General features: G+C 43.7%; 7 protein-coding genes and 1 long non-coding RNA gene across 15 annotated transcripts; 4 read left to right on the top strand and 4 right to left on the bottom strand.

Moving 5' to 3' along the window:
* The first annotated feature begins 482 nt into the window (after positions 1–482).
* LOC127475812 (uncharacterized) lies at positions 483–31,752 on the top strand. The gene is made up of 3 exons (XR_007906345.1): positions 483–531; positions 29,531–29,623; positions 31,702–31,752. It is a non-coding gene; the product is annotated as an uncharacterized LOC127475812 (long non-coding RNA).
* Positions 31,753–33,107: 1,355 nt separating this feature from the next.
* CUNH17orf67 (chromosome unknown C17orf67 homolog) lies at positions 33,108–39,896 on the bottom strand. 2 transcript variants are annotated; one of them, XM_051797961.1, is made up of 5 exons: positions 39,751–39,896; positions 38,194–38,444; positions 37,410–37,510; positions 34,276–34,415; positions 33,108–33,625 (listed from the first exon to the last, which is right to left on the bottom strand). In XM_051797961.1, the coding sequence occupies exons 2-4, from the start codon at positions 38,246–38,248 to the stop codon at positions 34,299–34,301; spliced, it is 273 nt and encodes a 90-aa protein (XP_051653921.1). In that variant the 5' UTR covers positions 38,249–38,444; positions 39,751–39,896; the 3' UTR covers positions 33,108–33,625; positions 34,276–34,298. The 2 variants fall into 2 exon arrangements, with proteins under 2 accessions (XP_051653921.1, XP_051653920.1); XM_051797960.1 differs by lacking the exon at positions 39,751–39,896 and adding an exon at positions 38,846–38,918.
* A 222-nt stretch (positions 39,897–40,118) lies between these two features.
* On the top strand, positions 40,119–56,274 carry DGKE (diacylglycerol kinase epsilon). Its single transcript, XM_051797938.1, has 11 exons — positions 40,119–40,817; positions 42,475–42,634; positions 43,116–43,235; positions 44,140–44,283; positions 45,978–46,135; positions 46,421–46,472; positions 46,628–46,741; positions 47,207–47,278; positions 47,806–47,933; positions 48,844–48,955; positions 49,271–56,274. Exons 1-11 carry the CDS (start codon positions 40,387–40,389, stop codon positions 49,424–49,426), a joined length of 1,647 nt encoding a protein of 548 aa, XP_051653898.1. The 5' UTR covers positions 40,119–40,386; the 3' UTR covers positions 49,427–56,274.
* Positions 56,275–56,405: 131 nt separating this feature from the next.
* LOC127475806 (meteorin-like protein) lies at positions 56,406–64,020 on the top strand. Of its 2 annotated transcripts, none has more exons than XM_051797946.1 (4): positions 56,406–57,673; positions 59,323–59,732; positions 60,094–60,153; positions 62,576–64,020. In XM_051797946.1, exons 2-4 carry the CDS (start codon positions 59,399–59,401, stop codon positions 62,890–62,892), a joined length of 711 nt encoding a protein of 236 aa, XP_051653906.1. In that variant the 5' UTR covers positions 56,406–57,673; positions 59,323–59,398; the 3' UTR covers positions 62,893–64,020. The 2 variants fall into 2 exon arrangements, with proteins under 2 accessions (XP_051653906.1, XP_051653907.1); XM_051797947.1 differs by lacking the exon at positions 56,406–57,673 and adding an exon at positions 58,237–58,455.
* Positions 64,021–64,078: 58 nt separating this feature from the next.
* Positions 64,079–75,262, bottom strand: TRIM25 (tripartite motif containing 25). The gene is made up of 9 exons (XM_051797931.1): positions 74,148–75,262; positions 72,874–72,969; positions 72,238–72,471; positions 71,616–71,775; positions 70,925–71,002; positions 70,476–70,556; positions 69,766–69,792; positions 69,330–69,428; positions 64,079–68,629 (listed from the first exon to the last, which is right to left on the bottom strand). Exons 1-9 carry the CDS (start codon positions 74,763–74,765, stop codon positions 68,109–68,111), a joined length of 1,914 nt encoding a protein of 637 aa, XP_051653891.1. The 5' UTR covers positions 74,766–75,262; the 3' UTR covers positions 64,079–68,108.
* Positions 75,263–75,353: 91 nt separating this feature from the next.
* On the top strand, positions 75,354–94,494 carry SCPEP1 (serine carboxypeptidase 1). 6 transcript variants are annotated; one of them, XM_051797942.1, is made up of 17 exons: positions 75,354–75,570; positions 76,563–76,659; positions 78,422–78,491; positions 79,024–79,127; positions 79,224–79,384; positions 84,672–84,817; positions 85,683–85,772; positions 86,694–86,849; positions 87,218–87,292; positions 87,499–87,571; positions 87,906–87,943; positions 88,127–88,255; positions 89,064–89,148; positions 89,938–90,051; positions 90,705–90,842; positions 92,162–92,325; positions 92,446–94,494. In XM_051797942.1, exons 6-17 carry the CDS (start codon positions 84,743–84,745, stop codon positions 92,509–92,511), a joined length of 1,203 nt encoding a protein of 400 aa, XP_051653902.1. In that variant the 5' UTR covers positions 75,354–75,570; positions 76,563–76,659; positions 78,422–78,491; positions 79,024–79,127; positions 79,224–79,384; positions 84,672–84,742; the 3' UTR covers positions 92,512–94,494. The 6 variants fall into 6 exon arrangements, with proteins under 6 accessions (XP_051653902.1, XP_051653903.1, XP_051653900.1 ...); XM_051797943.1 differs by lacking the exon at positions 79,024–79,127; XM_051797940.1 differs by lacking the exon at positions 79,024–79,127 and having other exon boundaries at positions 78,422–78,507.
* On the bottom strand, positions 78,137–83,531 carry COIL (coilin). The gene is made up of 7 exons (XM_051797935.1): positions 83,260–83,531; positions 81,106–82,285; positions 80,688–80,774; positions 80,289–80,336; positions 79,610–79,685; positions 78,838–78,926; positions 78,137–78,339 (listed from the first exon to the last, which is right to left on the bottom strand). The coding sequence occupies exons 1-7, from the start codon at positions 83,511–83,513 to the stop codon at positions 78,250–78,252; spliced, it is 1,824 nt and encodes a 607-aa protein (XP_051653895.1). The 5' UTR covers positions 83,514–83,531; the 3' UTR covers positions 78,137–78,249.
* A 2,705-nt stretch (positions 94,495–97,199) lies between the features above and the next one.
* On the bottom strand, positions 97,200–106,748 carry LOC127475883 (uncharacterized). Its single transcript, XM_051798077.1, has 3 exons — positions 106,135–106,748; positions 99,024–100,818; positions 97,200–97,350 (listed from the first exon to the last, which is right to left on the bottom strand). Exons 2-3 carry the CDS (start codon positions 100,688–100,690, stop codon positions 97,200–97,202), a joined length of 1,818 nt encoding a protein of 605 aa, XP_051654037.1. The 5' UTR covers positions 100,691–100,818; positions 106,135–106,748.
* Positions 106,749–110,097: the final 3,349 nt, after the last annotated feature.

Below are 110,097 nucleotides of genomic sequence, written 5' to 3'. Positions count from 1 at the left end.
CACCTGTGGCCTCCCCACACTCCGCCCATGGCTCCAGGAGCCCTATTTAAGCTCAGCTCTGGGCTCTGAGCTCCTCTGTGCTCAAGGCTGTTGAAGCACATTTTTGCAGCCCTATCTTGGCTCTGTTTGACTGTGGCTCCCAGAAATCTGGGCTTGCCTTGCAGACTGTTTTCCCTTTTTTAATGTGCGTTCACCTCACTTGGAAGAGGGAGCTTTGAGTAATTCAGTTTTTGTGGCCCTCCTCTACTCTGTTGAGGAGTAGCCAGATAAATTGGCTCCTCTTAGCCCTTGGTATTTTGCTGCTTTGAATCAGAGAACTCATGTTGGTGACACTTTGCCCTTCGTGTGAGAGGTTAGTGTGATTCTACTGAAATTACTTTTATTATCACGTCAGTTCTGATTTTATAAACTCCAGTTAAAGTTTATTTCTTTTGCTACTCAGACAGCAGGTGAACATTTTTGTCTGGATACACCTGGATAAACCTGGGACTAAGGAAACAGAGGCACTTGGAGTCACAGCAGTGTGAAGTGGTGAGTTGGTGGCTCTTAGGGGAAAATAGCATGTCATGTACTGGTGTCCATCACTGAAATACTCCACAAATATTAGTCCTCATAATCCCTCTTTCAAAGACACACAGAGACAGAATTAGTTTAAAATAGCCTATGCTGTGCTGTGTCCAAGAGCCTGTATTAAGTCACTGGCAGATGCAATATGAACCCAGGCTCTTCAGGCCTGTTACTGTGCACCCAGTTCCCCCTCTGGCACATTGACTCTGTCCTGTGCTGCCAGCTTGAGCTGGGAACCTCCATACTGGGGGGAACTGGGAAAAAGACCTAACTTGTGAACTGGTGACCTAGATTGTTTCCATTTTTGACATATGATTTCTTCAATCCCTGAAAAAAATGGGTCTTGCCATCTCACACCACCACAAATGGAAGGAAAATGATATTCGGTGTATTTGAGGGAGAGGGCAATGAGGGGCACTGCCCCAAAACATTGCTTCAAAAGTTTTGTGAGGGTTGGAGCTCCAGAGTTGGGAAAAGGCAGTTCATCCAGGTTTTCAATGTCCTTTTTTTTAAACATGCTTTATCCTAATTTATTATTGCTGAGGTCTAAAAGGGAGCTACGGAAGTGGCCAGAACTTTTTTCTGCTAAAACTGCTGAAATTCCCTGTAACTTGAGCAGTGTCACATTGATTGGCACAGCCTAGGCATGGTCTCTCTGGAATTCAGTGGAGCTCCACTTGCATCAAAAGCAGTGTTAGTTGGAGATGCACTCTGATTTGTGTTTGAGGTGCCTGGCAACATGGTAATGAGTAGCTTTATAAATAACTCTGCATTATTATCTTTACGTCTTAGTACTGGTATTGTTATTTTTATGGTACTGTAATGTTTATTATGGCTATTTTATGGTGTAATTTGATTAGTGTGTTACCCTAATATCACATAGAAAAGGGGAGGGCATTCCTGTCATACTTCTGAACACTACCCCTTCTGTTTTCATCTGAGGAACCCAAAGCCCTTTGGTGATCATTAATTGTCCCACACCATATAAGTAAACTCAAGCACAGAGAACTTAAATGATTCCCCCAAGCCCACACAACAAGTCAGTGGCAAAGCTGAGAGCTGGACCTCAAGATTGCCAACTCCCTGATGTCTGTGTTAACCACTAGAAAGCATTCCCATCACAGGAACAGCAGGTATAATAGAAATTAAGATTGCCATGCTGCAGTTCTCTTAGGTCAGTTGTAATGAGAACACTCAATGTTTTATAAATCCTTTAGGTTTCCTGTTTAGGACTTGATCAAACCATAAACTGCTCGTTTAAATAAGCTCCAAAAACAAAATGTGCTAGAAAGCTGAGGAGCAAGGAGACAACATCTAACAGCAAACTTATGTTTATTGCTCATTTGCTTTCCTTGCTGGGATGATGCAGTTTACTTAGATTAAATATGCAGAGCCAAATTTATCCCTAGGGTGTAGTTTTTTTGGACTCTGAATGACACCAGGGTGAATTTGGCACATTTACACTCAAAATTATTACGGGTTTTACAAATATTTGGAATGGTGTCAAAATGTTGTGGGTTAAATTCTGTTCTCAGTTCCACCAGTGCTAACACAGGTTAACACCGTTCTGATCTCGCACTGGATTTACAGCAATGTAATTCCACTGGCCCAGCCTTCAGCTGGTGTGAATTAGTTTATCTGCACTGGAATGCAGGCAGCTCAGCTGCTTTACACCAGCTAAGAATCTGACCCATATTTAAATAGAATTACTCTTAAAACACACAATGGCAAATGCAATGTGAATTAGGTCCACTGTGCCCCTGATTTGCTCAGGGGAAGCAGAGCTGAAGCTGGTTCTGCAGCTCTGCCGTGCAACAACCCAAACTGGTGTCACAAACCTGAACCTGACCCCCATTCGCTCTCCTGATGCTTTATAAGTTTTAAACTAACACTGCAGTGCTACACATGCTGCATGTGTGTAAATCATCCCAAACTGCTGCAAGTCATCGCCCACTCTCTTGTTTCAAAGCAGAGATTGGGAAGTGCCTGGTGATATTTGGGCTCAGCTCAGATATTCCAAAGCTTGGATGGATGGATTGTTTTGATTCTTTCTTTGAACTCCTTTCCCACCCCTGCTAAAAGAAACAGACAGATCCACTCAGTTCAGCGACAGACGAGTCGGAGACAACGCGCCACTGCCCTCCCGGTACCACCCCCCACATGCCAAATTTGCAGACATCTGCGAGCTGGAGCCCAGCAGTAAAGAAGGGCTGGTATTCCCGGGATGTACTGCCTTTAGCAGGCACAAATGACTGGAATTAACCCCTCTTCTATGGGCCTTAACTTGGTTTACGACTGGGGGTCTTTTGTTTTATACCACCATACAGAGGTGCCTTTGCCATGCTAAAGATTTAACTAAATTATAATGAATGATCCTCACCAGCGCTGTGCCCCTAATTAGAACAAGTCGCACAGACATATTGTCTCCTTGATTTCCTCTGTTACATTTCTCTCACTCTCTTTCTCTGCCTGGGACACATGGGTCCCATTAAACATTTTAGCATTTAATGTGGTTCCCTTAAATGACTTCTCAAGTTTTCAAGTTCCATTTAGAATTGTATGTTACTCTCCTGACTGTGGTTTTGATTTTGTTATGTTTCATGCATTTAGCCAAAGCAACTGCTCTTCTCCCCCCTCTAGTGGGGAGCAGCTTGGGTCTGTGGAAGTAGTGTCTACCTGTACATTTTGTAGACATCCTTACAAATCTTTACATTTATATATAAAATAAGGAGATCGGGAAAAATAGCTCCTAATGATTAATTAATGCAGGCATGGTGGGTTTGTGATGTTCTTTCAGTGCAGTTGATTTGTTGATGAAAACAAAGCATCTGTTAGTTTACTATCACTATATTTCTATCAAGATCTCTTTGTAAGTGGTTCTGCAATACAAAGAGATTCCTATTAATCTTTATATATTTCCAACCTAAATAGAAATGACTGACAAGAAGCTTTTATAACGTGGGGATATGTACAATGTGTATTATCCCCATTGAGGATCCTGTTGTACAGCTGGAGTGCTGAAGGACAGAGATTTGGTTGTTGACTGCATTGTCTGTAATGTACTTCCTCAGTAATTGCTACAATGAGAATTCCAAATTGTCTTTTCCAAGAGTATCAAGTCAAGTTCAAGGTCTGGACCCTAATCCTCGAGGTATTTTGTGGCCTGGGCCCAAGGTGTCTCGTAAAGCTCGTCTGTGATTGTCTTAAAGCTTGTCTGTACCACTGTTATCCCGTTTCAGATCTGTGCCTGGATAATTATTTTGGAATAAGAATTGCCTTATTTCCCCCACTCTTTCCCTGTTTAGCTTATGCTGCTCTGAAAATGGTACATACCTATTTGAAGGAAAAGGGCATTCTTAATCCAAGATAAGCATCGCTTTCCAAATAGCGTCATTAACAGTAAAGAATACTGTAACAGCATAACTTTGCAATGTACTTATCAGAGGTAAGATTTATTTAAAAGAAAAGGCCTTTCCGTAGTCAGAAAGGAAATCTGTTACCAAAGTGAGCAGTAAATCTGGATTTCTGTGCTCCTGGTTACGTAAGTGGCATTATATTAAGGACCTGTGTCTGTAAAGCTGTTGACTTTCTCAGCACCAGACTGACACTGTGTTCAGGTACTGTTAGGATGGTGAATCCAGAAGCTTTTTCCATCCTGTTAAAGGCCTTAATTCCCTGGTTCTGATCCTGTTGTTTTAGTATTCTAATGGTGTATCTTGACGTGCTGTAACAGAAACGTACGACATCATTTCGACGACAACGCCTTGCTGCTCAGATCCCTCAGATGTGAAATCAGCAGAGATTTAATTATGGCCACTTCCCAACAGTGCTTGTTCTCTAGATAATTCTGAAAAGTTTCCGTGCTGTGTTGCCTTCCAGGGTTAAGCCACAAGAAGCTTGAAATTTATCTCTGGCGCTGAGATTTAGGTTTCATTAAGAGTTAAGCCTTCGTCTGGAGTGCTGATGTGTTCTGCAACGGGGAACTTGGCTTGTTAGTAACATTAGCAGATTTGTGAGGCCTCAAACACGTCCATGGATAATTGTGTTTCAACCTTGTGTTCTTTATTATAATCCACTGTCTGATAATGGGTGACAGGGGGGATAAGGGAAGGAAACGTGCCAGGAAGGTTTCATTCAGTCTTGTGCACTCTGCCCACAGCTGCTGCTTCCTCTGAGGTGATGCCTGACTTGGCATCTTCTGCTTTAAAGCAGAGGAGGCCGGGATTGATGGCAGGCTCTTTAGTGCCTCTCTCACGGTGACTTTAACATTCCTGCAGAGATATCACAGGTCTGGGAGCCCTTCCTGGAATCAATCTTCTTGCAGTAGTGCAAATGGGCAGCTTTTGTTTCTATCACAGCAATGATCACTGTTTAAATTAAATAGAGCTCTTTGATTATTTTTTTTTTTTTTTGGACAGAGCAGTTTTCTATTGATAAATGCAATTTCACTAAAATTGAAATGCTTCTTCGGGGAAGGTATCAACTTTGGCAACATTTTCCATGGGAAAATTAAAAAGCATCTTGGCTTTGTGGAGAGGAATTTTATGAAGTTGAAGTATTTTGGTTTGACTCCATAATTTTAATTAATGTTTAGATTTTAATTTTATACTAATGTTACAAAGAGAGATATTGGATACCATACAATTGCATTAGTACATTTCATTGTTTCTACGTGACTGTAATAAAACTTGTTTAGCTAATTCTATATCCTGGAAAGTGTTAGAAATCCTGATTTTGGGGGAAAATCTGACATTTCAATTGAGAATGAAAACAAATTTTAAATACTGAAATTTCCTATTAGAAGAAATTCTGGTTTCTGAATAATTCCTGTAGTAAATGCAGACATTAATTTCTCTGGGTGATCTTTTAGTTCTTCATAGCTCTGTAGCCTTCTGAAAAAAAACATGTATTGCATGAGAGCAGTTCCCTAGAAAAGGTTGTGATAAATATTTGCCTTTCTAAACCATAGAGTAGCATTTCTTCATCTTCCCAGAAAGGTAACCCTGTTTCCTACTGGCCTTTTCTCACAATACTGATTATTTCACTTACATTTAATACCTCATGGCTGCTACTGCTGCCTTTGCAACATATTATAATTAATTTTATTTTATGAATTAAAAAAGGTGACAGAGACACTAATATTCAGGTTCTTATACTGCTTTGGCTCTGAATGATTCGTTCCATCATAGTGCTCCTCTATGATCTTAGTGAGGAATTAACAGTCCTAATTTCCCTGAGCACTTTGTGGTGACTTTCTAGCAGCAGCTCTGTGCCTCCCACCAGTGACAGCCTGTGCTGAAAAATCCTGACTCATGTAATCTAAAGGGTTAAAAATCAAGGAGGCAAAGCACCACCAACAAAATGCCATGCCTTTGATTTAATAAAGAGATAATCCTCTTTCTATTAGCTACGATAATAATGACTCACCAGTAGTAAATGAAGGAATACACACAGAATGACATCATGTGAACAGCACAGTGTCTGTGGGACTTAAAACGAAGAGGATTATTCCAATATATCAGTTCTGAGCCTAAAACTGGCAAGGATGGATCTGGAGTAAAATTTAACATAAGAAATGTTTATTGAAGCACTGACATGAGAAAGGAATTATATAACTGAAGTTATTAAAAACAATAAGCTCCTATTTCAAAAGCTTTAATTTCAGTAGAATAATATACACCCAGCTCGACAGAAGGCTGTAATTCTATTGAGTCATTCCAATGACATCAGGAACCACAAGAGGGGACGTGCCGTGGCTTATTGATGTCTGCAAACCACACCCCATCCCCTGGATGGAATTACAGCCTCCATCTTTCCATCTTACGCTGGAGACCAGAGTCTCATCTGGTTCTTCATGCAGAGGGAACTGCCCTGAAGTCAGTGGAGTTGGTCTGGGCTGACACTGGTGAAGAGTTACAGCACTGATGGCTCACAGTTCTCAATTTCCAGGCCTCCTGCTTTTGTGCTTTATCACAGCAAGAGTTTCCAAGTCCTTTCCATGGATCAGAGATTATTTCAAACAAATTATAAACTGTAGCAAAGCTTATGCTGATTTTGTGGGTCGGGATTGTCCCTGATCACCACAAGGATTACGTGGCTTGCGTGGAGTGGGAGCTGGGGAGTGGCTGGAAGTAATCACTTTGTCTAATTCTAGGGTTTAAATGGTTATTTTACTGTACTGTGAGCAGAGAGAGGCTCCTAAAGAGAAGGATTCAGAGCAAAAGTTGAGTAAAATACAGATGAGATGCTCAGGCTGTACAAGTGCATACTGGGAACAGGTGATACCACTGACTCCTGTGTCCCTGGTGCAGGCTTGGAGAGGTTTCTCTGCAGCTCTGGTGGCCCCATCAGGGGTATAGCTGTGTAGGATGCACACCTGAACATGGTCCCCCAAAATGCTTCTGAAAAATCGTACAGCCCACCTATTTCTGTACCAGACAGTGCAGATGATATCACTTGTGTGTTCTGTAGATAACTGGGCTAGGTACCAGTTAAGCTTTATCATACTAGCCTTAGATTTAATGTTTTACTATAACAAGTAAGGAAACACCATTTAGATCTAACAGGCCAAAGCTCCTTCTGTTTACTATTCTTATATTTGGATACTAAATCCTGAATATCTATTTCTGGTAAACTGAATTCCAGTGTGGAGCAGAAGAAGAATAACTCAGAGGTCAGTGAGATTCACAGTGGTGCCACGAAGGGACAGGTCCTGGTGTCAACAGCAGTGCTGGGGGGAGGAACCACCCTGCTCCATTACTCACAGGGTGCTGACAGGGTATCTTTTATGAGGAGTTTGAAATATTCTGGAATCTGCTCCCTACCCTAGTCCAAAGGAGCCCAGATTTGGTGACTTTCCAGGCACGTTGCAAAAGACATCTATTGTCAGATATGTGGAGAAAGCGAGGACATGGCTCTGCTCCTCTGCCCTGGGAGGGGAGTTGAAGTGCTGATGTCTGGTTATTTTATATATATTTATGCTGAAACACTAGCAACTTCATTACCTGAAAGCTAAATAGAAAATATATACAGATTTGATTAGGGAAACTAGGCAATAGGGAATTCTACCTGCAGTTCGGGGTAGGAACAATCCTTACACTTGGGAAAAAGGAATTGTTTATAAAAGGACCATCACGGTTTCTTTGCCCTGTGTTTCTCTTCCTCGCCCATCTCTTCTCATTGAATGTAGAAATATTTTATCATTCAATGCTTTCTTGTTTTGGATGTTGTTTTTTGTTAACCAGTTTCTAAGTGCCTGATTAAATTTATTCCACTCTGCTGCTGCACATTGCATTGGGAAGGCGATTACTAGATGAAGCTGCATCAGTAAAAAGTGGATAAATAAATGAACAGGAAAGATGATGTTTTGGAGCAGAGCTGTAAAACTTCTAAGGGTCATTTTTCTAATTATAGGATGGTGAGGCTGAAGACTCCAGTGCCCAGGCAAAGGATGAAAAAAAGTATCCAACTGAATAAATAAATCTCTTAAAGAAAAAGATAGTTGTCTGCCAAGAAACCTAATATGAAATGTTGAGAGTGCAGTTCTGAAAAAGATTTAATTGGAGATATACTCCTAAGAATATGTAAATAGTCTTTCCGTTTCTTAACTAAAAGGAGAAACAGATGCCAGTTCTAAGATCTGAGATGAAATATGAAAAGTACTGAGACCTCTAAATGTCACTTTAAAAGGTATATAATTAGATTCTTATCTTGCTAAGAGGTTGACCAGTAGTTTTTCAGTGAAAGGTATAAACTCTTTGGGTATATTTTACAGCGAATGGTTCAATTGTCTACTTTAAGTGCAGTAAAATTCAAACATCTAGATTTTAAAATGTAATTTAAAAATTTAAATGACCTTAAGACAAAACAGTGATATGTCAGTTTTGACTAGCCAGTGTTCTGGCATTCCTTAGTTTGGAATTACTGATCAGGGATCCAGAGTCTTTTTAGTGTTTGGGTGCCCCACCAGTAAAAATTTCAGTGATCGTGTGTGGACCTTATTATGATGTGAGCTACAGAGAGATCAATGAATTTGAGTAAAATAAGTAAATCTATTTTTATTCACTTAAGGCCCTGCTAGTCAACAGAATGTCAGTCATTACAAATGGAGGACAACAGTTCCATGGTGTTGGAGGTCAGCCACTCCCTGGCTTCAGTAGGGACCATCAAGGAAAAGGCTGACCCATAGAGTAGAAATTAATGTTGACAGAGGGGATGGCTCAGTCACTGCCTGCCACTGCAATTTTTCATTTGCATGGGGACATTAGATAATTCAACAAAAATTAGTATACTCCACTCTGCCTTCATCAGCAGCCAACAGACTGAGACCCAGGAGTTTATTTTGTTTGTCTGGGGCAACTGCTCTGACTGCAGTTCTACCAAAAGCCAAGACATAAAATGATTGTGACATTTCTGATCCAGTAGGAATTTGTAAGTACCAGAAAATTCAAGCAACTTTCATTCCACAAGTCACAGGTTCAGGTAGGAGGCTTGGTCTTGGGCTGATTTCGTTCAGTTTTGATTACTGCAATAAATCTGAAATTAAACCGAGCTTTCCAACACTGAGTTTCCAGTGATGCCAGGCTAGATTTATGGTTCTGGGAACAAACCATACAGTTTTGCAGAGATTGTGGTGTTGCCATAGAATCATAGACCTAAAGAGTCTAGTTCAGTCCCTCTGCCTGCTCTATACAGAATGAACCCCACCTAAATGCCTTCTGATCAGATGCTTGTCTGGCCTCTTTTAGAGACCAGTAATGGTGATTCTCCCTAGATGTTCATAGAAAAACACCCAAAATTAAAATTCCACAGGCCAGCTCCTTTGGTACACCCAGATGTATCTCAGTGGCAGTCAGAGTTACGTGGCTGTGGCCCATGCACAGTGAAACCAGATCTTTCTTGTGTTAAATGTTTCCATTTCACTGTTCAAAAACACTTCAGTGACAAGGTTTATGCAAAACGATGGGGGCAAAAAATGATTGCAATGAGCCCATTTCCCTTATCTTGGGAAAAATCTTGATTCAAACCTTAGAAAAATCAGTGCTTTCTTGTTTTTCCAAAGAAATGTCCCACTGTTATGAAATTGTGACAAAATGTGAAATTCCTTAAAACTGAAGTTTTCCAAACATTCCTAGCAGAAGATCAGCACAGTGCTAGAAATGGAATTTTATAATCTTTCCCTGCCCAGCCCTGTCCTGTTGGATGTGCTTCTCTTTCATGCTTCAGAGCTACTTTAGAAGGATAAGGAAAGAAACGATGAGTGAGTGTCATTGTCTGTGAAGCCATCAGGAAACTTTCCCTTTGCCTTCTGTTGGCTCTGTAGCAGACCTCAGCAGAAAACCTGAGAAGGATTTAGGGCTACCTAATTCTCCTGGGTTCTCCTGTGTGGCCTTGTTATCCCCAAACACAGACTGCAGCCTGAGCCAGAGGCACTGCTGCCTCCACTCCTCATCCTCTGTCCCAAACTACTGTAAATCCACACCATCATCCCAGCCTGCCGCTCCACTGCTGTCCTGTCCTCTTTGGGACCGACAACAAGTGTTTAGCCTGGCCAGGAGAGCATCTGGGAGGGGTTTTTATTTTTGTGAGGACAGTAGCCGTGACCCTGGTGCGGGCGGCGCCGGGGCCAGCGCAGACGGGTTGGCACCTCTGCAAAAGCATCACCTTTGCCTTTGCCGTCTGCCTCTGCTCTCAGATCTCCCACACGGTCCTGGAATGTGCCTCTTGTCTGCTACCCGGCTGGCTTGGGAGGTTCTGAAAAGGTTTAATTTAGCTCTCATTTGAGTCCCTTTGCGCTGCCAAAAAATCTGAACTTTGGTTCCAAGCAGAGCTTAGGAATCCCTGTTCCCAGGAGAAAAGAGGAGGGGAAGACAGGGGAGAAGAAACTGGGCATTTTAAAAGAGAGAGAAAGAGATGATACCAGATAACTAATTTTTTTTTCTTTTCCTATTTAAAGAGGCAGTTGTTTTGTGTTCTCATCTGCATCGTGCTTTAACTGAAGGCGAGTGACCAGCTCCAAAATTTGGGGTAACAGCGACACTCTGTGGCCAGCTATGGCTGCCTGGCTGCCCTTGGCCCCGGTGGCTTTTGTAGGGGGTAGGTGACAGTTCTCTGGCTTGTACCTATTTGAGAGGTAGAGATATGCCAGGCCAACCTGTGCTCTGAGGAGAGCAGGATGCCATGAATCACACCGGCCTCTGATTCGTGGCATCCCCAAGAGCTCCTGCTGTACCTGGGACAGAGGATTCCCAAGTTATTGTGAAGTGCCGGTGTCTCAGTTACACTGCAGCCTTGCACCTCAGAGCACAGGGCTGTGTGTGATGGGGGGGATCCCCAAGCTGGCACAGGTGGGATGCCCAAGGCTCAGGTGGGCACTGAGGGCCTGAGGAGGTCAGGAGAGTGAGTCCCAAGCACTGTGCCACAACAGAGACTGAGGGGAGACCTCACTGCAGTTCCAGCTTCCTCATGAGGGAAGAGGAGGGGCAGGCACTGAGCTCTGCTCTGCGGGGACAGGGACAGGACACCAGGGAATGGACTGGAGTTGTGTCAGGGGAGGTTTAGGTTGGGTATTAGAAAAAGGTTCTTCCCCCAGAGGGTGGTTGGGCACTGACCAGGCTCCCCAGGGCAGTGGGCACAGCCCCAAGGCTGCCAGAGCTCCAGGAGGGTTTGGGTGATACTCTCAGGCACAGGGTGTGACTCCTGGGGATGGGCCTGTGCAGGGCTCAGTTGGAATCAATGATCTTTGTGGGTCCCTTCCAACTCAACATATTCTGTGATGCTGTGAGCATGTTTATATAGTGCAGCTGTGAACAGTGTCTGCCCTGCAGAACTGCAGAAGTGCAGAGCAGAATCAAATTTAAGGCTTCACAGACAAAGCAGGGACCACTGTCTGGCCTGGTGTAAATCACCATCACTCAGGTGAAATCAATACAGTGTTGGTAAATCTTGTCATGCTCTTGGAAGTCTGGCAATGTTCGGTGCATTGCTTAGAGCCCCAAGTCCTGTCTCACATGGATACATAAGAATCTCAGCTTTCATTTTCAAAAGGCCTTGTGCTGTGGGGAGGGAAAGCTTGATAGAGTGACCCAAGCACTCTGTAGGGACTTAAATATCTGGAGGCAGATGGAAAATTAAGAAAAACAAAAATTAAAAATAATTAAAAAGGGGTGGGGGGGAATCCAGCATGAGTTCTCTGCTACACTTTCAAACTTTCAAAATAGCCTCATTATTCTGGAGACCCTTGTGGCTCCTCTGCTGGATTGTAATGAAATTAAACAATTTGCAGTGTCTTAGGATTTGACCTAAATTTCCTTAATATAATAGTATGGGTGTGGCAATAAATTCTTCTTTCTTATTAGAGAAGGACATTGTATTAAAAGCTGCATGTGCTATTTACTAATCTTCCTTTTTCAGACCATTTTCCCCCTTCTCAGTGATGTTTGTATATCCAACTAATTATGTAAAACACAGCAGCTTTGGTCTCATTAGCTCAGAGAGAGTCCAGGTCTGTGAATTTATAGCTATTGATAGTTTTTGGTGCCGTCCCAATAATTAGACAAGCAAAACATTTCATGTGTGCATGTAAGGAGCAATTACACGAAGTTGCAGCCCCAGGGATCACATTCTCAGGAAGATATTTCTCTCCTCTCTGGTGCATCTGGGGTGGGCAGTTGAGCAGCTGTCAGGGAGAAGACTCTGGGGCTCCTCAGAAGATCAGCAATGGGACATGTCCAGTGATCCTGTTGACCTCAGATGTCAAACATAATCGGGTTAACACACCAAGCACTGAGCTGCACAGAGCTGTCAGCTTATTCCAAAACCAGCACCCAAAGGGTGCAGTTCTGCAGCCTGTTCACCAGCCAGCAGGACTCCTGAGGCAGGAGTGGCCCCTTGGAAGTGAGCACAGGAGGATTTCTCCCAAAAAAAATTCTGTAGGAGGATATTGATGATCAGTAAATATTGATGATATTTACTAATAACTGCAGGCTAAGTCACGACGGAAAGAGCAAGAATGAAGGGATTTATGTCTAGAGAGAGGAGGTTTCACTCTGAAAGTTATTCATGCACTGGGGCAAGGGACACCAGTGGCCAAAAGCTGTCAGGTTTTCAAGCTGACTGCAGTGCAGGATGTGGAGATGCCACTTGTGCTTATGCTGGAGATGTCAAAAAATCTCAGGGAGTTGGGCACCTAAATTCCAGGCACATCTGAATGGTAGTTAAGTGGAAAATACAAAAATCTGAACTTGCCCCATAGAGGTGTTAGATATCATGAAGTCCTCTACCAGCATGGAATGTAGATTGCAAGGATCCAATTCACAGATGAATGTTGGAACTAGATTTCAAACTTTTATGCTATATGCTATAAACTATGCTATACAAAATTTAAGTTTATACTTTGCTAAGAATTGTATCCCTTGCTACTGACCATTTCCAGATGTGAGAAATGTTACTGCTTTTTTTGAAAGTGGTACAAACTCAGAGTAAGTAGAAGCCTGACATACACTGTGGGAAGGTGAACTGTTGCAATAATCTGCTGCTGGATGGAAAAGGGAGCAGAGCAAAAATATGGCAAGGAAGGGAAATGGGGTGGGTGTGTGGAATAACCAGCTGGGGAAACACCCTGGATGTTTGAGCTAAAATTGCACTACCTTCATAAAGATCTTCAGTTGGTTCTGAAATGAGGAGAGCTCAGCTTGAATCTGTTCTATTACAACAATGTAAATAATTACTTTGGAGACTTGTAGTGATATAAAGTGGAGGCAATTAAAAGGAGGATTGGACCTGCTTGATGAGTAATGAAGAGCCCCAAAGTTTCAAAGGAACAGGCAACAATACTTTGTTTCCCTGTCAGTCTTCATTTGAAGTTCTTGTATGCTTCACAAATAGTAATTAAGCTTCAGAATAGCTACTTTACAGATTACCAGAATGAGGTGTAAGGAGATTAAACAATTTGTCTAGATTGACAGCATGAGTGAAAGCAGAAGGAAAAGCAGGAATACATCCTGCTTTCCTTTGCAGGAATGCAGTGACCACAGTACTGCCAAACACTGAAAATCCATTACTTGTGGAAGTAGCATCCCATATGATTGACAGACTGATGCTATTTCTGTGTGTACCTTGTGCATAAAGTTAGTTATAATTTTCATCTTCCAGGATTGTATTAAGACTGGCAAACCAGATAGGCCATAAGAGGCCTGAAATGGCTGTATTGGTAAAGTAATCCACTGCCCACCAGCAGCAGCTCTCAACAGCACCCAGTGCCTCTGGGTAGGTGAGCTCAACTAATGTTTTATAAAGAGGAGACTGGAAAGGAGCTTTCTGAGAAGGGGTGCCAAGGTATCACAGTTGTAGCTCAATATAGCCCAGATGCTGCACAAACACCACTCACATCTCACGCTTCATTAACTTCTTTTGTGGATTAATCCATGTTTGCACAGAATGCCCTAAGCCTATCTGCACTGATCCCTTGGATTCACCACATGCCTTGCAGCTGAGGGCTGGATGATCCCACTCCTTTAGCAGTTCTGGGAGGCATAGGATGTGCTCTGACCAGTGGGTACATTCACGTGGGTCTGGGCAAGGGACAGTGGTGTGACTTCTCTGATGCCTCATTTCTGAGAACTCCGTTTCTGCAAAGTCACTGTAAATCACCATCATTCTGCTCTGGCTTGATTTCCCATTTCATCCACTCTGCCCTGGACACCCTGACTTGGAATGCTGTCACACCCAATTACAACTAGGTGGGGAAAAAAAGATTTGGGTTCAAGTGCAGCTAAACATCTTAAATTCATGCTGGGGGATAGATCTTGAGCTGCTGTATTTCAGCAAGGATGTTATTCTATATCTGCTGAAGACATAGCTTCTGGTTTTTGATTAGCCAGAAAATAGCTTCTAAAAAGCCTGGGAATATAATATGCTGGGAATTCTTCACAGACTGTTTTTCCATTAGAACTGGCTGCCAGCCTGCTTATGAGGCTGTCTGACATCAGGTATATCTTTCCTAGGAAGTCTCTATTATCGGATACTTGTATTATTTTTGTGCCAATGATTGAATTAAACTGTTCTGTTCTTATTTCAAAATGAAACCATTCTAATGTGAAAGCCATGGACGGATCATATCCTTTAATTCAAGCGTCCAAAGGCACTTCCTTTTGTTTTAAACAAATCAACCTAAAAATTGAAACGAAAGTTTGACAGTCGAGAAACTGTAGTCCAGAACAGCTCACAGGTTACAGGGAGCTAATCAGACAGATGTCTGAGACAGTGGAAGTAAATCTCATCTTATTCACACTGATCTAAACTGAGTTACATGATAAAAGCCATAGGAAGCTCAGCTCCAGGCTGAGATCATAATCAGCTGTGGAACAGCAGCATTTGGCCACGGCTGCAAATGAAATCTCACATCTCTGTGAGAAGCCCCCTGTCCAACTGCAGCAGGGACTCCAGGAGCAAGGAGTGTTTGGGGATTTTTTTTTTTTGTCACTGACTAGAGTTGAGCAGAGACTGATGAGGTGTTATTCTGAGACACCTCAAAGGAACTGATTTTTGGAAATCCTCAAACTATCAGGCTGTTCTCAGGGCTGGCTCAAGTTAGGCACCCCAGAACAGGCATGCAAAATCACTAGTCCCTTTTAAAACACATCAGTCTTCATCTGCCCAGCAGGCAGATTGGAAAATCAGGCTAATGTAGAAATATTAACTGTGAAAAGCCTTGAAAGTTCTACAGATCTAAAAAAGGTACTTATTAGTGCCTGTAAAATCTGTGTGCATAGTGCAGGATTTCTTCTTCCACCAAGCAGTAGAACATGCTGTACTTAGCCCTCATCCCCACGAAACTGCTCCTATGCTGTATTTATGAATAGTCATTAGAGAAAGCGAACTGTCTGTGCAGCTTTGGTACTCAGCCAGCCAGCCCACTTGCCCTTATTCTACTAGAACTGCTGCTGACTGTGCTGTGTTGCTCTTGAGGATGAATTAAGGCAGAGAGGGGAAATATTTCTGATAATGATGCAAACTGAAAAGGGCTTGGTTCACTTTAGAACTGTACTCTGGGTTGGTTGGGAACCAGCCCAAATGGGCTCGAGCCACTCACACAGATCAGTTTACACAGATTGCTCCCAGTGTCACCTCCTAACAGTACTAATTAACATCAGAGAGATAATTTATTAAACATTTGACTCCACTTTGCAGTTAGAGACCACGTAAATAAGAGTTACCCTGGAAACGTTAGGAACGACTGTGGCACACGTTATTACGACCCCACTGTACTTTCAGATGGATTCTAGGAACATGTAAAAAGGTGTTGGAAAATCCACTGCTGGAACTGAATACACTGTGATACATTTACTCAGGAGCTGGATTTTTTTCATTTCTGTCTCTTTTACCTCCTCCCACTCGTCCTACCTGTGACTCTCATCCTGGCACTCTGATGAGGACTGTAAAAATTCATGTGTTGGCTTTGAGAGGCAAAACGATTCTACCCATCTGTGATGATATTAACATCTACTAAAAACTAATGAAATGGGTGGCATTATGATGTCAGGAGGATCAGAGCCAAAGGTGGTTTTCTGAACGGAGACTCTGCCTGAATCTCCCCAGACTGCCCAGCAGTCAAGGAGATTATATTCTCAACTGTTAAAGCTGTTTACACATACCAACCAGCACTGACTGCCTCTTTGTGGCAAGTTGTTTACATGAATTTATTTTGGGAAAATTCCATTAGACGGGACCAAGATTTCTTCATAAATCATTGAATTTAGCTTGTGTACTGATAAAATCTGGTTAGTCATTTATTCTTCTGAGCAGCGTTTAGTTATGAGTGTTCATTATTTGTAAGGAGCAACTTGCATGGGCAATATAAAAAGAATGGATTGCCTATGGCTGTTTTCAGGGGTGGGTGTTTTACTCTGCTGGGAAAGATGTATTAGAAAATGACCCTCCTTACTAATTCGTCTAATAAAACAAAGGACTCATTAACTGGAGTCACAGAGCTAATGTATGCTCTGAATTTTGCTAATTTAGCCAGCAAAAATCTCCCAGCGAGACACTGAAACCGCTTTGAAAGTGGTCCTGCAGGTCTGTTTGCTGTAGTCTGTGTGGCTGTGTCCTCTGGAGCAGTGGGGATCTGGCTGGGATCTTGCTGCTGCAATGCTCAGTGCTTTCTTAATCAAAGGAGTTGGTGCTGTTGGACTGGGCTGCAGAGCCCGAATTTCATGCACTAGCAGAGAGTTTTCACAAAGTAGCATTTACCACATCACGGGAGGGATACACAGAGTCTGAGAGGACATAAAATTCATGCCTTAGTTTTGAACAGAAATTTATTCTTGCTCTGAACTAGCATATATATGTGCTCTCTCTGCAATTTCAGGTGAACGTACAACATGCCTGAAAAAAAAATCTCAAAATTCTTGAATTTGTAAAGCATCTTTCTGCTGATTTGTGACTTCTTTACGTTTGCTGCAGCGCATTCATATAGCAATAGATCATCACTGTGCAATAAAAAAGGACCCAGAAAGCAAAGCCAGGATCTAGACATCGGTTTTAGTACAAAATTCTGGCAGGACCAAGATTTTGGTTGCTTCATTTCAAGCAAATGGACCAAGGTCAGATTCTTTGTCGGTACAACTGGAATAACTTTTTTTATGACTGTCTGCATCAGTTTACACGAACGTGGAATTTGACACCTTGCCATCAAATGGAAGGTGGCTTTTCATCCTCTAAATTCACACAGACATATTAATCCAATGCTGAGGTTTGGCATAATCTCTAATTTTATATAGCACATTTCTTCTCCAAGTGCCTCACAAATATCACTCAAACGCAGCCATGTCTGGTAGGGAACTTAGAAACATTCCTCAGTGCTCACCAAAGAAGGCAACTTAACGCCTCCTTTTATTAAAAATAACATTAATTCAGGGAACCACAGTTTCAATTGTGTTGGAAACATTCAGTCACTCAGACTGAACGGCATGAAGCTCAGTTAATGAGGTGTTTAGCTGCTCCTTCCAGAGCAGCTCCTTTACACCTCTGCTTCAGGCAGTCTCTGTGTCTTTTGGAGGATTCTAGATCTTTACCTTGAATTAAGAATTTGCACATAACAGGTCATCTGCAGATGTCTCCTTGTTGTAATGACCAGTTTCCATAAGGACAAACAAGGTTATACCTCCTGCAAATAAGGCTGTTTCCACTGAAGTTGAATGGTAGGAAACAGTTGGCAGGAATACTCGAGAGCAAACAATATTTTGTTATGGAAGAAACATTTCTGATATTTGACATATCTGGTGATGTCAGATTTCTTGTTCCACAAGGTTGTATCTTCACCTTCACCAGGAAAACTAATATGCAAGTTACTGTGTCTGTCTCAGTCAGCAGCTCCTCTGAATAAAGTCTGTGTGCAAATAACTCAGATGAAAACTCAGGCTGTCCTCCTGAGAGAGAGGAAGAAACACAAAATCCCACTTTCTGGACAATAGGAGAAGGCTAGGATGACACAGGTGCCTTATAAATTAGTCTCTGGATTAATTCAGTAAGATAAGAGGATTTAAGACAGACTAGGACAACTGGAGTCAGGATGTTTGTTGTCTGTGCAGGCAAGGGAGAAATGCAGGATGAACAACCCTCGAGCTCCCATAAACTTCTTCCTCACACGTGAGGCTGTGGATGCTGATTTAGGGCTGAGTTTACCTCTGCAGAGGCAGTGGCAGCAGTGGATACTAGGAACTGGAAAGCACATTCCACACATGCAGGTCCTTGCTGGACCTGCCAACTGTCACACACTGCTGAAGTTTAAAAGGACTTTCCTACGTGAGCAAGAGCTTTATTTCCCACCTTGGCTTCCTGAAGGACTTTCTTATCAGCCTTTCCCTGAGAAATGCACAGAACCAGCCTATCTCCCAGACAGCTCAGCCCTAAACTCTTCTTGTTTGGCCCAACCAACTTTAGGAGCTCACCTAAAGCCACATCTAAGCACTGGAGCATCTCTTGAAGAACAGATGTGGCTGAGGCCAAGCTTGGGTGTGAAGTGGACCCCAAAAGAGAACACTTCCCACTTTCACTCCTCACAGTGTGGAAAGTCCTTGAGTAGCAACAAGCTTCAGGCCAAGCAGTTGCTTCATTTTTTTTCTCCCCTTATTGATTGTTTGCTTTTAAAGTAAGATTCCCAAATCCGGTCATCGTGAAAGCACTGGATGGATCCAGCTGTAGTGAGGGCAGGATTTGTGTGAGAGCTTCCACAGAGCTCTGCCAATGCACTTTTGTCCTGGCCAATTCCTTCTCTTCCAAACCTTGGCCTGTCCAACGCAGACACTACCAAGTCAGGAGGAATTGAGACATATTATTAGGTGGTTTTGAGCTGTGGATCTTTGCCTATGAAAATGCTGTGCTTGCTTTCTCCCCGACCCAACACAGCACTTGCACTGGGCTTCCAGAGGCAGAAAGTGGAGCAAGGCTAAGTGTGACTAATAGGGAAAGGAAATGGGGAAGAAGGGCCATGTTCACACCACTCTCAAAATACACCCTGTGGCGAGGGCCCTGCCTGGGTGTTCCAGGGCATGTTCTGCTTTCTAGAGCATTAGGCAATGATGTGGCTCCAGTCTGTCTTGGGGATTGGATTCCCCTCGCTGGCTGAATGTGGAGACCTCTGTCTTTATTTTAGTTGCTGTGCTGTGCCTATCTCCACGGTGTCCAAACCCATCCCAAAGAACAAGGAGGGCCATTGTGGCCTCCCCCAGCACAGGGCTGGGAGGTCGAGGAGATCCTGGCTGTTCTTCCCCTGAGGATTCCCATCCACGTGTGCTGGGGTTTGCTCTACCCAGGTGCCAGGCAGGGGTTGAGAGGCAGCATGTCCAGTGACATGGAAATACAGAGGACTGATTTTCTGTGTGACTTTTGGGAAAACTCCTTGGCATTTCTGTTTCTCTTCACCTTTTTTGCCTTTTACACAATCCTCAGGGTAGGGCACTGGCACGGAATTGCTTGTATTAGAGAGAGGGCTGCTGTGTTAGGAATGATGAGGCATTAAAGGTCATGTTCTTCATGCTGGAAAATCTCACACTGAAATGAGTAAATGCAGAAACTGGGAGGGTCTGATGTTTTGCCCAATAGATAACTTTTAACTGATTAAAATTAAAAGATTAGGGAAAACTTTACCTTCCTAAAAAGCAACCAAAGTAAAGATAAGTAATTAGAGGGGAAAAAATACAGAACTCACAGAAAACAGTTTCCCTTATGGCTAAAGGCACAGGCTATAAAATAGAATTTTTTTTTCCCTTCACAAATCATTTAAACATAAGTAAGAAATCAGTAGCTCCCTCTTCAGAAGCACCCTAAGGAATAAAAATGCAGTGAATCATGGGTATTTTATTACTAGTTTGTGTGTCTATCTGATGGCAAGCATCAATGGCTTCCCTTACACAGGGTGCCCAGGGGGATAGAAGAATGCAGGGAATAGCTTACTAGTTTCTGTGTCTGTCTGGTGGCAGAAATCCATGTTTTCTTATAGAAGACACTGTGGTACTGCAGGGGCAGCGTTTCAGAGTGTGTGCCTGGCTTTCTGGTGGCAAAGCACAAAGTGGGATTGAAATGTTGCCGCTCAGCCACGCCTGCTGTGCCAGCAGGGCACAGTCCCTGGGCTCAGCCCCTCGCAGGGGAGGCAGGAATGTTTGCCAGGCAGGTCTGTGAGGGGAGCCAAGGACAAGCCTTAGGAACTGGGAGTGCTGGGGGGGATTCCAGGGTTTAATAATAGAAACAGATACTGATGGAGGAGTTGGTTCTGACATGTGGGGTGGGACTACAGGTAGAAAGAATCTTCTCATGGTGGTTGCTGCTCTGGTTTGGATGGAAAGGCAATAAGGCATCAAATGCTGGTGTTGCTGCATCTCACTGGTTTCCAAGCTGCTTCTGGGGGAACGTGGACAGCAGTGCAAACCAGGCAGGTCCCAATACTCGACTCCCCACGTAGTCCAAGCTTCACAAACAGGAACAGGGAGGCAGAGGGGGCCAGAGCCAGACAATCCCAGAGGAAGAAATACTTTATCCATAATGCTGGGTGATCTGTTAAAGGGATTATCTCTGGAAGTGGTTTTATTTTATCTGCATAGGCTTCAGAGAGGGACTGTCTAGCAGGCCATGAGCATCATCCAGTGATCTCTCCATGGAGTCCATAAATTCTGCCTGAGCTTTAGCACCTTTTATAACAGTTAACCACATTGTATCTATACCACAGGGTAAAGATACATAGGGTAATTTTAAATAAGCTGGTGGGAACAGAGAGCAGTCTAGCTGAACTCAGAATGGAATCATTTGCCCTTCCAGCACTACTCTGCATCTCTCCTGCTGGATTCCTGTTGCTCCATGAGCACGGTGGTTTCCAAACAGGGCTCCTGTCTCTGCTTTACATCCCAGTGTGACACACAGACTATCCGAAGTCTTGATTTAAAGACTGTAAGTAACAGGAATCTTGTTCGTCCCTAGATAAGATACCAGAGTGATTAAGTGCCCTCATTGTTAAATTTGTGCACGTTATTTATTGGTATAGACACAGTCTCTAATGTTGACATTCTGATCTTAAAGGGAAAGGGTTTCTAAAGACTGTGGCTGATGCTCTTAAACCTCTTGGCTGCTTCTGAAGATTGCTGATTTTTTCTGATAATAACAGTGCTCCAAGGTCTAGGCAAGAATAGCTTTTTTCTCCTTAGTTTGGTCCATGCTTCTATTCATCATTTCCTTATGGTAAAACATAATTTTAAAAACAAGCCATATAAAATTTTGTTCCTGTAGTGATTTATTTTATTTTCATGGTGTCTGGAGACATGATGTACTCCCATCCTCTCAGAGTGGTTATTAGCATTTGGCCTGGCTGTTTCTTGTGGAAAATCATAAAAATATTTGGTGAGCAGAAGAGATGCTAAGTGCTTTGGTGGTCTGATCAGGGAGGGTATTTAGGAAGACTGCATGTTTTGTTTTGAATGAAATGATTAGCTGTATCCTTTTCTGATGGCAGAGACACAAGACTTGCAGCAGAGTTCTGCACTTTTCTTTTAAATCATTATTTTCATTTAGAATGTTTGAATGTTTTGCATGAAACTCCCAACTGGAATGTTTTCGGTTTTTAAACTACTTCTGGTGTTTTGGTGAAGGGTAAATAAGCATCCTGACAGGGCAACCATTGGAGCAGGCCAGGAGCCAAGGCCAGCTGAAATTTCATAAGACAGAGGGGGAATAATTTCCAGTGTCACAGAAGATCAGGAGACATGGATAGTGGGTCTGAGTCAAAGGGCTGGAAATCAACCTCAGCAGGCTCTGGATCAGGCAAGGAAGAGAAGAACTGGCCAGCTGAGAGAGGACAGCTTCCCAGAGGATGTTGGGAATGTTTCAGATGTAATTGCTTGGGTGAAAACCAGCTGTAATCAAACCCTATGAGCACCAGAAATGTCCCTTCTCCCAATGTCATAATAACCATTGAGCTTACAGGGAATTAGAGGTACCACTTCAGTGAAAGCATGCTGCCTTAATTCAGTTTTAATAAGGAAACCAAATTTTTTCTAGTTTTTTCAGTGCTTTTGGTTTCTGCTATTTTTGAAAGAATAACAGTTCAGAGCATTCATAAATGTATTGAAATCAGTAAATGTGAAAGAACAAACTCAAGAAGAGTTATTACTGAAATTATACTGGTAGGACAACAAATTAACGCCTACAAAATTAAAACCAGAAATTACAGCAGATTATTGGAAAAGCTAAATCATTTCATTAAATTTGCAGATAAACTATACAAATCCTAATAAAATATTTAAGAAAATGGTAGAAAGTAATGTTCACTGTAAACATTCTGGGACAGGGCCACTTTCATAATGGCACATGGGGGGTAATTTTATAAATAGCCCTGAGTCACCTGAGGACCAGACATGGAATTACCATCACCAGCACTGGAATTGCTGTCATTATTGCAGTGACCTAAAATAACATCATGCTGCTCCTTGGCCACCTGTAGGAGACCTTGGATCTCAACATATCCTGATTTATTCTGCTTTTATGATTTCTGCTAAGATATTTTCTGCATTGTGAGAGCAGAAGATTGGGAGAGCTCGACTCTTCCCTTGGGCCTTTCATTGCAGGTTCTCAGCTGCTTCAGGGCAGCATTGGCCCACAATTTCATGCCTCTTCCATAGTGGGAATTGCTAAAGGAAGCTGAAATTCCAAGTTGGAAGCTCAGACATTTAGTTCCAACCCAGAAAGAAGATACCTTAGGGAAAGTAGAAAACTTGCAACACACAGTCAATGTTTTGTCCATATTCTGTATCAGTCCATATTCCATATCAACCCCTTTGCACTGCAGTCCCTGTTTTCTATCTGTAACTAATGTATATGCATACACATGCGTGTTTTGATTTGCCACTTCATTTAAACTCCTCTGTGCTAAGAGAAATACTAATATTTATTTCAGAACACTGTAAAGCTTTTCTGCTGCAGTGTCTGCTTTCTGATTCCAGGAGAACACTATCATGTGAAAGAACCTATTCAAAATCCATTGCATTCCCGTCCTTTTAATTTATGCAGCCAGATTTATACTCTAACTTCACATATCAGTTCTTGTCTGCTCTTGAGTTCATTTGCTTTCATAGCAGACAGAGCTGCTAAAGTAGCTGCACACATACCAGCCTTCTTACACTGGAATGATATTGTCCCTAGGTGGGTTTCCCTATAATTGCCACAGATCCTCCCAGAATTTCTGGCAGAGCACAGAGCACATCACAAGTTCAGCAAATGTGAGATGATGGGATGATAAAAGCCTGTTTGTGCTGCTCTTAACTCAGTAGGAGTAATAGCTGATTCTTCACATGCCCAAAATGAAATTAAGGGGGCTCCTCAAAGAGGTTGTGGTTACACGGTCACTTTAATCTGGCATAAATCTGGCTGCTGCTGAAAGGGGTTGTTCCACTCCTCTCCCCCCTCTTCCTCTGCACCCAGTCACTTTTTTCACCCACTCTTGTCTGGCACCGGGGTCTCTCTGGCTGTGCAACACATTGGACCACAGAATGATCCAGTTGAATATCAAATCAATTAGTTGTATGCTTTTTTTTTTAATTTAAATCAGTTTCTTAGGGTAGCACAGTCACATGAATGCTTGTGCTGGCGTAAGAAATGGTTGTCTGGGGGAAGAGGGAATGGAAGAACCACTTCTTCAGTAGCAGCCATTGAATGATGGCCTGATTAGACTGGCAGCATCCAACCCACACAACTGAAACTATCCAGGCCAGGCTGTGAACTTCTCGCATTCCTTGGCAACTCCTCTTCTTCTTTCTCATAAGCCCCTTCCCATTTCTCAGTAGCCACTGGGCACTGAGGTTTGCAGGCACTCTCTGTCCTGGCAGCCTATCTCTTTAGCAGTAAACACAGTTATCTGTCTTGCCTTCTTTTTCTGTTTGTAATTTCTACAATCCCTCAGCAGCCCTACTCCCAGCATGTCAAATTAATTCAAATTTCTTGTTTGTTCTCTTTTTTTTTTTCCCTTTTTACCACAATGTGCATGCCATCCTAAACTTTTCCAGAGGCCAGTCAACCAAAGGAAAACAAGGTATTTTTTCCGAATTATCTAAACAATGAACATTTCAGTTCTGAGACACAGCCCAAAGATCATTCCCCAGTTCAGTGAAATATTGTCCTAGTTCTGTTGGGCTTAGGGGCAAACACACAGTATACAGCTGAGTTATCCCAAGAGCAAAGCAGTGCTTCAGTTGTGGCTCCTGGGTTTCCTCCCTTCCAAAAGAAGCAAGCCGGGTTACATTGTGCTTGGCTCCGGCTGCGTTCCCGCCTGGCTGCCTCGGCGAGCGAGGGGTGCCAAACCAAAATTCCTCAGCTCCCCTTCCCAGCCCACCCCTTCCCCACCCGTCTGTGTGGGAATGGGGAGGCCACTGCTGGGACCTGCCACACCAGCAGCCAAGGTGAGAGAAGAAAGGGAAAACTCCCAACTCCCCAACTCTTCCACAAGAGAGAAATTCCGTGCCCGCTGCTCAGGCTGGGCAGGTTCAAACCCACGGCAAAGGGAACTTCTGTGGCATCTCTGGCTTTTTCTTCACTGTGGTGTGAAAATCCCATGTGTGCAGCACACTTGCACAAGACTTGACACGAGAATGCACTAGAGAAGCATCAAAACAAGAAAAAATGGAGGATCACCCTGGAAAGACACAAAATCTCCCAGGTCGGTGTTCTGCACTCGTCCATCCTCGTTTCAGTTTTATCCCAGAGCTGATGGTAATTAGTGCTGCTTGGTTGCACCTTAATCCAGTTGTCTGGTGCAAAACAACTTAAACTCCACAAGCCTCATCCTTTACCACTGTTTAAATCATAATCAGTGAGGGCCTGTGATATTTTATCCCCAGAATCAGCCCATTCCAAAGGGTAGAAGGATCTGGGGGTAAACACAGATGTGTTATAGTTTTTCCCCTGCCACAGTGGAGGCCCATACATGGTGATATCCATGGAGTCACTGACTGTCCAGGCTTGTAACAAATGAGGTCTGACCATTCAACTTAAAATCCCTTCTTGGAGAAAAACATTATCCTGAAACAAGGATTTATTTTTAGGTGGAATCTCCAAAATCAGCTTGGTAGGACTTGCCATCTTTTGCCATTCTAGTAAAATCTGGTGTGATGAGAAATACTTGCACTGTTAGAGTAAAACTGAAGATGACAATAAGACTTACAGCTTTATGTAACTGTGGTCTCAGATAAATCATACATCATTTAACAAGGGACTCTACAAAACAAACTGAAGTTTTTTGCAGAGAATTGTCTTCATGGTTTTAGTCAAAACACAAGGGAAAGATTCTTAGCTTCCTTTTTATTTTACAAATTTTCAGGAAAAAAGTGCTCTTCCTCACATTTTCTTTTTTTTTTAGTTTTTTTTTGTTGGTAGCTTGAAATGATTTCTGATTCTCTGAATTGCTCTAGTCTGTTTTATTTCCTCTCTGCTCTTGGAGCTAATTTCTATTTCTTTGTCTCACAAACTGATTGTATTTGTATCATCTCCAGACAGGTCACAGGAGGTACATTGAGTGCACACTGGATACTTTGCACATCTGGTTTATATCCTCCTCCACTGAGCCACTTCCCACCCCACAATGCAATATTTCTGTATCGTTGCCATATATCAAAGCAAAAGAAGGATGCACAGACAGTGGAGCTAAGTGGACACAGTACATGAGACACAGCTAAAAATTCAATTAGTTTAAAATAGCCACTTTTCTTTTAAGCACAGTTCCCAGTTCCTGCAGTAGAATCATACTGAAGAAAACAACATACACTTCTCCACTAGGCAAAAAAGGCCAACAGACTCAGTGTTCTGGGTTTTCTTTGCAGCAGCCTTCTGGCATTTGTGTATAATCCTGAGAGACTCAATCTAGGGACAGGAAAAAGCAATTTCTATTTAGACAGAATCTGTGTTGGAGTCTCATTTTTCATGATGTGCACTAAAGCAGTGATTGCCATACTATCCATTTTTGTAGGTCTTTTCTTGGGGACTCTTGGACCACAGTTCAGGGGCTTCAGCAGAGGGGTAACATCCTGTTGGTGACCAAAGGCAGTGGGAAGGCACACCCTTGGTGTCTTCAGTCTCCCTCTTGGGAGATGGGAAGAATTCTTCTCAGCCAGCGCAGGACAATAGCTCTGGATCAGTGTGAGAGGACTGAGCCAACTGTAACCCCTCAGACACCACCACTGTGGGCCAGGGGATCCTCAGAGCACGGCAGAAAGAAGCACTTTGGGCTGCCCTGGGCTGCTCTGGGTCTGGTACAGTCTTGCTGTGGAAGTGTTTGTCCCATGGCAGGTTTGGGTTGGCCTGTTATCAGCAGCAGAAACTTGCCTTGGGTTCATCTGTAGGTTTGAGCAGATCTTTGCTCAGACCTGCTCAGTGTTTCAGCTTCTGCAGTGACACGAGCCAGGCAGGGCTACAGCCATCCTGTGATGTGATGGCTTCACACTGTTCTGAGGTGAGCAGGCAGTGCTGCTGGACTGACAGACTGACTGACAGCCCGACTGACAGCCTGGGGGATGTGCTGCCTGACTGCCAGTGCTGGGCAGCCCCAGAGCAAGCAGGTCCACGGGTGACTGCAGCCCCTGGTAACCAGCTCGTGAGTCTGCAACATCACAGGGGAATCAGGCATCCCAAAGAGCAGCTCTTGTAACTGAAACCTCTGCTTCCATAAGCACTTGGGTTTGATAAAAAAGTCCCTCTGATTGTCAAACCTGGGCCCTGGGAAGGTGTGCCAGGAGTGGGAGCTGGCTCGGGGATGTTACGTGCTGGGAAGAGGGACAGCACCAATTGCCCATTGTCTCCATCCCTCCATCCCCCCAATATACGTGCACACCTGCACCTCCACACACCCAGTTTCACTCTGATTTGCCCCTGGATTGAATTAAGCTGAAGGATCAAAGAGCAAAGCTGGGACAGTTTCCACACAGAGCATAGATGGGGCTCTCTGCTCTCAGAAACCAGCCCAGTGTTTGTCCCTGCTGGCCTCACCTGATTCAATCAAAACACAGCCCAAGGTCTGCTGTTCCAGCCCCAGCTCCCTCCCATCACACCCCCCTCAGCTTTCTTCCCACTTGGACTCCTTCCAGCTTTGCCCCATGTGCTAAAAAATGCCAGAAAGTGCAATTCCTTTTTTTAATTTTCCCTGGAGTTGGCATTAGAGCTGGAAGCAAAGACATTTCTGTCTGGTCAGAGAGGGAATATCTGTTCCAAATGCTTTTGAAATAGGCACATCAAACTTTATGATACTCCTTTTAGAATAGTGGATTCTATTTTCCTCATATAAAATTTGGAGACATTTTCCATGCCCACATCCATGCAGACTGCCTTATTCCTGGGTTTGAGGAGGCTGAGCAGTGCAGTTTCTTAAGGTGAGCTTGCATTTCTGGAAGCATTAAATCTTCAATTTTAGCATGAGCTTCTATTGAAAGTGTGACTCTTAATAAAGAATAATATATAGTTATACAGCTTTTTAGCTAAATGCAAACTCTAGAAAGAATTAAGCTACTTTATTTACTGGTTTCCTCAGGGAGTGCAGCTCATTATTCCACCCTAATAATTTTAGGACAGTCAAGGTGATGTATTTACAGTTCCTAAGTACCCCAGCCTAATACCAATCAGTGTGGGCAGTGGCATGCATTGTCTGTGTGATAGCAGCTGAGACCAGGAGGGGAGCTTTGGAGGTAGTAAACTCTGCTCAGGAGGCAAATGAAGTGAACAATGTCTGAATGATAATGTTATGGTAAATGCTGATCTCCCCGATTTTCAGTAACCACTACAACTGCTTGCAACATCTCATCAACTCTGTCCCCAACAGCCTTTGCAGCCCTGAGTTAGTGAGTTTGGCTACATAAAACACAGCAGCATTATGTGGGGAGATGTTTGCACGCTGTGTGCTGTAACAGGAGTTGAGTTTTAACAGGGGACATTAGGCACTTTTGTAACTGAATTCCAAAAATAAAAGGAAGCTACCAAAAAGTGCAGTAGGTAATAAAAGTCTACCATCTTTTGTAGTCCTTCTCCACTGATAATGTCCTGTATCCATCCCTTGCAGGATAGAGGTAGCAGAAGAGCATGGTTGAAAATAAATGAGGCACATATGTGGGCTTAAACTGGAGCAACAGTTAAGGACCTTGCTGTCATTTCATATATTTTCCTATCTTGTTTAAGGACTCATGTTCTAAAAAAGCACGTTTTGGTATTTCTGATGTCCCTGTGCTTCCCTCTCTGTGCTGGTGATTTACTGTGTGCAGCCCAGAGCTGGAATCCATTTCTCCTTCTGCTCAGCTGGGTTGTTCTGGGCACGTGTGTGTCCTGCTGTTCACTTCAGACCTGCTCAGGACAGAATGTGGCTTGTGGCTTCAGCAGCAAAGAGGTCGATGCACATGGAGCAGTGCAACAGCTGTGCAATGTGAAATAAAGGCATTTTTCTCTCTTTCCATGAGCACCTCTAAAGCATCAACTGGTAAATGGAGAAGAAGGGGAATTTTTTTTCTGCAGACCCTTATGTAAAATACCAAATATTAACAATCCACCACCCAAGCCTCCTCTGGTGCTATAGATTTGATCTTAGCAAAACTTTGTGTATCGCTGAAATGCACTCAAATATTGAGTACCTAAATATAAATTACTCTGGGCAATCTCCTGTACTGAAGGTTGGCTCGCTCAGTTCAATAAATGTATGTTCATGATGCTTGTGTTACTTAGAGAGATACCCAAATGGATCCTTAGACCCAAATGCCCACAAACTGGAAAAGAAATGCACTTCAGCTGATGATCTCTTAAAAAAAAAACAGACAGGAAGTACCAAGATGAGCTTGAGATTTGGAATAATCATAGGGCTCCAAACTTTTGGTTTCATGTTGAGCTTACACTGGGCTGGCCATGCTACTTTGATGGAATAAGGATAGTTTTATAAGCTCAGAGTTCATTGAACCTTTTCTGCTTTTTACTGTTTTTCATTTTGGTACACAGCTTTGCCCCCAGACCTGAAAAAGGATTAAAATGCCAGATAGGAGACAGATCACTCAGCATTTCTAATCACATACCAGAAATCTCAAGACACACAGTTCTCACAGGGTTTTCTACTCTTTGTAGACCATAAAAGGCTCAGATAACCTTCTAAAGTCCACTCTGATCTCTTTAGTCATTAAAAAATAAGTTTTTACTGAGAAACTAAACTAAGTTCCTGCTGCAGTGATCACATTCAATCCATCCAGTTTCACTCCACTGCTTCAGAAGTGCATTCATTCACTGACAATAACAGAAGTCTTCATTCAAAACAACATTCTGACAGTTGAAACAAAGCTGGAACTATTGGGAAAAAAAAAAAAGCCCTGGAGTACTGCAGGGAAACATTTCCATATATATTATTCCATCGTTTCATTTCAGATGGTTATGGGCATTTGCTTTCTAATTATATTTCATGTTCATGTTTCAGAAATGCCCCAACTGTTGTGGGTGGAAGAATAGGCTCACCTGCTCAGCCTCCCTGAGAAGCAGGCAAACACTGAATCACCTAAACTGCAGACTGGTAAGTTTAGTCTTGCATTTTCCATTACCTTCACCGCTAGGAAAGTGAATTTCAAATGAAGCAAGTGATTGACCTTCTTTCAGTGAGCTTCCTGGAAATTCCAATCTTAGTAAATTAGTACTTCTGGTGCATGTTCTTCTCCAAGGTAAGGCAGTCTGGTAGAAACAGCCAATTATTTGAGCTGCCAAAGTGCTTAGTGGCATTAGTGTAACTACTTTGTGTCCTATTTATCTGTCTGTGATAAAACCTTTTGGTCTTGGCCTTGCTGAAGAAGTTGATGCTTTCAGAAATTCCAGCCTTTGTGTTTTTTCATTGAATTGTTGCGTGTTTAAATTAGAGTTGATATTATTTATTTGCTCTTTATTGAGAGGCACTGCATTTCAGGCTCTGGGCACAGTCTGCTTTTTCAGTACAGGTTTGTACAACACCTAAATCACAGTCCCTCACGCTGGTAAAGATAATAAATGTAGGAAGATAACACCATGCCTTGAAGAGTGATGCTTCTCCTGATGTGTTAATCTGCAGCTTACCTTTGGGGTAGCTGAAAATAGATCAGATGGAACCTGCTCTGAGAGGGAAGAGCTTCTGCAAACACACAAAATCCTTTCTTAGGATCTGTATTTGAATGGCAAACAGTAAAAAGTCACAAGCCACTACAGTGTGCTGTGCAGGAGCTCTCTCCATTTCTTTCTATGGCATAATTAAACCCAAGCAGGTAGCCAGGCAGACACCACACTCACACCCACATTCACAGCCTGTGATCCAAAAGGGGAAAAAAAATCAGCCATTTGCTGAGGGTCTTTTTTTTTATGGTTTAGAGGTGACTTTGCATTTCAATCATCTGAGCTGAACATTTTAAGCAACGGAGTAAAATAGCGAGGGGGAGAAGGAGGGATGAGGTGTTTTGAGTCACTGGGGGCTGTGATGCCGAATATGTGCAGAAACAGTGGCATCTAGTGGGCAGGTCCTCAGCTGAGGGAAGGCAGCAGGCCCTGGATATGGAGCAAGTCAGCAATTGCAGCTAATGGTTATCTTTCTCACTTCCGTGGATGAAAGGTTTTCCCAAGCCTTTTTGTAATCCTTTCCTTTAAAAGCGTTTGGAAATCAACTGTTTTTCCAGCTTTCCCACCTTCAGTATACAACTTTCAGGACACTTCTGTTCCTATTTCATTTATATTAAGCCCTCTCGTGGCTTCCACAGGCAAATTCTAATTATGAATTATTATATCTTAATATGATATAGATTATCATAAATCTTCACCCAGTAGGAAAACTAATGGTTTGCATGCATGTATAAAAGTCCAGCATTATCCCCCAAGATTTTAGGCATGGACAAAAATAAACCTCCAACTAATCCTTGAACATGCTCAACCTAGTTCAACTTCAGATGATTTCCAGCACAGCCTTGAAGGAAAGATCTGAGAGAATAAAATCACACTGAAGGACTCTGAAACAAAGCTTCATTACACCATTTCTGTAGCTATAACTAAGTATAATATTTATGCAGTGTTTACTTTTTATGCTAATCATGTATAAGTTTCTTCACTGCTGAGTCATAATAAATGAGCTAATTTATTTATACCTGATCCTATGATCCTGTTCTCTTATTAGTCCACTGAATTATGTGTAAAACACTCTGTGTGTGTTATGGACATGCAGAAGTGTATAATAAGCAGGATGAGGGGTTTGCCACATCCATGGCAACAGCCTAAAGCAGACACACTCACACCTTCACTCTCTCTTTAGCCTTCAGAGTTTGCCAGTGCTGAGCAAACTTAGGAAAGTCTTCTGGGCTGGGCTGGGCTGGGCTGGCCTCCTCCTCTTCTTTGGCTGCCTCTCGGGGAGGCTGAAGGGTGTTTCTGTGTTTACTTGCAAGGCCCAAATTAATTTGTATGAATGGAAGACTTGGCTTCTTAAATCTATCAGAAAAGCTGGATGTCTTAAAAGGCAATATCTTGGCTATGTTCTTCGTGATCACAGGATTCCAGAGAATCCAGTCTAGGGATTTTTTATTTTTAATTTCAAAATTTTCTGTTCTCTCTCTTTTTCTTTACACTTTTTTTCCCCCTGTGTTTCAGACTTTCCTATATGGTGTCTGCTGATTTTCTTGCCTTGATGGACCAGGAGGTTCTTCAATGGTCAGTTCTAAAGTAGAAGGGAAGTGTAGATACATTCAAGAGAGACTCTGCTTTTGTAAAGAAGCTTAAATTCTGGCATTCTAGAAACACTGGTAATGGTTTTGATTTGAACCTGAATGCAAATATGAGTTGCCTCTTTTGCCCATTGACTAGTTGAGTGGGCTAAAGACTATTAACACTATACCATAATATCTTCCCTTTTGAAGTGGGAGAGAACATGGATCATTGACCTGGAAGTACTTCACCTTTCTATGTTTTTAGTTTTCTCCTTATTCATTAGATTTAATAATACTTAACTTTTCTTTTGAGTTGCCTATATGAGATCCTTCAGCCCTGGTGTGAAAAAGCAAATTTTAAAACAATAAACAGTCTCCATTCCACATGTTTGTTTTAGGATTAGCTCAGTGTTACTGAGGTTGGCCTAGAAGCTCCTATTTAACCTTACCAGTTATCTAACAAATGATTGAATATAACTAGATGGGAGTTCTTTTATTTCAAAGAAGTAATTGAAAGTTGACTTTCACAGGGTGAAAGTTGGCATAATTGGCATCAGCATGAATTTTTCATTGTGCAAGTAAAAACAGAGCCAGGATTTCACCTAATGACTTTAACTCAAAGAGATATGCAAATTTAGATCTGTGTATTGTGAGTATTATGAATGAAGCCCACAATAGCAGCCTGATTATGCTTTTTTACACTCCCAGATTTAATCTAAGATTTATCTTGGCAGTAGGGGAAAGCAAGTCTTTGATGCTTTGAGATTTAAATTATTTCCTTGGAGTCATCTAAGGGAGTTCTCTTACTGGAAGAAAGTATAGTGGAAGGACTGTTGATCCATTCCAGCCTATCAAAAGCTCTGTAGCAGTAATTACCTTATATATCTTCATAAAAATGTGTTTTATTTTGCTACCAGTCCTCAGGCTCTTTGAGTGACTGCAATGAGGAGCTCTGAAAGTTACTTTGGTCCATTCATAACTAATTCTCTTGCCTTTACAGATCATAACAGTCGTGTAAGAGCCATCAAGAAACTTTTCATGTAGTTTTGCAGATATCACATATTTGCCATCTGAGTGTACAAGACATTCTGTTCCAAGGCACAGGTTATAGAGGCACACAGGCAGGAAAGGGTTGGCTGGATACATGTAACCCCTCCTGGCAGAATTCTAGAGGAAAGGGATGGATAGTTATGCAGAGAAGTACAAAATTGTTAGACTGCACTGTAGTGCTTCCCAGCTGCTGATCCTAAAAAGTCCTCTGATGTTTCCTTAGTACCTCACAATACTGAACCTCACTTCCAGTGATTTTTGTCAGCAAATAGTATGGAAGACTAAGGTAACAAAATCATTTGAAAATGGAATTGAGCCAAGCTTTTATTATGAAACAATACATGAAATACTCATCAGGCAATTAAACACAGTGTTGTGTAAATGTTATGTCTTCATGCAATATTGCTATTTAACCTAGAAAACTGTAATTAAGGATTCCTCCAAAATCCAGAAAGTTGGCTGCCTCTTCATGTTGATATTCTCCCATTTTCTATGGACCTCTCCCTCTAAGTTCCTCTTGCTTCAGACAGTCTAAAGCTGTGCCCTTTAAAGGACTAATCAGGGATTTATTCTTGCCCATAACTCAGAAACTGGGCAAAACCCTTTGTTCATTTATTCATGTATGCAATCATTACTGGTAGAAAATATATGGTGGTCTATAACATATGTAACCACTTGTAGCTGGAAGTTTTGCTCTATCACTAGGATTGCACTGTATTGCAAAGAGATTCAGCTCTACAATGAGCATGTAGCCAATGCAGGAATAATCTCTTCCTCCTTAACACAGTCATAGTATAAATCCATGTGCCCATGGAGATCTGCAGAAAAAACCAAAATATAATTAAAAGCCATTCTGACATTGGCCATACTAATAACATCTAAAGGACTTCAAATCATTTAAGCACTTTTCTAACATGAATTCTTCACAGTGGCCTGTGAGAAGCTGCTGTGCAGAATTCCTGTAGCTAAGTGAGCCAGCTCTCAACTGTGCCTCAGCTGGAAGATTTTTTGAAAACTGCCAGCTTACCTCCTAAGGTTGAGGTTTGAGAATTTTATGATTTTGTTTTTAAATAAGTTTCAGACCTTTGGCTTGTTGTGGATTAGCATAACTCCATTGAAGTCTACCACAACACCCAGATTTTTAAAGGTATTTAGGTATGTACAAATAGCAGAATTTTAAGCAGACGAACTTTCTGTCTCTTGAAACAGATCAGCCCTGACAGACACCATCTCTGTATTCTCCTGCTTAAAAGCTTTTGAAAACATGGAGCTAAATCTGCAACTTTTATGTTAAAAAGTTTACTGGGAGTGATATAGAATCACTGTTGTGGCAGTGATTCAAATTTATGCCAGTTGACAAATTTTAAAGAACGCAGGAAGGCTTCTCCTGTCATAGAAATGTCCAAATATATGTTATATATATATATATATATAAAATAAGTATGCACTGTAGAAGAAATATATATACCAATTGCAGGGTAGGCAAAAGCATTAGATTGGATGCACTAGATCCCTGTTGCAGTGGGGGAGACAATGTGGATTCAGCCAGTGTTCAAGGAATTGTTCTTCTGATCTCTGCTCCAAGCGCTGGAGATAAAGCATATACTCCTATTTAAAGAAAAGAAGAAGTAATTTCGTTATGTAATCACTCCATTCTAATGTCAGGCCAATTTTACAGCTTATGTAAGAGCAATTCATTTACCTCTTAAAATAATCAAATATAGTGAAATAGGCTTGCTAGTCAGCTTGCCCCAAGCTAGCAATATTTAATGAATGACATCATCATCCAGATCAGTAAAGGTGGCAAGCAAGAATTTTACAACAATATTCATAAATTTGGAAGTCTACATACACATTTCTCATTTGCATATCAACACAGAAGCCTCTCTTGGTCCTGAGGGCACAGAGGATTCTCACAGATAGGTCTGTTGTAGCCTCTTTTGAAAATTGATTCCTGCTGATTAAAGAACATTAACCCCTTGTAGGATCATGTGGCAGAACTCTGAAGGGTTCTAGGAGGGTAGCACACATCATTGCTGACTGGTCTTTCTGTGATAAATAAAATAATGTGAATTTCCCATACCACTTTATAAGGAGAGGGTTTGGTCTAAGCAACAAATTACCAAAGTAAAGTGTATCAAAAACTTGACCTCCTTCAGGAACAAAATTTACTTTTAAAAAGCCCCAGTCCCAGTGCATGTGGGATCATGCTTTGTGAACAGTAGATACATTTATTCCAAATACACCCCATTGCTTTGCACAGCAGGCACTGTTGGAATGGAAGCTGTAGCCTAAACGCTTTGCACTGGCCAAGTATTCCTGCTGTCATTCAGCTCCCTGCTCTTTGTGCTGAGCAGAGGGTGGGTACCCTGGGTGCCAGCAGGCAGCATTAGATTCCTGCCTTTTACTGGGCTTTCTCTCCTCAGCACAGGGAGACTTGGCTCAAGTCCCTGGTGAGAGACTGCATTAGGAACTGGCAGAGAACAGAACTGTATGACTGAGAAGAGGCCACGTTATAAAAAGCAGGATCTCAGTTAAAGTAAGATTAAAACATGCTGACAACATAAATTACATTTTTGTAATAAACAAAGGGGGCAGGTCTTGCTGTCTGTAACTGAACAGGTTTTTGACTCCAGCAGCACTGTGGAAGTCAAAGAGTGTCACAAAGAATTGCAAATTACATTCCCCAGCTCAGCACGATCTGGCCTAGTACAAACAGCTTTTGCTTAAAATAGATGAACAGAGGTGGGTTCATCCCAGAAATCATTTCATTCTGCTACAAAGCATCCATACAAAATCAGTTTTTCTCCTTGAGCCAGTGGTAGAACTGTGCACAGGGATGCAGCAGCCTTGCACCTTCACTCACAAGGGACAATCTCCATTTTCCACATGGCAGCAAGGGTTGGCTTTTTACCAGAAGATGTTTCCTTTGCTACTGAAAACCTTGACAATTAGTGAGCAAAACAAACACTCTTATGTTTGGGTTTTCTTACAGAAGGTCAACTTTGCTGTCTGGAAAAAAAAATAAAAAGAAGGTTGGAATTCCTCAACAAGTGTTTGCTCCTAATTGAGTAGGAATTGAGTGGCAAGGACAGAACAGCTGAGTCAGTGATACAACATTTCTCTAGCCCTGGCTCCCTTCTGTCTCCACACAATGTCATAGACTCATAGAGTGTCTAGAGTGGGAAGGAACCCATAGGGATCATCAAGTCCAACTCCCTGCTCCTCACAGGACTCCCTAAAACTAAACCATAGACTAAATGTTGCATGTCTGCTTGTAACTTCTTGCAATACAGGATTTACCTCAACCCAACTGTTCTACTGCTTTATTTACTTTGTATTCAATATGTGCTATATTTACTATATAACATTAATCCTGGTGGTATATTAAGCATGAGCACAGATGGGAGCTGTATTCCTGCTAATTTGCAAAAACTGCAGGGCTCATTTAACAACAGCTTAGAAACCAACCCCGTCCTGAGTGTTGTGGGTAGCAGTGAAGCCTTGTGAGTTTTGGCTCTGTTGTGCAATCCTCAGTGTACAAGGCTGTTAACAAGTGTGGAGCAACATCCTTGTGACAGCTTTGATTTGTCGTGGTGTCACACCTGACAAACAGCGTGTCCATCCACAGTGGTGCATGGCCAGGTGGATTCTTTTTGGCTGGTGTACAATACCCACTGGAAGGGGAAAACCAGGAGCTGTCTCCACAGTCCTGGCACAGTCTGAGCTCAATCCTCAAGGTCTCTAGTGCTCCTCATGTCTTACAGAGTTCAGAGATGTTCAGTACCCTGCCAAACTGAGCCCCTTGCACTCGTCACACACTCACAGTCCGTTGGTGCTTCTGGCTTCTGTGGGGTTTGCCTCTTCAGAACCATGTAATTTTAGCTCAGCTTATTTACTTTGGAAAGGAGCAAGCAGTAATTTTAAAATACCTTAAGTACCCTTGAGAAGTGCAGAATTATATGTTACATCTTGTCAAAGCAAGTAAAACAGAAGGCCTTTTAATTCTTTTACTTTTTCTTTTGTTGTAATGGGGTTTAGAAATAAATATGTGTAGATATCACAGGCAAACCCAATGCTGTTGCATTGAGCTAGCAACTAAAAACTCCTACGATATCATAAAAAAAATCCTATCTGTAGCACTCATAAATAAGTGAATGAAAGTGATTTTAAAAGCTAGTTGAGAACTACCTCAATCTCCACACTGACCACTGACACCTGCATCTCCTCTCTACCCACAGTGCAGAATGTACCGCAAGCAGAAGACATTTCCTGTTATTTAGTTTTTCAGGAACAACCTGATGAAATCCACATTTCTATAAATGAAAAGCCACTTTCTTCTCGATAATTCAATTGGTGTTTTTGAGCTGTGGTAAATAATCTGCACGTTCTGCAAGTGAACATTTCCTGAGCACTTACCGAGAGAATGCAAAGGGGTTTTTTAACATTTCATGGGAGAACTCAGCAGCTGAAAAGGGTGACACTCATAACATATTGCTTGGAATTAAATCTGTAGAAACTTAATGCTAAGCACAAATGTTTTGGGGGTTTTGGTGTTGGTTTTTTTTAGTTAAGGTAGTTCAATAGTAAATGTCAAATCACCCTCATTGGCTCGTCAGGGAAACCAGCTTTTCTCGGTCTGCTTTCACGACGAGTTCTCAGAAGCTGTTTGGCCTCTTTTTCAGACAAAATTGGTGAAGTGTCTAAAGACAGAAAAGCAGAAATTAGTTCTGAAATTATTAAAAAGTTAATATTTTACCTGTCACTTGCAAAATGAAGTGTCTCCAAACCTGATTTTTGTCTATATACAAAGTGTTCTTTCTTTACAGCCCCTTCCTAGGGGATATTGCATTCCAGGAGATAGGAGTGGAATTTTAAACTATTTTTATACTTGTGTTTTCTCTAGTTCTACTAGTAGGAAGCAAAGTCTACATATTCATGTTACTATAAAATGAGGAACTATAACAGCACCATCTAACCACTGGCATTAGTGACTCTTCCAACTCTTTGTTCTTTTCTGTGTTGCTTTATAAGATTCTTTTTAAAAGTAATGAGTTAGATGTTGAAAAGGAGAGATTGCAATGAACATTCCACTTGCAGGACCTTGGTAAAATAAGATTAAAATAGTAAGCTACTAAAATTAAACTTTTTGGGTTTACAACAAATTACTACAGTGTGGTGATGCAGAGAGTTAAACACCAAATATAACAGCATGACTGTTAAAAATCAAACAGTAGAAACCCTGCAGTATAAAAAGTTAAGTACTAAAAGTGAAAGATATGAAAATATATGAATAATGAAAACTAAAATAGAAGGTTGAACTAATGCTACTTATATGCTCTTCAGCTCTACACACATACACAGGTTTACTGATATAGACTCCTACCTGTAACAGTGGTCATCAGGACCAAAAAGGAGACAAAAACAAGAAACTTCTTCATTTTGATTCTGCTTTCTCTCAGTCTGTTCCAAAATGAGTAACACTGACCAAGGCATCCTCCTATTTGAAGCAGCTACGTGGGTCACAAATGTTTGTTTATGCTTTAATTTGGGCAATAGTATGATTTTGAGAACAGCTGGTCCGAAGGTTTGAATTAGTCTATTATCTGCACACACATTCTCAGCATAACTCTGTTCCTGGGGGAAATAAAATAGAAGACCTTTTTTCCGCTTCAGGCTTCGGAGTTACACTGGGTATTTTAGATTTGTGAAAATAAAACACATCACCTTACATTTGGCACAGCAAGCGAAGGTTTTGGGTGCCTAAAGTATATTAGGGTTTTTTAAAGAAACAATTGCCTATTACAAAATGTTAATCTCAAAGGCAGCTGCAAATCTTTTTCAAAGATTGTCTCTAACTTTACTCCAGCAGAGAAGTACATAGTAAAGGGGTTTAACTCTAGCAAAGCCAAATTATCACTGCTGAGAAACAGAGCAGAGTTTTTTACCAAATTAATAGAATCATACAAGTGAAAATTCACATAATTCCTCTCTTTGCAGGACAAGCTAGTAGAAAATAGGATTATAAATGTCCTTACTAGTAAACACAGTGTGAAGTAAGGATGAAGGTTAACAAATGTCATTGTGAACAGGTAGTTTCAGCCTTGAGAAATGTGACTGTCTGGAGCTCTCCTGGGCAGTGCCATGTTGGACAAAAAAATCTAAAAGCTAAAAATGTGAGTGCTGTGGGCACAAGGGCTTGACCAGAGTGAAGCATGAGGTCGTGATGGGGCAGTTCAGGGGTCAGGCTGTTCTGATGTGCTTTTCTGACAGGACTTTTCTTGGAAACCTGGGTATTCCCCACCTGTGGAGCATTTGCATTTTTCAGCTTGTGGTTTAAGATACCAAGACCCTAAAATCTCAAGAATTTTTTTATATATTGTATGGATTTATGTCATCGCTCAAGATACTGTTTTGAAAGCTCAAAAACCTGTAGGTTCTAACAGCAGTCACTGTTCTTAGAACTGCTGCAGGGGAAACAGCCAAACACATGAGGGCAGAATGAAATTATAGGGGAAAACATTTATGTTGGGCAATAAAGGCACAACTCGGGGGACCTCATTGCTCTCCACAACCACCTCAAAGGAGGGGGTAGTGAGGTGGGGGCCCATCTCTTCTGCCGTGCCTGCAGTGAGAGGACCAGAAATGGCCTTAAGCTGAGACAGGGGAGATTCAGATTAGACATTAGAAAAATTTGTCACTGTTTGTGTGGTCAGGCATTGGAACAGGTTGCCCGGGGAGGTGGTGGAGTCACCATCCCTGGAGGTGTTTACGAGGAGCTGGGCGATGTGGTTTGGTGGTTTAGGGGTTACAGTGGCAGTGGTGGTGGACGGTGTGACAGGATGATCTTAAAGGTCTCTGCCAGCCTTGATGATTCCGTGATTCTACGACAGAACGAAATTATGGGGAAGAGCATTTATGGTTGGGCAAGCAAGGCACAAACAGGGCGGTGATTCGGCCTTCGCCTCGGGCCCGGGCCAGGCGGAGCCGGAGCCGAACCGCTCCGTCACGCACTGTGGCGGGTGCTGGAGCCCCCCTGGCGCCATCCCCGATGTCGCGACAGGCCGGGGCGGGCGGCGCCCGTCTCCTGGCAACCGCCCTCCGCCGCTTCTTCCGCTTCCGCCGCCCGCGCGTCCCGCGGCGCCGCTCGGTCCGCGTCGTGTCCTGCGGGCCCGGCGCGGGCCCGGCACTGCCCCGGCACTGCCCCGGCACTGCCCCGCCGGGGGGACCTCCGCGGGCCGAGGGAGCGGCGCGGGGGGCGAGGGGCCGCGGGTGGAGCCGCGCCGTGCCCCCCGCGGAGGGAAGGGCGAGGGGCGGCCGGGGCCGAGCGGCCGCTCCCCCGCGGGAGCAGCCCCGGGGGCGGCCCGGCCCCGCGCACGGCCCGGGCGGGCGGCGGAGGAGCCCCCGCAGGAAGCCTCTCGCCCGCCCCATGTGGCGCAGGTCGGTGCGGAGCCGCGGGCAGGGATTAGAGGATGGTTCATGAAGCTGCGCGCTGGCTCCCTGAGCGAAGGGGCCGTGCCGGAGCTCGCCCCGCCGCCCGCCCGAGCGGAGCGAGGGGTTAGTGCGGGGAGCCGCGGGGATGGAGGGCCCGGGCGGGGCCGACTGGCGCCTGGCGCTCTGGACGCTGTTCTCCGTGCTGCTGCCCGTGCTCATCACCGCGTGGTGCAGCTTCCAGCGGTCGCGGCGGCAGCTGCTGATACGGGACATCTTCCGCAAGAGCAAGCACGACTGGCACTACACGGACCTGTTCGGGCAGCCCTCGTACTGCTGCGTGTGCGCCCAGCACATGCTGCGCGGAGCCTTCTGCGGCTGCTGCGGGCTGCGCGCCAGCGAGCGCTGCCTCAAGAAGGCGGACCAGCGCTTCCTCTGCAAGGAGATCATGACAAGAGGCGCCGGGGCAGCCCAAAGCTCCATCCCACACCACTGGGTCAGGGGCAACGTCCCCCTCTGCAGCTGCTGCGTGGTGTGCAAGCAGCAGTGCGGCACCCAGCCCAAGCTCTGCGACTACAGGTACTGCGGGGGGGCTTAGACTCTAACACAGCGTACGGTGCCCTGTCGGTGTTGTATTTTCTGCAGGGTTAATGGTAGACATCACCCCCAAGGAGGTCCTGCAGTAGTCAGATAAGAAATCGTTAAAAAACAACAACCTCAAAGAGCCTAAAATTAAAATGGATGCTTGTGGGTAATTTGAGTCATAGATTAAGATTAGCGTGGCATTGCATCTCATGTCCACTCGTTCTCTTAATTGCATTACTCCAGCACGATGGGCAAGCTGCTGTGTAGTTACATAGAAGAGACTCTCTGTGTCCAAGAGAGTTTGTGTTTTAGGGGGTGACATTAAGAAGGTTCTGATCCATTTGTCATTTGTACAGTGGGTAGCCTCAGCAATGGGGGGCACAGTTCACAGTTCAGAACACCAGAGTGTGTTTGCACATCTCAAAATTGGCGTCTGCTCAGTGCAAATAGAACAAACAACTGACCTATAGAGGTTTCAGGTTTATTTTTAAGGATGCATGAAAAAAACTAATGGGAAGTTTTATAACCTACTGTAATACAAGCTGTTGTTAAAAGTTTCTGCTAAGAGTGTTTAAGAATTGAAGGAACCATTAAATGGGCTTTCACTGTCATTAGTAAGGCTGCTTGCAAAGTTGTCTGTGGCATGTTGTGCCAAAATACAGTGATAGTGCCCCAGGTCCTGAGTACAGTGTGTTGGTTCAGCCTTCCCAAAGGATGTCCTCTTTTAAGCATATATTCTGCCAGCTTTTGCTTTGCTTCTGTGTGATACTGGCAAAGTGCTTGGTAAGTAAGCAGAATTACGGTATAAGAGTATTACTTTCAGAAACAGAACCTTGAGAGTGTGTGTAGAAGAAGAAATGGGAGGAATTTGGAGGCAAAGGGGAAAGGAAGGAAGAAGAGGAAAAGAAAGTCACGGTATAGGGCAAGTATCATTGGTACTCATGTGTTGGATTAGTCAGGGGAACTCCAAAAATAGCTTTCCCAGCTGCTTAAATCAAGGCTTTGGATGTACCAAATGAGGATTAACATTCTGCAGAGGCTGGTAGTGGGTATTGCAGTATTTCCTCTTGTTCCAGTCCGTTTTCCAGGGCAGCTTTTAGAAGAGGTCAAAAAACACAGCAGTTTTGCATAACAAAATCCCATCAGCATTGCACTGTGCCTTTTAGGTTTCAGATTTAAAGGGGTATTAGCAATATTAAGAAATGCATCAATTAATATTACCAGTAGTACTTTATTGAATTGAACTGGAATGTTTTATCTGTGCTCTTTAAGGACGGAGAGGAGTTCAGGTTCTCATACAGGCTTTCAGTGTAACTGTTAATATCACAAACAATGCAGGAGGATATTTATAGCACCTGTATTTTACTGAGAACAAAATTAATTTACAACTCTCGGGGTTTTTTTCCCCACAGAATTCAAATGCTTTCCTAGACTTGAAAGCACATGAGCAATTTACGTAGTTTTCTATAGCCAATACATAGTTTTCCAGGGAATTAAGGGTTTTCCCTGTAATGTGCTTTAAATATTACTTATAATGGTGTGTGCCAACATAAGTACTTTGCTGAAAGTTAGTCTGTCTAAAATAATTGAGCAGAATCAATGTGCCTGTTATTTGAGGGTTGTTTTCATGTTCTTTGGTCTTTTATTCCAGATGTGCATGGTGTCAGTACACTGTGCATGATGAATGCATGGTGGATTGTTTAAGGACTGAGGAGTGTACATTTGGAGAATTCAAAGACTTAATTATCCCACCCTACTATTTGTCTACAATCAACCAGATGCGAAAAGACAAAAAAACCAGTTATGAAAAGGTAATGGCCTCCTGCTTCTTGGACCAAATAAACCCACAAACACACAATGAAACTTGAACTCAGTGCATTGTCAGGTTAATAACTATCAGGTAAATGTTCCAAGGTATAGTAAATACTTGCTGTGCTAATTCAGAGGTGTTTGTCATTTTACCAACATGGTTGTTGAAGCACAAGCGTACAGGTGAACATTTTTATTCCACAATACTGAGCTTTGGGTATGTTACTTTCTTGAATGTTTTGTCATTATATATATATTTTCTTTTTTACTGCTGTGTTCATAACATTGTAGTGTTTGTTTTCCTGGGGACTGCAGAATCTTCAGCCTTGGTGTGTCAGAAATATTTGTTTCTGTTTTGACTGCTTCAGACTAATTGGTGACTTCCTCCTTTCAGTGCTTACAGGGGATGGGTTTTGGAGCAAGGCTGAAAACACTTTCAAACGTGCAGTATTTGTGTGACTGACTGACTTTCACCCTTTGCAGGTGGTACCTTACTGCAGAAAACACTGGATGCCAGTGATCATACTGGCAAATACTCGCAGTGGGAACAACATGGGTGAAACTTTACTTGGAGAATTTAAAATGCTGCTGAACCCCGTTCAGGTACTTGCTGTGAAAAGCCACTATCCTAAAATGAAGGTTTAAATTAGAATAAACATCACTTCGCTTACACAATGGCAGCAGGGTCTCGTGGAAGATCAGTAGGAAACAAATTCATGCAGTTTGTTGCTTTAGAAAGAACAGCTTCATAAAGAGAAACCAAAAGTGTAGAGGCTCCTCCCACCCCCAAGTTTGTTGGGATTCTAATACCAGTCCAGATTTTTTTATTTACAGTAATTATGCAGTTATTAAGTTAATGAGAAGTATCTGACTCTTGAAACAGGGTACACTTTTTGGAAAATGAATTATTTAGATATTCTTAATTTGAAACCTGTATTTTAAATCCTCACTTGTGGAAATGTCAGCATTTACAGTTTCTGCTGTGTGTAGTTGCTTTCCCCTTAAAATCCCTGTGGGATGGCACAGGATGTTGATGTAAGGCAGGCAGTTGTTCCCTGGATTTCCTGGCTGCACCTTAATACTCTTCCTTTGAAGTTCAAAACCCAGCCATGGAATACAGCCTAAGAGAAATCACTGTGCATTTGTTTTAAATGCATCAAAGAATGAACCTCTTTGTGTGCTGGGTGTTTTAAAATTACTTTTATCTGAAGTCTTTCATCTTTACAGAATTCATCATCATGCTTCTACATACAGACTTTTCTGAGGACTCTCTCAGCTCAGTTTAATAAAGTCCATTTAATCCTAGTGAGACAGCTGGAGCTGTTGTGAATTTGGGAAACCAAATCCTGCTCATAAAAGTCAGGACAGCTCATTTGCTAATGTGATATTGTAAATGGAGGATCTTTGTTTTGCATTGGAATGAGCTTCTCAAAGTTGTTTATCCATGAGGCAAATCCTGAGTCACTTTGTGTGAACTTATGGAATTCCTTATTTCCCTTTCTTCCAGGTTTTTGATCTGAGCAAAATTGCACCTGCTAAAGCCCTCCAGCTCTGTACCTTGCTGCCTTGCAACGCTGTCAGGGTTCTTGTCTGTGGTGGGGATGGCACAGTGGGCTGGGTCCTGGATGCCATTGATGAAATGAAGATAAAGGTATTGTGGTTTTAATTTTAAAAATGTCTTAACGATCAAATGAGTTTTGGTGCTGTTGTTGCTACCCCTAATCTCTTACCTGCATTTATTGCCTTCATCTTCCTGAATAGGCCTGCAGAGAAATGTTTGCAGAATTGCTTATTCATGTTGGGGGAGGGCTGGGGGAAGTGCATCTTGTAGTTCAGGAAAAATATGACAGCTTTTTAAAGTTGTTCTCTTCTGTAAAACAAGACAAGAACAAGCTGCAGGATATTTTATGCATTGTTATTTCCTCTTTGTCTAAACAGATTTATTTTGTCATAAACAGTGTGGCTGACACTGGCTAATGTGCTCTGACTGCTTGCTTCTCCCAGCACTCTCAATCTTTTATAATAACCTCATAATTTTGCCAGCTGTACTGGTTATATTGCCAGTGCATGAATGAGAGCAGTAATTTGCTTCTGCTCCTTATCATATATTCTGAAGAGTTTGTCTGCCTGCACCCTCACCTATTAACAGCAAGTAGAGAAGGAAAAAATAAGCTGTTTACTGCTGATTTGAAATGGAAGATAATTCCAGTTTATGGGGTACTACTAAGAACTCCTGAGAAGATTAAGAATGGAGAATAATTACAAGGGCTTTAGTGCTTTACCTAATAAACTTTCTTCTAGTGCTAAAAGGAAGTTACTCTTCTTATATTAATGTCTTTTTTTTTTTTACTGCAGCTTTCTTGTTAATACATGAAATATTGTAGTTGAAGGCCATTATTACAACTTCATGCATAATCAAACTCATTTTGAGAATTATTGTGTGCTGATAAAGTAACTATAAAGGTTAATGAATATGAAGGTATGGTTACATGGTCTTGGACACTTGATATATTGTCCCTCAGAGCCAATAGAATTCATGAAATCTGGGTTTTTCTTTGCTCAAATTGAGTCACTGGTGTTAGGTAAATACTGTTGAGGTTATTATCAGCAGGAGGTTATTTGCTCCCTACATTTATCATGACTCTCAAATACAGGTTACCTGGCTGATAACTCTGCTTGAAAAAATAGTAACCACGGTGCCAATTCACTGCAAGTGCTTTTCACAGCTGAATTTCCAAGGCCATAGTACATGTGAAATAACTGCTCACCCTGCTGTGGTGAGGAGAGCCAAACCCTTTGCCAAGGCAGCTGTTCTGAGTGTCTGCTTCTGTCACTGTGCTCTGCAGAGGTGTTTGTCACCTGCTCCATCTGTGGGTGACTGTGAAAGCGAGACGCTGCCTCTCCTCCGTACGTGTGTGTCTCTCTGGGTGGTTGAACACTGGCATTATGTGCATGTCTTGTTTAGACCCATCCTCACCTCAGCCTGTAAGAGCATTTTGGTGTCTTGTTGTTCACAGTCTGCTGTGTTACATCTCTCAGTTCATATCACTTCCCAGATCCAAAGCATCATTGCTTTGAAGGAGTACTCTGTTCAGTGTTCCTAATGCACTGTTTCCATATTGTGTTTGTATTGTCTTTCCTTCTCACAGCAGTTTAACATTTCCTTCCTTTACATTATCCCTGTGGTAAGCAGTTCAATGTGCCATCTGCTGTGCTGACAGTGCCAGCCCAGTGCCCTGCTCTGTGTCAGGATTTATGGTATTTACCTAATCTGAGCTTTTGGGGCTGAAATGGAGACAATGAGTGCTGGAGCAGGAGCTGACATGCAGTGGTTTTGTGTCCTAGGGGCAAGAACGATATATCCCACAAGTTGCAATTTTACCTCTGGGAACAGGGAATGACCTGTCCAACACACTGGGCTGGGGGGCAGGTTATGCTGGAGAAGTCCCTGTGGAACAGATCTTACGGAATGTCATGGAGGCAGATGGAATCAAACTGGACAGGTAAGGAACAGTGAAAAGGTAAAATGTGGAGGACCCAGTACTGCTGTAGCTCTGCTGATGGCCCACTGCAGCACTTCATGTAAAGAAACACAAGTGTTGCTGGAAGGAACTACAAAAACTGAGGTCCAAATTTGGTCTTTATGTAATTGTTCTGCAGGGCTTAACTCTTCCATAATTTAACTAAATTTAGTCTTTTGACTTGATCCCAGTATACATATAGGACTCCTAACTGCAGCCTTACACTGAGAACTGTCACGAGTCTAAGTAACAACTGTTGTTTTTCAGATGGAAGGTTCAAGTAACAAACAAAGGATACTACAACTTAAGGAAACCAAAGGTATGGCTTGCAAGTATAAATATGAATTCTGTGGAATACCTCTATAAGTATTTTTCTGTTTACCAACTTCCCACTAAACACTCTGAATTTTAAACCCTAATTTTTAATAAACCCTAATATTTAATAAGGCCATAACTGGAAGTTCTGTCTTACAGGTATTCACAATGAACAACTACTTTTCTATAGGACCTGATGCTCTCATGGCTTTAAATTTCCATGCTCATCGTGAGAAGACTCCCTCTCTGTTTTCCAGCAGAATTATCAATAAGGTGGGTTTGGTAAAGTGGGATTTCCTCTGTAGTTGTGGATTTGACTTAAGGCTATTTTCTGCTTTACATTGCTTCACTCCCCTACTTCCTTTCATGCAATTTTAAGGGTTTGAATCCATTTTTCTTGGTGAGGGGATTCCATGGGTAAAAAAACATTTCCAGCCCACTCCCAAGTGTTACAGCCTTGGCTCTGCTTACAGAATTTGCTGTTTGTTCAGTTTTTACTCAGAATTTCTCATTTGCTTTGAAACTTAGTGGGTTAAAGACATTGCCTATTTCCTTTTCAAGTGGAAAGTAAGTTTCTGATTCAAGTTGTAGCCCATCTCATTTGGAAACTTTAGTTTGAGTGCAGATAAGATTTGCAAAACCATAACTGTACATGAATATTTAAAATAGTCTCCCTATGTTATCTTTTTCTAACAGTGTTTTCTTTTCTCCCTGTTTTGTTTTGGGGTTTTTTTGTAGGCTGTTTATTTTTTTTATGGAACCAAAGACTGCTTAGTACAAGAATGTAAAGACCTTAACAAAAAGGTTGAGGTAAGTTTTTTTAGCTTGCTTATTCTCTGGATAGTCAGTGGAGTGTAAAAACTTATGGGGGAAAAAAAAGGGAAGAAGCTTTGCACTTTACATCTATCTGTGTGATATTTGTGTAAGGGTGGGTCTGGCCTTGGAGTATTTTTGATGTTCCTTTTGCTATCTGCAGCTTCCTTCATGGAATTTGTGTCTTTGAGCTTACTGAAAATTCCTAATTTTTTGTCTGGCCTTGACTCAGTTCTATGTGTTCAAGCACTGATATTCAGATAAAATTTGCCTTAGCACCAGAGACTTACATAAGTGAGAGTTCTTTTTCTTTTCTTTACTAACAGAAATTTACTACAACTCAGGATATCTTGGGAAATCAGAAGTAATTTTTTTAAAAGTATTGAAAGAAAACACGTTCTATTTGTACAGGGCCAATTTTCCTTTGAGTGGAAGCTTATTAAAAGACCATAAAGAGAATAACTAGCTTGTACTGAAGTACTGAATCTGATCCACAGTAATTAACTTCTGTTTGTCTTTTAAAGCTAGAGTTGGATGGTGAGAGGATCGAGTTGCCCAATTTGGAAGGCATCATTGTGCTGAATATTGGATACTGGGGAGGTGGCTGCAGGCTCTGGGAAGGAATGGGGGATGAACCTTATCCCTTGGCAAGGTACACAGTGCATTTTTGGCCTTGCTTTTTTCCTTTAACTGTCCTTGTAGTGTAAGGAATTCCCTCCAGCAGACTGTGCTTACTGCAGATCAGAAGGATGCCCGGGCTGTCTCACATTTATTTTCCTCATATTAGAGACTTGGACTAAATGCATCCCACACATCCAGGGGTTTTTTAAAGACTTTTTCAAAATGTCTGGCATGACAGACAGCAGTAGCATTGAAGAGGCTGTTACAAATTAAGGTAACCTTCAAAAAGTATGGATCTATTTCGGAATCTTAAAGAACACATCTCAATGGAGGTTAAAATAGAAAGTAAAAACAAAACATGTCCAAATTTTAACTCCTATGCTTGAGAAAACTGGAGCAATACTAAGGAGAAAAATGTATGGGAACATTAGTTATTCCCTCCTGTGACTTCCTTCTTCAGAAGCCATATGTATAAATATACTTTGTAGTTCTGTTACAAGGCTTGTGATCCTGAAAGATTTCTGAAAGATTTCTGAAAGATTTCTGAAAGATACTTGGGCAAGGTCCTTTACCCAAATCTGAAAAAAATTAAGCCATTAAAAGATTTTCCTGTAGGTTAATATCTGAGTGAAAAGAAAGAAAATTTTACAAGTTCATTGAAGAGAAGTCCACTGTGAGCTTTAAGTAAACACAATGAGCCTTGGGAAGTCACATATCCATAATTTCCAGAAGCCAGCTGGTGTGTTCCTCCATAATTGCAGGGTTTGATGGTTTTATTTGCTGTTCAGTGTGCTTTGTTGTCCAGCACAAATAGATAACCCTGTTTGTAGAACATTTGTCCTCTCCGTGTGGAAGCCATAAAAGGACTGTGCAATATTTGGACAGGTATGCTATGAGCTCATGAGCATCACTAAGAAGAGTGTCCTGTTTTTGTTTCACAGACATGATGATGGACTTCTGGAGGTTGTTGGTGTTCATGGTTCTTTCCACTGTGCCCAGATCCAGGTTAAACTGGCCAACCCTGTTCGCCTGGGGCAGGCACACACAGTGAGGGTAAGTGCTCATTGGGAACCTGCTTCCCTAATTTTTTTTTTTTAATACACAGTACAGATTCTCAACCACTCAGCTGTCAGATCTGAAGTTGCAGTTTACAGCTGAGGTGGATGTTTCTCTTGCTTAGTAAAAATTAATTATGTCCTAATTCACCACCTTGCTGTGATCAGTGACCGGTGAGTGCAACTCGTTCTGTGCTGGTTTCTCCCTGTCCAGGCTGGAAACGTGCCTGGCATCAGCACACTGGACCTGGAAAAGGGGTTTTCAGGGCTCCTTTGAGCTGCTGTGACTGTGTGTTGTTCTGTTTGATCCCAGCTGATCCTGAAGAGCTCGAAGATGCCGATGCAGGTGGATGGAGAGCCCTGGGCCCAGGGGCCCTGCACGGTCACCATCACCCACAAGACTCACGCGCTGATGTTGTACCACTCGGGGGAGCAGACGGACGACGACGCTTCCAGCCTGTCTGAGTAGGACCTTGGGACAGAGCACATGGATGAGGACACGGAGATTTTATGGAATTCAACAGGAGACAGTCAGGAACTTCAGCTCGTTAAAACACACCTAATTTAGAGTGAGGTTTATGTCGTAAAGTTCATACTTGGGAATGAGCTAGAGCTGAGGAAAAAGCCATGCTTTGACACTTCTGAAAACTTTCACAGCTGAATTACCACAACTAATTTGCCTTTAACATTGGTGGTGATGCCCTCCAGCCTTTCTAGCAGGAGTGAGTTACTCTAACGCCTCAAAAAGACAGATGCTGCAGCCCTTCCTTGCTGTGGAATCAGACCTTCTGCACAAACACAGTACAGTAGGTGGATGTTTCATACCCTTGGAAAGGGGAACAGCTGGGAGTCTGACATGCTGCCACCTGCCCTCTTTCTGAGAACAGAAAACCAGACCAAGTAGGATGTGGGCTGATTTCCTGACAGCAGCCTGCTCCTGGCTGCCACCTCTGCTTGGGAGCAAGAGAAATAACTGTCTGTACAGTGCATTTCTAATCTGTTCTCTGAGAGAGTGGAGCATCTGGGAGCTCTTGGGAAGGTGGTCAGCAAGAAAAAGATGCTTTTGGACCAAAGGTTTCTGGAAATGTTCTGTCAGTGAATGACCTTTTTCAGTGGCTTTGTAAGCCATAAAGTACCCCTGACATCCTGAGTATCCAAGATACAACTCAAAGTAATTGTACCATGACTTGCACTGAATGATCCTGTAACTTGACTCTGCTTCAGTTCAGTGAGAGACTAATGCTAGTTTTTGTAAATAACAGCATCACAGTTCTTGGGGAGGCTTTTTGGAGGCAAACTTGGACAAAGAGCAGCCTTTTTCGGCTGTTCAGAGGGAGAGGTTTTAAAGAGATAATGATGATTGACAAATGTGGGGTATTTTTTAAAGACTTGTTAAGTTCTTGGCTCGTAATTACCTGAGAATGGTCAGTAGTAAATCAATCTGTTAGCTGTGTCCATTTTAAGTGTGGAGGTTGAGAGCTGAGTTTGCAGAGGTTGGCAGGTTCTTGCATTCCTGTGTATAATTGGATTGTGAAAAAAGCATGAAAGCATTTGTTTTCTGACTGGCTGTTAGGGAGTCAAAAACACCTTGTTGGTACCTGCATTTCCCTTATGAATATAAGGTGAGAAAAAGATGAAGGGTTGAAGGTTCAGAACACGTAAACAGTACACAGGGACTGTCACTTTGGCCTATCTGAAGCTTCTCAGGTTAAAGCTTCTCAGGTGAAAACATCTTCATGGTTAACAAAAGCAAAAACCTGCTTCCTTTTCCCTCTTTTGTTGTAGGCATTTTAAGCCTGCAGTGGGTGAGAGATGAATTGGGGTTTAAAATGTCAGTTTAGTCCAGTTCAGTTACTGAAGGTGCTCTTCCAAGTAGGAAGAGAATTTATGCTGCATAAGCCAAGATTGTAAGAGAGATTGAGAGCTCTGGTCTGAACTTTAAATGTTGCTGCTTTTGTCATTAGTCCCCCATGTTTGTTTGTTTTTTCTTTGTGCTTACAGGAAGTGAAACCACTGGGTAAAGCAGGCTGTGTTTCTAGGTTTTTTAAAATGAAACCATTTTTCAGCAATCTGTAAAATGATGTTTTCATTAACAATGAACAAACTATTTATATTTTAAAATAATTTATTGAAAACTTGGCAAAGTCAGTATTTTTAAAACCTTCAATTGTAATCCTCTTTGGAGAGTGTTTTTAACTTGATGGTGTTCCTTGTAGAACGTGTATGTACTAGAACTTCAATACTACTGATTCTCGGTGAATTTATAGCTGTCTGAAAATGTGATTAGAGTGGAATGAGCTGTAAACAGAAGCCATTTGTAAATTCCATATTCATTAGCCTTATACACCTCATTTTAATTATTTTATTGTATGTAAATATAGATAAAAAATAGTTAAATCTATGTAAAAAGTGTTTAGAATACCCTAAGTATGATATGTTAGATGAATCCACTACCTTTTTTTTTTCGGTTACAAGGTTCAGTTTGTATTAGCAAAAATCCTACCAGTTAAGTTATTTTATATTTTTTTTTTATAACTTGTTACCATCAGCATCCTAAAAATATTTAAGTTCTATGCTCTGGTTCTTATGTAACTGTTGTTTACAAACAAATGACAAGTCTCTGGAAAAGCAGGGTGTGTGTTCTGAAAGGCAGTTTTTGCTCAAGAGAAATGACACCACTGGCTACTTTAAATGATGCAGTTTAAAGAGTTACCTGAAGTTGATGAGGTGATCAAATTGATTCAAATTGGTTTATAGCCTGAGAACTTTTAACTGTTCAAAAACTTCAGTCTTTGGGCTCCTGACATCTAAAAGAGAAATAAGTGATGCCCAGGCTTTGAAGGCTCCTTGTGTTGCTGTAGGTGAGCAGTGAGTTGGTTTCTCTGCCCCAATGGGTGTTTGTGCATCCTGCCACTTACTGCACCTCCTTGGGAGTCCAGAAACCCTCTGGGAAATGTAAATCCATCGTTGCTATTGGAGAAACCAAGTGAAAGCATCTCACTGGGTGCTTGTTTGGCAAAACCCCCTGGTAAGTGGCCGTGTTTGTGGAGGTGAAGTTTGTGTCTCAGATGGTGATGGCAGCAAATGTAGCCGTGGTGAGCACGAGGAAGCCTCTTGTGAAATTGTATTGATGGTTCTTTAAGGCTGACATGTCCAGTTCCCAGTGGGCCATGGGCTCACCCTTCCCCTGTAACTGTGTGGCTGTCATACCCTGACACAAAATGTTCTTGTGAGACACACATTGTTAGCACTGGCATCTGTTGGGATGCCAACTGTTGCTGCTTCCAACTGTCCTTTGGTTTCAGTGTATCCTCCTTTCCTCTTGTTGCCAATTGGGTTAACACCTGTTTTCAGTTCCCTTGGTGGAACTGTTTTTAGTCCCACTGCAGAAGGTTGGTGTCAGCAGTGGGCTCCCAGAGTCTAACACAGCACAAATGCTCTTGGCTGACCTGTAACAGAGCTGTAGCTGCCTGATACCCTGTGCATTGTGACTGTAAACTGTTCCATGCTTTTTTAATGTTGTAGTGCATAAAGCACCAGTTCAAACAGCTACAGGGAGGGATACTCCTCCTGTAGCTTGGAATCCTGAAAACCACACAGAGAGAGCCTCTCTCTGTCTGGGAGAGGGGACTCTGCAGCTGGAGCTCCTGTCCTGCATGGAAGAATTTTCCCTTATCCTATTAATCATTAACATTGGAAAAATAGTGAAAGCAATGTTTCAAAAAGGCAAGTAATAAATTGTTTTTTCTGTCAGTCTTCATACATCATACCTTTGTATAAAATGTACAGAGCAAACAATAACATCAGTGGTCAAGCACTTAAAAGCAAATTCACAATGTTTAAGTCATTGCTGCATTTATCAGCTTAACTGAAGTTCGGTCTGATAACTTCACTTTACTGTGGTTTCTCAGTCCTGTGACATGAAATACAAAAAGTTTGCATGGGAAGCCTTTCAGTGGGTCAGCTCCCTGCCTGGCTCACACCGGGCTTGTTTACAGGTGTTGAGAGGATGTGGTGGGGGTTTCCCTGTGCACAGAACCTCCTGTCATAGGCTTTGTTTGACTTCGTGTTTTCACTTCAGCAATTCGTAGCAGGGTTAAGCTGTTTCAGATGCCAGCTGGATCTTTCTTCCCGTCTGGACTTCATAAAAAGTCGAAACTTGCATTTTTTGTCTTCAAAAACAGCTGAGGTAAATGGCATTCATTTATGCGTTGGCCTTTTTTTGGTATGTCTGTTGTTCTTGGTATTTAAAGCAGGTCAGGGTAGTGTTTAGAGCATACCTTTAACAGCATTTTGGAATTTTTGCAGTTATTGAAGAACACAGTCTTGTGTTTTCTTTCCCTGCAATAGTAATATATTGGTTTCAAATGAATTTGGGATTCTGTTCAAATTTGAACATTTTTCTCAGCACTGTTACAAATTGCATTTCATGTTTATAGTGTAAAAACTGTAGCATAATTTATGTATTTGATACTTTTTATATGTTCACTTCCAGTGTTTCTCCATATGGTTTTTTCCCCCCAGGGCTTGCTTTTCTTGGTCACTGAGGAACTTGAAACACCACTGTCTTTAGTTAGAAGTGTTAAGTACTTGCTGTCAGAAAACAGACTGGAGTTTCTCCTGGTTGCAAAAAACATGTTACCATGTTTGAACACACTTGGAGACAATAATCTTGAGGCAGTGCTTACAGCAAGAGTGAGGTAAAGGTTTATTCTGTGCAACCTCAGCTGATTCAGACCGAGAATTTATTCCCCCTCTTGCTGGTGTTTACAACTACTCCGGAAGCACTTGTGTCCCTCAGTCATTTAATTACTCATTTTGTGCTGGCTTAACTTCAGCTAAAAACGTCATTTGGGACAGTATCAGCAGCTCTGCTGAAGCCAGGACAGTGAGCTGCTGTCCAATTTATGCTCGTGCCAGCCAGCCTGTCAGCAAAGGAAGCTGGAAAGGCTCCACACAGCTGTTGGTAGCCCAGTGAGCCACCTGCTTGGCTTTTCCAGGCACCATCACCCCCTGGGAGGTGTCAGGACTCCAGAGGATCCCAGACCCCCTGGTTTGTTCTGAAAGGACAGTTTTTGTTCCTTGCTGCTGGGGAGGAACCTCCTCGTTCTCCACCTTCTGAGAACTGAGTGTTAAAGGGTTTGGTTTCAGTTTGGCCCCTTCCTTCTGGTTCTGTCTCATGTTGCACTGAAGCTCAGAGCTTTTATAGTGTGTTATTGTATCTCACTGGCTAAATAAAAGCCTAAAGCACTGCACCTTTAGCTGTGAGCAGCACTATGGTACCAGTGTTACAGTAGTTACTCTTTTTTTACTTGGCACCAAATGCTTTTGGTAGAGCAGCACTGGAACCCACTTAGTCTAAGGGTAGGTCATTTAGGAATCTTTGCATGTGTTCTAACAGAAAATCCTTTCAGACTACTAGCAGTTTTCTTCCTTTTGGAAAAGAAAAAATTGAATATTCAGTTAGGAGTAGATTAGGATTAAAAATACCAGTACATAACTGATTCTGTTGAATGTGAACTACTTAGTTAAAAAATTCCTGTTTTTCTGAGAAATCAGAGCTACTGCTTGAACACAGGGATGAGACAGCAGAGACCACTTGTTCATTGGTAATTAAACATATTGAGAGAATTTACATGTTCTCTCTTGTTGAGGCCACAGTTCTAAAGGCACGACATGATCACAATTTTGTTTTCTTGCTAAGAGTGCTGAATATTCAATTCAGGTTTTGGCCATCTCAGGGAGATAATTCCAGCTGGATAAAGCCACATGCCTTGACTAAACCTAGTGATGTTGTGCAGACTTTTCTTAGCTGAGGATCTGGCCCTTCACACTATGAATGTATTCAGAATTGTACTTTGTTAATGCTGCCCTGTTTCCTGTGTACCCCTACTGCTGTATGTAATTAATTTTTTGCATCATCTAATTTGCAGCTTGTTTGTAGATTTCAGCATAAAAATAATTTTCTCTTTAAGATTAAGTGGGAACTTATATTGTGAGTTTATTGCATTCTGTAACTTAAAGGTTTACATCCCTCCAAAGCCATTTTGTCTGCTACCAACTGCTGTAATCCTTTGAGTACCTCCAGCCATCTTCTCTTTCTAGGATTTTTATAGTTAAACAGAATGGATTTTTATTTTTGTAGCTTGTAACTTCAAATATGTATAGCAGTTGTTTAGTAATCAGTGATCAGAATACTGTAAAAATGTTACCTTTAAGAGCTGTAACTTTAAATTAGTAATAACTACTTACAAGAAAATACCAGCATGTTAGCAGTTAAAAAATAAAAGTTATTCTTTAGCTTCACATACTGTGATGCTGCAACTTGGGATTTGCACTGCATGTGTTTATCCATATATTCTGACATTGCACTAAACAGGAAAAATATGATCTTAGAGTGCAATAGGTCAAAAAATAGAATTTATAACATCTTAGATTTTTTTCATCTGATAAAAGTAACATTTGGGATTCAGTATTTTTTTGTTTCCCACCGAGCAGTAAGAGAGGAGTGATCAGTGGACTCTTGACAGATCAGTTGTATCCTTATGGTGCAGTTTGAGATCTGTATTTAGTGCTCAAACATAAACAGACACCGTCTGCATCATTCCTGCCTCTCTCCTCAGAGAACAGAAACTCAGAGCAAACCCCACTGCTGACAGCTGTACAGTATGTGAGATCTTACTTGCAAGGAAAGAACCAGCCACCATAATCTTGAACCTCCAAAATAAACGTTTAAATCAAACTTTTCCAATTTTTCCTTGACATCAACTGACATTTTCAAATCCCAAACTGGTTTTCCTTTGGTTTTTAAAAGGAGGCAGGCTGAAATGGGAGGATGAGGAAGTATTGCTGTAAAAAGTCTTTGTCATAAAAGCTGGGAGGGCTGTTCTTTATTTGCTGCAGAGGCACAGGGACTGTGATTGTGATAACAATTTGTGACGTGTGCTCCAGTGTGTGCTCCAGTCATGACACGGGCTGATGTGAGGTTAGAGAGCTGGGGTCAGGTTCTGTCTGTGAGAAGCTGCAGCTTCAGCAAAGCCACAGAACTGCCCCATTCTGTGCTGTTACTCCACATTAACACAAGGGAGACTGAAAACCTCAGTGAGTTGTACCATGGCCTGTCCCTGTGACTTACGCTCCCAGAAGGCTCTTTTGAGAAACATCTGCTCCATATTCATCATAGAAGTTTGTAAATACAGGTTTTTCACAGCACTGACTCTGTTACTGAATTTCCTGTTGCATCTTTTTGTTGTCTTGTTGTTTGTACTGTATTTCTCTGTAGATTTAAGTGTGTGGATTAAAGTATTTAAACTCGGATTCTTTTATTCCTCACTATGCATGAAAGCATATATGATTTTTCAACTCTGTGACAACCCCCGTGACTGCCTGGCTTTGCAAGGGCTGCAGCAGGATGAGACCAGGGATTTTAAAAACAAGATTGCATTTTGTTGAACTCTATGGCTGTGTTCCTGCTGGGAAGTCGAGGTGTTTCAAACCCCGATGCATGGGGAAAATTCTGGAAAGCGTGGTAATGTCATTGGGAAGTAAATCTAACACTGGTAACATGCAGAGATTTGTCTCAGCAGCTGCTGGTTCATCCTTCACCCCCGGGAGAAGGTGAGTTTGTGTGGCTTTAGAATAGATGTGGTTAAAGTGGTGAAGCCCCCCAGGCTTCAGCAGGGAGGTGAAATGTCCAGATTGTTCCTTCTCACCTCTCTTGTCAGTGATTAGGGATCTTAAAAACAGCTTGTGACCCTGCCCACTCTTTATTTAGTGTAAGGGGGGAAAGTCCTACAGATGTCCTACCTGTAATGAGCAATTTCAAGTAAGAGTTTTAACAGGAGATGTTTTGGTGTCATGTGGTGGTAATAGAAACTGGAGATGGGGTGGGAAGGCTGCTGACAGTAAGGCAGGAAAACCCACCGGGCTTTCCCCAGACAGGGGAAATGCTGCTGGAAGAAGTTCAGGGATCAAGTGGCTCAATGCTTTCTCCTGATGGCAGCAGATGGGTTAGTTTGGGCTTTTGGAAGTGAATAAATCCTCCTGTGGGGCCACTTTATCATAGTGTCAGTTCCCTCCCCAAGTCCACTCTGTTCCCCGGTCTCATTTGCACAAAAGAGAGAAGGGCTCTGGCCTCTCAGCTCCTGTATTATGCCACGATCAAACCTTTTAAAGAGTATTTGTGTGTTGTTTTCCATTCAAGATGGGGTCAGAGCATAGAGATTCAGCAGGTTTTTTTTTTTTCTTAGATGGGTAAGACAATCGTTTCACAGAGCTTTCAGGATCGCTGGCACTAATGTATTTAAGCATCGATGTTTAACACATTTTAAATGTTTTTAGAACTGCTGGAGTGAGCCGTGCACAGCACCAGCTTGAGCCACACTTTAGCCCAAGGTTGTGTGAGGAGTCAACACAGGTACGTGTGGGGAAGAACACGGGTCCTTAGCAAAGAGCAAATCAAGGCTGAAATTCTTTTTTGATAATAAAAGTAAAAATGTAAAGTATTTGGTGAATGAACAGAAAAGTGGTGGTGTGTGGGTTCAGGTACGATTCAAGGAGTCTAGTGTTAGACAACTGAGGGTCTAACAGGATATCTCCTCTGACAAATCTCTTTTCCTCTTCAGGAAAATCCCTCACTGCAGAAAGGCAGCGGCCAAACTCTGCCTCTTCCCCTGTGCATCTGTGGGCAATGTGAGAACACGCTGGTAACCGCAAGGTAACAGATGGCCGGAGGGTCCCGGTGACCGCGGGCGCTGAGCGGGAACAAAGCCCCGCGGATCGGGGGATGTGCCACCCAGCCGTGCCCAGGGCCATTGTCCCCGCCCGGCCGCGAAATCCCGATTCCACGCTTAGGAGCTGCTTAAAAGAGCCTCGCTCTCCCAGACCTGCAAAAGAGCAGCTCCCCGTGTCGTTCATTGAAAATATGGAAAGGGCAATGCATATAGAAATCTAATTATTGGCAGGCACAGCCCGGCTTTTAGCATGATAATCGTGGGCCCCGGAGCTTTCTTGTGCACGGACCCCGAAAGATAATCATGAAAACAAAAGTTAAAACTATTGAATTTCCATCACTCACTCAAAAGTTCGCTTTGATTATGTTGACACGATTTTTGTTTGTCCCTACGCGGCGACGAGAAACTGTTATTAATCACTTCTAAATATTTCAAAGACAAAGGGGGCTGCCCGGCCCGGGGGACGGAGAGGGGATGATGATGGGATGAAGGCTGATGGCGGGGTGTCCCCCGCCTGCGCTGGGGGGTTCTCCCCGAGCTGGCGGGGCGGGGGGAAGGGGGTCGGTGACGGGCTCGGCCGACACCCCCAGCCCACCCCCTTCCCTCCCGCCGCCCTTATAGCCCGGCCCGCGCCCGGGCGCTGCCGGCAGCCCATGGCCACGGTGCGGGGCTCGCCCGGGCTCCCGGCCCTGCTGCGGCTGCTGCTGCTGCTCGGGGCGGGCGGGTCGCGGCCGGGCACCGCCGATCGCTGCAGCTGGAGGGGCAGGTACGGGGGTACCGGGGTACGAGGGGCTGCGGGCACCGGGCGGACCCGCCCCGCGGTCCGGGGGCTCCCGGGGAGGGAACGGCCCCTTCCAGCACCCGCGGGCGCGGCGCCGGCGCGTTTGGTTCGGTCGCTGACAGGAAAATCGGCAACAAATATTCTCAGTATTCTCAGGTGGTACATCCTTTCCCTCGGCGTTTTGTTGGCTGCTTTACTTTTCCTTTAATTAATTCCGCTATTGCGGATTTGATCCTCGTAAGCCGACTTCAGCAAAAGTAACTGTTCTGAAAGCGAGAGCTTTTCCATCGAAAGCATTTCCTTTGATTAATTTTTATGGGAAATATTAGAAATTATTTCGGAAATCTAGGTCTTTGAACCAAATTCTTTCAGGCTTAACGTCAGTGCTCGTTGAGCAGCTCCCGCTGCGGGTCGGCGGCTCTCACCCCCGTCCTCTCACCGGTGGGATTTTGCGGACATCCGAGCACTGGCCAGCCCTGCCTCACGGAAAGGTTTGGAGCTGTTTAGCAGAGAGAAGTTGCCCTCTGACATTTCCCTGGATGCTGCAGGCATCCAAGCATGGATTTGCAGGCGGGCAAAAGGGGCTGAGCTCCTTCCCGTGCCCTCAGGTGCAGCCCCAGGTGTGAGCAATCCGTGTCTCCCCATCCCTCCCGCGCGGTGCTGCAGCTGTGACCTGAGGGAAGAGAGGAAGGAATGCAGTGCAGTCGGAGGAAGCCAATTTACGAATCATTAGAAGCGAGTCGGTTGGCAGTAGGGTTTGTCTCTTTGGGCAGTGTGTGGTAGTGTTCTCCGGGATGTTTTGGCTGTGCTGTGGGCACCGTTAGTGATGGAGCGCTGGTGTTGCCCTGGCAGCGGTCTGAGCCGGGAGCCCCGTTCCCGCGCCGTGGAGCAGGTCCATCTGCGCTGCACCGAGGGCTCCCTGGAGTGGATGTACCCGGCACGAGCCCTGCGAGTGGTCCTGGAGCCCAACCTGTCCAGTGCCCAGCACACCACCGTCTGCATCAAGCCCGCCAGCGACTTCCAGGGTGCCAACATCTACGTGGAGCGCGCCGGGCAGCTGCACCTGGTGCTGAGCGAGGCCGAAGGGGCTCGGCCCCACCACGTGTCCTGTTTCAGCGCCCACAGCCCGCAGCGAGTGGCCCTGTTCCTGCAGGCCAGCCCGCAGAGGGACATCAGCCGCCGCACCGCCAGCTTCCAGTACGAGCTGCTGAGCAACCAGAGCGCGGCCGGCCCCGACTTCAAAAAGATGGCCCTGGTGGAAGGTAAGAGCAGGGGCAGCCCCGGGGCTCCGCTGCCGGGGCAGATCTAGGATAGCATGTGGTATTCACTGGTGCATCCCTTGGGACAGAAGCTGTTTTGGGTTGAGGGGTTTGTTGCTGCAAGGGGGGTCCTGGTGGTGCCATCCCTGAGAACATCCCCTGTGCTTATTTGTTTGCTGTGGTTGTATTTGCACAACAAGAGATTTGGTTTACATCTGATCACAATTCTCTCTAACCTGGTAGTTCTGCCTCATTTCCTTTCCTAATTCACCAGTCCTATATTATCTAATGTACGTATTATTGTATAATAATGTATGTATATTATAGTGTTATAAATAACTAACTGGTCTGGGTTTTTTTCTAGCTATGTGCCGTCCTTGTGACAACGTGGAACTTCTTATGGCCATTTGCAGCAGTGATTTCGGTAAGCTGACTAAAGGAGAGTCATTCTGCCTTTCATTTATATTGATTATTTGGATTTGTTTGCTACTGTTCTTCAAATAATGTCATGATTGTGTTCCCTGATCTGGGAAAGAAAATAGCTGTGTGAAAAGGAATCTGAAGGGGGGGAGCAGGAGTGAAACCTGGAAGGGAGAAACTGGCTTGTTTCCTGAACTGCAAGTAATTCTCACAGGTGTGAGCTGCTGGCTCTTAGGTGTAGACACTCATACACACAGGTTGTACATGCTTGGTGTGGTCATTTTTATTCCCTTTGTCTATGTTTCTTTTTATCCCAACTATGAATATGCCCTCTCTCTTCCCTCACAATTCACACACTTCTAGTTCTTTTTCTGCAAAGGCAGTGAGTTGTTTGTAGCTTAGTTAAAGACTTCAGTTGGTTTAAACTTCCTTCAGTGATGTCCTGGTTAGGTTTTATGCCTTATGAGAAAACAGAGCAGTTATAGTCCATAAGAAAAGAAATAATAAGAAATACTAATTTGATGATACCTTAAAAGTTTTTTCCTTTTTCTCTACTTGATAGTGCAATAGGATTTTTGTTTTTCTTCTGAGTGGTTTGTCCATTTTATTCCCCTGTTTTTCCACACTCACATTAGTACCTCTTTGACTGGGTCAAACAACTAAAGCTGTAGAGCTGCCTCTCCACGTGGCCACAATTCCATTGCTGTAAATGCACCTACGTGAAAATAAAACTACAAATTCTGTTCAATGTTTACAAACCCCCACTAAATCACTGCTTCCCTACCCCGGGGTTGCCACACTACGAAGCTGATAAAACCAGACACCAACATCACTGTGCACATACAAACCCAGTGCAGAGCAGGCTTCCCTTGGGGTGCTCCTTAGCTGGTAATTTTTATTCTTCCTCTAAATTAATCGGTGCAATCCAGCCCGTTGTTTTTCCTTGATGAGGTCCCTGGTTCCCATGCGGGTGCTCTCCCTCGGAACAAGCGGAGACTGACAGATGTGGAGGCCCAGGCACACAATGGGGGCACTTCCACTCACAGCAGCAGCAGACCAGAAGAAATGGCCCTTTGAACTGACTCTATTTATGGCCTGACTTCCTTGCCCCCAGCCCACAAATCGCTATCATCGACTTTTTTGATTAGAGAAAATAGCTGCTAATGAAAGTGTAAATGACACTGGGAGTGAATGGGGACTTTATAGTCCCCCTTGGGATGGGGGTCTTCAGTCACTGGGCCCTGAGCCGTGCAGGAGCAACTTGGAGCACCAGGAACAAGTGCATTATAGCTTGTCAATAGACTTGACTGCATCTGATTAAAAATGATCACACAAAGAGGGGGAGAGAGCAGAGACATCTGTTACACAAAATTCTGCATTCCCTTGGAAAATCTAATTAAATGAGGAAGTTCTTGGAGGCTTCAGAAATAAGTTTATTCTGCATCTTGGGTTGTTGAGTTTTTCTGTACCCAAACGAGTGAGTTCTGTGGCAGGAGGGTGGTGATGTACCCATTGCTTTGCAAACCTCTCATTTGCTGAAGAGCTCGTGGCTCAAATGGTGGCCTGTTTCTGAGCCTTCTATGGATGTGGGATTGAAACTAACTTAATTAGTAGAAGCATAATTGATTGCTGTGAAAAATGGGGGCAGTGACATTGAGAAAGATGGATTCAGGACAGCAAACACCTGTCAGATGGAATGTTTTATTCTCCACGTGGTTGATGCAAAGGATGCTTTCAGTCAGAGACTGTGGCTTCTTGGGCTTCCCTTCCAGCTAGGATCCTTCTGGGAGAAGAAGGTACGTGTATGCTATGTGATTTTTGAAATAAGGCTTCAAATAAATTCGCTTTAGGAGTTCTGAATGTTGTTCATCATCTCCCAAAGTGTCTTTTGGAGGATGGATGACATTTTCTTTTGAGTGGAAAAAAACACCAAACCTTTAAATGAAAAAAAAAATTTAAAAGCTCTCATTTCCTTCAACCAAGTCATATTCTGATTTTTCTTGGATTAACCTCTGTTAGTGGTGTGAAAGGAAAAGCTCCAGAGTCCCTTGGAGTCAGTAAGGAAGGCAGCCTGTGATAGTCATTGTCTTGGAACACAGACCGGAAAAAGCGAATCCCTGAACCAACCTCTTTTCATGTGCTTTTTAATCCTTCACTACTTTGCATTATCAAGCAAGATAGATGCTTTGTCCTCAATGTAGCTGGTTTGAGTAGTCATAAAGCACAATTCCAAGGACATAGCACTGTCTGTGTAGGGATCCCCTGGGCAAAGGATGCAGTACAAGCTCAGAAATGTGTCCACGTGTAGGTGGGAGGTGTAAAAACTGCACCACTCCTGCTCTCCAGTTATTTCATTCAGTGAGCTCCTGGTACCTGAGCTGCTTGCCTGCTGCTCCATAACCAACTCCTGTCTTCCTCACATCCAGTGGTGAAGGGGTCCATCCGAAACGTCTCCCACGACTCGGAGAACCACATGTCCCAGGTGGATGTCAGTGTCCAGAGAGTCTACAGGCAGAAGAACAGGATTTTCCAGCAGGATGAAGGGAGTGGGGAGTGGAGAGGCCCAATCCGAACCCTGCTGCAGTGCAAGGTGAAGAAGGGAGGTGGAGATTTCCTCTTCACTGGGAATGAACACTTTGGGGAAGCCTGGCTGGGCTGTGCCCCTCGCTTTAAGGATTTCATGTTTGTTTATCGAGCTGCCAGAGAAAGAGGAGCCAACCCCTGCGAGTTTGAGCTCAACTGACAAACAGACACACTGTTGTTGAGAGCTCAGTTTTCAGATACTGAACCTGCAGCAGAGTTAAAACCCAGGACTGAAGCTGACAATTCCACCCAAACTGGGAGCTGGAGAATTCCCTGAGGATAATGGCTCTGTGAGCCCTGTGAACTCTTTTAATGCTCATTAGTTTCTCCTTCTTCAAACTGTCATTGTCTCACAAAATAACTGTGAATTTTGAAAAGATTATCTTTTTTGGGGGATTAGAAAGCAGCTTGTGCCCAGGATTACAAAATTCTAAAATGTTTTGCTCTGTCTACATGCAGTGTGCTTTTTCTCCAGATATTTTTCTCCTCCCCAATCTCTACTTGATTTCTTTTCCTTTACAGGCGAATGTGGAAACTCTCTCTAAGCTGGGGGAGTAGGAAACTACCCTTGAGGAAAAAAAAAACAAAAAAAAAAGAAATCCCCAAGAACTACTTCCTTTTTAAAATGGAACATAGGTGCTGTAAAAAGTATGTTTTCTTTTCTTACACTGAAAGACACTAAGGAGCTTAATATAAGCACAGACAAAATACAACTAACTTGACTTCTGAAAGTTCTGTTGAACTGATTTAGAATCAAGAATTGCTCATGATGGTGTTTTCACCTAAATTATCTGCCTCTTTTCAATTAGCTTTCATTATTTGAACCGTGGCTCCTCCCACCCTCCCTCAGTGCTTTGGCCAGGCTCCCATAATTGCCTGTATTTTATGTAAATGGAATTGCTACACCGTAAAATGATATACAAATGTGTCTACCACATAGAGCCCAATAAATGGTGTGAATAAACCCATTATTTCCCATGTAACAGCATCTGATTGCAGCCTGGGAAACACGGGGCTGACAGATGTGAGCCCGTGACAAGGCCTGCAAAAATCTGAATGAGGAGCCCTCTGACAGGCCACAATTAATTGACTTTTGAAATGACTCCTTTTTTTTTTTTTTCCACAGTTCTACTTGGCTGAGCAAGGTTCACAAATTGCTGTCTTGAACTTTTTAATGGGACAAAATAGCTGCCAATGAAAGTCTAAATGACATGAACTTTGAATGGGAGTCGTACAATGGCCACGCCGTGACATGTTTTTAACTGACATATTGATTATTTGAGAAGTAGCAGCCACTTAATTGGGAGGGAATGGGGAAGGGGGGAACAAATGGGAGGGAGTCAGAGGACTGGGTGTAGAAATACAGGGTGTTAAACAGTAGCCAAATATAGTTTTATTAAAATAGGGAGCATCCTGATAAACACTTTCACGTGTTTTCCCAGAGAGTACAATTTGGAGTCCAGGTCAGTTTTTCTTTTTGCTGTGAAAAAGTGTTCACAAAGCTAAATCCAGAGGAAATGGCATTAGCAAGGAAGAAAATAGACCTTGTATGAGCAACGAGCCTGCTGACTTCCTGAGGATCTCAGTACTTGCTCAAGACCCAGGCTGTAGTCACAGTCAAGTTTATATGGGCTTAAAATATCTATTTGTCTGGCTTTGGAAACTGAGACCAAGCTCTGACAGACCTGATTATCCTCCTAATCCCAGGGCCATGATGGTTAGTGAAGATGAGGATTTTTCCTCCCCTAGTTTTTGCTGGTTTGTTGTTTTGTGTTCTGCTGATCAAGAAATACTGTTTGAATCTCTGGGAACTCTTTGGAGAGTTTCTTCTCCAAAACCTCCATCAGCCCAACTGACTTGGAGAACTTTAAGTGGAAAAGGAAATGCTGAACTTGTTTCGTGGATGTCTTTGTTTGGGCCGATTTTTAAACATATTGAGCCACCAGAACAGCTCCCTCCTGAGCTGTTTTCCACTGGCCACGTGGGGAGGCAGCAGCCTGCAAACCACCCTCCCTTTAGTTTGATTTCACTGGATAATGTTAGGAATCATCACCCATTGCTGCTTCTGGGTGTACCTTAAGCAGGCAGATGCTGGACATCACCTGAGGGTTTTTTAAGCAATCCCACACTGAGTCCATAGTTGTTCCTCTTCCTCCAGCTGATGGCCACGTTTTTGTTTACTTGAAAAGGTTCCAGTTTTGTTTACTGGTCAGGATGTTCCCCTTGTCATCAGCTGGTAATGGGTGTGTAGCTCAGGGGAAGGAGATCTAGGACAGCATTAGACAGCCCAGAGGACACCACAGCCTCTGCAACTCTCCTTTCCTCTCTTACCCACTTCTTGTATAACTCAGGGAATTATGCAGTAAAAGACCTGTTATTTGTACTCTGCTGTGTCTTCCCTTCTGCCTCCCTCACTGCTTTGCTTCAACTCTGAGCACAGAACAAAACATTGAGAGTTGGGGTTTACTGTCAGTATTTATTGAATTCAAACTATCACAATTCACCAGTCAGCTCCTGCAGCAGTTACAGGCCAGGGATCAGGTGGCATAAAATCCATGCTGGTGGCCCTGGTGGGGACACCTGGGTGACACAACTACATGGAATAACACACCATACACATACTGAAGTACTTGGCTGATACATCACTGCAACCAACAGATAACTACATAAGCGTTTCTTTTTCTAAATACAATGTTTTTCTGATGTGTTTCATTGAAGAAAAGATTAAATTTAAACAGATTAGTTTATTTTTCAGTGAGCAACTGTTTCTTGATTTACTCTCACTTGTACATTAAAATGCCAATCAATCCACATCCTCATGGTGTTATTGACACCAGAATTAGTTCTATATCTAGACTGGGTAAGTTGGGTTCTTCGTAGTATTAACAAGAGAAGTACAATTAAAATATATGCTTCTACAGATGTTTTGTTTAAAACCAGTATAGCTTTGATAGTTACTGCCTAAGTACAACCACTTCAGTTGTGTTGAAAAGGTTTTTGAATCATCACTTATTAGCTGTAACTAATATTTTTCTTAATATTATATCACCCTAATGTTTCAATATATCCAAGATATCTGAAGCTAACCAAAACAAGAGTTTTCAGAAATCCAGCGATTCCATTACATATTTCTGATTTCATTCCAAACTATCAGAATTTCCTTCTATGATTTCTAGTCATTCACAGCACTAAAGAAAGCAAAAAATAGGACCAGGAGTACAGTGGCAGGCTTGTTTCACTGCCTCGTAATCCAGGACACCTTCTGTCTTCCATACTGTTGGTCGTTCACCAATGTGACATTTCAAGAATTCCCACCTTGTCCAGAATAAAAGCTGCTCTTGACTTTGGGTGTCACTCCAGACTGTGGCTACAGAAGCCCAAAGACTTAGAGGTCAGTACTGACACCCCTTTTAAGTCAAGAGGCAACAGAGAACGGGGACCTTCTCCACTGCACAAACCTTTGTCCCAAGGGGACAGAGTATCTTTCAGCACCTGCAAGTGGATCTGCAGCCCCGTGGCACTGCCAAGCAGATAAAGGATTTCTCAGAGGAAACTGCTCTTGTCCCTCAATGCTGACAAACTGGAAGGGCAGAAAACCCAGTCTGTCATTCATTGTTGGCTCCCAGCAGGACATATCCTCCCTCCACACCTTTTAAAGACTTCTGCTTAGGTTGGTAGTTTCAGTGCTGACTGTGCTTTGGAGAGTGGAGACCCTTGAAACAGTACAACTGCTCCAGAGACAGCTGTGGCACTTTTAGATCCACCAGCAATTCCATATCCTATCTTGGCCAAAGAAATGGAAGAAATCAAACTTATGCTATCCTTGACAAAGTACCAAGAGTTTACAAGCCAAGTGAAAACAGAGACACCAAGCCCTGAAAGTCTCTCTCCAAAGCACTTGGGCTAATGTGGAATGTATCATAGAGGGTCTTTTAAGCCTTCTAACAACTCCCTGCCAAACTGCCAGCAGTGGCTTTGTGTTCCATTTCACCAAGTCCCACAAGGGGAGTTTTACAAATCAAAGTCCAGGAAGTCTCTCATGTGAGCTTCCCTGTTCTTCATGGGCTACAAGAAATAGGAGCTACCACAGTAAGCCCAGAGGCATCAACAAGATACAGACCCAATAACTATGAGATCCAAGTACCTTGATTGCCTACAGACTGTAAGTAGGAAGTACAGATTCCTCTGTACACAGAACTTCTGAAGACATATCACAACCCAAAGCAAAGAACACCAGGAAAATTAAAAATCCATCCCAGTAGGAATGGATGTATATTCTCCTTTGTGCTAATTCCCTGCATGTTTCAAAGGACTCACCTGTCTGCCCACAGGCTTCATGCAGAGAAGAAACAGCATTTTCTAGGTCCTGTGCACATGTCTTGAGACTCCTCAAATCATAGTCCCAAAACTATACAAGAAATTCAGCTTCTACCACCTGAACAACTAAAGATACACCATCAGAGAATATCCCACCTCACAAAGAGGAAAAGCTTTATGACAGAAGACCCTGCTTTAAGCAAACAGCAGATTTATGCTCCATATGCAAGCCAAAAATGCACCCCCTGAACTCCTCAGCACACAAAAAAAACCCCAACACTAAAGAGCCTTCAGTGTGAAGATGTGAAGCATGTTGTGGGTCAGCAGATGAGACAGAATACTTCATCCTCCAAACTGTGTTATCACAGGACACACATCACTGCTCTGCAGGATGTCTTCCTGAAGACTCTGGTGTATTCCCAGAGTCAATGTCATTTATTCCTTGGTGATTTTAACACCATTTCTTTCCCATCAACTCTAAAAGTCTCTGCATTTCCATTCTGATGAGATCTGTCATATTGGCTTTTACAACTCTGTGCCATAAGACCTGGACTTACTGATTTCAGTAGCTCTTTCTGTAGCATCTCATGGAGTCATACACTGAGAACCTGTGTATGAACAGTCTGTGTATAGACAGAAAGGCAACACTGAGAGCTCCCTCAAAGCCTGGAACCTGAATTTGTCAAGGATTTCTTCCTGTTTCTTTCTGAAAGGGGTTATGGTTACCTGTGGAACACATCAATTCTGGGGCTCCTTTACAGTCAACCACAGAAGCCACAGCAGCTACTGAAGAGATTTAACAATGGTTCATACCATGACTTTGATTTTAGGGCAATCAAAGTCTTTGCAAAACCTTTCATTGTAGTTTTTACTATCATCAGCATTTTGCTAAATCACTCTCTAAAGGCTTCAGACCAAAGAATCGGCAGATTTCCCAAACTGCTTAAAAGAGCTAATAATTTTTGCCTCAAACAATCAATCTTTGAGACTTTGGGTTTGATTACGTGCATATAAGTACTTAGGTGAACTAAACTAAGATAGGAGACCTTGCTGTTTCATTTAAGTGAGAGAGAGCACAGTGCCACTGGAGAACAGCCAGAAGGCAGGGTACAAGGCCTCGGTGAACTGGGCTTTGAATTTATAGATCAAGTTGTGCTTCTCCCCCACTGCCATGAAGATCACAAAGCCCCCCTCGCAGTGGAGCAGCACCCCAATCCTGGTGGCCTTTGTGCTGGGTAAGCACTTTTCAACGTCGTCGTGCCAGGACGATATTTTGTTGTTGAGCCACTCGACGCACCAGGAGCTGCCGTTCCTGCCCAGGCGGCTCTCGGGGCCGTGCCGGGCCATGCTGCCGTAGCACACCCCGATGCCACAGAAGCTGTTCTGCTGCAGCTCCACCTCCCAGTAGTGGATGCCCCTCTTGAAGCACTGGAACCCCAGGACCTGGCGGAAGTCGGTGAAGCGCTGAGGGTGGGGGTGGTAACCCCTGAAGTTGTCTGAGACGGACATCCTGGTGTAGTTGTCAGACAGCATCACGTTGTTATGAGCTGTGTTGTAATCCAGGGTGATTTGAGCAGTATCTGCAACGACATGAATCATGTGGAGGTACTGAAGAGCAAAGCACTTTTATTTATTTATCCTGTCCTGCCCAAGCACTTGTTCCCATGCTTGTTCATCTCCCAGCTCTGCTCTCCTCCTCAGTGCAGGCAGTTCTGAGGGCCTCAGTAAAACCTTCTGGGTTTAACTGCAGCTCCATGTTACACAGCAGGCAAATGGAGGGCGAGTTTCCTTCCTTCCTGCATCCCCATGGCATTCTTTCACCACCCAAATAAATGCTGGAAAAAGAAGGGGATCTTTGATCTGGCAGCAAAAGGTATACCCATGTTGTACAGCATCTTGACAAGGCATCCTGAGCTCACATAAAAGCCTCCATTTCATTAAAAAAAAAAATTCAGTGCATTACACCATATTTCTAGGCTACCCTGATGCCATCATTTTGGAGGAAACCAAAGCCATTACTTAGAAAACTTCATTTATCTTCATAAAGACACACAAATACTGGAGACAAATTGGATTCATCTGGCAAAAGAACTATTTAGAAAACTCCTGCCCCTTTTTCCTCCAAAAATTTCCTTCATTTGTAACAACTAGCTGATGGCCTATTAAGCTAACAAAACCTCCTCAGAAGTATTTCTGTTAGGTAGCTACAGAGGACACATAACACCAGCGCAATAAAAGCAGAAAGTTCATCTTTAAGTAGTATAATATTGAGTGTCTTACACTGCAGAAGCTCCTCTCTGGATTTCTTCAGAAAGCTGACAATAAGCTCTTTAGTTGCAGCAGCAGCAGCAGTTGCAGTTTTTGGTGCTGTGGTTGGTGCTGTGTGGACAGAAGAAAAGAGAGTTTGGCCAGTTGGGAAAGAAACCCTGCATGTTTAACACACCACCACAGACACACTCAGGTTGGAGCATGTCTGGTTTAGCCTCCTGCTCCACACCAGGTTAACTTCAATATTAGCTCAGGTTATTCCCCATCCTGTCAGGTTTTGAAAATCCCACTGTCTCTGTACAACCTCTATCAGTGTTTGATCACTCTGGTGATCATTACACCAACACTATTGACCAACACTCAATTTACCAACACTAATGACTATCTGCTTATCATTTAAGAGCTGTCAGTGCAAATTAGAATAAGCATGCTGAAAGTTTGGACTTACCAACTTTAGCAGGTTTGTTTTTCTCCTCTGGAGGGGGAAAAAGAAAAAGTAGACTGTGAGTTCTACTGGGAATGAAAAGCCCCTGATAAGATTGTGTCAGCTGTAACACCATTGTCACAGCTCCTCTGAAGCTGCAGCAGTGGATGGAGCTGACAGTCCAGCATGTTGAAGCCAGGTACAAATACACCCACACTGAAAAGCTGCACAGGAAACACAACCTGCTATTTGCCTCCTATTTCCAGAGTCATAGGAAATATGACCCTGGAATATTTCTCTCCTCCAGGATGCTGCATGTTCAGGCAAGTGGCAACACACCTGTTCCCATGAGGCACAGACTACTCCTTTTCTTTTTACAACAGAACTTCAGTGCAGCAACAGGAGCTACAAGTCTGTGAAACTCCATCTTCCCCAACAGACCCCACTGAGTGCTCCACACCCAGGACTTGTGAATGGAAAGGACCCTTTGTCAAGAGCTCTGTGGGAGTAACAGAAGTGGTTTCTTAACACTTGGATTTATTTCCAAAGGAAAATATGAAAGATCTTCCAAACAGACTACAGTACCCATTAATGCTGGTATCTGGAATAAAACAGCACTGAAAGGCCCCAGTGTAACCTGCCACAAAGACTTCTCTCCATCACCCCAGCCCTACACTGTAGGCAAGATGTGGCCAGCAAAATGTTTGAGTAAGGCTCCTTTAATCACCACTTACTGGTATTTGCCTTCTCCTGCGGAGTGGCTGGAGTGTGGGGAAGGGTTCTCTCTTTGTGGGAACGATCCTGTGAGGGAGCACCTAAAACAACAGAACATGAACAGCCCATAAGCAGAATTCAGTATGTACAAATCCATCAAACAAGCCAAGAGGTGTCTGGTACAAATTAAAAAACCCTGAAAGAACCAGAGGGTGGGGAAGCTCTGCTTTGCTTTACAGCCCACACTGACACCACTACAGGCTGATGCACCACTGTACCTGTGCAGTTCACTGCTTTCCAGCTCACAAGGCATCCATCACTAAACATCCCAAAGCACCCTCCCTTTCCTGTGCCAAGGTGCTCATAATCTCTGCATCACCACTACAGCAAACAGCTCTGGGGTAACTGCTTGAACTCTTATTTATTTGTAAAACCTTAGTTAGGAGAGGATGATTTCTTTAGTACTTACGTAGTTGATGAGGCCTTCTTCCAACAGGGGTTTTGTCTCTAGGAGCCAATGGAGGGCCCATGGTTTTCCCAGGTGTGGCTGCAATGGCAATATTTTACATTATGGTTGGTATTGCCAGTACACAGAAATGCACAGTAACTACAAAGAAAGGCATTAGTGAGGACATTTTTCAGTCTTATTTATCCGTTGTGTGAATAGAACTGAAGGGACACTCAGCAGAGATGGAAAGTGCATCCCCATGCCCCAGTCCAAAAGACAGTTTTGCTTAACCCAGTAAGTAGGACTTACACAGTCAGCACCTTGACAGCCCTGTCACCCTAAAGAGTTTCACATCTCCCCTCAAATCTATGTCCTAACCACATCCAAGCCTGCTACATAATGACACCATAAATTACTCTAGGGAAGAAAGGCTGAGCTGTGCCAGAAGGGTGTAGGATCATGATGCTCATCAACTTATCCAATTACAGATAACAGTGAAGAGACACTGGCATGTTTTGTCTCCCAATTTAGCCCATACTGTGATGGTTTTGTGTGGAAATGGAGGGAGGACTGCAGAGGTTGGAAGACATAACTTACATTAACCAACTGTACTTGTTGCACTTTTTATTTAAATTATATTTGGAGAGGGAAGATTCCTCATTTGAGCTCACAGCCAAAGCAGAAAATGCCAGTTTTCTCAGTGATACAGTACCTTCTGCTTTTCTCTCCTTATACTGAACCGCTGCTGCAAGTTTCAGTGTTTCTCTGAGGTTAACGGCAAACATATAAGTGGAATTCATCACATTTTGGTCCATTTCAACCACAGGAACGAAAGCCTCTTTTGGTGATGTTCGTTGCAGTGCTACTGCTCTCTGAAATGACAGATGGAAGATTGGGGCAGAACGCCTTGCGTAGCACATACGTTAAAATATAACCAGGTTATTTTAAATGGCACAAAGGCTACAGCTGGACACAACCCAGGGCAAAATTTCAGCAGCAGCCCACATGCCTTAATTCCCAACTGATATCTGAAACAGTGAGAAGGATCTGGACAGAACTGCAGCACCTCCTGGAGATGAGTTCTCTCGCCTGCTGGCCCCTCTGTTTGTGGCAGAGGTAGTGGCTGAGCTGGGGGAGTTGCAGACACCATTCCAGTGTTCTTTCACTGATATTTGTGTACTCATTGGCACATCCTGTCATAGCAGGTTCTTGCACACAACTGCAATACCGTTTGACTGAAAGTGTCTGGAGAGCTGGATGACCACAGCAGGTTTTTGTGATTCTGCATTCTAGAAACATGAAGAATTGGATTCACATTTAAAGGACATTAATACCTTCATAAACAGAACGTCATCGCTTTCAGTCAGTGCCGTCTCAATCTGATCTCTGAGAGACTGAATTTCATTCTTCTTCTTTCCCAGAACACTGTAAATATAATCAAACTTGTTCCAGACTCTCTTTTCTTCATCTGCAATTGCTTTCATGATCTCATTTTCTCTTTCTTCAATTATAGCTTTAATTTCAGAAAACTCACTTCTGATCAAATCCTTCTTTCTGGAAGCTGTCTCCTGGAGCAGACAAGAGCAGACAGACACTGGTTTCAAAAGAACAGTTTGTGAACAAAGTACTCTTGCTGCTACTGCACAAAAACCTTTCAGGAACATTTAGGCTTCTCTTACTTGAAACAGGAAATAGAAGAGCTGAGTATTTCTACGTAGTTTGTAAAGAAAACTGCTTCACTCGCAAGGAATGGAGGCATTAAACACATAGTGCCTGGTTTATTCCCATATCCCACAGAGCTGCCTGGCCCTGCCAAAATGCCTCTTTTCTGTTCCTTCCTAATAACATCTTCTCCTGCCAGTTCAACCTCAGTACTACAGCCGTTGTCACGAGGGCACAGTCACCAACACCACACAGTGGCCAGCGTGTGCCAAGCAACCCGACAGCACTTTGAACAGTTACCCACTTACAGCAGATTGGCTTTGGTTGGTTTTCACAGTGCTCATTGCCTGAGCAGCTCTTTCACTCTGATTATTCAGCATCATGAGTTTCTTCTTCAGCATCACCTGCAATAGGAGAGATCAGAAATTATGTCAGAGAAGCAGTTGCATCGGGTCACACTCACTGAATAAGAATCATGTTCACAGAAAGTTTTAAATAATCTTGTAAGCATTTAGTACCAGCAGTTTAAAACCTATTTCTCCTGAAACCTTCCAGGATGTAGAAGTACTGTCCTGCATACACGTGCCTTGTGGCACCCACACCCTCCCTGAAGCTCCACCTGACCCAGAAGCAAGATGCATACTGTTGACTCACTCTCTTGATAAGGACTGAGTGCTTTCAGCAGTTCACATGCTAAGAATAAATGTTAGCTCTCAGGCTGGGCTTTGGGCACAAAGTTAATGCTACTGTTCACCCCTCTCACTTTGAGAATTTTATCACTCAGATGTGAGTTACCTGTTCCTTTAGGTCAAGATGCTGCTAAGCTCAGTCAGGGGTGAGTTCTGCAGGAAAGCTGGACACACACTCACCAAACAGATGGGAGTTTCTGAACTGAAAAGCTGAAAGCCTGAACTTTTCATGCATGAAACTTTTCAGTTTCATGCCTGAACTTTTCAGGCATGCTCTACTCAACTACCCTTCAAGTTTCAGCTGCACTGTAAGATATGAAGGCCAGGCTTCCACTCTGTGAATCTCCTTCTGGCTGGAGAAGAGCACTTCCTATGTGCTGGAGATCTCCCTAGGCTACTTTTATAATTCTTTGAGCCTTAAAAACATACACAGGGCAATGTTTGTCCACAGCCCCTCGGGTCAGCCTGTGAGAAGGCCATGCAGTGAGCCCTGGCAGCAGAGGAGGCTTGGAGTTCTGGATGACACCAGGAGTGTGGGAGACCTCACTGGTCAGCCCAGCCCACCCCAGCCCAGCCCAGCCCAGCCCAGGAGCTGGCAATCAGCCCCATGACAGCACCTTCCCAGAACCCTGGCCCTTGAGCAACATCTTGGAGAAAGGAGGAAAATGCAAGGAATGACTCTCTCCTTGGAGAGAGGAGGAAAACACAAGGAATCAATCTGAAGATGTGCCTGGGAGGGAGATAACAGTCTGCCAAGGCCAGATGCAAGATTTACAGTCCAAGTCTTGGTCCAGCCTCCCCCTCGCCCTCCCTGAAGGAGAGAAGAGAGGCTCCAGGGTGTCCCTGGGAGGATGTTCCAGCCCCGGAGGGCACCAGACCCCGCAGCTGCTCACCTGGGCATTGGCTTTAGCCTCCTCCAAGGGGCTGGTGTGGCACACCTTGTGCCCGAGCAGGCAGAGGGAGCAGATGCAGCTGCCGTGATTGCTGCAGAAGAACTCGAAGAGCCGGTTGTGCGAGGGGCACTTGCGGTACTGGAGGTCTCTCAGGGGCGGGCAGAGCTGGTGGTCGCGGAAGGCGGGGCTGTCGCGGTGCGGCCGCAGGTGCTCGGCGCAGAAGGACGCGGTGCAGGTCAGGCAGGTCTGCACGGCCGGCGCCTCCCGGCAGCTGTCGCAGTACACGGGGGGCTCCTCCGCCTCGCACTTCGCCGCCCCTCCGTCCTCCTCCTCCTGCTCCTGCTCCTCACCCCCGGCCCCAGCGCGGCCCTGGAGCTGCTCCACCACCCGGCACAGCACCGTGTTCTTCTGCAGCTTCGGGCGGACCGCGAAGGTGGCGCGGCACTGGGGGCAGCTGAACCCCTCGGACAGCCCGGCCCAGCTGAGCTCCAGGCAGGCGGCACAGAAGTTGTGGCCGCAGGGCACCGTCACGGGGCTGCTGAAGAGGCAGAGGCAGATGCAGCAGGTCAGTTCCTCCTCCAGCCCCGCCAGGCTCAGCTCCGGCTCCAGCGTCGCCATCGCCGCGTCCGCCGCTGCTCCGACCAGCCAGAAATGAAACTGGGGATGGAGGAACGAAACCGGGTCTGGAAAATCGAAACTGGGGCCGGGGCTTTCCGGAAAATTGCGTGTCCCGTCCCCGCCCGATGGGAGGGACGGCAGCCCTGTGGCAGCCCCGGCAGCACCCGCCCGTCTCCCGCACCGGGCAGCCCGGGGTACTGCGGGCTCTGCCCCGGGATGGGCACGGGGGAGTACCGGGACCGGCCGCCCGCGACCCCCGGGCTGAACTCACACCCCTCCACGCACCGGGGCCGCGGGTGGACCGGGTCGAGGGGCTCCGGGGCGGGGGGTCGGGGCAGCGTCACTCACCGCGCCCAGAGACCTCGAGTTTGGTTTCTAAACCGCAGCGGGTGATGTCGGGTGCGGTGCCCACCCGGGCTGCCGGCCCTGCAGCCCCCCATAGCCCCCCGCAACCCCTCATAGTCCCCCGCAGCCCCCCATAGCCCCCCACAGCCCCCCATAGCCCCCCCGCAGCCCCCCATAGCTCCCCGCAGCCCCCCATAGCCCCCCACAGCCCCCCATAGCTCCCCGCAGCTCCGGGTTGTGACCCGGAGCTCCTGCTTGGGGCTCGGGGAAGGGATGACCCCCAAATCCCGGCTGCTCTGAGCTATGGGTAACCTGGCTGTTGAAGATCAAATAGACTCGTGGAGTGGTTTCGGTTGGAAAGGACCTTAAAACATCGCCTGGTTCCAACAGCTGATGTCAATCCAGCATTTTTAAAGCACGGGTTACCGCGCTGTGAATGTGGAACCCATCACGACAGAAGGTATTTCCTCGAATTTTTATTTTCCTCGGTCTAACTGTTGAATAATCGCTGTTTCTAACAGGAACATTGATGCTGAATAGCAACAGGTGCAACTACTCCCTTTTTAACTAACCTGATTCCAGATTCTTACTCCTCCTTCTTCTGCCCTGTCTGTTGGTGACCCAGGGTCTTGCTCAGGGCTCTCTGTACTTCTCCACCCACACTGGCAGCATGGAAGAAACAGAGCAGCCTGGCACAAATTCTGTGGCCCCCCAGTAATTTAAACAGAGCCTGGTGGTCTGCAGCACAAGGAGCTGTCTGCTCTCTCCTCTTGTCCAGTGGGCAAAGGACACCTTGTATGGAGAACTGCTGAGGTTCCTTTTAATGTCATTAGAAAGTATTAGCACGCAATCGTGTAGTCATTAGTCCTTAGGGGCTTCTAAAAATGTTCAGGAATTGTATAAAGCACTCAAAAGAGGCAGTGGTGGGTCATCTGTTACAGTTGAAATGAACTCCTAGTCATTTCTTTTGTAAGACTGAATTAAATCTGGATGGTCGTTGCAAACCTACGTTGTAGAGATTAACGTGGACCCCTACCCACACCAGTTATCACTCCAGTCTTGCAGTACTCCTTCAGGATAAGCTACCCAGGGCTCTGAGTCACTGCTTAGTGACAGATACAGGTGCAGAAAGGACAAGAGGAGGCATTTGGAGCTGCAAGGCTGTGACAGGAGCAAACCTTCAGGGACAGAGTCTCTCATATGCCGGAGGGTGGAAGAGTTTCAGTTTCGAGGAGATGGGCACGGTGCCATGCACTTACAGCACGGTTGGCATGGGCTGATCAGGACTTTGTAACTGCTGTCAGAGGAAATGCAAACACCCGGGGGAGCCTGAGAGGTGGTGGCTGACAGGGACTGCAAAGGAACATTCTTAGAGAGCTGTGTTGTGCATGTGTTACCGGTGACTGGACCAAGGAGCAGCTCTTAATGTTTACATTTTTTATTTTTCTATAGTGAATGAACTCCTTGGGCTTATCTGGACCAAGCCATCGTCATCTTTCAAAGGCTCAGTACCTTGTGCAGCACTCCTCTGGTATCTACTGATACAAAGGTATGTAAATAAAAAGGGTAAATATACACCCTGGCAACTGTAGCTTTTGCTTCTGGAGCAGAGCACAGGATGTTTAGAGCTCAGATGAGCAATTTAAGTTCCCCATTGTCAAAGAGGGCTTGAAATTCTGGTTTTGAGGAAGCCAAATCACTCTTTTTGTCTAAAAGACAATAACGTTGTAACATTAAAAATTAATTACCATTTACATAGCTAATGAAGTTACTGCTCTCTTTGCTTCCTTGAAATTACTTGAGAACTTCCTGTGGTCCTGAACTACATGGCCAAAATACAGTGTGGGCAGTGGAACAAGAGGTGAGTCCTGCTCTAACAGTGCTGTGAAATACTTGCACTTAGCTTTTACAATTTCTTAAGAATTAAAAATTAACAATTTCCCTTAGAAAAACAATCTTTCCATTAATCCCCACTGTCTCAACATCACTGTGCTAGTGTCTGGCATCTTCTTCTTGTCCAGTTTGCAAGAACAGCCACACATGAATCTAACTGTCCATTTCTCAAAAAAACCCCAAATTCTAGCATGAAATTAATGGCAACTAAAGAGAACCACAATACACAAATCAGCTTTACTTGTATAAAAATGATTCCTTCACAAACAAGACATTTTAATAGGGCTAATGGAAAGATGTGCAGTATTTTAATGTAATCATGCACTGGTCAGAGCACAAATTAGCAAACCACCATGTACAGTTTTTCAGGTGTTTGTATCTATAGAGTTTTTGGGTTTTTTCCATGTCTTCTCTGTAAGAGTCAACTACCCAGGACAGGGATTATCTGGAAGTGTAAGACTTGCCAGGTGTACAGAGGTACAAGGTGTCCCCTCAATGTTAATAATTATCAGAGCTGTCAGGGCAGCACATTGGCAGCACCCAGTGACCCACTGTGCTGCTGGGAAGGAAAGAAGAAAGGCAGCACAGCTCTTACAGAGCAAAAGGGTTTGATGTAAAACAAACAAAAGGGTTTTCAGGGCCTACACAGATTAACAGAATGGGGCACAATTTTGCTGGGGATTTGTGTTATTTTCCACTGGTTCTAAGCAAGGTTGAGTTACCATTACTATTTATATGCCTCAAAATTACAGAAGCTTGAAATCCACATGGATTTCTGGACATGTTCAGATGAACTCTGTAAGTAACTGCAAACTCATGGCATTTGTATGATGCTCAGCAGCAGCAGAGGAGGAGGTGTGCATATCAACAGTATTTAATTCTTAGATAAAAACGACCTCTGTAGGACAGTTATATGGTTTTAGTTAAACCCAGACATTTCAGTAAGTTACTGACAGTACAAGGTTGTATTTTATCTTTTGATCAAACTATTCCAGTTCTGCAGCTCACAGCAGTAGGATATAAATATTAAGAAAAAAACCCAACAGACCTGTGTTAGACTAAACAAAGTCTTCCTGTACAGTGTAAAAACACACCCTAAGGAAAAAAAAAAAAGTGTTTTTCTTTTGGCATACTTCTTTTTAAAACAATTTATTAACAATATCCACCAGTGCACCTGCCACCCTCAGAACCAGAAGGCAGCATTTCACAAAACAAGTCTGTACAGTTATGTACATTTTTTCACACTTTAGATGGTTTCATTTTCAACGCTGGATCCATTGACTGGAGGCTCAACAATCAGTCTTGGCTCTATCAGGGCGTCCCAGCTTTCAGTTATCTGAAAACACAGCACAGACAACACTTAGCAGGTACCAGCCTCACCAACAGATGCAGTTTCTCTGTCATTACTCTTTGTCTAGGCCTGAACAAAGGCTCATTCCTGTGATTCATTGATCCTCTTGATGAACCTCAACCTGCCTGACATCCTGGGTAAGGGAAGGTGCAGGTAAGAACAACAGTGCATGAAATCAATAAGCTTGAAAGAATGGATACTCTGTGAGACATGATGTTGTTTATTTTATTAGCCAAAATGAAAAGTTACAGTTTGATGCTGGCTTTGACCCCAGTTAATTGAGCAATATGCAAGAAGTGATTCTTACCTTGTGATCATGCATATTCTTGCTAGGAAGGAACATTTATTTTTGCTTCCATTTATTTTAATCAGATTACTCCCATTATTGTAAAGGGAATCTCCCTGAGGTGCACAGAGCCATAAAGCAGGGCAGGTATCAGCTATGCAAAACTGGTAACAGGATTCAAAGCAGGACCTACATACCTTGGTGTCCTGAGGGACAGCGTACTCGATCAGCTCTGCTCCATCTGCAGACTGGTAAACCAGATCGAATTTCCCCGGCTCCTTAGCAACTTAAAAACAAACAAACAACTCAATTAACTATAAACAACAGCAAAAAAAGTTTAAATGTTTACCTCAAACCCCAGTTTTGTTCTGTTTGGTTTACAGTTGTGTGTCTGGGCTTGTAATTCCAACAAAAAAAAAATCTGAGGTAGAGCTAAATACTGCACACCAAAATTAAGGTGACTCATATGACTACATGTACAAAAAAGGTAACAATATGTTGCTTAATATGACAATTCATTAATTCTGGCTTCAATGGCAACTGCAGGACACCCCCTCAGTTCCAGAAACATTCCTTGTTTCAGGTCTCAGGAACTGCACCTTGTCACTGCAGGGACTCACTTCCACATCCACTGAAGGCAGTGGCTTCACTGATGGTGCAAAGAATGGCATTATGGTCTCACATCTTCTCTGTAATTCCACATATTGATTTCAGCTTTCTTCAGAAAATGAAGCCACGCTAGAGGTGAGTTACTGAGCACTCATACTGACTGAAGAAATTCACTTTTCTAAATGCCCACGAGCATCTTCAGTTCAACTAGCAAGGGTTAGAACTCCTCCATTTAAAGAGACTTTTGGGGGAGGGAATGAGGAGGGAAGGGGTGTGTTGAGAATGAACCCAAGGAAATTGGGAATACTCCTGAAACATGAGCTGTTTTCCAAGTGATGCACATGACAACAAGGTACGTACTTTGTCCTGCTGGTGCTGAAAGGATCTCGAGCTCGATCTGTTTTTTATCAGCATTCCAACTGATTATTTTTGCCTCCTTCATAAAGCAACAAAAAAAGAATCAGGTAAGATACACTTCAGCACTGGATAACTATCCCATATCTACAACCACTGTGCTACTTGATCAATTCTAGAGGAAATTTGGCTATCAGTTTTTCCTATCTCTGTGTAGAAAATCTGCAGAGAATTAAAGCTCAGCAATCTGTAGCTACTGGCAACCAAAGTTTACTTACTGTCACTGACTTTTTAGTTTAACTCAGTACTTCTCCAGAAACCAAGTTATCTCAAGTAGCTATAAAAAATTTTACTTGCACCCGTTTCAAGAACTTGCCCTGACTTCAAACCACAGCAGACTCAAATACATCTACATTTTTCTAGTTGAAGATCTGTGTTTTTTGTCATCTCCAAAATCATTAATAATACTTGCAGTTGGGTTTGGCTTTTTTTTTTAAATAACTTTTTTTATTTTTATTCACTTTTCAAATTTTCAATTAGTTTTCATTTTTACTGCTGCACCAGGAATGGCCTCTGGAGCCAACTGGATGCAAAGAAAAACAGTGCACAACCTCAAAATATTTAAAGTCATACCTCACCTATAATAGTTCTGTGAGTGAATTAAGGGAAGAAAGAAAATCAGTACCTTATAGTCTGAAACTTCAGGACTGTAATTTTCAGTTAGTTCCAAGCGCTGTTGAAAGAAATACAAATAACAAATTGTAAGTTTTTGCAGTGAAGTGTAATTATTTGTATGGTAAGATTGGCAATAATATTGTAGAAAAGGTATCTAGAGAAATAACAATATGTGCATGGAAATTCACACTGAAATGACAGCAGACACAACATTTCTTTGTGTTACACAAATACAGAAAGTCTAAACCAATGCATTTAACTTATGCACAGGCTCCAAACCTTTGTAAAAATCTAAGTCAGACTTTACAATGAGAGAATTTTTTAGAGAAATTATTAGGTCAGAAGCTTAGAGTGGCCCAAATGAAGCAATTTTAGCCCACTAACATTCGGTATTTCCAGAGTTCTTTACCTTAAAGGCAATCTTTTCTCCCACTTGGGGTGGAGCAGCTAGAAGAGGTAACACACTATAGTCTCTCTTGGGAACTTCCACGGGATTCTGTGGAAAAAAACAGTATCCCATTGACTTAATTACTGTATTAATAAAACCAGAAGATAATGTTTATGCTGTATGGGTTGTGAGAAGTTCTGAGAAGGGTAAGGTACCCATGTGAGTGCTTTGTTTTGAGATGTGTAGGACAATCACTTCAATACAAACACTTCCTCAGGCTGACAAATGGAGATATGATAAATAACAGATTTACTAAGTTAAGATCAGCCTTTATCCCATTAAGCTATTTCTGCTTTCATGAATTACTCTCATCCTATAGACTTTTTGCATAGTTAAAGCTGCAGGAGAAAGGTGACCCCTGACTGTGCAAGTCACTCACCTGGACAACAACAGAAGTGTTTGTCGCAGATTCATTTAACTGCCTCTGTTTCTGGCCTTCACTGCTGTAGTTATAGAAGAAGCCAGGGTTTGCCCCTCTCCCATGGCCTTGGCCCCTCATCATCCCACGAAACCCACGGCCCCTGGGTCCTCTCCAGAAACAATCCTCTCCCGATCCACGCCCCCTTCCACGGCCTGGGCTGGCAAATGGTCCCTGAGTATTGGTTGGCAACTGTTTAATACAGTTTCTTCCTATGGAATTACTCAGCCCAGCATCTGCTGCGGGTTTTTTAGTAACAGGTGTGTCTGAATCTGAACTGTCAGACTCTGAGGAGGAGCTCTTTGCTTTGGGAGCCTTGGTACTGGCTTTTACAGCCACCGTGTTGGTGGGCAGAGACTTTTCCTTGGCAGTGCTGCCTTGTGCTGGTGTCGCCTTCTTATCCTCTGTACTCGAGTCAGAATCTGAACTAGAGGACTGGGGTTTTTTAGCATTTTTACTAACTGCAGTCTTAGTCTTTTCAGTGTTAGACTTTACAGTCACTTTAGTCGTTTTTGCATCAGAATTTGCAGCAGCAGCTTGGGATTTGTCTTTAGGAAGTGTCACCGCTACAGGTTTATGGGAAGGTTTGTTTTGCTTTATGTTTAATTCACTGCTGTCACTGTCAGACGATGTGCTGGAGGAATCTGAAGTTTCCACTCTCTTTTTTCTGGACTGTGTTGTGATCTTTTTGGTGCTATTTTTACCAGAATTTAGAGAAAAGTTCTCATTTTCCCGTTCTAAAGCCATCTTTGGTGCAGCAGCCTTTGTCTGCTTTTCATCCTTCTTTTTTGTTGCCAACTGTTTCTCCTTCTCTGTTTTTTTAAGCTTTTTAGAATGGGCAGTAGAGCTCTCTTCCTTACCTTCTGCAAGTCTATTTCTTCCACTAACTTCTTCCTTTCTTTTTCTTTTCGTGTACCTTTTTTGAGAGTCCCAAATATCTACAGAGCTCTCTTCCCTGCAGGAGGAATACTCAAGATTATGCTTGTCCTTTTTCTTTTTCCTTTTATGCCTGTCTTCATTCCTAGAGAATTCTTCCTCGTCCTGCTTGTGTCCGTGCCTTTTTTTGTCTTCTTCTGTTGTGTAAGTAAAGCCATCATCTGTCTCTTCATAATCATCTGCAACTATGTCATCCAACTTTACTCTGTCAAAAAAGATCCAAACAAAAGTCACTGTTGAGCAAAACGAACACTTTTTCCTACATGTCAGCACCTCAGGTAAGTTATTCTGGAGCAGAGATGCTCCACCTGTGCCTGAGACAGTCAGGAGCCTCCCCCATGAGCACAGGCTGTGACAGGCAGGTGCTGGGGCAGGGCACAGGCAACGCTCCCCTTCCATCCTCAGGGACATTCCCAACCCCTTGGCTCCCTCCAGCCCTTTCCAAGGAGGTCCTATCCCCGTCTTGCCATGTTCCAACCCCACGAGGGGACTCAGAATCCCAGAATGGGTTAGGCTGGAAGGGACCACAGTGAGGCATCTGGGCCGGGCAGAGCCTGGTCCATCCTCTGACACCCCCTTTGGATACGGATGGGTATGGATGGGGTTTATATGTGGGATTGACTCCCTGCTCCCGTTCCCACTGTCCCGATCCCAGTCCAATCCCCCTGTCCCTGTCCTGGTCCCCCTGTCCCTGTCCTGGTCCCCCTGTCCATATCCCCTTCGCATTCCCACTGTACTAGTCCCTGTACCTATCCCTGTCCTGATCTCATCCTGCTATCCCTATCCCATTCCCCCTATCCCATTCCCGCTGTCCCTATCCCATTCCCGCTATCCCATTCCCCCTATCCCATTCCCGCTATCCCATTCCCCCTATCCCATTCCCGCTATCCCATTCCCGCTATCCCATTCCCGCTATCCCATTCCCGCTATCCCATTCCCCCTATCCCATTCCCGCTATCCCATTCCCCTATCCCATTCCCCCTATCCCATTCCTATCCCATTCCCGCTATCCCATTCCTATCCCATTCCCGCTATCCCATTCCTATCCCATTCCCCCTATCCCATTCCTATCCCATTCCCATCCCATTCCCTATCCCATTCCCATCCCATTCCCATTCCCTATCCCATTCCCATCCCATTCCCATTCCCATCCCATTCCCATCCCATTCCCGCCCGTACCGCAGCGAGTCGTTGTCGCGCACCAGGCGCGCGCTCTCGGCGGGCGGCAGCAGCGCCCCCTGCAGGAAGAGGCTGAGGCGGGCGCGGCGGCTGAAGCCGAAGCGGTGCCGGATGAGGCTGAGCAGGTCGGTGACGAGGCGCGCCTGGCCCGGCTCCAGCAGGAGCCAGCACAGCGCGCAGCCCGGGCTGGCCGGCGGAGGGTGGTCGAACTGCAGCCGCAGCCGCACGGGGCCGCCGCCGGCAGCCGCCATCATGGCCGGGGAGGGGCGGGAGGAGGGGGCGGGGCGGGCGCGGGGGGCGGGGCCGCGGGCGGGGCGGGGCCGCGCGCGCGTGACCCGCGGGAGCTGAGGGAGCGATGGGGCCGCGCCGGGACGGGAGCGCGCTGAGCGTGCTGTGCACACTGCTGCTGGTGCTGGCGGCGGGGACGGCAGGTACGGGGCGGGATGGGATGGGATGGGATGGGATGGGATGGGATAGGAACAGGAACGACAGCCTCCGGGCACAGCGTGTCCAGCGGCCGCTGCCGCGCAGGCCCCAGGCTGAGCCCCGGGCGGTGCCGCTGCCCTGCCGGGGGTGGCGGCGGGAGGGACGGGGAGAAGGAGGCAGCGGGAGCAGCAGAGCCCGGGCACTGCGGGGCGGGAGAGCCGTGTGGCTGCTTCTCCAGTGCGCTGCTGCCTTCTGCCCTGACCCAGGAGATACGGGATGGAGTTTCAAAGGTCTGTGCTGGGAGAGTGCCTGTCCTTCGTGGGCAATAGAGTGATTGCTTAAGGTGACCAGACTATACTGATTTCATTAACCCTAGGATTAGATCTTGGAGTCATTTAAAAGCGGCCCTCTGTTTGTCCTGCATTGGCTGTCCTTGGGGACTGCAGAGTGACTTGGTCCCTCCCGACACTCAGATCAGAGTGCTGGAGAAGGCTCAGCTGGTCAGAACACGGCGCTGATAACGCCAAGGTCTCACGGGCCACTCACTTCAGAGTCGGACTCGATGGTCCCTGTGGGTCCCTCCCAGCTCCGAATATTCTGTGAGCCCTGGGGACCCTGAAGCTGGTGTGAGTTATTCCATCGTGTCCAGTGGGGCTGTGCGTTCAGCTCAGGCCTTGGAAAGACTTTAAGTGTTTCCTGATAGTACAAATTATCCCAGTGATTGGGCTGTTGTTCCGGCGGCAGCTCTAAGGGCTCTGATAAGGAAGCCCTTAATTACACACTTAGCTTCATTCATTGATGATAACTCAGCTGTGGGTGGGGGTGTAAGTATAAGTAGGTTTCTTATAGTAATTTTTTTTTTTTAATGGAAGCGCTTCTAATTACCACACCCAGGACTGAAATGTAATGATTTGGAACAAGTGTAGTGGAAAGCCCAAAGCTGAGCCTTTTTACCTAGCTGATTTTCACTTTTATTTCCCCCCAAGGTGTAGTTCTGAGGCAGTCCCAAGAGCCCAAAGAGCTGTGGGGATATGTGCAGGTTCGGAGTAAGGCCCACATGTTCTGGTGGCTCTACTATGCAAATAACCCAACCAAAGACTTCACAGAACTACCTCTCGTCTTGTGGCTTCAGGTAAGGTTTGCTGAAAGACACCTCAGGGACAATTCTTTCCATCTGTGGTTCAGTTTGACTGGTATCTTGCAGCCCTACAGAAATAGGGTTGAAAATTCTGAATGACTCACCTTGTGAATGAGGTGTTCAGGTTGGGAAGAAACAATGATGATGACATCCTGGAGTTGTGGGGTGTCCCCAGCTGCTCACCTTCTGCCAAGTTCAATTACAGAAACAAAGGTTTTTCTTGTCTTTCACACAACAGTAGTGATTTTTGTGCATTCTAGTATCACAGCTCCTTTCCTGGAGAGCTTGCAGTCTAAACAATGTTCAGAGAGAGAGAGTAGATAAAATAATCAGAGATTTAAAATGGAAACAAGAGAGACTGTTTATAGATTATCCCAGTTTGATAAAGGCAGTGGCATGTTCTCCACAGTCACCTCCAGCAGTACATTTCAGAAGTTAATGTTGAATATAATCACTTTGAGGATTTGGTCTTTTTCTTTCTGGGTTATTTCATCAGGGTGAAATGCACAGGCTGTACATGCTGGTTAAACTAATAACTCGCAAACCCCTGCAGATCACTGACTTCTGCATTTGTTATTCAGGGAATGAGGTTCTGAAACTGCCCACTTAGCATGCAGCTCATCAGATGATCTCCCAAGTGACTGCTTCTCTGGTTAATTCTTGCTTTCAGAAATGGGATGTGTGCACATAATGAAAGATGAGGAACAGAGCCTGCTCTGCAAATTAACGTGTAGTGCCAAAGCCATTTTTCAAAATTTACAATCTGTCGTTCTACTTACTGGCTCACTTTTACTTTTCTCCTATCTGTCGTGTGCCATGCTGCCTTTTAACTTCTTTGTCATTTGGTTTTTCCCCACAGGGAGGTCCAGGATCTTCAGGTTGTGGATTTGGGAACTTTGAAGAGATCGGTCCATTAGACAAAGAAATGAAACCAAGAAATACAACCTGGGTACAGTAGAGAGTTAAGCTTCTAATTATTGATTGCAAATGTTTGTTTGCTTGTGTAAGCAAGCTATGCAAAAACACACAGAACAGTTTTCATGTAAAGTTCAGTAGAACTATAATATTTCATCTTAAAATAGTGTGGTTAATAAATTGGCTCATAGGAGTAACCTTGTTTAGAGCTGAAGACTGCACCTATTAATTTGATTTGCTGGAATATGTCTGGGCTTCCATGAATTTGTGAAGTGCAGTTATCTGGGAAGCAGAGAGCAGGGAAATTGTAGAAAGTGTTATTTCAGATCACAGCTTCATTATGGGCAGTCATAGAGCTTTTTCTGGATGGATGGCAGTGTAAAATGTATGGCTTGTAATTACAGGTCCAGTGTGGCCTTGAAGGGAAAACAAATTACAGCTGCCTATGAAGGTGGAAGTTCAATTAATGAAATATATTTGTGCTCTGAGCTACAAACAGTCTGTAGTACTTTGGAGTTCCCCACATCACGTGGGTGACCTGCCCCTGGATCACTGGGGTTTTTTGGGTGCATTTCTTGTTGCAGATTGGGCAGTTTGAAAGACCTTATGTTGTACTTCTGTATTGGTGAGCTTTGCTGCTTTGTGCCATGAGAGCTCTCTGTGCTGATCTGATTTTATTTTTACAGTTGTAACTATACAAGAATAGCATTCACTACAGCAATCTCACAAAATCCCAGCAACCCAAAAGAGAAGATTTTTCTGTAGAAGGCAACTTTTTGCTTTGTTTTACATTCTGATAGACAAGTGTCACCTGCACCATTTCTCTCTTTTGGTCTTTCACCTAATCTTTCTGCAAGTTCTTTCAGCCTCACTTAATCATTTGTGCCATCAAAACTTAAGTTTTTTGCTGGGGCTGAGCTGTGGTTTCATACAAACCTTCTTTCTGCTTGTACAGTTGCAGGCAGCCAGTATCTTGTTTGTGGACAATCCTGTGGGCACTGGATTCAGCTATGTGGATGATTGTAGCTTGTTTGCCAGAAACCTTTCCATGGTAGTTTCTGATATGATGGTTTTCCTTGAGGAGTTCTTCTCATGTAGAACAGAATTCCAGGTAAGTGAATTGAATTCTCATTTAGCATTTGCTTTTTCTTTGCTTTTAAATAGAACTGAAAAAGAATTAGTGAACATATTTCCAGATGGGCAGTGTTTGCTGCTAGGTAGGGGTTGGTGGGACTCAGTGCAAGTATAATCACTGCCTCTTTTTCCCCACAATTCAGAAGTTGTATCTTGAATTTGGGGTTAGTTAGATAAGCATTGGGGTGGATTGTTGTCTGTTGAGTCATCTGAGAAGCACAAGAAAAATACTGAGTGTTTGGTAGTGAGAGGTGAACAGCCAGTGCCTGGCTTCTGTGGGCTGTGGTTGCAGGTATCTTCTGCCCTCTGCCCAACGAGTTCCTTGTGTGGCTTTTCTCTCCCCAGACCATCCCATTCTACATATTTTCTGAATCTTACGGAGGTAAAATGGCTGCTGGCATTGCTTTAGAGCTGCACAGGGTAAGTAGTTGGAGGATGTGGTTTGCTTCTCGCTTTAAAATGTAGTCTTCTACAAGTTCTTATATTTTCTGGAATACACTGTCCCTGTTGCCCAGTTCACAGTGGTACTTATCTTTTTCACTTGAAGAAAACTGATTCTGGAGTCATGAATCTATAACTAAAAGTTGTGGGTTTGTTTGGTTTTGTTTTTCATGTCATTTACCCAGGCTGTTCAAAAAGGGACCATAAAGTGCAATTTTATGGGGACTGCTCTTGGAGACTCGTGGATTTCTCCCTTGGGTATGTTTAAAATCCTCAGACTGTGGGTGATTTGTTGTTGTTTTGTTGATTCCTTTAATCATTCCACAAGTACCTAAAGTCAAAAATGCCATCCCTGCCTTAAGTGAATAGATTTCACTGATTAATGCTTTAGGGGGTTAATGATGTTGCAGGATTTGTAAAGAACCTGCTCTGTGGTAATAACCTTAGGGCTAAACTGAGCTGACAGTACTTTTTTACTGATTAATTCATCTCCATAGATTTTTGTCACGGTCAGTGTTGCCACAATAAAAGGAAAGTAAGTTAAACTGTAGATCAGAAAGTTCCATGTTTGAAATCTGTTCTGTTTCTTTAGACTCTGTGCTGTCTTGGGGGCCCTACCTGTACAGCACTGTAAGTACCTTCTTAAACTCTTGGTCCTCACCTGATCACTTGTGCTGCCATACAGTGTAAATGAATGTTGAATTTGAGGGTTACCTCTTACCCAGAAGAGAACCTGGAAAGCGTGGAGGCTGTTGGCAATAAATGAATGTGAAATCACAATTAAAGCTGTCCTCTTTTGTGTTTGCTTTCCAGTCTCTCCTTGATGATAACGGCCTAGCAGAGGTGACTGCTGTTGCCAAAGAAATAATGGATGCAATAAATAAAAATCAGTATGGGCTGGCCACTGAGCTCTGGGGCAAGGCTGAAGGTGTCATTGAAGAGGTGAGAGCTTTGACCAACATGAGTAACTAACTGGTGCCTGGGGAGGCACATGATTTCAGGTTATCCTTTCTATGAGCTCTGGGTTGGCAGGAATTCTGCCCAGTCATTTTTGCCAGTATATATTTTATCTCAGTGCTGATGTAAAGGAGCTGTTTGTTTGCTGTGCACCACTGTGTGATTAAAAGAGGCAGTGGGTAGGGCAGCTCTCAGGGGTTTGTATTGCATCAAGGTTTCGACCTGGCAATCACTTAAATAGATGCTTAATATTTAGCATGCAAGTGGTCCTGTTGAATTCCAGAGAATCCAGTTTCAAATTAAATGAGCTATATCTCCTTGAAAACTTTGAATATTGAAAGCTGCATCCAGCAAGACACAAATTTCAAGTTAAGCACAGATCTCTATTTGAAGAACTACAGTAGGTGCACAGGATGCAAAGGAACTTCAAATTATGTTCTGTTACTGTGAGTCACATCTTGTTACTTAGCAAGTTCCAGCTTAAAAGATTGGTAAAGTTTTGCTCTTGTCTCTCCTGTTGAAAGGTTGCTCTAAAATCTCATTCTTTGTAACATCTCATTCTTTAGTACAGGTAGCACCCTGGCTGCCTCAAACAGAAAGGCTGATCTGGAGCCAATTCCTTTTCTTGCTCTTGTAGGACCTGAGTTTTTCCATAAGTGTCTTCCTGAAGTGCTGGTAAAGTGGCAGGTCACAGGGTCCTTTATTTAGGATTCACTTATCTCTTTTTTTCAGAATAGTCTGTTCCTCATATCTGAGAAATGGTTTTGTTACTGAAATTATCTTGTGTTTTCAGAACACAGACAATGTGAACTTCTACAACATCATGACTAAGGATGTTCCAGAAATGAAATCAGATGAACAAGAAAATCTCTATCTCAGTAAGTTGTATTTAAATATTTAAGCTTCTGAGGCCCTATGTTTGCATTCATACCTTCAGCTCTGATAGTGGAAAGAGCCTCAATTTAGCACATCCTTAAAATGGATGTTGATATTCTCCTGAGCAGAACTTGTTTGCTCTTGCATAAATAGAGACAGATAGGAATGTGGAACAACCCTGTGGATTACACCTCCACCTGTACATCCTGCACAAATTACAGCAAGGAAGCACTCAGTAGAATTGCAACATGTTTTATGACCTTTAAGTTACTTCCTCTTGTTGTCTTTCATTTCTGTCTTCAAGCTAGGATACAGAAATGTCTCATCAGTATAAATAGTCTGATTAGACTCTTTTGCTCCATGATGTTTGAGCATCAGTGTGAAAAACACACGTGTAGAGTAGTTTCTTTCAGGCTTTTTATCTCTTTCTCTTGGCTTCATCAGGGAAGGTGAAATTAACTCCCAAAAGTAAAACATTGCAGCTCAAAAATAACTGGTCATTTGAGAAGCCCTGTCTGTACCAAGTGGCTAAAGCAGAAGCTGAGCTCCTGAAAAAATATGCTGTGTTAGCCAAAAGTAGACATGGATGGTTGGGTTCCTCCCACATCATCCCCTGACCTAAGTAAGGGTAGAGTTCAGTGGTTTCTAGTAAAAGGAAGCAAATCTCTCTCTGTGGTGTTGCATTTTCATTAGAGCAGAGTTTGTTGGCCGTGACTGTGGCACTGAAAATGATCTGTGCAGGGTGACTGTCTCAGTTGTGCCACTGATCAAAGGGTTCTCTCTCCTTCCAGCGCGACTTTACCAGCGCCACGTCAGAAACATGCACCAGGGCAGCCTGGATGAACTGATGAATGGCCCTGTCAGAAAGAAGCTGAAGATTATTCCTGACTGTGTGAAATGGGGAGGTACATGCCCAGGCACCTCATGAGTCCATCACTGCTGTTCAGAGCGTTGCAGCCTGTAGGAAGATGCTCTGGCAATTGGTCACATTCCACTGTCATTATCCTTGGGGCTAAGAAGGGGACTTATTCTCAGAAATGAAGATGTCATAGGGCAGATGTGGTTCTGGTTCCAATTCTGCTGCTTGTATCTGTCTTTAGCCAAGTAATTAAAAGTACAAGGGGAGGGAGGCAGAAGATCCTCTGTATCTCAGCAGTTGGTTTCTGTCTTTCATGCAATCTTGCTGAAATTGCCATCAGTTTTTCTCTGCCAGAAGTCTGGTATCATGTAATGATGCATTGTGTGGAGGAGAGGGTGTAAAACAGAAAGGAAGGCTGAAAGGACTGATGGATGCCAGCACCTTGTGTGTGTAAATAGGAGCCAGGAGCTACAGGGCTGTCTGTGAGCTCCAGTGGGAGACTGGCTGCTTTCTGGTCCCCTTTGGTTCCTCAGACTGATAAATCACTGGCTGCCACTTTGGGCTAGGACTGGTTTTTATGCTGCTGTGAACTGCATTTCAGAACCTTTAGCCTGTACTTCTCTACCAGCTTGGGGATGACAAGGAGGATCAGTTAAAATTTGAGGATCAGTTAAAATTTGTCTTTCCCTTTCCAACCAGGTCAGTCCAGACAGGTCTTTGAGAACATGGCTGAGGACTTCATGAAACCTGTCATTGATGTTGTTGATCAGCTTTTGGCAGCCAATGTTAATGTCACAGTCTATAATGGGCAGCTGGATCTCATTGTTGACACCATGGGTAAGGAACTTCTTGGCTGGGGTTGGGAACAGAAGTATGAGTGATGAGTAGAATGTGAAGTTGCCAGGATATTGGTACCTGGATTTCTCCAGTCTCCTATGCAAATCTTCTAACTGGCAACACTTAAATACTACAGTCATAAATGAGCAGCTTTTAGTATGTTTTGCTTATATCCCTCTGAGAGAGGCAAATCCTTTACCTCCATTGTGCTGCTGAGAAATGCATCTGAAACTTTAGTAATTGCTTGTTTCAGTGAAGCCAATAATTCACTTAACTCTTGTGATAGATGCATATATCTGTGTGTTTGTGTGTGTGCTTGTTCATAAATGAAGAATGTTGTAATTAATGAGGGAGGTGCAGTTGAAGAGTGATCACACCTGCCCTCAGTAACATGTAGGCTCCTGCACATCTTGGGCTTTGTTTGTCCCTCACTGCTTGCAAGATGCAGATTTGGTCCAGTGGCAGTTTGGGAGGGAGGCCAAGTACTCCTGCAGTGCTTCCTGCTACAAGACTGCCCTGCTCCCTTCCACTCACCTTTTCTTTTGAGTTAAATAATCTGCAATCACAGACCACCCAACACCTTCCTGTGTTGTGAAAGGCTTTACTCTTTGTCTGTCTCTGCCCACTTCGGTATTCAGATGCCCTTCTTGAACAATACAGCAATCAATAAATCCAGGAAACAGTATTTAGGCCATCAAAACAGATTAGCAGTTAGTGGTGCTCCAGTTTATCATATTTTGAGCTAAAATGGAGCTGCAGTTAAGATGTAAATTCTTCTAGTAGTTCAGAGGTGGGCTAAAGGTTTGGCACCCTTGGTGTCCTGGAATTGCTCTTTTTTCTGTCTTGTCACCTTCTCTAGCAACACCTGAAAACAACTTTTCCAGGCTCTTCTCAGTAAGTGTCTAACAAACAGAGACACAGTGTTTCTTGATTTCTGAGATGGGGGCTTGGTGTGGCTGATCCTTCTCCACGGCAGGACATTCAGGTGTTTGAGGAGTAAAACAAAATAACATTGGAATTTCTGTGGCAGCAGAGCCTCCAAGAGGCAGATGTTTAACTGGTGCAATCATAAGTCCACTTCAGATACACCTTCAGTGTTTGCTTTCCCCTTCTCCCTCCGCTGATTTGTTTCACCCTGTCCTGAACCAGCCTGGATTATTTTCCCAGGCATAGCAAAATTGTTTTTAGAACCTGAGCACACAGAGACTTTGTGCTCACTCTGCTGTATTGGTACCTTGTGCAGTGGGCATCCAGCTGAACTGGACTCCCAAGTTGTTGTGTCAGTATCTGTAATCAAACATCTCTCTCATCTCCTGCAGGCCAGGAAGCGTGGATCCGGAAACTGAAATGGCCCTGTTTGGACCAGTTCAGCCAGAAAAGGTGGAAGGCACTGTATGTGTCTCCAGATTCCACCCAAACAGCTGCTTTCCACAAGGCCTATGAGAACTTTGCTTTCTTCTGGATTCTCAAGGCTGGGCACATGGTAAATAATGACCTTCCTGGGGAGGGGGGCACCATTATCAGCAAGGAAACTGCAGAAGGTTTGTGCCTGCTGTCTGCTTCCTCGGAGCAGCTGCTTATTGTGTGCTTACCTCTGTGCCAGGTACCTTCTGACCAAGGGGAGATGGCACTGAAAATGCTCAGGATGGTGACCCAGCAGCAGCTGTAGGGAAGGGGAGCCCAGCTGGCCTGGCTTCCTGCCCAGCCCCAGGGCTCCTGAGGAGTGAGTCCAGAATCCGGAGCCGAAGGAGGAGCAATGGCTGTTTGGACACACAGCCTCTCTGATCTCGTGATAAAGTGAAGAAGCACTCATGGAAAGGCATTTTTTTCCTTGAATGAGTTGTTGCTTTTGAATTTTTAAGTTGTGATTTGCTGCCTTAATACTGTTCAAAAATGACACTCAGAGGAAAGTCCACTGTCATAAAGAACTAACTCTGATCCTTTGACTTGGAAGGATTTTGTGCTCTTGCCCTTCCCTGAATGCTCCCTTCTCTGTTCACACACCAAGACTAAAACTGATTTGACCCCTGATAGATTTGCTTTGTGTTCCTCTCTGAGAGCTGATCTGCTTCATGAGGCTGTGGAATGTTCCTTCCTTTGTCCTGAGGCCTCTGCTTGAGTCACCTGGCTGGATTACAAGCTGAACATATGGAGACAACAGGATAGAGGACCTGCCCCAGAGGAATCACAGTCCATCTCATCTTGCTGGGGGGCCTGAATTAGGATCCAGGATTCTTCAGGTTTCCTGTGTTACGGGGATAGAAAAACACCCCCCAGAGGAGGATTTGACCTTTTTCATGTGGCCATTTGTTTCTTGTTTTCATTCTCTTTGATAACTATTAATCAAACTTTGCCTTTAGCCTTAACACCTAAAGCATATCCAGCAGGAATTCCTGCTTTCCTGGAAACAAGAGCCCTGTTAATACCCTCTTCTTGTACAGGAAAGAGTCCTAATGGACAGAAGCCACTTAAACCTTCTGGCTTTAGCCGGGAGAGTGGAAAGGAGCATTATATGAACAATAATAGCATAGTTCTGAGAGGTAATAGCAGTGTTTAAAAGAAGGGTATATAAAATCTTGATCTATATTTTTTAAAGATTTTTTTTTTAAGTCTTGCAGAGACCTATTATTTTGAAACAACATTTTTTTTTATATACTAGTTAAGAAGAGACTTGGTCAGACATCATTTGACTTCTGCTACGGAGCTCAAAGCGGCTGCTGTTTATTGGTGTCTGATAGGAGGCACAACAGCTCATTCCAGCTGTCAGAATCCTAAATAAATAGCAGCCCTACAATTACTTCAGCAACTGAAACTGTCATGAAATGCCTGAGAGCATTGGCTCAGCAAGGACTGAGGCATAATGCTGTGCAAACACATATGCAGTCACCCAGCAGCTGCAGTATTGGCACCTAATAAGTGCTTTCATTTTTTGTGTTCTCTCCTTGAACTGTATTCTAGAGAACTTTAGCAATGCAAATCCAGATTTATTTTTTTAAACATTTGTTGGAATAAATAGGTCTAATTGATCTCTCTTCAGCATCACACTGATGTCACTGCTTGAGAATCACAGCTCTTCTGTTTTGGCTTTTAGATGAACAGGAGGAGGGTGCTGGAAGTGTGTAAGTGTGAATATCTGTGTTTTTGAAATATTTGTAAGTAACTTACCAAGCAAATCAGCATGTTTGAGCCTGGGCAGTGTGCTGGTTTGGGCTGGGATAGAGTTCCTTTTCCTCATAGTAGATATTCTGGGCTGTGTTTGGATTTGTGCTGGGGACAGTGTTGATAACACAGGGATGTTTCAGCTGTCACTGAGCAGTGGTGTCACAGCATCAAGGCCTCTTCTGCCCCTCACCCAGCAGGAAGGCTGAGGGGCATAAAGAGCTGGGAGGGGGCACAGCCAGGACAGCTGACCCAGGAGATATCCCAGACCATGTGGTGCCAGGCTCAGCAGGGAAAGCTGGGGGAAGAAGAAGGAAGGGGGACATTTGGAATGATGGTGTTTCTTCCCAAGTAACTGCTACATGTGATGGAGCCCTGCTTTCCTGGGATGGATGAACACCTGCCTGCCCATGGGAAGTGCTGAATGAATTCCTTGTTTTGATTGGCTTGTGTGTGCAGCATTTGCTTTCCTATTAAACTGCCTTTATCTCAACACATGTGTTTTCTCACTTTTACCCCTCAGATTCTCTCAGGAACAGCTTTGTGGTGCTTGTTTGCTGGCTGGGGTTAAACCATGGCAGCAGTTTGGATTGGCTTGTAGTCCTCAATCCTGTTATATACAATATTTTGCATTATGCCTAAACAAGTAATACTATAGGGCTTGCTAGAGGAAAAGAATTGAGATGGTCTCTCCAGAAAGCACAACTGAGTGCTGTTCTTACACTTCTTTATCAAATGAGACATTGATTCACGTTGCCTAGAGCTTGTGCTCAGCCATAGGCCTGAGACATCTGTTTCTTGTCCTGCTTTGTTTCAGCTTCTGCAGGTTTTTCAGCTGGCAGAGATGGGTTATGAGGAGAAAGGATGGTTTCTACAAGGCTGGTGTTAGCGATTTGTTGATTTTAGGGGCTATGCCAGATCTAAACTTGTTAGAATAAAAATACTTGCCCATGGAGACAGGCCTTTAAATAGTGTCCATTCAAATGCAAGCAGCAAAAAGCAGATGTCCTTTAATATCAAGGAGGATTCCTTTTATCTCACCAGAGGCTTTGTCACTGGTGTGCCACAGCTCTAGATCATCACAAAGGTAGGTCACCTGTCCAGCAGACGCTGTAAGAAATGAGTTGCTTTGAAAGGAGTTCAAGTCCTGCTGTGTGTATCTGATTAGCAGTGACATACTTTGTCCATTTGGATTTCATGCAGTGTGTCATTTCCAGATAAGGGAAATGGCACTTGGCAAATCCATTAGAGTGAGTCGTTCTAAATATTAATAAGATTTTTTACAGATGCTGGGTCAGTCAAGAGAAAACAGCCCAACACTTGTATTTCATCCTCTGCAGCTGCAGGCTTTGACTGCATAGGTAGCCTGACAGCCACTGACTTATTTTGCTCACCATCAGTTGAAGATAATTTTCATAGAAACAAATCTGCGTTAAAAATCAATAATTCACCACTGCTGCTTCAGCAAGAGCAGTTTTGGCTTCCTATACCAATCTGCCTTTTCTAAGCCAGAGAAAGAAATCTAGAAGTTTCTTTCAAAGCCACAACAGAAGGAGAATGTCTGTGTACAGAGGCAAGATGGAAATCTCAGAGCACTTCTTCATGGTCATGTTGTGTCTCTTATCCTGTAAATATTCTGATGTATGGCAGCACAATCTGTGTATGTCAGTTCTGAAGTCTCAGATATATTAATGGTTTTTCCAGGAGGGATTCAGGAAAGGAATAATTTATCTGGCCCACAGCAATGAAGGAACAGTAAGAATTTGAATAGAGCAGAGTTCACCCTCACAAGCTTTCTCTGAACCTGTTTTTGGCATTTGCTGTATAATACATTTGGTAGTTAAAGAGCAGTTGCAGCTCTTATGGAGGAACAAATGTCATTTGGTCACTGCTTGGGGGGGATCTTTTTTCTTTGTGATTGGTGATTGAGGTAGGCAGAACTATGTTGGATATACCTGCAGGACTAGAGGTGTGTTAGTATGAATGGCCTAATGCAGTGGGTTTATAGGTAGATACTGTTCTGACTAGGGCTGTGGCTGTTTGAAAATGCTGTGAATCATCCAAGCCTAAGAGACAGCTGGAATAATTCCATCTGCAAGCTGCAGTCAGTAGATCTGATAATGCCTACCACAGTCATTTGCAAAGGCAATTATAAAGGCTGTTAGAACCAGCCTGGTTAAGGTGCTTTTCTAATTGCTTCTCTGTTCCTAGAGTGTCCTTTTCAGGGCTGTTTCTCTACAAGCTGGTTGCAGTGTGTCTTTGAAACAGCCTGTTCAGCACCATTAGCCCCACAGCCAACTTGGTCCATGGATGGTCACAGTGACAGTGATGCTGCACTTACATTCTCCTGTATAAATATTTTTGTTCTGTCCTTTATCTTCCACTACTCAGCCAGTTGGGACTCATCTCACACAGTCTGTTTGGAGACACAAGTGATCACTCTTTGGCATTAGCATCAGTGTGGTATATGATGTTCTAATTTTATTATTCTGTCCCACTTCTCCTTGCTAAATACAGCAGTATCTGGGAATTACATTCCTGTAGTCAGCTGTAGTAAAACTGCAGATGGAATGTGTTTATTCAGAGGTTGTGTAGTCCATCTTGGATAGGACAAAATAAATGAAACTTGTAGAAACTTTATTTGAAGAAGTAAGAGAGAACTTTGAACAGTTCATATGCTGTGTTATGGGTGAGTTAGGCTAAAGAAAATACACTGGCTGGTGCATTCTCAGTCTGTTACAGCTGCTAGGTGATTTTCTAGATGAATCATTTATTTTTTAATAAATGGAGGAAGGGAAAAAAAGGCAAAAATGGTCTCCAAGAATTTGTGGCTTAGGTCTGTTACTGTGGTTTGCTTAGATCCAGAGAGGAATGTCTGTGTGTCACTCGACAGTTCTTTTGGGGATAGAAGTTGAAAATAGCTTGGCTGTAGCTACTACACTGGCTTTTGGAGTTTTAAACATCCCATTGCTTTCAAGAGGTAGACAGATGCCCTTGCATGTTGTAATCTGAGGGCAGTGTAATTCTGCCCAACTGCTCAGAGCTCCTCAAGAGAAAAGTGGACAGGTGCTGTCCCTTCCCTAAGGCAGCAGGGAGGCTTCTGGGATGTGCCAAAGAGAGGTTCGGCCCCAGGGCATTCGGAGGACTGTGGGACTCGTTGGAAGAGGGAGAAAGCAGACTTTATCCCATACTATTCATTCATCTCTGGTTTGTGTATTGCTTTTCTTGCTGTGGATTCCCTGGGCTGGGACAGGCGTGCAGTGGGATGACCGGCCACTCGGTGGAGTAAGGAGACCTGCAAATGCCATGGAACACACTGGCCTTGGCATCCGAGCTCCTGGTGCCGTCCCTGGAAACAGCAGGGCAGCACCTGGAAACACGCGTTCGATCCCGTGAATTCACAGTGAGTCGGTTCTGTGCGAACCAGTGCAGGGGATTATTTAATTTTGGCAATAACTTCGGGAGAACAGATACTTTGGCTTTATAGTTGCAAACAACAGCTGAATTTGGCTGCTTTCACCTGCACACACCATTTGAGGTTGTGATTTGTACCAAGGGATACTGTTTTTCAAGTGGAGTATTCCTTGCCTGTCCTTAAAACTTCCTGACCAATGTCTCTGAGGGTAGTACGTGTGTTGTAAACGAAACAAATAAGGCATTAATGTGTTTGAGGTAAGTGCAGTTTGGTTCATCTGGCAGAGTTATGGCCATGCCTAATTCATAATCTGGTAGGAGTTCTGTTGAAGTAGAGCAAGAGCGTTCAGACTGTGTAAAATTAAACCACTAAAACTTTTATGAGGTGAGGTCCTTTAGCACCTGGAAAATTTCAAAGGAAGATCCTTGCTTATAGAAACATTTCCCCAAGTTTTCTGAGGTTTGTTTTGTTGTTTAACTTTTTATCACAGAAAAAAAAAAGATTAGCGAAAAGGCACTAAAAAAAAATCAGGTATCTTCTGTGCCATACCTAATTAAGCTAGTGTTGCCCGTAAACAAAGACACAAACCAACAGAGTGCCGGTTTATGGGTGCTTTATTCGGGGCCCCGGGAACCTGCGGGCTAACGCCCCAAGTCAGGATTCCGACGACCCTCGTTCTCAGTTCAACTTTTATACACAAACAAGTTTACATGTATTCTCACGGCTAAAACAATTACAGTTTCTATAGCAACCCAGGTGCAGTAGTTTATAACAATTAACAATCATCTACTTTAATCATAAATCTGCTTAAGTTGTCCTACCCCCCTAGAAACTGTTTAACAGACCCTTACCACATCTAAGGTACAAATCGTTACGTACATGCTTGACTAAATCTTTTGATTATTGTTTCTACTTCTTCAGTACATTCTATTCCCACGAACAAGGCTGCTGCTTAGCTCACTACTGTAATGTGTTGCTTTCTAGGCCTTACCCTTTTACTTAAGCCTTAGCCATTCTACTACTAAATTTAAACTGCTTTGCAACAGTCCCCCCTTTTGAGCATTCTTCAGGCTTTGCTTGCAAGGATGCTCAAATACAGCAATCTTCAGGTTGCAGTTTCTTGATGGATAGGAGGTGATCCATTTTGCGGTGAGATTACTTCTTTTCTTGTTATAGCTTTCATGATTCGTCTCGTATGTTGACCTTCTTTTACAATCATTCCTAAAAGACACTTGTAAACAGTTATGGCTATGACAACAATTATTACAATCAATATTCCGTACTGGATAACAGAAGATATCCATCCTGACACATGGAGACCTAGGGAGCTGAATAATTGTCCTATCCAATTGTGTTCCGCTTCTTTCTGCAGTTTATGAACATTCTCATCAATTTGTTCTAATTGATTAATATCTTTCTCTACTTCTTGAGTGACATTTGGGATGTGTACACAACAATGCTCATCCTTTGCATGCAGGTAACCGCAAACTCCATGTTCTTTGAGTAATATCAGGTCTAATGCCATGCGGTTTTGTATGGTCATTCTAGAGGTGGCTTGTAATTGTAAATTTAGATCTTTAAATCCTTTCTTAGTAACTGCTGCTAACCTTTCGGTCTGGCTCATCAGTTTGAACAATATTTCTCTATTTCGATATGTTGAAATTGGGGCAAACAAAGATTCTAGTGCCCATCCGAATTTAACTCCTGCTGATGGCTCATGCCAATCTGTTAGTTCCAGGTCATTAATGTCATTACTAACTTCTCTTTTCTCCCGTGGTCGCATCTCTGCTGGTGTTAACTTCTCTTTTCTCCAGAGTGGACAAAGAGTAGGTATCCCTAGTGTGACAGGTACAACCGGACCGTCTAGTGGCATGTGGGTGGTCCATTGACCATGTCCCATGACCCATACTAGGTTTCCGGGACTTCTAACTGTAGTAGTGTGACAATCAATGTTTTTCACATGTCCTTTAATAGTATGGTTATATCCTCGACACTCACATCCTAACTGCAGGAGGGCTTTGACTGGCATTAAGCCTATTTCATCGTCTGGGGTATCACATGTATATATTCGGGTACAATTCCAATCCTCTTTTGTATGTGTTTCTGTCCTCCAATTATGATTCCCTCTATTTCCTGTAGAATAAGTTTGATTCTTTTTCCCCTTCCAGTGAATGCACCACTGTACCTTTCCAATATAACTATATGTCTCTAGCAGGCTGGGTCCCCAAATTGTTTGCCATTCTTCCATGGTTGTAGAACTGGTAATATTTTGACAGACCTCTTCTTGTTTTTCTCGTTTTACTGAAGCCGGAACTTTAGAGCATGGGTGTGTTGAATTTGTAACTAAACAGTATCCTTTTAATTCATTAATTGTTTCACTTGTTACCCATGTCCCAATTACTACCCATCGGAAATATCCCGGCATCTGTTCACATTGCTTCTTCATCATTTTGTCACTTAATAAACATACATCTACCGTTTCGCTCCATGTGATGGTTACAAATTTGCAATTCCTTGTAATATTCTTAAACATTTTGGGTATTTCTGGCACTGGAATTATTCCCCATGGAATTGGGTCTCCTGCTGCATGAGGCATAGGGAGACATGCAGTAATTTTAGTAACGTTTTGTACTTTCCCAAAATCTCGAATTAGGCCCACAATTAAATTTTCCTGTTCTATTTCTCTATTCGGAATCTGCAGATCTCTCACATGTCGAGTTTTCCTAGGGGGTATAACTTGTACCTTAGTCATTATTTCCCGAGTTGTGTTTATCATGTGTATTTCTACATACCTATAATCAAAACTCCTTTGAATCCAAACTACACACATGTATGTCCCTTCTACGGTTTTAGACACCTCAGGTACCTGCAGGACGGTATAACCCTTTTGTTGTGTCGCATCCCAAACTGTTGTCACTCCTTCTGTTATGATTCGATCTTGATCTCTCCGTCTCCACTTGACGTGGACATCTCTTAATTCAGCTCCCTGGTCATCTGAAAACAGACAAGTTAAGTTTACATCAGTGTGTTCTGGTACAAACAAATAAGGATCTGGGGTTTCAATTCTCACGGTGGTCTCTGCTAAACTTATCAACCCCAGGAATACCACAATCTTCAATTGTTGGCTCGAAATACCATCTTTGTAGGTGAGTGAGGTTCTACCGACCATGAGACTGGAACCTTCTTGACTCGGGTGTAATGGATCCAATTGTCGATTCCCTCGACTTTCACCGCCGTATAAGTGGTCATTATCACCTGGCGAGGACCGTCCCATGTTCCCTTTAATGGTTCCACTGACCAGTTCTTCACATAGACTTGGTCTCCTGGAGAAATGTCATGAACCGGATTCTCCAGGGGCAGAGGCCGATTCCACTGCAGCGCTCCTCTGAGGGCTGTGAGGGTCTTATTCAAAGATAACACATAGTTAAATACTGCCTGATCACCCACTACATGAGGATCCCCTTGGTAAGTAGCCGCATGATAGGGCTTGCCATACAATATTTCGTATGGACTTACTCCTATTCTTTCCCTTGGTTTAATCCTAACTCTCAGCAGAGCGAGGGGTACTGCTTGGGGCCACTGGATTTTGGCTTCCTGACAGATCTTCTTCAATTGACCTTTTAATGTCTGATTCATTCTTTCTACTTGTCCACTAGACTGCGGTCTCCATGGTGTATGGAGATTCCATGTTATCCCTAATACAGCTGACACATCTTGGACTATCCCTGCTGTAAAGTGCGGTCCTCGATCAGAGGACAACCCTAGGGGAACTCCAAATCTTGGGATGATTTCCTTCAGAAGGGTTTTCACTACTTCTTTTGCCTGATTGGTCCTACATGGAAAAGCTTCTGGCCACCCTGAGAAGGTACAAACATACACTAGCAGATATTTAAAAGTTTGGGCCTTAGGCAACTCAGAAAAATCTACTTGCCAATAGTCTCCTGGTAACTGTCCTACTTGTAGTTTTCCCATTTGTACTTGCTTCCTGACTACTGGATTATTCTTTATACACATAGGACACATTGCATTCACCCTTTTAGCTAGTGTTAACATCTGGTTTGAGAAAATTTCATTTTTCAAGAATTTCACTAATGCTTCTGCACCCCAGTGGCACTTGTTGTGTTCCATCTCAAGCACTGCTTTCATTATTCTGACTGGTAAAATTACCTGTCTCGTAGGAGTGATATACCACCCCCTGATATTTTTCTTTGCTTCCATCATCACAGCTAATTTCTCATCTTCAGGTGAATAATGCGGTTTCTCTTCCATGAATGCTATTGCTGGATTATTCCGGGTTGGTAAAAGAACCATTTGAGTCCATACCTCTTTCGCAGCCCTCCTGGCTGCTTGGTCAGCGTATCGATTTCCCTGAAACTCTCGTCCTGGATCAGCCTGGTGTCCTCTGACATGCATTATTGCCACTGCTGAGGGCTTATGTATTGCCTCTAGCAATTGTAAAATTTCTTCCCGATGTTTAATCGTTGTCCCCTGAGAAGTAAGAAGTCCTCTCTCCTTCCAGAGTGCTCCGTGAACATGAACTACCCCAAAAGCATATTTGGAGTCAGTCCATATGTTAACTCTCCGTCCTTGGCTTAATATTAAAGCTCTCACCAATGCCCATATCTCGGCCTTTTGTGCAGACGTACCTTGGGGTAGTGCAGTCGCTTCTATCACTTGTTGTAAAGTGACCACTGCATACCCAGCATACCTGGTGCCATTTTCCACAAAGCTAGATCCGTCGGTGAACAACTCCCAGTCAGGATCTGTCAGCGGTTCGTCCTTCAAGTCTCTTCTGCTCGCGTAGACTTGTTCAATGGTCTCTACACAGTCATGCTCCAGGGTGCCTTCTTCCTGTGTGGACCTAAGGAATTCTGCTGGGTTGAGATGGTTAGTAATTTTCAGTTCAACATCATCTTGTTCTCTCAACAAAGCCTGGTATTGCAACATGCGGCTGGAGGAGAGCCAATGCCCCCCTTTTTGCTCTAGAACTGCTATGACCATGTGGGGCACGTACACTATCATGTGTTTTCCCAGAGTCAATTTGCGTGCTTCCTGTATTAAAATGACCGTCGCTGCCACAGCTCTGAGACACCCCGGCCATCCCCCACTTACTGCGTCTAGCCGTTTGGAGAAGTACCCAACCGGTCTCTTCCAGGATCCTAGACGCTGAGTGAGGACTCCTAAGGCCATTCGCTGTCTCTCACAAACATAGAGCTGAAATTCCTTGGTTGGGTCCGGTAGTCCCAGGGCAGGTGCTTCCTGGAGGGCTTTCTTCAGTTCCTGGAATGCTTTTTCTTGCTCTGTCCCCCAGGTTAGCTTGGACTCCTTTGCTGCTTCATACAGTGGTCGAGCAGTCAGTCCGAAGTTAGGAATCCACAGCCTGCACCATCCGACCATTCCTAGAAAAGATCTCAGTTCTTGATTATTTCTAGGCACAGGTATAGCACATATTGCTTGGATTCTATTTGTTCCCAGGCGCCGGACTCCTTGGGAAATTTCACATCCCAGATAGATAACTTTCCGTTTTACTAATTGTGCTTTTTCTTTTGAGACTCGGTAGCCTGCTTGGCCCAGCATGTTTAACAGTTCAATAGTTAACTGACGACAAAGTCCCTGTTCTGTAGCTCCTAAGAAAATGTCATCTACATATTGCAGTATTATATATGAAAAAGGAGATTCTTTTACCTGAGTAGTCTTCCATTCCTCTAGTTCCTTTGCTAACTGATTACCAAATATCGTGGGTGAGCATTTGAATCCTTGTGGTAATCGAGTCCAAGCGAGCTGTCTCTTTCGTCCTGTCTCCGGACTTTCCCATTCAAAGGCAAAGATTTTCCAACTTTCTCGTGCCAGTGGTATGCAGAAGAAAGCATCTTTCAAATCAACCACAGTAAACCACTGAAACTTCTCAGACACAGATGTTAGCAAGGTATAAGGATTTGCTACAACCGGGTGAATATCTTTTGTAATAAGATTTACTGCTCTCAAATCTTGTACTAATCTATATTTTCCATTTGGTTTTTTTATCGGAAATATGGGGGTGTTAAATTCTGATTCACATTCTTGTAATATTCCTAGAGTTAGGAACTGTGAAATCATAGGGGCTATTCCCTTTCTTGCTTCTAAACTAATTGGGTATTGCCTAACTCTGACAGGTTGTGCTCCTTCTTTTAATTCTATTCTAACTGGGGTGGCTGCTTTAGATTTCCCAGGAACCCCGGTCTCCCACACCCAGGGTACAACAGCCTGTTCAATCTCTTGGGGTATTTCTTCCTTTTCCACTTCTTTCACAACAAAAATTTTTGCTAAATTTTCTTCTGGAATTTCTATCTTGACTCTCCCTTTTTCAAATATAATTTTAGCTTGCAAGGCTGAAAGTAAATCCCTTCCTAATAAACATTCAGGACTGTTAGGCATGTACAGAAATTGATGATCTAATTCTCTTCCCTTAAATTTGATATCTAGAGGTCGCAGAAATGTTCTTTCCTCTATCTGTCCTGAAACTCCCACTACTTGTACGGTTGAATCACTTAATGGCCCCATCAATTTATTCATTGCCGAAAAACTAGCTCCAGTATCTATTCTAAATTCCGTCGGCTCCCCCTCTACTTCCAAAACAACCTTTAAGTCTGAATCTAGCCGACTCTGTCTTCCACAACTCCCTAACATAAATGCTTGGGCGACACCCTGTGGCGTGCCCATACCAACAGGGTTTTGTGGATTCACAAAGCTTTGAGGATTCCAAGGATTCATTCCATTTCCAGCATTTAATGGGCATTCGTTTTTCCAATGTCCTTGTCCTTTACAAAGAGCACACTGATTTGGTCCTATTCTACCACGTCCTCCCCCGTATTGATTTCCAAATCCCGACTGATTGTTAAATCCTCTACCCATTCCTCCCCTTCCCCTATTACCACGACTTCTTCCTCTATGGCCACCGGCCCCATTGTTCTCTCCTGAAGCTTGTAAAAGCGCCAACAAGCTCGCTTGTTGTTTCTTAGTACTTTCCTTTTCCCGATTGTTGTATGCTTTCCAAGCCACTTCTAACAATTTCTCTAAATCTCTTGTTTCTCTCCCTTCCAGTTTTTGAAATTTCTTTCTAATATATTCTTGTGATTGTCCCATAAAGATCAATGCTAATTGTAATTTTCCAGACTCGTCTTCCACGTCTAAATCTGTATACCTCCTAGCTGTTTCCTTTAGCCTTTCTAAAAAAGGCAGAAGGGGACTCAGTCTTATCTTGCATTACTGAATATAACTTAGACCAATTCAACGTTTTTGGAATGCCACATCGTATTCCCTCTACCAATAATTCCTGGTAAATTTTTAACTTTTTATAATCTGCGGGGTTATTAGCGTCCCAATCGGGATCCTCCCGCGGTACAAAATCATTTACCGTCCCCCGCGCTGCCCGAGGCAGGGTACGAATCCTTTCCTTTGCTCTCTCCACCATCACCTTTAATACCATTTCTTTTTCTGTTGAATCTAAAATTGTATCTATTAATACCTGTAAATCATTCCAGTCCGGGTCTTGTGTTTTTATAACCATTTTTATAACACGAGCCACCCGCTCAGGATTTTCTCTATATGTCCCAGCTGACTGTTTCCAAATTAGTAAATCATTAGGCGAAAAAGGAACTTTTATCATGATTTTTCCCCTGCCTGCTCCAACCGCTTCTCGCAAGGGAGCCATCAATCTAGGGGGTGAGAGCGAAACGTCTGTCTCCCTCCCCCCTCCCCGTCTTCTTTCCCTCTCCCTTCGCCCTCTCCGAGTCCGTTCTGCTAGAGGAGTTCTGTCACATTCCCACCCCCCTTTTTCTTCCTCATCCGAGGATGATTCTAACGGGGGCATGGTGTGTGATTGTGCCCTTGCACGTGAAGGGAGACTATTTCTCGGGGGCGCACTTGGAGTTACTCCGGGGGAGACTAACAAAGACACATCCTCCTCTGGTTCTGAAAACCGTATTTTCTGCTCATGTTTATCATCCAATCCTTTCAATATCTTTATACTCCGCTCTTGACATTTCTTACATTTATCATCCTCCAGTTCCAGTTCTTTCAACACTAAGATACCACATTCCTTTTGCCATTCAGTGTTTTGTTCTAAATAATAAAACAAATCCAGATACGGTATTTCATCCCACTTCTCATTCTCTCGTAAATATCGCATCAAAGGGGTTATAATTTCCAAAGTCAGTGATCCATTTCTGGGCCACTGCATTCCTTCTGTTTCATATTGAGGCCATACATTATTACAATAATCAATCAACTGTTTCTTGCTTAACTCTTGTCCAAAATTTCCTTCCTTCCAATGTTTTAACAAGCAACCAAGCGGAGAATCGCTAGGGATATCTTTTTCTGTGCAGGATAGTGCTCTAAAGGTTTTAAATGACATCATGCTTGCTACTGGCTCACACACACACCACAATCTAAATTCATCAAATTCACAATAACACAACAACACAAAACAATACTTTTAACGACCAGCACGATAACACAACAATATAAACCAGAACAAAACCAAAACCAAAACCAACTCGCCGATTCTCCCTCTGAGAGGCGAGTGCTGGTACTGCGCAGCTTTCGCCGCGTCTTACGACCAGCGCCTAGGCTTCCCAACCAAGGTACCTTTAGCCCAACCCAGCGGGACACTCACTATCCCGTCTTATAGGCAGGCTCCCAACCAACAAACCTAAAAGAATAAAGCACCTTCGGGCTTACCTAGAGGGTTGTCCGGCGGGCGCGGGTCGGGCACGGGTCGATGTCTCCCCAGAAATCACCTGGTTGCCGGCATGGAGTAGATCAGCTCGTGAGCCGCCCAGCTACCCCCGGAGTCCCATCTGGGTCGCCAAAACTGTTGCCCGTAAACAAAGACACAAACCAACAGAGTGCCGGTTTATGGGTGCTTTATTCGGGGCCCCGGGAACCTGCGGGCTAACGCCCCAAGTCAGGATTCCGACGACCCTCGTTCTCAGTTCAACTTTTATACACAAACAAGTTTACATGTATTCTCACGGCTAAAACAATTACAGTTTCTATAGCAACCCAGGTGCAGTAGTTTATAACAATTAACAATCATCTACTTTAATCATAAATCTGCTTAAGTTGTCCTACCCCCCTAGAAACTGTTTAACAGACCCTTACCACATCTAAGGTACAAATCGTTACGTACATGCTTGACTAAATCTTTTGATTATTGTTTCTACTTCTTCAGTACATTCTATTCCCACGAACAAGGCTGCTGCTTAGCTCACTACTGTAATGTGTTGCTTTCTAGGCCTTACCCTTTTACTTAAGCCTTAGCCATTCTACTACTAAATTTAAACTGCTTTGCAACACTAGTCTGAGAAAACTCCATTGCCTCTAATTTTTAAGTAATATTTTTAAGTTCTCAGGGGCAAGAGTGTTAATAAGCTAATTCTTCCTGCCTGTTACCTGTTGTTTGTGACACTTAAAGAGAATACCCAGCTGATAAAGCACTTCTGTTATGTTGTTAATCAATCAATGGGAACCAAGATTTGATTCAAAAAGAGTAAGACTGTTAGAAGCCAAATATTCAACGAGGGCTGTATTGTGTATACTATAAAGAGAAATTGTTCTGAGAGGCTGGGTCTCAAAATGTTGCTGTGATATTCTGGCACACAACCAGAATTGTAGATAAGGTCATCAGCCCTCTTTAGGCATTGTTTCTGACACCAGATTACAATTTTCTCTGTAAATGGAAGTGACATTGATGGAAAAGCAGCTGATTGTAAAGAAATCCTGCAAATGCCAGCCATGGCCTGTGGTATTCAATGAAATATTTCCTCTTGAACTATTTATTCTTAACAGGCAAATATGGAATCACCTCTGCTAGTCATATTTCAAATTCAGGAAACTAGATTGGCAGGATGTAAAATATTTACTTCACGTAGTGCATGAGTCAAATGGAGAAGTTGCCAAACATTTCTGATTAAACATTTTGGTACACCAGTAGGGAAAAACAGCCCACTGGTACCAGCAGACAGGTCCTGCCTAGGCCTGGAGAAGCAGAGGAGTAATGCCAGCTCCATCCACTGGCAATAAAAACTGACCTCCTTGATCCAGCCTTACAGAAACTCTGCCTTGGCAGTGCAGTTGCCCAGCAAGTGGGTGGCACATGTTTGTCTCCCTGTCCTGACTTCAGCACCCATGAGGCACCCCCAGCTTTCAGATGCCAGACCTTTACTGACAACACCTTGCATCCCAATTCTCCTGTGTTCAGTGCTGTCAAATCATCTCCCAGCTGTCAGATATTTGCTCAAAATATTCAGCTGCCTACAATGACAGCTTCTACAGCCTCTTCAGCTCTCTTATCAGCTTGATTCCAGTGCTTGCTGGCACTCAGCCTGTCTGTGGCAGTTCTCAGACTTCAGTGCTAACTCCCCAAACTGCAGTGTCTCAACCTGGAGCTTTTGTTCTTCCACCTCCCCACCAAATTAATGCAAGAATGACACAGATTTTAATACTGACAGTTTGGGTCTAAATCTGTGTTGTTCCTTACTTGCATATCTAGCCTAAGTTCCTTCTCCAGGAAGAGAGAGAATCAGTGGAAGTTAACTGGATTTCATGAAACTGAGTGCAGCCCCTCCAAGGTGTGGGAATTCCTCCCATGGTCAAGGCAAACAGGAATAAGTATTCCTTTCTTTTTCCACCACAGCACTTAGTGTAACTCCACTTCCTAGTCTGGACCTGCACAGCTGTCCACCTGCACACAGAGAAGTGAGTCAGATGGTGCAAGGAGTCACTCTGAGACATCTCAGCAAACAAAGTGGGACAGTGACACAGATGTGCTCTGAGGCTTTGAAGAGGCTGAACTCCACTTCAGAGCAGACAGACTGACAGTAACTGATTCCACAACTCCAAGGGGCACCAGCTCACAGATTTTTGAATAGGTGCCCCCAAGGGGTGTGCTGAGCTCAGACCCCATGTAACCTGAAGATGAGTTCAAGGGTTCCTTTTTTCTGAGATAAAAGCTGAACAACCCCACATCTTAAGAATCCTGCTCTAACTAGACAGCTTCAGAGAAGTTTGCTGATCAAATATTTTGCTTCCCTTTTCTCTTTCAGATCTCTTCACATCTCTCCATAAATTCTCATATCTGATCTCTGCACTTTGATTTTTTTTTTTCCCCAGTCTGAGAAGACCTTTTAGTACATCAGTGAGGGAAAGGAGAAGTCTTCAGTATTTTTTGTAAAACCAAAGGAAGGTAAAGGTGGCAGAGGCTCTGGAACCAGCTCTATATGTCTGTGCCAAAGGGTGAATACGTGGGGAGCTGTATTGCTACTGCAGTGTGTGCTGTCACTGTGTTGTGACTGACAGCTGACTTACAGCCAAGCCAGCCTCTTCCCTAACCCTGAATTTGTACATAAAAGGAATGAGAGACTCATGTTCAAAGAAATACAACTTCCTGAGAACACTCCTATTGGTTCTTAGAAAAGAGATTAATTTGACCAGCTTGCTCTAATCATGGGATTTTCAGGGTTGCTAAGGGCCATATGGACCTCTCTTACTGAAGGAAGCAAATGAATGGATACTGTCTGGATTCAAAACCTGCTGCACTTACATGGTCATTTTAGTTGGACAGCTTCATCAATCACCTCCAGAACGTCACTCAGTGATGGATGGTCACCTGTGCTCAGCAACCACAGCGGGAAAGAAGTGCTGGCAGAGGCAATAAGTACCTGAGTCTCACTGAGCCAGTGCTCCTTCCTACCCAGAGGCCAACCCATCATTCCTTGTCTGAGGCACAATGCAGAAACCAGAACTGTTCCTGGTCTCCCCTCTGGCAGCTCACAGCTGTGGGCTTAAAAAGCAGTCCAAAAATCTGCACGAGAGAAAAGGGACAGAGCAGAGAGATCAAATTAAAACGCAGCCATGGAGCACAGCAGTTGCAGGAGGCTTTAATGAGGACTCTTGTAAAGGCAGGGACATCCCTTTGTTAGCAGCTCTGTCTTGTTAAAGTGTGGGTGGACAGTGGCTGTTCCCAGCCATGCCCTGCCACGAGGAGTTCCTTTGCCTGGCTCTGCCTTCTCGCTTGAGCGCAGCAGAGTGTGGGAACCTCTGCCCGTCCTGCTTTTCCTTAATTGCCCCTTAACTCTCTACACTCCGCTTTTCTCCCCCAGGCCTGGGCCTGTTCAGAACAGGATCAATGACTTTTCATCAGAAGAAGTACTGTAGTGTGACCAGTGTTTTATTTGGGATGTAAGACTGACGTGTGGAGCAGTGAAGGGGCTGTGGACAGGTCTACCATAGAATCACAGAATGTAAACGGGTTGGAATGGACTTTAAATATCATCTACTCCCAACACCTGCTGCCACAGGCATCTCCCACTAGCCCAGGTTGCTCAAGGCCTTATCCAGCCTGGCTTCCAACACTGCCAGGGTTGGAGCATCCACAACCTCCCTGTGCAATCTGTGCCAGTGTCTCACCACCCTCACAGTAAAGAATTTCTTCCGTATAGCCAACCTAAATCTCCCTTCCTTCAATTTGTACCCGTTCCCCCTTGTCCTGTCACTGGTGCACAGTCCGCAGCTTCCTTTGTTACTGGCAGGGCTGCGTGGTCTCCACGGAACCTTCGCTTCTCCAGGCTGAACAGCCCCAACCTTCTCAGCCTGGGGAAGAGAAGGAGGCGCGAAGCCTGGCGGGGAGCCGGGGGGTGCCGG

Source organism: Manacus candei, unplaced genomic scaffold (genome assembly GCF_025592945.1).
Source record: "Manacus candei isolate 608988 ecotype Guabito, Panama unplaced genomic scaffold, ASM2559294v1 h1tg000047l, whole genome shotgun sequence".
Taxonomy (NCBI): Eukaryota; Metazoa; Chordata; class Aves; order Passeriformes; family Pipridae; genus Manacus; species Manacus candei.
The sequence above is the reverse complement of the archived record's forward strand: the minus strand, read 5'-3'. Positions and strand labels throughout refer to the sequence as shown.

Bases quoted from the DNA above. Each gene is read 5' to 3' on its own strand.
- SCPEP1 (XM_051797939.1), top strand. From the start codon at position 83,615: ATGGGGCCGCGCCGGGACGGGAGCGCGCTGAGCGTGCTGTGCACACTG. The intron at 84,818-85,682 runs GTAAGGTTTGCT...TTTTCCCCACAG, and splicing joins CTCTCGTCTTGTGGCTTCAG to GGAGGTCCAGGATCTTCAGG. The intron at 87,944-88,126 runs GTAAGTACCTTC...TTTGCTTTCCAG, and splicing joins GGCCCTACCTGTACAGCACT to TCTCTCCTTGATGATAACGG.
- TRIM25 (XM_051797931.1), bottom strand. From the start codon at position 74,765: ATGGCGACGCTGGAGCCGGAGCTGAGCCTGGCGGGGCTGGAGGAGGAA. The intron at 72,472-72,873 runs GTAAGTGGGTAA...TGTCTGCTCCAG, and splicing joins CCAACCAAAGCCAATCTGCT to GAGACAGCTTCCAGAAAGAA. The intron at 71,776-72,237 runs GTATTAATGTCC...CTGTCATTTCAG, and splicing joins ATGACGTTCTGTTTATGAAG to AGAGCAGTAGCACTGCAACG.
- DGKE (XM_051797938.1), top strand. From the start codon at position 40,387: ATGGAGGGCCCGGGCGGGGCCGACTGGCGCCTGGCGCTCTGGACGCTG. The intron at 44,284-45,977 runs GTATTGTGGTTT...TTTGTGTCCTAG, and splicing joins TTGATGAAATGAAGATAAAG to GGGCAAGAACGATATATCCC. The intron at 46,136-46,420 runs GTAAGGAACAGT...GTTGTTTTTCAG, and splicing joins GATGGAATCAAACTGGACAG to ATGGAAGGTTCAAGTAACAA.
- CUNH17orf67 (XM_051797961.1), bottom strand. From the start codon at position 38,248: ATGAAGAAGTTTCTTGTTTTTGTCTCCTTTTTGGTCCTGATGACCACT. The intron at 37,511-38,193 runs GTAGGAGTCTAT...TTCTGTCTTTAG, and splicing joins CCTGATGACCACTGTTACAG to ACACTTCACCAATTTTGTCT. The intron at 34,416-37,409 runs GTGATTTGACAT...TTCTTTAAATAG, and splicing joins TCCCTGACGAGCCAATGAGG to GAGTATATGCTTTATCTCCA.
- COIL (XM_051797935.1), bottom strand. From the start codon at position 83,513: ATGATGGCGGCTGCCGGCGGCGGCCCCGTGCGGCTGCGGCTGCAGTTC. The intron at 80,337-80,687 runs GTAAAGAACTCT...TTCTTTCAACAG, and splicing joins GAGAAAAGATTGCCTTTAAG to CGCTTGGAACTAACTGAAAA. The intron at 78,340-78,837 runs GTATGTAGGTCC...CTGTGTTTTCAG, and splicing joins CTGTCCCTCAGGACACCAAG to ATAACTGAAAGCTGGGACGC.
- LOC127475883 (XM_051798077.1), bottom strand. From the start codon at position 100,690: ATGGGACGGTCCTCGCCAGGTGATAATGACCACTTATACGGCGGTGAA. The intron at 97,351-99,023 runs GTTAGCAGCAGT...TGCTGTTTCCAG, and splicing joins CTGATGAGCCAGACCGAAAG to GGACGGCACCAGGAGCTCGG.
- LOC127475806 (XM_051797947.1), top strand. From the start codon at position 58,343: ATGGCCACGGTGCGGGGCTCGCCCGGGCTCCCGGCCCTGCTGCGGCTG. The intron at 59,733-60,093 runs GTAAGAGCAGGG...GTTTTTTTCTAG, and splicing joins AAAGATGGCCCTGGTGGAAG to CTATGTGCCGTCCTTGTGAC. The intron at 60,154-62,575 runs GTAAGCTGACTA...CCTCACATCCAG, and splicing joins CATTTGCAGCAGTGATTTCG to TGGTGAAGGGGTCCATCCGA.